This window comes from Ochotona curzoniae, unplaced genomic scaffold (assembly GCF_017591425.1).
Source record: "Ochotona curzoniae isolate NIBS_2020 unplaced genomic scaffold, NIBS_Ocur_1.0 contig_4501, whole genome shotgun sequence".
In the NCBI taxonomy this organism is placed as follows: domain Eukaryota; kingdom Metazoa; phylum Chordata; class Mammalia; order Lagomorpha; family Ochotonidae; genus Ochotona; species Ochotona curzoniae.
This window is the reverse complement of record NW_024466307.1, coordinates 1991693-2122417: the sequence shown is the minus strand read 5'-3', so window position 1 is coordinate 2122417 and position 130725 is coordinate 1991693. Positions and strand designations below refer to the sequence as shown.

General features: G+C 55.0%; 3 protein-coding genes across 3 annotated transcripts; 1 reads left to right on the top strand and 2 right to left on the bottom strand.

Annotated features, from left to right (window-relative positions):
- Window positions 1-8067: 8067 nt before the first annotated feature.
- SPZ1 (spermatogenic leucine zipper 1) lies at window positions 8068-9177 on the bottom strand. The gene has a single exon (XM_040985859.1). The coding sequence runs from the start codon at window positions 9175-9177 to the stop codon at window positions 8068-8070; it is 1110 nt and encodes a 369-aa protein (XP_040841793.1).
- Window positions 9178-29216: 20039 nt separating this feature from the next.
- SERINC5 (serine incorporator 5) lies at window positions 29217-88088 on the top strand. Its single transcript, XM_040985858.1, has 12 exons — window positions 29217-29306; window positions 53644-53811; window positions 69792-69970; window positions 70231-70313; window positions 71154-71247; window positions 74420-74631; window positions 77431-77526; window positions 81043-81169; window positions 82962-83028; window positions 84522-84561; window positions 85192-85336; window positions 85848-88088. The coding sequence occupies exons 1-12, from the start codon at window positions 29217-29219 to the stop codon at window positions 85993-85995; spliced, it is 1449 nt and encodes a 482-aa protein (XP_040841792.1). The 3' UTR covers window positions 85996-88088.
- A 17639-nt stretch (window positions 88089-105727) lies between these two features.
- THBS4 (thrombospondin 4) lies at window positions 105728-129106 on the bottom strand. Its single transcript, XM_040985882.1, has 21 exons — window positions 129073-129106; window positions 121770-122017; window positions 119425-119535; window positions 119027-119107; window positions 118719-118770; window positions 118400-118602; window positions 117202-117339; window positions 116353-116421; window positions 114228-114380; window positions 113194-113298; window positions 112563-112670; window positions 112185-112344; window positions 111289-111407; window positions 110541-110593; window positions 109815-110008; window positions 108847-109025; window positions 108473-108521; window positions 108195-108391; window positions 107631-107803; window positions 105927-106066; window positions 105728-105789 (listed from the first exon to the last, which is right to left on the bottom strand). Exons 1-21 carry the CDS (start codon window positions 129089-129091, stop codon window positions 105728-105730), a joined length of 2613 nt encoding a protein of 870 aa, XP_040841816.1. The 5' UTR covers window positions 129092-129106.
- Window positions 129107-130725: the final 1619 nt, after the last annotated feature.

The following is a 130725-nucleotide window of genomic DNA, read 5'->3' as shown; positions in this document are numbered from 1 at the left end:
CACTTCTCTGATTTATAGCAGTTTAACATTGTGCATAATTAGGAGGAAATTGAACTGGGATTATCATCTAGCTTCCAAATCTGTACTCAGGAAAAGAGGTTATATTTCCTAACATGGGGAGGAGGCTCAGCTTTCCCAGCCGAGAAGAGGATGAAGTGCCCATCCCAGGACAGCAGAGACCAAGCCCTGGGGCATGCAGTGACCCTCTCACAGCCTTTGCTATGACTGTCACAGTCTCAAGGGCTTGGGGACACTGTCTGAGAGTGGGTGTCTGAGCCAATGTGGAGCCCGAGAGGCAGGTGCAGGCTGGACAGCAACATCTGGAGCCATCAGAGCAATGGCAAAACAGCAGCCGTGGAGAGAACAAACCACTGGCTTAGTCTCTGGAGTCAGGATTGGTCAGGACTCCACCTAGGGAGGGAGGGAGGGAGGGACTGCCTGCTTGGATTTCCCCTCCACCCTTAGAGTGAGTTAAATGTGAGCGAGGAAAATAAGGGCATACGATGTTTCTTGTCTCCTGGTATTGTAGAATAAAGTTCCTGCCAACTCTGTGATCTCTCAGTAAAAATTATATAAGTAAAATGAGACTTCTGTCCTCTGTTACAGGCACCCATCAGCTCTATGTACCACCTTTTCTTTAAGAAATCGTTTTTTAAATAGGAATTTGATAATCAGCTCAAATGTCAAGGGAGTGATAACTAGAAGAATCTTTTCTGTTTACTTCACAGTTTATCCTCATGTTTAAAAAACTCAGAATCCTGTGGACCATGAAACTTTCGTGCCTCGGAGTGTATTGACTAAGCAAATCTCTGTCCATTTGTCCACCTGTGGAGAGTTGAGCTGAGCGAAGAGTCGTGGTTCCCTTCGCTCTTTGTCCTGAATTAAGACTCTGCAAGAATGCGCGATGTGATTGAAGAGTGACCTCCACGGCAGCCGGGTTAACGTGGGACTGTGCCGTGTGTTCCGTCGTGAGGCATTTTTCTACTATGGCCATTTCCCTGCTCATTTCCTTCCTAACATCATCCTGGACAGGATCTCTGGCCTTAAGTGAACACCATTATTTTTCCTAGATTGAATTGTCTTCCACAAGTATAATCTGTTTTCATTTCAAGGCTTGCTTGACGTTTCAATTGCAAGCTGGACTTGGCTCGATGCCCTTGCATGCGTTCATTTAGTTTTGATCGGTCTGAGGGCCTCAGGAGATGCCGAAACAGGAATCGTAGGCTAGCCACTTATTTTTCTTAACATCCAGATAAAAGTGGTTAAAATGCCCAGGAACTTGTTCTCTGAAGTCAGCACAGACTACCCCTTTCCAAATGCATTTGAAAGGCAGGTAGAAAGACCAAGCGAGATGAGGCAGGGGAAGGAGAGAAAGAGGAAGAGGGAAAAACAGAGAAAGAGAAATCTCCCATTTGCTCATTTTGTCCCCAAATGGCTGCAACAGCCAGGAACAGATCAAAATGAAAAGAGGAGGCAGGATCTCCTTCAGGTCTCCCACGAGGGTGGCAGGGCCCAAGCTCGTGGGCCGTCCTTAGCTGCCTTCCCAGGCACATGAGCAGGGAGATGGGTCAGAAACAGCAGCCAGGACCCAAACCAGTGCTCCTGTATGTGATGCTTGGGTCTCAGGTAGCACCTTAAACCACTACACCACACTACACTTGGGCCACTTTTTAATCTCAATTTAAAAAGACTGTTTCCTGAGTAGACTCAAGCAGGCTTTCAGCCAAGAAGCTGCAATGGCTTACAGGGATAGACAGAGTTCAAAGATTATACCTTTAGGACAGGTGTTTTATCCCAGTGGAGTGCCTGGATTGGAGAGCTGGCTGTGGCTCCCGACTGGATTCCTGCTGATCGGTACCGCAGAGGGCAGCAGGCGATGGAAGCAGCCGGGTTCCTGCCAGTCACATGGAAAATGCAGCCTGAGTTCCTGTCTCCGGCTTCAGCCTGGCCCAGCCCTGCCAGCTCATCTGTGGAGCGGACCAGATAGCACATGGTCTGTAAATGATGGTTGAACTTCAGAATTAAAGCATTACAGCAATGCTTGAATGCTATTCCTACTTGAATATCCTGAACACATCTCCAATTGAACAAGTGCAAGGCTTAATTATGTCCTCTTGTTGAGCTCCTCCATGTCTTCGGGAACAGGAGTCATCACCATTGCTCCCCTTGCTCCTGCCGCACCTCCACCCACTGCTGGTTCTCTGCACTTCTTTCCTCCCTCGCAGCTGCCCCCGCTACCCCAAGCCACCTCTCTGGCTCTCCGCGGTACCTCTGAGCTGACCTCTGCTTCCGTTCTTGCCCCTCCCTCCTGTGCTCTGCAGAAGCCAGAATATATGAGCAGAGAAATACACCGGGCCATTCTACTTCCCTGGCAGGAACTTGACCACGGCGTGAGGATGTCTCAGCTGGCCTTCATTTCCCGAGGAGTCAGCCCATCACCTTCCACTAGTGTCTGTGTAGTCCTGCCTTCCCCTGCTGATGGGCACGGTGAATGTGTGTTTATTATACGCCTTAGAATATGCTTGTGCTGTCGCCCTTGACATGCCTTTACCGTAGCTGCTGAAACTCGTGACGATTTGCAGGAGAGTTTGAACGTTCAGTTTCTAGTTGGGTTTATTTTCCATAATTCCCTGGAGGATTTTAATGTGGCATATTTTGAGGGGAGTTAAGCTTTCAGTTCTTATTAATACAATTAAATATCTGCTCAGCACAACGATAAAATAAGTAGTTTGCAGGAATTACTGCAATGCCCAAATGCAATCTAAGAAACTTCTGCCAACAATATATAATGTATATAATTATAATGCTAAATATAACTATATTCCCACAATATTACAAAAGATTATTATCCAATTTCCTGTAAATCTGGCACAGAATTAAAATTGCATTGCAGAATATTTAACATCAGAATAATAAATATGACTCAGAAGTGACTAATTGTACTTAATATTCTATATAAATTCTAGGTGCTATAATATCCGTCATTTTGACAGGAAAAAGAGCTATAAAGTAAAGTATTTTTTATGCAATTCTGCCAAGATGTAAACTGGGATAGTTTTTAAGCTGAAGTTTAAAGACCTGTTATGCCTAAATGCTGCAAAGCTAATTAGAATACATAAAAAGGAAATTAGAATGCATAAAAAGGAAAGGGAAATGAAATATATTTCATATGTTAGTTGCTTCTGCTCAGTAACTAGTTATGTGAATTCTTAAGGGAGCATACTTACAGATTCCATTATCTCCAGCCACTGGCTTTTCCTTTCTTTATTGTTAGATTTGGTGTCAGAGATGAGGGAAGACAGTGTGCCCCCATGTACAAGTTGGCACCCTCAGTACCCACAGCAGTCAGGGCTGGCCCAGGCCAAACTAAGGAGCTGGGAGCGCAGTCTGCCCCCGCTTGGCGCCAGGATTCACAGTACCTGAACCCTCACTGCTGCGTGGCAGAGCGTGCAACAGCAGCCAGCGAGAGACAGGACCCAAGGCAGCTGTTCCGTGGGTGTTTATATGCCACGTGCCCTCCTCTAAGGTCCCCACTATTTATTTATAAAGATTTATTTATTTTTATCGGAAAGGCAGATTTACAGAGAGAAGGGGAGACAGAAAGCTCTTCCTTCTGCTGATTCACTCCTCAATGGCCATACAGCCAGAGCAAGCAACTCTGAAAGCAGTAGCCAGGACACTATTCTGGCTCCCTCACAAGGGTTCAGGATCCACAGGATTTGAGCTACCCTCCATTGCTTTCCCAGGTCACAAGCAGGAAGCTGGATGGGAAGTGGAACAGCTGGGACACAAGTCAGTACCCATATGGGATCCTGGTGCATGCAAGGCAAGGACTTTAGCCACTAGGCTACTGCAGTGGGCCCCCAGAGTTTTTAAAATATGTGAGCTTCTCAGTAGGCCATATTAAAAGAAAATTATAATTTACATTTATAATATTTAGGCTTTTATTCCTTCAGCTGTCAATCAATAAAATAAAGCAGTATCTATTGTTTCTCAGACAAACTTTCCGCTTATAATTGAGGATTTGAAACTGAAAACAATCTCTTTCATTGAGAATGTTAAAATATATATATTCATACATATGAATATATGTTTGCAGTGGTGTCTGTATACATCTATGTGTCTTTACAGCATACACATAATTATGTGAGCGCAAATAGCAATTTTAAACCCTTGTGGGGATAAGCAGGGGTGGATGCAATGAGTCATTCTGTGTCCTGACTTAGTCACCTGCCAGACAGGGATAACGATACAGACCTCCCAGGACGGCTGCGCAGATGAAGTGACTGAAGTCATGGGGAGAGCCTCAAAAGCTTCAAGAAGCCAAGCAAACAAGATGTCATAATTATGGGGTGAGTAGAAAATAGTGACTTTGAAGAGGAAAAGAGAAAGATGAGCAGCTGTCATCACGAGGGAAGGTCTTTTGGCATCTTTGGGGCTTCCAGTCTGGTCTTGGGCTGGGAAAGCAGCAAGCATTCCCGAAGTGGGAGGGATGCCCAAAGGGGAGCCACCTCAGCGGCAAGGCCACGGTCAAGGCACACGGAAGTCAGGCTAGACAGACAGGAGGTGCAGCAGGTGTTCTACCAAGTTCAAACATACGTAACTGTGGTCTCTACCAGGCAGGGCGGGCACGTGTTGGCAGAGCATCCTGCTTTTCAGCCTTCCAAGCCTGCCCACAGGTCTCTCTCCCAGGTCCTTGCTTTCCCTGTGGCAGATGTCCCCAATGAAGCATGTGCATCCGACTGACCCGGGACGACGGACTCTCCCTCCGCTGGGGGCCACGTCGCCCCAAACTAATGAAATCGCAGTCCTGGCATCCTGGCACACGTTCACATGAGTGTACAGCTTGGAAACGTTCGCCAGCTTTTCCTCTTTTAAATAAATATTTATGTTGAATCCAAATTCTTTTTGTAGTTTTCTATGGTTTCTAAAGAAGACCTTTTAAGTGTCATGGTCTCCAGGTCTCACAACATCTGCAACCACCCCTGGAGATCAGAATAAGAATTAAATGAGAGTGTCACATCACTACGTGAGCGAGGAAATTTTGATAAAGAAAAAAGCAGTAAGTTGAGGGCAAAGCTTGTAAACGCAAGCCTGTTGACGTGACAAGCTCCATGTTCCTAGGGGCCTCCTGCAAAACACCAACGTGAGAGCCCTCAGAGCCATTAGAGAATGGCAAGGCAGTGACAGAACACTCAACCAAGGTGCTGCCCAGCTGGCCCGGGAGGACCACCCAGCTGTGCGTCCACGAGGTCAGCCTTGTCCGTAGACAGCATTAGGTCTTACGGGCCCAGTGTAAGGAAGGTGCCAGCTCGGAAACCATGGACCCCATGGACCCAATGGACCCCATGGAAAGGACCTTCTGATACTTGGGGGCCAGTTGCCAGGTGGGGCCCTGGAGTTGCCACTTCTGTTGATTTTTAGAGACATCAGAAACCTGTTTGCAGTCAGCTGGTTTTTAAATACTGGCAGTTCAAATGAAAACTTTTGTGAAAATTGTTCCTAATAAATTTGCAAGAAGATGGTGGAAAGTGAAATGGTAAAAGTTTTACGTAGATGAATTGTTTTATAGAAATCATCTCTTTTAAATTTGTTTTTTATTATGTGAAAAGTAGAGTTACAGAGAGACAGAGGGACAGACAGAGAGCTCTTCCACCTGCTGGCTCACTCCGCAGGTGATGGCAACAGCCAGAGCCAGGTCAGGCTAAGCCAGGAGCCTCTTCTGGGTCTCCCATGTTAGTGTGGGGGTGGAAGCCTGTGGGCCAGCTTCCGCTGCTTTCCCAGTGCTTTAGCAGGGAGCTGCATAGGAAGTGGAGCAGCTGGGACTAGCACCCATACGGGATGCTGGTGTAGCAGGTGGCAGCTTCACTAGCTATGCTCACAATATCAGCCTCTATAGCTATGACCTCAGCCGGCATTACACTCATAGCGTTCCATCACAGACCCGTGCAGACTCACAGGTTTATCACAGTCAGCTTCGTTTCTCTCTCACGCAACTTGGAATCTCCTGGGGATTCAGTTAAACAGGCCAGATACGCCAGGCCTGGATTCCAAGCCATAAGTTCAGTTTAGGTCTGCTCTATGCAGTTCTCTTCTTTAAGAAAAACTGGTTTATTGAGAGAGAGAGAAAGACAAATACCCATCCATACTGGGAGGGGAAGCAGAGACCCAACTGGCAGGAGGCTGGAGAAGTTGATGGGAACTCCCGGCCCATGAGCAAGCACACCGAGGCCACAGCCTAGCCTCCTCCTTGAGCTCTGGCATTCGTCCTCAATAATCAGAAAGAAGTTGGCCTAACTCCACACTTGGCACTTGCTTCTCTATTTAGGTGCGTTTGTGCTTTGTGGATTTTTCCATGACAAATCACCATTCCACATGCTTGGCATTCACTGTTGGCAATCAGAACCCTCAAGTCCTGGGACCACTTTGATGGGTCTCTATCAGGCGTGGCTGCTGAGCAACACATCCCAGAACTACACTTGAAAAATCTGTATTGTGACCGGTGCTGTGAGGTTGTAAGCTAAGTCTCCTTCTGCAGTGCGGGCATCCCATATGGGTGCTGCTTAGTGTCCGGCTGCTCCACTTCCCATCTGCCTCTCTGCTAGCGGCCTGAGAACGCAGTGGAGGATGGCTCAAGTCCTTGAGCCTCTGAACCCATGTGAGAAATCTGGGAGAAGCTCCTGGCTCCTGGCTTTGGATCAGCTTAGCTCCAACCATGCGGTCATTTGAGGAGTGAACCAATGGATGGAAGATTCTCTCTCTGTAGCTCTGCCTTTTAAATAAAAACTATAATAAATGTCTAAAAATATGTACATATATGTTAAAAGAAAAAGGACCGGTTACAATACATTGCTGAGTAAAACTTCAGCATCTTATAAGTAGCCCCCCACTAAGGGAAAAGGAAGGAAACCCTCACAGTCCACCAGCCTCACACATTTCTGAGACACAAGGACAGACTTCATGGCTGGCCTGCTCTTCTAAGGAACCCGAAGGCTTGCACTGATTACTACAAGTTAATTATCCATTGAAGCTTATCTCAAGGCAAAGTGAGGTTGCAAGGAGTTCTGTTTTGAATGACTCATCGGAAGCATGAGAAAAATAAAAATTCCTGGGTTCCAAGGAGGACCCACCCAGGAGGGTGTGGATCCTAATTCAAGTTTGCTGTTAATGCAGCCCCTGGGAGGCAACAGGGGCCGGCTCAGAGACTCCTGTAGGGATGTGGGTGCAGCGTCACCCCCCGAATGTCTGTAGTGGCCAGGGCCGGGCTGGTCCAGAGCCAGCAGCCTGTTCCAGGTGGGGCCAGCCTCCACTGTGTTGGCAGGCACCGCAGCAGCAGGCGGGATCTGAAGTCGGGCAGCTCCCCTCCCTCCCAGACGCTGGCGCTGTGGGCTGGGTCTCCGTCCATCTTGCCACAGCACTGCTTCCTGTCAATGTTTCACTCCCCTACATTTCACACTTCAGTGAGTGCTGGAAAAGGAAACACATATTAAGAAAGAGCCTTTTTTTGAGTTGGTGTGGTGCTGCAGGTAAAGCCGCTGCCTGTGATACGGACATCCCCTGTGGGCACCGGTTTGAGACCCGGCTGTTCCACTTCCGACCCCCCTGCTAATGGTTGAGAAAAGCAGCAGCAGATGGCCCAAAGTTTGAGGCCCTGCACCCATGTGGGGGACTTAGATGGAGCTCCTGGCCCTCGGTTTTGGCCCAGTGTAACTCTCAGACATCCTGGCAGGGGGAAGGGGATCTCTCTGTCCCCTCCCCTGGCCAGAATTCCCCTCCCCCTCAGAAAATATTCAAAGAAAAAAAATTTTTTTTTCTCTTTTGCAGCCTGGTTTTATTTAGCTCTTCACTTAACTGGGCCTGCAGGCTTTCCTGTTCGGATCACAGGTGATGGGATTTCCATCCTGCAGCCACGAAACCTGAGCAGAGGGTCCAGGTGAAAGCTGACTGCCCAGCCACGCAGGGGTGTCCTTGCTGCACACCTCTCTGCTGGTCGAGCCAGCACGTCCACTCCAGGTGCCACGCTGACAGGCCTGAGGTCCGATGGAGCACGTGGTGCCTGGGGGTGTCCTACCTGGAGTTGCTGGGCGTTGGCTTCCTTCCCATCAGAGCCCTGGCGATGCGGCTGTTGAAGCGGTTGTTGCGGGCCTTCTTACTGAGACACACGTCCAGGCTCCGGTAGGACCGGGCCTTTCGCTGAAAGGGCCTGGAAGCCGGCAGCCTCTCGGCCTCCGACGACCCGCTGCTCTGCGCCGCCCGGTGCAAGGTGATGAGAAGGGGCCTGTGGGGCAGGGCCCGGCTCGGGGGCAGGTGGGGCTCTCGCAGGAGCTCCAGCCTCCGCTCCAAGATGCCGCACTCATTCTCCAGCAGGGCTGCCACGAGGTGCAGCGAGCGGGTGTCGCGGGTCAGCTTGTCCACCTGCTGCTCCAGCTCCCACGTGGCGGCCACCAGCTTGCCGGCCTGGCTCTGCGCGTCGCCCCCGTCGTTCTCCACCGCATCCCTGAGGTCCTTCTGAGCCACCTGACAGGACCTGATGAGCTGGCTGAGCTCGGTCTGCTGCTGGCTCCAGTGCTCAGCCTCCCGCAGCAGCTGCTCCATGCTGCGCCGGAGCGTGGCGGCCTCCTCGGGAGCGGGAAGTGGACGGTTGCCCCCCTGCTCCGTGTGGCCTGGCATCTCCCCCGCGGGCCCTGCTTCTTCCACCTGCGGTGCCGCCGGTCCAGGAACCTGTGCTGTGTCCACCGCGACCTGGGGCTCTACCAGCGTCCGCCGCTGCTTTGCCACATGGTCCTTCTCTGGGTGCAAAGCGACAACCAAGTTTTTGAGCAGCAATTTATTCATCTTGTCGAGTCCTCGGATCCTTTCCTTGAGTTCTGACACGTCCTTGGAGATACTCGTCTCCTGGGCGTCAGCCACGTGGCCTTCGGGACCCATCATGTCCTGAAGAACATCTTTGATTTCCTTCAAGAGCGCTTCAAACTTGTGCAGGACTTGTGGGTCTGTTACTTGGCGGCCCCTATGGGTCCGGGAAGCGTACGGGCTGCAGGCCAGCCCGGGAACGGAGCCGATCTCAATAAGGGCCACGGTGACTGGGGCGTGCAGAGGCGCCGGCTCGGGACCAGGGGTGGCTTGACGGGCCAGGGAGGGGGAGGGCACCTGAGCGGAGCCATCCCTGCAGGCCATGGGGGTGGAAGAGAGCAGGATGCCAGGGACCCTGCCAGGCAGGATGTGGGGCACAGGCGGAGGCCTGAGTCAGGGCCTGGACTTGGAGAGGTGTGTCTAGGTGGCGGGTGGCATCTTGGGCGGTTGGGGTGGGGGAGGTGGGGGAGCTAGGAGGCCAAGGGCTGGACCTCCGTCTGCCCCCACTGGCATTCTGCTCTTTATTCCCTGATCCTAGCAACTGAGTCATTGTTCTGTCACAGCCATTGTGGCCTAGCCGAGGCTTCTGCCTCCTTGTGTCACAGTGGAAGTCAGCAAGTCGGGCAACAGCCTGGGCTGTGAACTGCCCCTGCAGGAGGGGCTCCTTGCTGAGCCTGCAGTGGGGCTGCCTGACTCCACCCCCACTGCCCCTCACCTCGGCCCTCTGGCACTGTGAGAAGGGAGGCAGGTGCCCCGAGCGGCAGAGGGAAAAAGCCCTCTCTGGGTATTTGGACCGACTCGCCTGCAGACTAAAGGTTTCCAGAAAGTAGAGAGAAGAGGCAGCTGTTTGTGCCGTAGCTAAGACACTGCTTGGGGGTATTTGCATGCCACACTGAAGTGCCTGGATTCGAATATGGCTGTGCTGCCCTGTGTGGATGCTGGTGTAGGTTTCAGGTGCTCCACCAGGAATCCAGCTCCCTGCTAATGTGCAGGGACAGCAGGCCTGGCACCCATGTAGGAGATCCGGAAGAAACTCCTGGCTCCTGGCTGCCTTCTGGCCTGGGCGTCTGGGAAGCGAACCAGCAGGTGGAAGACTATAGTTCAGCCTCTCAGATAAGTCTTTTTTTTAATTTTAATAAAGACAAAGTTGATCATGTTATTATATTTGCACCCAGCATCATCAAAAAGCTGCAAATGCGGGACTGCTGTTGTGGCACGACACGTGATGTCGCCGTCTGTAAGGTTAACGTGCCATGGTGGAGTGCCAGCCCGGGTGCCAGGCTGCCCTGCTTCCCGCTGATGCCTTGGAGCAGAGGAAGCTGACACAGAGATGCAGAGACAAAACTCCCCTTAAGCTGTGTCGGCTAGCCAGTCAGTGAGGGGGTGTCAGCTAGCCAGTCAGTGACGGGGTGTCGGCTAGCCAGTCAGTGAGGGGGTGTCGGCTAGCCAGTCAGTGAGGGGGTGTCTGCTAGCCAGTCAGTGAGGGGGTGTCTGCTAGCCAGTCAGTGAGGGGGTGTCGGCTAGCCAGTCAGTGAGGGGGTGTCGGCTAGCCAGTCAGTGAGGGGGTGTCGGCTAGCCAGTCAGTGAGGGGGTGTCGGCTAGCCAGTCAGTGAGGGGGTGTCTGCTAGCCAGTCAGTGAGGGGGTGTCGGCTAGCCAGTCAGTGAGGGGGTGTCGGCTAGCCAGTCAGTGAGGGGGTGTCGGCTAGCCAGTCAGTGAGGGGGTGTCTGCTAGCCAGTCAGTGAGGGGGTGTCGGCTAGCCAGTCAGTGAGGGGGTGTCGGCTAGCCAGTCAGTGAGGGGGTGTCGGCTAGCCAGTCAGTGAGGGGTGTCTGCTAGCCAGTCAGTGAGGGGTGTCGGCTAGCCAGTCAGTGAGGGGGTGTCGCTAGCCAGTCAGTGACGGGGTGTCGGCTAGCCAGTCAGTGAGGGGGTGTCGGCTAGCCAGTCAGTGAGGGGGTGTCTGCTAGCCAGTCAGTGAGGGGGTGTCTGCTAGCCAGTCAGTGAGGGGGTGTCGGCTAGCCAGTCAGTGAGGGGGTGTCGGCTAGCCAGTCAGTGAGGGGGTGTCGGCTAGCCAGTCAGTGAGGGGGTGTCGGCTAGCCAGTCAGTGAGGGGGTGTCTGCTAGCCAGTCAGTGAGGGGGTGTCGGCTAGCCAGTCAGTGAGGGGGTGTCTGCTAGCCAGTCAGTGAGGGGGTGTCTGCTAGCCAGTCAGTGAGGGGGTGTCGGCTAGCCAGTCAGTGAGGGGGTGTCGGCTAGCCAGTCAGTGAGGGGGTGTCGGCTAGCCAGTCAGTGAGGGGGTGTCTGCTAGCCAGTCAGTGAGGGGGTGTCGGCTAGCCAGTCAGTGACGGGGTGTCGGCTAGCCAGTCAGTGAGGGGGTGTCGGCTAGCCAGTCAGTGAGGGGGTGTCGGCTAGCCAGTCAGTGAGGGGGTGTCGGCTAGCCAGTCAGTGAGGGGGTGTCTGCTAGCCAGTCAGTGACGGGGTGTCTGCTAGCCAGTCAGTGATGTTGGGGTGTCTGCTAGCCAGTCAGTGAGGGGGTGTCTGCTAGCCAGTCAGTGAGGGGGTGTCTGCTAGCCAGTCAGTGAGGGGGTGTCGGCTAGCCAGTCAGTGAGGGGGTGTCTGCTAGCCAGTCAGTGAGGGGGTGTCTGCTAGCCAGTCAGTGACGGGGTGTCTGCTAGCCAGTCAGTGAGGGGGTGTCGGCTAGCCAGTCAGTGAGGGGGTGTCTGCTAGCCAGTCAGTGAGGGGGTGTCTGCTAGCCAGTCAGTGAGGGGGTGTCTGCTAGCCAGTCAGTGAGGGGGTGTCTGCTAGCCAGTCAGTGATGTTGGGGTGTCGGCTAGCCAGTCAGTGATGTTGGGGTGTCGGCTAGCCAGTCAGTGACGTTGGGGTGTCGGCTAGCCAGTCAGTGAGGGGGTGTCTGCTAGCCAGTCAGTGAGGGGGTGTTGGCTAGCCAGTCAGTGACGGGGTGTCAGCTAGCCAGTCAGTGACGTTGGGGTGTCTGCTAGCCAGTCAGTGATGTTGGGGTGTCGGCTAGCCAGTCAGTGACGTTGAGGTATCTGCTAGCCAGTCAGTGACCGGGTGTCGGCTAGCCAGTCAGTGATGTTGGGGTGTCTGCTAGCCAGTCAGTGATGTTGGGGTGTTGGCTAGCCAGTCAGTGACGCTGGCATGGTAGAAAAAGGAGGTGTTTGCTTTCGGGCACAGAGCAAGGGGCCAGGCAGCCATGGCTTACTTCCCAGGCTCCCGGAGGAGTTGGAGTGAAGGTTCTTACAGATTAAAGCTGGGGCTGATGATGAGGGCGTGTCCACGTCCAGGGCTGGCCAGCCATGCTCATGACCTTTCATTGGACGGTGATGCTGTGCTCATGGAACTGTCTGATGGCCAGGTAGGCTCCGCTCAGCCTGCATTGTCCGGGCCTACTTGTGCATGCAACTCCGCGTTTGCAGAAACAAGCATTTGTAGCTATTTATTTCATTCCTTGGATTATAATCCAGTATTATCACACGCATTCTTGCTAATAAACATACAAATAGAGCCTGACGCGGTAGCCTAGTGGTTCAAGTCCTCATCCTGAACATACTGAGAGTCCATATGGGCACCGGTTCTAATCTCAGCAGCCCCGCTTCTCATCCAGCTCCCTGCCTGTGGCCTGGGAAAGCAGTCAAGGACAGCCCAAAGCTTTGGGCCCCTGCGCCCACATGGGAGACCCAGAAGTGGTTACGGGCTCCTGGCTTCAGGTCGACACAGCTCCAGCCATTGCGGCCACTTGGGGAATGAACCAACGGATGGAAGATCTTCCTCTCTGACTCTCCTCCTCTACATATATCTGACTTTGCAATAAGAATAAATAAACCTTTTTAAAAAGAAACATATGAATAATATTAAATGATGACACATTTTGGTATGCTGAAATATCTTTGCTTCATGTAATTATTTAATGGGGATTTTTGGTATCGAAGAATAGTAACTGATCGCTAGTGGTTAAAGATGAAAGATGTAATTATATTCATAAAAGAGGCCATGCAGGCTGTAATTTTTTAATTTTTAAAAATTTTGTGAAGTGGCGCGTGGGGCCATCTGGGGTTAGCCGCGACTTTTCCGGCACGTGTGTCCCCTGTGGGGGTGGCCGCAGCTGGTGCCTGTGACCACAAGTGCTAACAAAGCCAGCATCTGTAAACACAACAAAACAAAACAACTCAAGAAATAGGCACAGACAGAGGCAGCTCCCACCTGCTGGCGCACTCTCCAAATGTCCATCATGGACAGGTCTGGGCCACGCGGAAGTCAGGAGCCACGTACCCCATCCCGGGACCCCACATGGGGGGCTGGGGACTGACCCCTCAGCGGTCCACCTGCCCCCTCCCCATCCCTTGGCAGGGGGAACCCAGGCACCCAGAGAAGGGAGGCGGCTTGTTAAACTGTGTCCACTTTGTGCGGGATGTGGTTTTAAGCAGCATGAGTTGTCTGAGACCTCTAGATGTGACAGTCATTTTTATGGAGCTAGTGCAGAGGGGAAATTGTTAATCCAAGGCAAAGTGCAGGGGTCTCTGAGTCAATACTTCCAGAAAACCTTTTCCCTCCACAGGTGCTCTTCTTCATTATGGCCACCAGGCGGAGCTGTGGGCTTGAAAAGTGACTGTGTAGGAGCTACACCCTGAGGCTTAGCACCTGCAACCCCACAGAGCGCGTGCCACAGCTGGCGGCATCCCCACCGCAGGGATGCCAAGCAGGCGTCTTCGCTCCCAGCTGTTCATGGTGTGACTCCCTGAGGCAAGTGGATTATATAACGCAAACATTATTATATGTTTGCATGGGAAACAGATTTACTTCCTCCCAAATGCTCACGAAAGATGGGATCGGGGATCCAGGAGCAACATGTATGTCTCCGACATGGTTTACAGGAACCCTTGTGCTTAAGCTATGCCCTCTGCCTCCCAGGATGTGCGACTGCAGCCAAGTAGATTGAAAGCACAACACCCCCTTCCCTCCCAGGTAAGTCTTCTGGTCAACCTCTCATTCGCTCCAACTGGTACCTGTGACGTTCAATAGTCCTTGCCTGTCATTTGCCTCGGGTGTGGGCAAGCACAAGTCTCTGCAAGAGGGGCTTGTGGCCAGCTCCCTGATAGGTCAGCTGGGATGGGCTTTCTGGAGCTCCCAATGGTGGTGTTTTTGTTAAGAGTAATACAACATATTAAACATTTTTAAAGAGTTATTTGTTTTTATCAGAAAGATTTACAGAGAGAAGGAGAGACAGAGAAAAAGATCTGTCTGCTGGTTCACTCCCCAATTGGCTGCAACGACCAGAGCTGAACTGATTTGAAGCCAGGAACCAGGAGCTTCTTCCGGATCTCCCGTGCAGGTGCAGGGTCCCAAGGCTTTGGGTCGTCCTCGACTGCTCTCCCAGGCCACAAGCAGGGAGCTGGATGGGAAGCAGGGCTGCTGGGTCATGAACCAGCATCCGTATGGGATCCCAGTGTGTGCAAGGTGAGGATTTAGCCGAAATAAAGTGAGGTGTAATTAAAACTGAGATATTTGATGAGGTGATGTGATGAAATGCATCCTAATTGTCTTACAGAATAGTGCCTTCAAATCCAAAACAAAGTCCCCTGTGGAGAACCATGGCTGTGGGTCTGATCAGGTGCATGGAGACCAGGTAATTACGGAGAGCATGGCGGCTGCATTGGAGGAAGTACTTAGACCCCAGGTGCTTTGCCTTCCTGGGCCCTCAGTTGACTGCCAGAATTTCCCGAGTTTAAATCTGGGGAAACAGGAAACACTGTTTCAACTTCCAATGTATTTTTAAAAACATCTATTTTTACTTTGGAGACAGACGGGTAGCCTTTTCAATTTGCAGTTTACTCCCAAATCGGCCGACAGCTGGAGCGGGGCCGGGCTGAGGCTGGTGCTGGGGACCCCGGCCATGGCTCCCATGTGTCGGCAGGGTCCCAGTGACCCGAGCCTCCATCTGCCGCCTCCAAGGGTGCAGATGAGTGGGAAGCCGCGTCAGAAGCTGAGCTGCCAGCAGGACCAGGCACTCCGACTGGGAGGGGCTGGACTGCTCTGCAGGCACGCGCCACCTCCGGCCCCCAGCTTCCCGGGTAGTTAGCAGTGTTCTTGTTGAGAGCTTGCATTGCTGTCCAACGTGCAGATGGGGGAGGGAAGTGGGATAATGTCCTCCCTCCCGATCCCCGAGCCTCAGTGTGCCTCAGCCCTGCAGCCTGCCCCCACCCAAGACGAGGCACCCTCAGTGTCAGTGCTGTCCAGAGGGGGCTTCCCTGGAGACCAGGCACCGAGCCACAAGGAGATGCAGTGTGCACGCTCAGCCAGGTCGGCCTCTCCTGACTGACCAGCTGCATTGGAGTCCCATTCGTCGGCACTGTGTGAGCCCAGTAAGGAAGAAAAAAAGGCAGCTGGTTAAAAACGTTCAACTCCCCCCCCTCTTTTTTAAAAAGAAAGATAGATGTACAGAGAGGAGGAGAGACACAGAGGAAGATCTTCCATCCACTGATTCACTCCTCAAGCGGCCGCAATGGCCGGAGCGGCACCAATCCTAAGCAAGGAGCCAGGAGCTTCCTCCGGGTCTCACGGGTACAGGGTCTCAAGGATTTGGGATGTCCTTAATTACTTTCTCAGGCCACAGGCAGGAAACTGGATACGAAGTGGGGCTTCTGGGATGAGAACTGGCATCCATCTGAGATCCCAGTGCATGCAAGGTGAGGACTTCAGTTGCTAGGCTACTGTGTTGGCCCCAAACTATTCAACCTTGTAAGGCCAACAGGTACAGGTACAGGTGACCTTGCCGGTCACCATGGCCAGAGGAGTCCCCCTTGCCTGAGGCAATGTCCTAGTTCTGCATGCAGGGCCATGGTGAGTCCATGCCCATCATACTGGTCACTGAAGTCTGTGATTCCTGCGTGGACGCTTGTACTTCCTTGTATGACCACAAGGTGGCAGGCAAACACAAGGACAGCACGTCCGCCCCTTGGCCAAGAACAGTGAGGACAGCTGAATGTGGGTTTTGGGGGAGACACGTGGTGGCGGGAAGAGGAGCTTGCATAGCGAGGCCAGGACGGAACAAGGCGGGCGTCCAGGATCCGAAGCCTCGGGGCCGTGTGCACCGTGAAGACTGCTCTGGCCCTGGAGTCGCGGTCCCCAAACTCGCTTTCAGCACCCCTGGCCATTTGTTCGAGAGAGACAAGCATGCTCATTTTGCCAAAAACCCAGACTGATGCCGCTGGTGCCGGGGAGCAGGGCACACCTGCATGGGAGACCCGGTCGAAGCTCCTGACTCCTGGCTTCATCTCAGCTCAACTCTGGCCATTGTGGCCGTTTGGGGAGTGAAGCAGTGGATGGAGGCTTGCCCTGCCGGTCTCTGTCGCTTCCTCTCTAGTGGAAGGCAGGCCGGGGTGCTGTGCAGAGGGGGTCAGTGGGAGTGCAGTCACACGGGAGTCCATTGCCACAGCGTCCTGTCAGACCTTGGCTGCCCCTGGCCACCTCCTACCTCAGGTTGTGGGTTCGAGTCCTATCTGTTCGGCTCTGCCTCCTGGGAAGCAGCAGGCCCAAGGGGACCCAGATGGAGCTCCAGCGGGGATGCTGTGAGCCTGTCTGTGGGCAACACAGAAGGACACCTCTGCTCCGTGGCATGCCGCTTGTCCAGCCTGGGGCAGCACAGTGACCACTGTATTGTGAGCACTGACAGCAAACGGCTGAACTGAGAGACTGCAACGGCTGCTCTTCCCTCTTCCCCTCTCGGCCTCAGACTTAACTAAATTCACTCTTTTTCTTGGCTGCAGTGGGGCAGAGATGAACTGCCTTTGGAAAGAGTAGGGACAATTCGGATGAATTTGAACAGTGCCTGCAATGATGGTTGGAGTCACCCAAACACTGATAAGGGGCAAAAACAGAGACTTGCCACAAAGACCTGAATGCATTTTAACCAAGTCAAAGATGCAATGCCCCTTGCAGACTTGCTCGCTGAGTTTACAAAGCACAGTGGACCCAGGAGTGAGAGGAGGGCCTCCACTGATGCTAACTCAGGTCCCTAAGCAGCTGATTTGTTCCCAGAAGGCCTGAGTGAAACTGCTGCACCAGCTCCACTTGTTGGGGACTTGCTGTCCCTGTGGTGTCGCAAAGCCGCCTGCCACCAAACCAACAGTGTGGAAGAGATTGCAAGGAGCAGACACGATACACCGTGCGGACCCGGCAGCAGCTTCCAGGCCCGCGAGCACATGGTCCTCGCTCACATGGTCAGGGATGTCCGTCAGGAGTTCCCTGGGGCCGAAACCCTGAGGTTAGAGACAAAAAATTTAAAAAAGGGTTAACTGGGGGAAACTGAGGAAAGGAAATGGCCAGCTTCAAGGAGCTTTTGCTGGGAAGCTGTAGACAGGCCCAGAGCAGCCAAATGGCCTGTACACAGGTGACTTCAGGGCCCCCGCTCCTGTGGCCACAGTCCCGTTGCCATGAGGGTCACAGGATGGTGTGCAGGAAGGCCCAGCCTCGCGAGGCAGGGAAGAAAGCTGGGCAAGCGCAGAGGAGCGTGGCGAAGCAGAGGCAGCCAAGAGTCTAACTGAAGGTAGGGGAGCAGGGAGAACGGGTGGGAAGGGGAAGAGTCACACTGGGGCAGCAAGTGGGGAACCCAGGAAGCGCTCCGCCCCTCCTGGTGATGAGCAGGAGTGTTCCAACAGCCTGACCTGGGAAAGGGCCGAGTGCAGAGCTCAGGCCACGGGGTAAGGCAAGAGCTAGCAGCTGGGAGAGTCCAGGCCAGCACCCAGACAGCCGGGCATTATCTTAGGCCATAAAATCCCTCTGAGACTTTCCCAGGGCCTTTATTAACTGGGCTCAGTGAGCCTGCTGTGAAGTTAACTATCTGTGTTCCAGTGGCTTGGCAAGGCCTACTAATTCTGGCTAGTGAAAGTGGTGATAAGTGAGGTGGCAAGGCCCGTAGAGTCAGTGCATCTGTCACAGCCAATGGACGGGCCCCTCTCTGGACGAGCCCCTCTCTGGACAAGCCTCTCTCTGGATGAGCCCCTCTCTAGACGGGCCCCTCTCTGGACGGGCCCCTCTCTAGACGAGCCTCTCTCTGGACGGGCCCCTCTCTAGAAAGCACCCAGCGATTTGGACTGGGGTAAGCAAAGACAGCAGTGTCTAAGGAAGGAACAGCACCAGACAAGTGAGGCGGGCAGGTGCCACGAAGCCCCGGGAGCCCAGCCCTACCAAGAGAGGACGTCCAGGCCTCCCTTCCATTCCTCCTCTGGGGCAAAGGATTCCCCATGAAACCGATGGCATTCTTCTCTCAGTTTTGCTGCCCAGCTTTGTCAGACAGAGCAGCTGAGGCCGAGGATCCCTCAGGGGTGCTTTTCTTGTGTGGGGAGTCTGGGCAGGACTCGGCAGAGTCACATTTGGGGCCACCACCTAGGTGGGAACAGTCCCTGCACGTACCTGGTCGCAGGGTGTGGGGTAGCTGGTAGCTTGGGGTAGCTGCTCTTCCCCTGCTCCCAAAGCCAACGGCAGCATGTACACAGGATCGGACATCAACAACATCCCGGAATGGAACCAACTCCAAAAGAGGGCATGGCATTGGGAAATCCTGAAAAAGAAAAAGAATCCTATTGTTACGCGCTGTATGGCTGTGCAGAAAGTAACTCTATACTGTACGCCTAGACACAGTTATTTGTAAATTAATATATTGTCGTTTGCTTTTAGTTAAAATTTGTTAAATTTCAGTTGCAGAACTGAAGTCCCTAAAGACCCTAGGAGACAGTTCTTCCATCTTTAAAAACCAACAGATTACTAGGTTTTTTTTTCAAAGCTGTTGAGGTTTTGCAGAATCTGAATAACACATTTTATTGCTTTGAAGCCATCTTTGAGCCAGAACTGAAGTTTTCTAAATTTATGAAAAGTTTAAAAAAGTACCTATGATTATACTTCTTTAATAACCCATATATAATGTTATTTTCAGTTCAGCATGAAGTAGTCTTAAAGTCAACAATGAAAAGAAAAACCCTTCAAATTCAGGGGCGAAAACCCCAAATTACAAGCTGGTTATTTATGATGTTATTTATACACACATATATAATTGTATTATGTAAAAGGAGCTAATTTAGTTAGGTAAGAACATTTTTGTGGGGAAAATATTTTACATGGTCTGCCAAGAACTACAGCCTGAGTCGACCAAGCCCCTGACTGCTTGTTCCTGACCAAATCCACATCCAAAGAGTCCGACTGTAAAACTACTTACCTATTGGGAACAAGTCTTCCTTGAGGAAACCAGCTGAGTGCTTAAAATAAAAACTAAGGTGCCACTGTTTCATGCTGGTCTCCTACTCGTTAACCAACCTGAGGACGGAGGGTGCAGCTCATTGGCCCCAAAGCAGTGCCCACACGGCGCCCTGAGCAGGGCGGCGGGGGCCTTCCCAGTCTGGGCACATTCCTGGGAGACTTCTGAAGGACAAGGGGAAAGGTGTGCCCACCGTTCACTGGTTCTTTGTTCTGTTTCTGGCTTCTGGGTTGCCAGGTTCCTGCCTCTGGGTTATTTGTAGAAAAGAGCGGCTGGAGCAGCCCAGCCCCGGCGGAAGGCAGAGCCAGCCCATCCACAAGGCCCTCACTTTTGAGCGGATGCAGCCTCGTGGGGGCCCGGGCCTTGGGCTTGGTGTCCCTGAGCCCTGGGATGGCCTGATGGCCTGAGCCGGCACGGTGACGGCCTCGTCTCCTCAGTGGACACCCCGTCTCCTCAGTGGACACCCCGTCTCCTCAGTGGACACCCCGTCTCCTCAGTGGACACCCCCATCTCCTCAGTGGACACCCCCGTCTCCTCAGTGGACACCCCCATCGCCTCAGTGGACACCCCCGTCTCCTCAGTGGACACCCCCGTCTCCTCAGTGGACACCCCCATCTCCTCAGTGGACACCCCCTTACATCCTTGCAGTGTGCTTCCTGACGGGTTCCTGACCCTGAGGAACTTGGGGTCACCTCTTGGAGAGATTGCTGTGTTCTTCAGTGGGTTTTCCTGGTCCTGGCTTCTCTTAGGAAGGTCAGACCTGCATCCTAGTCCACAGATTCCCAAAGTGCCCGGGGCCAGCAGAGGGCTCTCATGATTTCTCAACATGCTTATCAAGGCCAGTCAACACCAGAGGCGCTATCTTGAAGCCAGTGTCTATAGGGAGGCCAGGCCCTGTGCTGTATCTGGAGCTGGGGAGTTGATTGCAGCCTTGGAGGGTGTCCGATTGGCCCTGAACTCCCAACACCCTGAGACTGGTTGGGGGAGTTGCTGCAGAGGACCCCAAACCAGCTACACTGTCTGATATGCAGAATGCCGATCACCGACCCCAGCGTGGAGGAAGAAAGAGGCGTGTTTATCTGTGAAGTCCAGAGCAAGGAGCTGGCCGACCAGGACCTCATTTCTGGGTTCCCTGGGCTTTAGGGGTGAAGCTTCTTCTAGATTTAAGATGGGGTTCAGAGGTTTGTGTTCAACATGTGTCCAAGGTCTCCAGTTGGTCCGCTACACTGTATTCTTTGAAGATGATGGCAAAGTGGGCTAACTCAGCATGAAGGCTCAATGCAAGGGGGAGTGAGTTTCTGGAAAAGAAACTCCAACACATCACTATGTGATCCAGACGGAGATGGATGGCCACAGGGGTCTGGTGACCAGAACGTTCTGGGGGGCCGGTCTGTGGCACAGCGGCCTAGACACCGCTTACAACACTGCACCTCAAGTAGGAGTGTGGGTCTGAGCCTGCTCCCTGCCAACGCACCTGGGGCTGCAGCAGACCACCCTGCTGTGTGGGCCCGGCTGCCCATCGGGACACCAAGTGCAGATCCAGGCTCCTAGGCTGCTGGCTCTAACCCGGCCCAGCCCTGGCCATTGCAGTCATTTGAGGAGTAAGTTGGCAGCTGGAAGATCTCTCTGTGTCACTTTGCTTTAAAAAAAAAAGTTTTTAAAAAAACCTTCTAGGAAAATTGGCAAGAGAACTTTGGGGCTAACGACACAACTGTCTCAACTCAGTTAAATCACTGCTTTTGTTTATTTGAAGATTACATTTTGAAGGCAAGAGAGAAACCTTCCATCTGCTGTTTCACCCCCACATTCTCCACCAGCTGGGGCTGAGGTAGGCTGAAGCTGAAATCGCACCCTGGTCTCCCTCGTGGGTGGCAGGGGCCCAGGCACTGGGGCATTGTCAGCTTAGATAGCTGGAATGGAGGTCTTTGTCATCCCTTAAGAAAATAACCGGGCCAGCACTGTGCCATCACTGTGGCATGGCATATAAACCTGCTGCCTGCAGCACCAGCGCCCCATATGGGTGCAGGTTCAAGTCCTGCCTGCTCCACTTGTGACCCAGCTCCCTGCTAATGTGCCTGGGAAAGCAGTGTGACCTGGGCCTCTGCACCCTTGCGGGAGGCCAGATGAAGCTCCTGCCTGACTTTTGGCTTCGTCCTTGCCCTTGTGGTCATCTGGGGCAGTGGACCAGTACAGGGAGTGTGCGCTCTGTTTAACTCTGCCTTTCAAATATACATGTATATGTTTTAAGGGGATTTTAGATAGGAGGGCAGGAAGCAAGGTAGCGGGGTTTACAGAGAAAGCGTGCATCTATATCTTCAGGTAAACCAGCGTGGCCAACCCACACGCTGACTCACACGATCAAGGCAGCAATGTTAAATGGAGTGATGACCTGGACAGGCGAGCGTTTCAGCCAAGAACCACGGGCTCAGGTGGCATTCAGCCTGTGGACGTGCAGTGTGAAGGACAGGGCTGCTTCCCAGCGGCGTCTGCCTTAGGCACCTCTCACGGCCTCACATCCATCACCTGCCTGCCTCCCAGCAGGTATGTTGGCAGGAAGGTGACAAGAAGGCGGAGGTGCTGGGACTCCCCAAGTGCGGAGGCCACAACTCCTGGCCCCCAGTGAGCGCCTTTCAGTAAGTGGGTTATGTGGAAGCTTTGGGCGGCTGGCCCCACAAGGTGAAGGTGTGGAGGAGGTGCTACAAGGCGTCCTGGGGGACTGTGCTGCTCAGGGTCTCGCAGATGGCGGCCCAGACGCTCGGCCCGTTCCTGGCGGAGTTAGAATGTGCGCTCTCAATCCTCTCCTTTTGGGCACAAGGCCGCAGGTTATTAGGAACTATGAGCACCCATTTCTGCAGACAGGCTCCATGCCACAAAGGCGAAGAGGCCGGGCCCCAGCCCCGACTGCCCCCAACTCCCGAGGGGCGCTCCTCGCCAGGTCTGACCCGCAGCTGCCTGCCCTCCCGCGGCGCCTTGCTGCCTCAACTCCTCCTGGCGGGGCAGAAACTCCAGGTGGCGCCCCTGGGTCCTCGGGCCCGGATTAGGTGAACACCTGTGCACGGTGAGCCCGCCGCGGCCGCTCGCCCACGCGCGTGTGCCACCGGTTCTCCTCAGCACCCTGGGCAGGCCCGGCCTGGTGCTGGCCTTGACCCCGCGCGACTTTCGTGCTACTCCGCAGGTCCCCACGTCGCCCCCTGGCCGAGGACAGCCGGGAACATTCCTGCACCTGCCGGGCTGCGGATTGGGGCTGGGGTGCGGTGGGGAGCACCTCGGGGTGCGTCTGAGGGAGGGCGGGCGAGGCCTGCACCAGTGCGCTTTCCGGCAAGGCCGAGAGGAGCGCCCCGTCCCAGGCCGACCCGCAGGCGCAGCTCGCTCGGGGCGTCAGGGCTTTCCCTGTCAGCAGCCGGCTCCTTCTCCTCAGAGCGCGGATCGGACCTAAAAGCGCAGCGCCTCCCGGCGGAGCGAACTCGACCGAACAGTCGCTGGACGCCGACGGAAGTGGGAATCCGAGGAAGCCTGCTCTGCCGCTGGGCTCGGCGGACCCAGGAGAAGACAGCGGCGGCGGGGCGGGACGCGGACTGGGCGGGTCTAGGTGACGCACAGACGTGGAGGCGGAGTGAGACTCCGGAGGCCGAGGGGCCCGGAGACGTGGCGGGGCGTGGCTCCAAGGCGGGGTGGGACTTGGAGGCGGGACTTCACCGTGGTGGGCGGGGCTAAGCGAGGCACAGAAGCGGGGGCGGCTGGGGCGGGTTGCTGCGGGGCGGGGCTTGTGGCATGCGCGAGGCGGCGGGGCGGGGGGCTGGGTGGGCTGGGAGCATAGCCGCCGAGAGGCTCGGCCTGGGGGCGGGGTTTGGCTGCGGTGGGCGGGGCTTGGTGGGGCATAGCCGCCCAGAGGCTCGGCCTGGGGGCGGGGCTTGACGGGACTCCGGAGGGGCAGAGTGGCTGGGTGGCCGGGCCCGGAGGCGGGGCCTGGCCGCGGTGGGCAGTTGTTTTCCCCCGGGCGGCGGTGCCGGGCGCTCAGCCTGGGGCTCGGCGTGCCCGGGCGCGGCGTGGGGAAGCTGGGCCCGGAGCGGCGCGGGAGGCGGCAGCGTTCCGGTCGTCCGCCGCCGTGATGTCCGCCGAGTGCTGTGCAGGCCAGGTGAGCGGGGTGCGCGCGCCCGGGACGGACGGCGGGGCGCAGCAGCCGGGCGCGTCGGGGAAGCCTGCGCCCGGGACTGTGGGAGGCACGGGGAAGCCCGAGAGGCAGCGTCGGGGACTCCGCGCGGGGCGGGGCGCTGTGGGCCCGGGCTGCCTGCGCGTGTCCACTCGCTCCTCCCGGCCCTGCCGAGCCCGGGCAGCGTCCGCTCCCGCACCTCAGCTGAGCCGGGCCCCGCGCGCCCCGGGGCTGGCCGGCTTTGGCGTCGAGCGCAGACCTGCCCCGTCGCTCCGGGCTCGGGTCCGCCGGAGCGCGCTCTCAGCCCGGCCCAGCGCGGCGCCCTAGCGGCTCCTGACCCGGTGCGCGGCCGCACTCGCCCGAGCCTGTCCCTCGTCCCACCCGTTGGAGCCCAGGCTGTCCAGGACGGCTGTCCCCGCCGGTCGGGGCGCAGTCTCACAGGTGGTGGCCGCCTGGATGCCCATCCCGCTGCTTTCTGCAAGGACAGGAGAAGCAGAGCCCTTGTGCCTAAGTTTGGGCAGGTGCCTCGTGCGGTCCAGTGCGCAGCTCGCGGCGGGGGCGGCTCAAGTGCGCGCGGGTCTTTGCTTATTTGGTCAGCCCGGAGAGCCGAGCCCTGGGCGGTCAGGGCGCACGCCGCAGCGGCCCACAGTGGTGATTCCGGCACAGTGGGCACGTGAGGCCCGCTTCGTTTCTGAGGTCTCTATATGTGCTGGGCCTGGGTTCAGGCTGCCTTGCTAGGAAGTTGAGGCGTTTGACCACTGAGGGAAGAGGTTGCTAAGTCTTCTCAGGCCGCTTGCTGAGAGCCCAGCAGGACCGTGACTGAACAGGCCAACTCCCAGCACTGGATCGGCCCTCCCCGGCTTCCCCACCCCCCGCAGGTGGGTTTCAGGGAAGAAACCCTGGCTGGTGTGGCTGGTCCCTGACCGGAGTTAATGACTTGCATGTAAAAGCCCTCACAGCACTTTGGAAAGAACCCGGCCCTGGCCTTGCATCACATTAAAGTTAACTTCTGCTTTGTGGTGCTTGCCTGGTGTCCCCACGCCGTGAGGCTGTGAGCTGGCGGTCACCCCGTGATTGCGTGGGGACCAGGCCGAGGCTGCCAAAAACCCCAGCCACACCGCACTGCAGCATCAGAGACTCAGCCTGCAAGTTTGCCGTGTTGTTTTGTTTTTCCTAAAGAATGAAATTTTCTGAAGATTTATTTATTTATTTATGTTGGAAAGTCAAATATACAGAGAGGAGAGACAGAGAGGAAGATTTTCCGTGTCTGATGATGCACTCCCCAAGTGGCTGAAGCCAGGAGCCAGAAGCCTCTTCCGGGTCTCCCACGCAGATGCAGTATCCCAAGGCTTTGGGCCGTCCTCAACTGCTTTCCCAAGCCACAAGCAGGGAGCTGGATGGGAAGCGGGGCCTCTGGGATTAGAATCATCACACATATGGGATCCTGGATCCTGGAGTGTGCAAGGCAAGGATTTGGCTGCTAGGCTACCATGCCGGGCCCAAAGATGAATTTTTAAAAATTAGTTTTAATTTTATTTGAGATACCAAAAGAGACAGGTCTTGCCTCAGTTCACTCTCCACATGCCTGCAGTGGCCAGGGATGGGGCAAATGAAGCCAGGAGCCAGGAGCTTCGTCCGAGTCTCCAGCTGGGTGGTGAGGCTGCCCAGGGTTGAGCCAGGACTCATGTTAGCAGAACGCTGCATCAGAAGCAGACTGGCTGGAACTGGAGGCACTCCCACAGGGAAGGCTGGCTGAGGCATAACCCGCAGTGCCCAGGACCCGCCTCAGGTCAGTGTTAGGAGCTGGTGTGTAGTGGTGTAAGGTGGTTGAAGACGTATGGCCTCACTGGGGGCCGAGCATTCCCCGAGCATGTCATAGGTGAAGTGACAGCGCCTGGCATTATAAGGAAGTGGGTTAAGCTGCCGCCTGCGACACTGGTGTCCCATACAGGAATACCAGTTGGAGTCCTCCCACTCTACTTCTGATGCAGCCCTCTGCAGCTGGGCGAGGAATGGCAGTTGAAGAGGGTAGGCCAGTGCCTTGTGTGTGGGGGCTCAGGGTGGCGTTCTGTGCCCCTGGCTTTGGCCTGGCCCAGCAGTGGTCATCTGTGGCCATTTGGGGTGAGTGAACCGGTTGTTAAATCTGTCTCTCTTGCCTTTTAAGTGAATTAATACGTCTTTGAACAACATGGCATGATGACCGTGGGTACTGTGAGAATCTGGGTGGCAGGGCAGCCTGGGTGGGGTTGCTGGGGTGGTCTGATGCCCCCTGCCATCAAGACCGTTGTGTGGGTCTGGGTGAAGGTCAATGCAGGGAGTAGGAGTGCTCCAGGCCAGCTCGGGCCTCTTAGAGGAGGTGGGTGGGGGTGGGCAAGGCCAGGCCTGGCTGCCAGTGGGATGGGTCTGCCCTGTTGCAGGAGGTAGTGGAGATGCAGAGTAGGGCTAAACTGCTACTTAGAAGGTCACTCTGGGAGCTGTGCAGGTGGCTCGGTATTGGGGCTGCTGTGGGCAGTGGGGAGGGGGACTGCCAGGCAGGTGTCTGCTACTATGGATGCCTGGGAGGGGTAACCTTGACTGACTCCTACAGGCTGGGGGTGCCCAGGGTGCATTTCCAAGGTGGAGATGGTGCTGGGCGTTAGTGCTGCAGCTGTGGAGGAGCGGCCTGGAGGACGGGGTGGGTGACATTCACGGGGGGCTGCCAGGAACACAGGCGTTGGTGAGGATGACCCGTCGCTCGCTCTACTGTTGTGACTTTCCCCCAGGCCAGTTATAGACTGAGTGTAGGTGGCAGGTGTGAGGTTTGAGTTTGTGGCTACCAGGGCATTCTGCCTGTCCACCTGCACCCGAGGCCCCCGCAGGATGCCACGCTGTAAGCAACAGCCTCCCTGTCCTTCGAAGACAGGGCTCTCAGACACTCAGTTATAGAAAGGGAAGAGGGACTGAGACAGCAGCAACATACCCGAGCGGGGACATTTGAGTTTGGAAATGGATGTTTTTGAAGACTGGCAGGGACCACATTTACCCCGGAAAGAGCTTGGAACTTGGAATTGGGGTTTGCCAAGAGAGAGCAAGGTTGGCCATCTCTGGGTCACTGTCCGAGTGGCCTTAGCAGGGCTGGACCAGGTGGAAGCTATGAGCCCAGAGCTCCAGCCGGTGTCGTATACAAGTGGCAGGCGGCCGGATTAGAAGTGGACTAGCTGGGACTTGGATGGGGCTTGGATTGGGCCGTCTGGGTAATGAGGTTGCCCATGTGTGGACAAGCCCTTGGTTAGCTCAGTTGTTCTCAGCGGGAGTGTGGGCGTGAGAATCTCAGGGTCACGATGCAGATCTCGTGTGGGAACAGCTGTGACGCCTCCAACACAGGACCTCTCCCTCGCCCGTCCTGGTTCATTCACAGCCATCAGGGTATTCTGCAGCCATCCTGCTGTGTCTCTGTTCTGATGTTGGCTGGCGAGTGCTAATGGGGGCAGAGATGACCAGGGCGTGGCCCCTCAGCCCCTCTGTGTCCAGAGCACTGTTGTAGGTGCTGGGGGAGGGACAGGCCCCAGGAAAACTTTCTTGTTCGCTTGAGAGGCAGGGCTACTAGCGGGGGGCGGCACCTGGGGGATACTGGTTCTGTCTTGGAGCTGGAGGGATCGCGGGTTACTCTGAGAAGAGGCTGTGCAGGCCAAGATGGACGTCACAGTGAGAGCAGCGGTTCCCCTCACATGCAGTGCACCATCCTGCACAGCCCTGTGAGGTGGCGGTACCCTGAGTGGTCCCCTTTTCACAGGGGGGTGACCGCAGCACTGATGTGGCATGGGGGAGCCAGGCCTTGACTGCTTGTCCACCTGACTTGAGTTGGATGGCTTGTGAGCTCTACTGCTATTCCTTATTCCTATTGTTGCGAGGTGCAAAAAAGTAGTCATCAGTTGTCCTGTGGACCTAAGGTGGCTTTGAACACCCAGCCATTATTAGGCTGTTTGGGGTAGGGGGATGTTGTTGCTGCCTGCAGCCATGGGCGGGTCAGCGTTTGGCTTCTTCCTCATACCTGGCTCGGGCAGTGAAGACGAGATGAACCCCAGTCTGGCACACAGTCCTGCAGGCTGCCTTGAGGCCTGGAGAAGGTTTACCCCATGGTGCCCTGAGCCTCAGCTTGCATGCAGAGTCGCCCCCTGCCCGGAGGCAGACGAGATGCGCCTGCAGCAGGACCCTTCGGATGGAGTCCAGCCATGGCCGCCATTCCCAGCGTGACGGTGCTCGCTGGCCCGACAGCTGCTTCAGGCGAGGGCCCAGTTGCCCGAGCCCAGGTAGAGTCCATCCAGCACAGGCTGCTTCGCGTCTTGTTCTCTGCGAGATTTTCCTCAGTGAAAAATCCATCTGCAGTGTCCGTGTGTAACACGAAGCTGCGAGTTCTGACTGGGGCCAGTTGTGGTCAGCACCAAAGGCAGATGTCGGGTCAAGGTTGGCATGGGGGTGACTGGCCTTGCATGTTGGGAAGGGAGCAGGGACCAGGAGGAGGCTGGGAAAGGAGAACCTGTTCCTGGGAGTCAGCCAATGAGGCCAGCTGGGGGTGCCAGCCGCTGTGAGCAAAGCTGGGATTCTGCCCTGCCATGGAGACCGGGGCAGAGGCCAGGCACAGTTTGGGGGTGGCTCCCGGGTCCTTGGAGGCTTCTCAGAGGGGCTGAGGGAGGGTTTCCACAGGAACAGCCTCCACAGCCCTCAGAGTGCACCTCTGAGACGTGCTGCACGTGTGGTTAAAACACACACCAGGTGCTGGTGTTGCGGCACCACGGATTAAGACGCCACTGCTTGTGATCCTGGCGTTCCATAGGGAACACAGGTTCAAGCCCTGGCTGCTCCGTCTTGTTTTGTTTTTTGACCCGGCTTCTGGGAAGCAGCCGATGATGGCCCCAGGCACTAGGGTCGCTGCCAGCACTGCGTGGGGCACCAGAAGTGTAGCTCCTGGCTTCTGGCTGCAGCCTGGCTCCCACCTAGCTGTTGGCAGCTGAGGGGAGGGCTCCGTCTCTCCCTGTCTCTCCGCCCCTCTGCTTTCCAATGAATGAACAAACTTGCTGACCCTCCCCCCACCTGAAAACAGGTCACCCGCTCTGTGACAATCTGCGCCAACTGCCCTTCCTTCTGTTTCCAACCCCGGTCTCAACTTGGAAGTCTCAGGGCAAGGTGTGTCCTTGGTAACCATCTCTTCCCGGCTCCTGGACTAGCCCACACCTACCGCTGGGATGTGTTGTATCCTGGTTGCCTCAGGGTGGGCTGTCGCTGTGTCTCTGTACAGAGCACCTGCTGAGGCCTGGCCAAGCCCTCACCAAGTGCTTTGCTCATGGCACTGCTGTCCCTTGGGTCTTGGTGCCCGGTAAGGTCTGTGCTGGCTGTGTAATACCCACAGCAGCGCTTTGGAAGGGAGGGGTATTTGTGAGAGCCAGGAAAAGGGGGTGGGGAAGTGCCACGTGTCCTGACCCAGGGAGGACCCTGCTGTGGGCTCCTGAGTTTATTTGCTTGTGTGTTGCACGAGTGATTCTGATTTGCAAAAACAAAACCAACCAAACAAAAATACACACAAAAAACAAAACAGGATTGTGTTGAAAGTGATTCTACTCTTCGCAGAATTGGGGGAATCCTGAAGGAGTTTTGTGCTGGGACCTCCCCCAACTAATTTGCAACCATTTGTGTTTTCTGGGCTGTTAAAGTTGAAATTGTGGAAAATCAGATACTATCTTATGTGTTGATAGGTTTCTATTTCTGGTCCCCAAAAGGCTATATATAATTACACCCACTTTGGTTGTCATCGCTAGTGATCTGGTCGAGTCATTTCCAACTTTTTATTTATCTCTGCTGCTTTTCAGTCACATGCACAGACCACACCTGACCCTTGGCACTGAGGTTGCTGGTTCCTTACTGTGTGGGATGAGGGTGGGGAAAGGGGGGCAGCAGACAGGCCTCTCTCCAGATGGACATGGACTTCAACAAGGTCACCAAGTGTAATGGAGGGATTCCACCTGCTGGCCAGGTGGGTGTTTCCAAGGAGAACTACGCCGAGAGCTGGGTGCGGTGCCCCTGATGGGCCAGACGGGCATCTCAGGGAGGGGCTGAGACCTGGGCACAGTGCCCCTGACGGGCCAGACGGGCATCTCAGGGAGGGGCTGAGAGCTGGGTGCGGTGCCCCTGACGGGCCAGACGGGCATCTCAGGGAGGGGCTGGAAGCACAGTCCAAGTTCACAAAGGGGCTTAGGAGGAAACAGGGTCTGGGTCTTCCCACCCCTTCTCACCCCCCACACCCTCTTCTGAACAATTTTCTGGGTATGACCTAGGGAAAATTCCTCCTGAGGGTTTATTGCCTGGTGTTCTTGGACTGGCGGCTCAGGTGGGGCTGGGAAGAGAGGATTTTCCTGGAGTGCCTTCCTTGGGGGGAGACTGGACCCCCCTGCAAAGTTGCTGGCTCTGGGCAGGACCTGGTCCTGTGGGGTGCGGGGCTGCTGCCCTCCCTCCCCTGAGTGCTTTGTTTTCTTAGGCCCCACCCAGCTAGCCAGGGAGGGAGGCACTGGACAGGTTACTGCCCCGCTCTCCTGCCCGCCTGTGGTCATACCGGTAGCCCGGGCTGAACCCGCACAGCCCTATCAGAAAGCCCGAGGAAAATGCACAGTGTGAGAAGCTAGTATATGGATCCCAAAATGTTTTTGCATCAAAGTAAGCTTCACTTTTTATTCCATCTTTTCATGAGCTTTTTCAAGTTCTTCCCTTCTATTTAAATATGTTTTAGGAGCCAGCACCATGGTATAGTAGGCTAAGCCTCTGGTTTTCAGTGGTATCATTCCATACGGGCACCAGTTCCAATCCCAGCTGTTCCACTTCCAATCCAGCTCTTTGCTAATGTACTTGAGGAAGTAGACAAGGATGGCCCAAGTCTCAGGGCACCTGCACCTACCTGAGGGACCTGGAGGAAGCTCCTGGCTCCTGGCTTTGGATCGGCTCAGCGCCGGCCGTTGTGGCCATTTGGGGAGTGGAAGATAAAGGTGGAAGAGATCTCTGTCTTTCCTTCTCTGCCTTTCAGCTAAAAAAAAAGCAATACTAAAAACAAAACAAAAAAAAACCTTTCATCATTAAAAAATTTTTAAAAAATATATACTTTGAAACATTTCCAGTGAGGATATTACCAAGTCTTCCGGCTGCATATGTGTATGTATGTATATATACATATATTATACATATATATCTATAAAGATATACATCACACATGTATATATAGATATACATTATATATGAATGTGTACATAAAGATATACGCCATTGTATGTATATATAGTTATACATTACACATGTATATATAAAGATTTTTTAAGTCATAAAGAAAATGTATTTATGTTTGTCTTTAGTAGCCTTTCTTTTAAAATTAAAGAGTTTAACACATAACAACTAGGTATTTATGGGACACCTGTGATGTTTTGGTCACTGCGAGACTCTGAGTGTACAGTGTCATCTGAGTGTGCAGGGATTGCCAGCAGAACCTGGGGTGGTTATGTCAACCCACTGTTTGAATGTTCTAAGAAGCTGGGTTTTCCTTTTGGTTTTTCTCATAGTTTGCCCGTGAAGTTAAAGTTGCTGATGTTTAAGGAAAGCAGCCTTACACTGGAAAAACTTAGCTGGGGTGGGTTTTCATTGCAGGGTGCATTTCGAGACCATCTGTGGGTTTGAAGTGAGGCCACGGCGCATGGCAGGGCAGGCCTCCGCAGCGACGTCCCCGGAGAAGGAAAGTAGGAAAACCACACAGAAACCCCCCTGCATGGGAGGAGCTCGCCAGGGAGGTGTATGTGGCTTTGCAAGCTAGCTAGCTGCATCCTGGACAGGCTCACGGGGTCCCAGTGACATTCCTTTCCCTGCCTAGTAATTCCCTTGTGCCACTCCCTGGGAGCTGGACTCAGCTACACCCTCTGGGCGGGGATTCAGCCCTTTGTTCTCAACTCCGGAGCTCGGTAGTGCTCCCGGAAATACGGGCAGTGCCTAGTCAGTGCTAAGTGGCAGGATTTTCGTTCCTGCCTTCCACACGCCCCTCACCATTGGGCCTTGCTGACCCACCCCTTCGTTTGCAGTTCCTGTCTGTGTCTTTTAAAGCTGGTAGAATCCCGAAGGCAGTATGTCGGCTGATGAATATTCACTAGGTGCTAGCATCATTTCCAAGCCCTCTCTGATGTGTAGGAGCACGCGGGACTCAGTGCTGTGTGGGATTACCATTGTGCTGACCCTCACAGGCCCCGCTGAGGGTCCTCATGCCTGAGCTTTGGCCCTTTCATCTGGAAGAGAAGAGGAAGCTGGTGGGGACCCTCGGAGAGCAGTGTGGGGAGGGGGCTGCAGGTGCACGCCGGCGTTGGGGAGTGTTCTGAGCCATTCCCAAAGGGAGGACCCATGTGCTCTGCTTCTGCTCCTTCCCCTCTTCTGTGTGTGGGTGAGCAAGAAAGACCAGCCAGCCACAGCCCTGGCTGCCTTTGGAGGGGGGCCCACCACTTATCTTTCACATGCAGATTTGCTGCTCCACGTGGCTGTAGGGTGTGGGTGGGTTTACCAGGGAACTCCAGGAGGCCCCCAGCTTTCGGGCAGTGCAGCTGGGCAGGGTGGCAGGTGTGAGTGGAGGTCCTGGAGCCTGCCAACCCAAGTGGGAGTCAGGCTTTTACCTTTTAGGGTCTGAAGCTGAGCTGGAGGTAGCTGATGGGCAGGCAGGAGCCCAGTAGAGATGAAAGCCCAGCCAGGCTCTGCACAAAGGCGGTGAGGAGGTGTGGCAGGATACCAGGCTGGTTCCTGGGTCTGCTGTCTGTGGCCTCGGTCCTGCCGGGTCACCTCCCTCCACTGGACTCCTCTGTTCCTTCAGCCCTCATCTTCCCTTTACCTTTGTTGAATCTTATGAACTGGGATTCTGTTTTTCTTTGGAAAATTTCTGGAGCAGCACATTAATCCTGGAGAATTCCTGGTGTTTGTTTTTTAGGCCTACAAGGGAATTGGAAACCCTTGCACACAGCTTCACTTATTTATTTGAAAGGCAGAGGCAGAGAGATGGGTTCATTTGTCTTCCATCCACTGGTTCACTGCCCAAATGTCTGCAGGAGCCAGCTCTGGGTGAAGCCAAAGCCTGGAGCCAGGAACTCTGTCCTGCAGTGCCACGTGGGTTCCGCTGCTTCCCCAGGTACAGAAGCAGAGCAGCAGTACACTGCAGGCCTCTGAGAGGAACACCGTCCCCCATCTTCTCCTAGGTTCTTCGTGCACCCTCATGTGACATATCAGTTGCGAGGCACAGCGGGATTTCCACTCCCCACTAGACAGGCAGTGCTACTTGCGACCTGGGGTGTTCCAAGCTGGAGAGGGGGTCAGGTGCCATAGAGATGTGAGCATCCAAGACGGCTGTCCTAGAGACTCAGACCTGGAGTCGTTGGGGTCCAGGTCAGCTACAGTGCTGCCCTGCCAGGAGTGTCCCACCAGCCTGCAGGGCTGCACACAGGGCAGCTGCCTCTCCTGCCCGTTTCCCCCACTCCCAGCAGCACCCTGGCAGCAAAAGGGTTGGGGAACACACAGGTGTCTGAACATCCAGTAGCCCTCTACAGCCCTGCAGACCCCGGGGCTGAGCAAGAGCTGGCTACGCTGCTGTGCACCAGCTCTGGCCACCTGCGCTGTGCTTCCTGCTTGGGGCTTGACCGCAAGGGAACCGGCAGCTACAGAAGTGCACCTAGGGGACTGGGGGCCTGGGCTGGGTTTCTTCTTGTACTGCCTACAGATTGAGCTCCATCCAAAAGTGTCACAACTTGCAGTTACCGGATTCTGCTGTCCTAATGGATTTGCTGAAAGCAAGAGCTGTTGGGGCAGTGTCAGGACAGCACGTTTGCTCAGCCCTTCCTTGTCCCTTTTCTGATGAATGTGACAGCACGCAGTTCTATTCATCCTAAGACAGACAGGCAGTCTCTCCACAGTGGGAGCTGTTTGCGTCATCACTTGCCACACATTTTAAGTTTAATTTGCCCCCTCTGGAAGGACAAAGCCTAGACCGTTATCGTTAAGTCTTTGTCTAAAGCAAGCATCTAAAGCCACACGAATTTTGATCCATCGTCACATTCAGTTGACAAGTATTTTCTGTATCCCTTGTGGCTTTTTTTTCCTCTTGATTGTGAGTTACATAGAGATGTGTTGTTCATTTCTGAGTATTGGGGATTCCCCCCATCCCGGAGTAGTTTTGCTGTCTTTTTCTAATTGAATGTAATGCGTACACCCATGTCTTTCATTGTACTGCAGTCTTGAACATGGTGTGACTTGATAAGGATTTCATGGGGTACCATCTAGTTGACCCTCTTTAGAAAATAACCATTTTTATCTCTGGTGGAGGTCTGTGTCTTCAAGTCTTTGTGCCTTCAACTCTTCAAGTGGTCATCACCCCTTTCTCATTTTCAACCCATCGGTGTCTTAATTTGAAAGTCTGTCTTTTATAAATTAACAGTTGAGTTTTGCTCTTTAATCCAATCTCTGCCTTTTAATTAAATGCCCATGTCATTTCTGTTTCATGTAATTGACCATGTTTAAGTGTAAGGCTGTAGGTTGTTGGTTTTTTACCCTGGTTCCCCCTTTGTTCTTCTTTCATTCTAAGTCATGGATTATCTGATTATTTTCCGTCATGTTTTATAGGCTCTTTCATTTCTTAAGGTATTGGAAGGAATATAGAATATATAGCATTTTGAAGGAGGAATATGTTAGTCAACTTTTTAGTACTTTATTTCTCTATTTTTAAAGATTGATTAATTTACTTGGAGTTACAGAGACAAAAAAAGGAAGAGATATCTTTAATTCTTTCATCTGCTGGTACATTCCCCAAATATCTGCACCAGCTGGAGCTGAGCTGGTCCAAAGCCAAGAGCCAGGAGTTTGCTCTGTCTCCCTCCCCACGTGGCTGTGGTGGCCCGGGCTCTTGGACGGCCCTCTGCTGCTCTGCCAGGAGCATCATCAGGGAGCTGGATCAGAAATGCAGCATCTGGGACCCGAATTGGTTTCCCTATGTAGGCACTGCAGACAACGTTTTAATTTGCTATGCCACTGGCCCCTAACTTTTTAAATTACTTTACTTAAGATGCTCCAGAGAAACCGGGCCAATGGTTGATTGAGCTGACTCATGGAGAGGCTCTCAGTGCAAGATTGTAGGGGTCCCCTGGTCTGAGGAGGGCGGTGAGAGACTGCCAGGGGAGCCGGAAGGACACACGGGAAACACCCTTGTCCATGTCCGTGCGCTTCTGTCTGTGAGTTCTTCATGATTTGATTGTGGGCTCCGCCATGGCAGCCTGATCCTATCCAGTCGCCTCCCAGAGGCCTTGTTCTAACAGGATAATTGAATCAAGTCTCCACCGGGAACCATGAGCCATTATCCTTTAACTTGTACCAGAAGCCCTGGGGGTTAGATGTCTGTATGCCCCTGCAGCCCGTGCCTTAGTCCCTAGTGAGGGCAGGCGTGGGGCTCAGCCCTGGCTGAGCTGAAGTGGTTTCCGGTACTGACTTCTGGAATGATGAGCTTAGGGACATTACACAAAAGCTCATTTCACTAATTTTATTTTTGTTTTACAAATTTTGTTTTTGAAAGGCAGAGGGAGAAAGAGAGGGAAGGATCCTTTACATACTAGCTCATGTCCAGGATTCCTGCAACAGCAAGGGCAGGGTGTGGCTGAGGCTGGGCGCCTGGCACTCATCCCAGGTCTGCCTGGGTGGCAGGAGCCAAGGACTTGAGGCATCCCCTGCTGCCTTCTGGAATGTTCACTAGCAGGAAGCTGGATCCGAAGTGGAGCAAGGACCCAAAACCAGTGACAAGTCTGAAAATAAAAGGATTAATAAGAAACTAACATACAGAGAGGACAGGCCCTATAGTATTTTGATGTATTTTCTGTACTAATGCAGTTTTCTCAGATTCTTCATATTCTGTTTTATTACCTAATTCAATTTTGTGAATATTTTCGCATTTCATGATGCTGAAAGCAAACATTTTAAGTGGCTGCACCACATTGAATTGGTCATATAAGCATTCAGTGTTTTCCTTTCTAGAGCACTTATTATTATACTAATTACTATTAGTGGTGATTATTACTCCACGCTCAAGCTCTAAACAGAGGTTGGTTATAACACAACCTGACTCAGACTTTCTAAAAACCACCAACATTTCACAGTCCAGTGCACAGGGATTATGGGAAAAGTACAAAAATTTTTGTTGGTGACACATTAGAGAAAGAAAGGAAGCTGATAAAAACACTATTGGTGTTTTACAGATATTGAATGGCCAGGAAATGCATCTCAATTTTATAACCTCAGTGTCCCTTTTCTGAAATGCATGGGGAGACATGCAGGTTTTGGCATATTGGCATGTTTGTAATGGGATGTCACGGGTGTGAGGCCCAGGTCTGCGTATCTGTGTCAGATCTGCTTCACACCCACAGTCCCCAGGTGACCTTGTGTGCCTGTGCCTGGTCCTATGGGATGAGGTGGTGTCCCATGGGCAATACCGTTTAGGTCTTAGAGCATTTTGGAGGTTTGCATTACAGACACTCAACTGGGACAGGTGCACATGGTGCCTCACCTGAGAAAGACCTGGCACTACAGGTAGAGCCCAGGTCCAGAGGAGGAGGGAGGAGAAGGAGCCGTGACACCAGAGTGTGTGTGTGTGTGTGTGTAGGGGTGCACCCGAGCCACGTGTGTGTGTGCATGTGCATGTGGGCAGTACACCTGAGCCATGCAGATCCGTGTGTGTGTGTGCATGTAGGGCAGGCAGATGGGCCACACGAAGCTGTGTGTGTGCATAGGGGTGTTCCTGAGCCACGCAAAGCTGTGTGCGGTTGGCGTGTTGCTGCCCGTGTCTGTTCAGCCAGTGTGGTTTCTGCCTTTGCCTCATGCTTTGCACAGATGAAGTGGCATCTCTCCCAGTGTGGGCCAGTCCTGGCAGGCCCAGTGCCCATGTGCCTCTGCAGGAAGCCCAGACCATGTCTCAGTCCTGGGAGCGGCTGTGCAGAGAGCCGGCCGGGGTGCCCTGTGGACAGGTGCTGGAGGCTCCTGTCCTGTTCCCTGTTCTCCCCAGGGTTCGTGCTTTGGTGTCTCTCCTCCCTGGTGGCCAGGGCTGCAGTCCCTTGCCCTTGTCCAGCACAGAGCCTGCAAGAGAGGCGAGCGGCTGAAGGCATGAAGGGCTGAGGTTCCTGCTCCTGCTTATGTCGCCCAGTCCACAGCTTCCACCCAGACCAACTGGAGCACTGGATGGCTGGCCACGGGGCCCAGTGTTTGTGCATGTGGGGCATTGCGCAGAATGATACAAGCTGTAGCACTTGTGGATTTCAAGGATACATCAGAGGCCTGGCACAACAGCTCAATGGCTAAATCCTCACCTTGCTAGCACTGAGATCCCATATGGGTGCCAGTTTGTGTCCCAGCTGCCCCACTTCCTGTGCAGTTCCCTGCTTGTGACCTGGGAAAGCAGTACAGGACAGTCCAAAGCCTTGGGACTGTGCACTCACATGGGAGACCCGGAAGAAGCTCCCAGCTCCTGGTTGGCTCAGCTCCGGCAGTTGCAGACACTTGGGGAGAGAACCAGCAGACAGGAGATCTTTCTTTTTGTCTTTTGTTATTTCTGTAAATCTTATCTGCCTTTCCAATACAAATGAATAAATCTTAAAAAAAAAAAAGGATACATCAGAACCGCCCCGGGAAGCTGTGGCCAAGGTCCCTGCAGGCAGTGGAGACCTTCGGACGCCCCACAGCCTTCCGGAGTTGGAAGGATCTGGTGGAGTGGTATGTCCGGATTGAGGGGGGAACAGGGCAGCTCCAACTGCAGCTCACCACCCTGCTCTGGGCTGGCCTCAGCTGGCTGACCCCCAGCGTCCAGCTTACTAGGTAAAGGGTCACAGTACCCCCACTGAATCTTGGGCTTTTTCCAAGCACATCTGCGCTCTGTGGGGAACCGTTCAACAAACAGCACCTGCACGTTTTCAACGTCTGGTCTGCTCAGGGTTAAACATCCCACATTGTCTTTTGTACTGAGCTTTGCTGCAATAAAAATCAGCCAAAGCTGTTTGTCCCCTTTCACCCTCATAAACTCCAAACCCCGGGTGGTGGCTTACTTTTGTTTGCTTCGGAAAGCTGAGCTCCCAGCAGGTAGCGGGAAGCAGTTCCTGGAGAAAGTTCAGTTCGCAGACTTTGCAAGTTGCTGAGTCAGGGTTTCTACGCCTTTCCAGGGGAGTCCCTCTGCTGCTTCTGGGGGACACCTAGCCGGGACCTGGGAGAATGCTCCGATGGGGTGCTCACACCTGTTGCAGTTGTAGATGTAAGAGTGAGAGAACTCAGGGAAACCCCATGCGGCTCAGTTTTGCAGGTCTTTGGCTCACGTGGTCCCATGGGTGATGCTGAGTTCAGATGTGTCCCTGACCACTCAGCACTGGAATGGGACACTCGAGCCTCTGTCCTTTAATGCCTCTATCTGCAGAATGATGTGCTAGGATTGGCCAGGCCGTGGGGGACTCAGTTAAACCCAGGTAAAGTGGGAGCACAGGCAGTTCATCTCAATCCTGATGATTTTACCTACCCGTTCAGGTGAGGCTGGCTCCAGCTCCTGGGAGTGCCTGTCCCCTGGACATACCAAATTGACAAGGCTGTACCTCATACACAAGGGGTCTCTGTCCCACCCACCCCACGGGACCGCAGTGAGCGTGGCTGGCTGCCTACATGGCCTTCCCAACAAGCAGCATTACAAGGCTGCTGCCCACCAGCTTGGTGGCCGAATCTCTTCTCTGACAGCCCCCCACTCCACCTACTCCTGTTCTGGTGGGTTGAGTCCTTGCTTTTTCCTTCACACTGTGCTGTGTGTGTGTGTGTGTGCCTTAAGTGGTGGGTGGTCCAGACAGGAACCTCAGCTGGGAAACCGAGCCTGCGCCGAGTGAAATGAGTAGCCTTTTAAGAAAACCTCACCATGAAAGATCTGTAAAATTGTCTATGTAAACTTTACAAAGTGTTTTACTGCAGACTAATAACTTGAACCACAGGAGCTGTCGCAGGTCCTCAAGTGCTGGGAGTTTGCCTGGGGAGGACCTTGGGCTCCTGTTTCAGCGAGCAGGTGTTTGGAAACCTGCTTCCTATTTGAAAGGAATGCTCTGAGAGCAGACATGCCCCATCACGTTATTTAAAAGTGTGCTTTACACTCTGTATTTGTCCTAAAAGAGCTACCCTAGATCTCATTTTAAAAATTATAAAAATGAAAGGAGGAGCTGTTTGAGATGCAGTTGCATGCCAGGCAGGCCTACCCGTTGAAAGTGTGTAGTTGTCATGGTTTCCAGGTGTGGCCCTCACAGCTGCACTGTTGTCACCTGCACCAGGTGACTGAGCTAGCCCTAAAGGTTGGCGTTTGTCCCAGCCTGGTTGCAGCCTGTGACCTGGCACCTTTTCAAGGCCCTACCCTCTCACATCCATAAGTACCTCCTTCCTTCTTATGGAAATACGCCATTTTTTCTCCATTTCTTTCTAAGAAACTTTATTTACTTGAAAGAGTAACTTGAAAAGGTGGGTGGAATGGAGAAGAGACAGACAGGGTGAGCCTCTCTCCTCTCATTCTATTCTCCAGGCCAGGTCAGACTGAGGCTGGCTTGGTCTCTCACGTGGGCGGAGGCCCCCACCCCCGGCACTTGAGCCATCTCTGTCGCCCAGCACAGGAGTAGGGAGCTGGATTTGAAGTCCAGGAGGAGGCCCAAGCCCAGGGTGAAGGTATTATACTCTGTGCCCTCACTGGCTTATCTGTGAGTCGTCTCAGGCATGTCCTCTTGTGGCCACTGCAGCATGTGGGTGTAAGTCTCAGAGCTACTCAGCATTTCTTTTGTTGCATTTGTTTTGTTTTTATATTTAAGGATTTTTCACTGTTTTCTTCTGGGAGTTGAGTATATCTTATGTCTGTCTTTGCTCCAATGTGGGCCACCTTGTGTGTATGTGTGTGTATGTGTGTGTGTGTGCTGTGTGGAAAGGGTGTAGCTTTATTCTGTTCCATTTGGATATCCCGTTCGGGTACCGTTTGTCAAGAAGACAATTCTATACCCATTTAATCCTATAAATAATTCACCCTGGGCATTAAGGTTTAATTTTAGACTCAGTTTATTAATTTTTTTTTTGAATTGACTATAAGTAGGAGGAATTTATCTGGAAGATGGTAAGCAGTGGGGCTGGTCAGTAGTTTGGCTCTTAATGGTCTTTAGGGGTCTGGTAGCTGGGCCTTGGTAGGGTTGCTTGGTCTCTGTGTGGGATGAGCTCGTAGTCAGCCAACTGCTGCCAGAGGCTTGGACACAGTTTAGACAAACCACAATGTGGAATCCTCGAACCGAGGGTCCTGGGCCCCCATGGGTCATGCTCAGGCCCTGCTCCCTGCTATCTGCTGCTTAGCTGTTTTATTTGTTTATTTTTTTAAAGAATATTTTCACATAGTAAGCAATAGCTTAATTGGAAAGTGAATTTTCGTGGGAGTTTTTCCAACAACTCCTGATTGTTCACACACACTCTACTCTTTCTGCCTTTTCCACATGCAGTTAGGTGCAGCGGCTGGGAGCCCTGGCCCTGGAATTTCACCCTTGGTGGGACTTGACGTGGCTTACTTCCTGCAGCCTGGGCTCCCACCTGGGCTGCCACAGATGACCAGGAACAGGACAGGGCTTGCTCCTGGCAGGAGTGCCCCACACAGCATGACGCATGAGTCCACGCTGCTGTGTCCATCCTCCATCAGGCCTGTGTGTGGAGGAAGAACATTGGGGTCAGATGTGAACGTGGACTCATGGGGCTGAGGATGCCCACCTGCCAGTCCTGGACAGCTGCCCACACCAAGTACCCTGGGACTGGGGGAGTATCCCCGACCCCCAGCAGTTACAGGTTCAGCTGTGGAGTGGCTGGGGTCAGATCCCAGCTCTGCACACCTGAGCTTGGTTTCCAGGGTTGGTAACTGGTGTTATGCTTGTTCTGGGTAGTTCTGAGTGCTTCTCAGGGCAGGGGGTGGCAGGGCCTGATGTTGTGTACAGTGAGTGTGAGACACACATGAACACTGGGCCCTTGCTGTGAGCCTGGCACACACCCTGCACGCCTTGCACAACCGCTCTCGCCTGGCCTGACCCGCGTTCACCGTGGCGGCTGGTGCTTCTGTGTGGCTTCCATGGCTGGGGGGTCTGTTACTTTTCCCTCTTCCTTGTTTGTGACTCAAACTAGGAATGTTTCCTGTAGGTAAGTTCATGTTTTTGTTCATCTTCCTTGATCGTTTCTTGGTATTTGATAGCTCTGAAAGTGATTTTTTTTTTTTTTTTAGATTTATCTATTTTTATTGGAAAGGCTGATAAACAGCAAGGAGGAGAGACAGAGAGGAAGATCTTCCATCTGCTGATTCACTCCCCAAGCGGCTACAACGGCCGGAGTTGAGCCAATCTGAAGCCAGGAGCTCTTCTGGGTCTCCCACGCAGGTTCAGAGTCCCAAAGCTTTGGGCCGTCCTCGACTGCTTTCCCAGGCCACAAGCAGGGAGCTGGATGGGAAGTGGGGCTGCCGGGACTAGAACCAGCACCCATATGGGGTCCCGGACGTTCAAGGCAAGGACTTTAGCTGCTAGGCCATCGCTCTGGGCCTGAAAAATGCTTTTTAACATGTATTTTTATTCAATAATTTTTTTATTATTGGAAAAGCAGGCTTACAGAGAGAAGCAGAGAAAGAAAGATCTTCCATTTGCTGGTTCACTCCCCAAAAGGCCTCAGTGGCTGGAGCTGAGGCAGTTCTAAGCCAGGAGCTTCTTCTGCGTCTCCTACACCTGTGCAGGGTCTGTCTGGGGCTACTGCTCTCCCAGGCCACAGGCAGGGAGCTGGATGGGAAGTGGAGCAGCCAGGACTCAAACCAGTGCCCCTTTGGGATGCTGGCCCTTTACTTGCTGCAATGAAATGCTGGCCCCTAAGTTTACTGTAAACCTAAGTATAATTTGTATTTTTTCTCTTATGTGCAGTGTGCTCTTTTTAAACATTAATCTTAGAAACAGTGGGAGGTATGGTGATTTTGTCTATGACTCCATGGGCATATTTTGAAAAAGGATAGTTTGTTCAGAGTGGTGACAGTTCGAGGGGTGGGGTGGTGGGGAAGGGGCACTGGAGCTGTGTTGGGACTCTGGGCTCCGTCTTATCCTCAGTCTGAGGTAGGACTGCCACAGATTGCAAGTCCTCTTCCTGGGGGTGCAGGATCCCGTTGGGGCGGTGCTGCTGGGGTGCAGAAGGGCTCCTGAGTGTCAGATCATCTCTGCTTGCTTCTGTCTCTCTGTGAAAAACAGAGCATTCTTTTTTCCTTCTCACTTCTCTGCTGGAGTCCAGCTCCAGCTGAGTTCGAAACTTGAGAAGGGTGCATGCAATAGGCATAGAGAGAAAAGAAACGGATTACTACAATTCCAGAATGATTGTGGACAATGCGAGAAAGCTGTCCTCTTTATTTATACAGAAGCAGTACAAGGCTTTCTTTAGGGCAATTTAACTTAGCTTCAAGGGGGGCACAATTTACGACAGCTTGAGATGAAGGGGGGCATTCCACATTCCTTGCCCGCCCACACCTGCTCTCCTCAAGTCTGGGTCCTATTCTGTGCCACCTGTGACAACCAGACCGACCCCTATCTTAAATTATCTATGGGTTAATAAGTCTGTGGCCTTGGTTTATGGGGATTGGGGTTATTGGCACTAAAGGCCATTGGGCCTGCAAGCTCACACAGTTTGTTAACTAAACAAGTAAAGCAAGAGTTATGACGGCGGAAAGAATTGCAGTTAGCAATGAGCCATGTTTACTCTATTTTGGTTTCAACTCTACAGTGGACAAGTGGGTGTTTCCAAAGATAATTCTGCAAATAGTTTCACCTTAAGACAGGGTATTATCCATTCTGATGTTGCAGCTAAGAATTCCTCAGTAGACAACACATCTTATTCAGTACTTCACTCCTACTACAATTCTTCTACAAGTTATCCATCACTTAATGAGAAATACATCAAAAGAGAAAAAAAGCTCTAAGACAAAAAATTTCGAACATTAAATCCCCCTATAACTGCAGGCTCTACAACCTCATAAACAACCAAGCAATAATCAAAAGTATATCTGTATGATGTTAGCAAAATCATCCTTTATTTACTCTAGTTAAAAATTATGAAAGCAGCTAAAACAACTACATTTTCTATGTTCTAAAGAATTGCAAGGACAGGCTAACCTTTAAGGTCACAGTTACTATATATTTTTGCCACAGCAGGATAGCTTTAGAGTCCCAGTAGCTTTATTTTTTGTCATAGCAGTTTCAGCCGATACTCCCATTACTTCCATTAGTTTGTAAAATTCTTATCAAGCTATCTCCCAGAAAAAGCATGCTATATGTCTGGGCCAGATTTCAGGGCAATGGGTAGGCACTCAATAAGGTGTCCAGAAATGGCATGGGTTTAATTGTACTCCTGTGCACAGTTGAAGGCCCACTCACCAAGACATTATCAGTAACATTGACTCTTAAGCTCATGTTGGTTGTAAAAGCCATCTCACAGGGGCAAACAATGCCTCAGTAGATTATAAAAATTCTTAGTGGGGTGCTTGAGTGTCCATGCGAAAAGTGGTGAAACTGCATCCAGGTGGTTAGAGAGAAATCCGTCAGGCCCTGCCGAACAGCTGGGAGCTCCCCAGGGCCCTGCCAAGCAGGGAGCTGTTCTCTTCACACCTTCATGTTGTTCACACCTGCTGCATGGACCCCAGCACTTCTCTGCCTGTATTTTCCTTCTACTTCTCACCTTGTGTATCCCTGACTTCCTCTTTTGTTAAAGTTCATAAACTTTGTGTTTATTTGAATGGTAGAGAGTGACAGTGGGAGACCTTCTGTCCTCTGGTCCATTGTAGGCCCAGGTAGGATCTGGCCTTTCCTTCCTGGTCTCCTGGGGGTGGTAGAGGCCCCAGTGCCTGGACTGTCAGAGTGTTCATTAGCAGGACACTGGACTCAGCAGTGGCACTGTGGCTTGAATTCTGGACTCGTGTGCCCAGGGTCCTGATACAGGTGACCCCAGCGGCCGGCCATTGTCTGTCTTGCTCAAAACCACCGTGGCTTTTAAATGTTTTAATCGTAGAAATGGCCTGGGGTGGCCAATCCAGTGACTCTCGGCTGCCAAAAACGTCAGTGTGTCTGACCAGCATGTTTGACCTGGGGATTGTTGTGAGGGTGAAATGAATCTACAACCATAGACCCTGTCTGGCTTCTGGGAATGACACAGTGCACTTTTCTATTATCCTATTATTTTCTATTATTCACATTGCTGGGGCTGCCATTCATTGTGAGAGAACAATGGTGGGGACCCCTGGCCTGCCCCGTGTGCAGGCAGGGGTCAGTGAATGGGGGAGGGGCTGATGCTCCTTCTGTCCCCAGGGGTTGTGGTAAGACCCAGGCTCTGGAGGGTCCTTTGATCTCTTGTGCTTCCTGCCCTGTGACCTTGCTGTATGTCTGTGCTCTTTTGAAGAGGACTTCAAAGAATGCCCTAAACACCCTCCTGGGGAGCCTGATGACAGGGAGCGCCAGGAAGTGGCAGGTGGCTATTATTTATAATGAGGGGTGGTGCAGGGGGCACCCCTGGCTCCCCAGGACACTCCCTGCTGCCATCTTGATGGAGACAGAATTTATCATTCTCTGCCCCCCTCAAGTCGTTCCACTTGGTGCAGATGTCTGACCCGGGCCTCTGGAACTGTGACGGCTGCCCATTGGCGTGTGCACACATGTGTGCATGTGTAGGTATGCATGTGTGGGGAGCCAAGCCCTGGGCTTTTCCAGGGCTGCTGGTGCCTAAGCCTATCAGCTCCACGGAGATGGTGGTGGCCATGCTGGTCAGCTCACACAGCAGGAAATGCATGTGGCTGATTCTGGCTCCAGGTTACCCTTGACTGGGGGGAGAGGAAGTGTGTGAGGGCTCCACGCCCCTCACCAGGAGTTAACACAGGAAGTGGACGTGAGAGTTGCTGGCTGGAGCAGACATGGGGGGATGTGTGTGGTTTGGTTGTTGGAGAGGCAAGAGGAGCTGCAGCCTGGGCAGGCATAGAGTCCGGGCATGTGGGCTGCACACCCTGCGCCTCCTCACACACGTGGGCACAGGTGCTGTGTTGATGCCCATGTTGTCTCTCTTCTCCATTCCTCCCCACTTGCAACCTGGTGTCCTAGGGTTTTTGGAGATTTTATTTATTTCAAAGACAGAATTAACAGATAAAGAGAGATCTTCCATGTGCTGCTTCACTCTCCAGAAGGCCCTAATGGCCAGGGCTGCACCAGCTTGAACTGCATCCCAGGAGTTGGCCCATGACTGCCTCCCAGGGCACATGGCCAGGAAACTGTAACAGAAGTAGAGCAGTCGAGACTCAAACCACCGTCCATGTGGGTGGCGGCACTGCGGTTGGCGCTTGACCCACCGTGCCGGCCCTGTCCTTGGCCTTCTTTGAAAGGCTGGGCGTTGGCTGTAGGGCCTGCCTTTCAAGTTGGAAGTTGCGTCATTGCAGGTGGAATCTGTTGAGTCTGTGCCTATCACGGGTCTCAGTGATGGTTCACACCTCCCTGCCCCTGCCAGGGTGGTGGTGCCTAAGGTGCTGCGCCTGTGGTTGGCAAGTCTAGGTTTATGTTTGGTCACCTAGAATGGTGGCTCCCATAGTGCCTCTCAGTGCGAAGCGTGAGAACCATTCTTGGGCAGGCCGGGAGTTAAGTTTGTGATTGGTCACACGTGCACCACACAGGGAAGGGACGCATGTGTCTCCATGTGTACCACACGGGGTATAGTGAGACACACGTGTCTACAGTGCACCACACGGGGTAGGGACACGTGTCTCCACGTTACCACACGGGGTAGGGACACACGGCTCTCCTACAAAATCCCAGGAGTCTTGCATGGAGCAGCTGGCCGAGCATCATCGTCTGTCCCAACTTTCTGTTAGTGTTCATGGTGAGTTCCTTCTGTTTGCTATCTGCCTGTACTCCATTAGGAGCAGGTAGTGGAGTTGGTGAAGACCTCAGAGCATCGGGGAAGCAGCGGCACCCACACAGACATGTATTGCCTGTTGGCCCCATGAACAAGGAACAGACAGCCAGGATTGGATTTCCGGTGTGGACTTATTGTGCAGGGCCTCCTCTGCCAGGCTGGGATGTAAGCCTGGGGTCTTGGAGGCTTGTTGCTTGCCCCTGCCCTGGCCAACCAACAGCAGTGGCTGTGCCACACCCCGCGCAGCTTGTTGCTGACAGCCTTTCTGCAGTTCTGCAGTTCGTGGAGCTGTTTAGTGTTAAAGCTCTCGGACAGGTTTGAAAAGTCACTCGCTGGGTACTTGGCGCCTGCCGTGGAGTCTGCCTGCCCTGGATGGTCAGGCCCATGTCGCCACACTTACCTCTTCCTGGGGGATGCCCTGGCAGCGGGTGGTGCTTTTGAATGGGCAGGGAGGGAGTGTGATTGAGAGGGAGGTGGACTCTGCACATCTTGGTGCAGCCGGAAGTGTTCAGAGGGGTGAGTGCACTCCACTCCAGTGCTGCTGGTAGCCCTTGGGGGCTGGGCATGTGACAGTCTGAGTGGGCTGCACCTGTAGCCCTGGCTTGTGTAGCCCTGAGGCTGGGTCACGAGCTGATCCCACTTCCACAGCACAGAACTCTCGGCACCTGTGGCTTCTGCAGCTGTGCCGGTCACATGGCCAGGTTTGTCCTTGAGCCAGGTCACCAGCCCTCTCAGCCTTCTGGGATTGAGTGTGCACATCAGGAACATGACAGGTCTGCATGGGATCAGGCTGGAGTCCAGGTTTCCTGGACAGACCTCAGTTTGGGTGGAATTTTCCAGATGCTGAGTTGGATAAAAATCTACTGGAGGGGAGGTATTTTGGGACAACAGGCTAATCTGCTGCTTGAGACACCCACATTGCACATTTGGGAGCCAGTTTGAATCCCAGCTACTCTGCTTTGGATCTGGCTCCCTGTTACTGTGCCTGGGAAGCTGTGTGTTGACAGCCCTGCCAACCACGTGGGAGACCTAGATGCAGTTTCTGGCTCCTACATTTAGCCTGGCCCAGCCACAGCCGTTGGAGCTATTATGGGAGTGAACCAGAGGATGGAAGACACCCCATCTTGGTCTTTTTAATAAACCAATGTTTAAAAAGCAGTTAGAATGGGGGCTTTATGAGGGCGGGACTGTACTACTAGCTCCTGGCTGCTAGCTACTAGCTCATGTTTGCTGCGTGTGTACGTCACTGTGTGTGGAATCAGTGTTGCACTGCGGGTGTCCTCGTGTGTCCACGTGCATCTGTCATGCTCTGACAAGCTGTGTGTATACTGTGTTTGACCGGGAAGGCTGTGAGGGTGATGCTGTGAGCTCACTTCTGTTCGCATCCCACAGTCTGCTTCTGGGGCCTGCCCCAGCCCGGAAGGTCCTCCCTCTGGCCGGGGTGTGGGGCCTGGGCTGCCATCAGCCTCCTCTGAGCGCGGAAAGGGCTGGAAAGGAAGACACTCCAATGCAGCAGCGTCTCCATGACACAAGCCGGCAAATTGATAGTTTTGGGTTTCCACAGCTGCCAGCTGATTTGCTGTTCTGGAAAAGTGTGGCAAGCAGGATTTCCCTCTCTTCTTTTGGTGAGAGTATTTTAAAATGATTTATCCCATCCCAATAAGCGTTTTTTCTGTTTTCCATTTGGGGTTTCAAGCTTGCATTCTTTCAAACCTGCATCTCCCAGAGCTTGCTTTGCTCCCCTAGCACTGCCTTGGCCCCAAACTACTCCAGTGGTTTGCTGCTGTCCTGTGTGCTTGTCACAGGTTGCGCTTCTAACACATGTGTTCTTCATGTGGGTGAAGCTATCCAGGTGGCTTTAGCTTTTGGGTTTGTGTGTGTTTTAAATTTTCATTTATTTGAAAGGCACAGAGAGGGAAAGAGATACTGCATCCATTGGTGCACTCCTGAAATGCCTGTAACAGATGCCTGCAACAGTCAGGGCTGGGCCGGGGCTGAGCTTCCATGTGCTGGTTCCAGGCCTGCAGGTGCAGGTGGCAGGGACCCAGGGCTGGGCCGGGGCTGAGCTACGAGCCAGGGACTCCAGCAGGCTCTCCCACACAGGTGGCAGGGATCCGGGGCTGAGGTCTCAAGCCAGGGACTCCAGCAGGCTCTCCCACACGGGTGGCAGGGACCCAGGGCTGGGCCCTCACCTGCTGCCTTCCGGGATGTGCATTATGTGAGTGTGCCCAGGAGCGTTTGCACTGCCTGTGTTCACTGCCAACCTGGGAAGGTGTTTGTGCCCAGCTTTCTCCCCCAGGATTCAGGTCTGGGTTCTGAACTCTGACCTTCTGACTACAGTGTTATGCTCTTACCTCCCAAAGCAGCTCCCTGTGCCTGGGAGAGCAGTGGAAGATGGCCCCAATACTTGGGCTCTCGGCTTCCGCCTGAGCCTGCCTTGCCTGGTGCAGCCATTTGGGGGTGAATCAGTGGGGAGGGTTCATCCACAAATGATCCCAAAGGTTGAACTATGTGTGTAATCAGCTGCTGTCTCCTTGGGGTGCACGTGACCAGGAATTAGGGTTCTGGCCAAGGCCCTCCAGTAAGAGTAACAGGAATCAGCAGGTGAGCCAGATTCCTGCCATTTTCACATTCACATTGTGCACGCTGATAGAGAACAGCAGGATAACTCGGTGTATGTATTCATTCACTATAGAGATCGAGCAATAATAGGGGATGGGGGGAGGGTGGGGGTGAGGGGTGGAGGGGGTAGAGGGTAGTGGTATGGGGGTTTAAGGGGGGTGAAAATGGAAGAATTAGGATTTTGAGGTGAAGATGAGGGGGGTAGGGTATGAGTATTGTGTTTTGGTTGGTGGTGGTGGGGGTGTGGTTTGGGTGTTTGTTTGTGGGGTTTGAGGTGTGGGGGGGGGGAGGGATAAGAAAAAGGAAAAAAGAGGAGATAGGAATAAGGGGATTAGGGATGAGGAGAATGATGTAGATAGTTTTAGTGAATGTGTGGAAATAAATATTTTTTTTATGAGGGGGGGTTAAGTAATAGGAATGTGGTAATTTTGAAGAGTTATTGATTGGAGGGATTGTTATATTTTATATAGGAGGAAAGAGGAGGAGTAAATTGAGGATGAAATTGAAGAGGAAAGTTAAATGGTGAAAAGGTAAGTATGGAAGAGTGGGGGTGTTTTGGAATGGGGGTTTTTTTGTGGTGGGTGGGGTGATTTATGTTATTGGTTTGTGTATTTTATTAGGAATGTGCTGCGCTCGCCCCATAGGCCCATTGGCAATAGCTGCAGAGCAACTAACCGCGACGCTGCGGGGGGTCCACGCAGGTGCAGGCCCAAGGCTTTGGGCCGTCCTCGACCACTCTCCCAGGCCACAAGCAGGGAGCTGGATGGGAAGTAGAGCAGCTGGGACTTGAGCAAGCGTTCATATGGATGCTGTGGGTAGAGCTGAGCTGCTGCACCACGTGCTGGCCCCATGTTTCCTGTCTCTCCCGGACTGGTGGATGTTCTCAGGTCTGTGTGTTATTGCTTGGTGGGGATAGGAGCGTGGTTCCTGTGTGCTGCTGCCATCCAGGCGGTCACATGCATGCAACAAATCTGCAGGATATCACACAGTGAGGGTGCATGGCCTGGCTGTCACCCCCGGGGGACGTGGCAAGAGGTGGTCTGCCTGCTGGGACAGGTCATGGATGACGTCATTACTGTGTGAGCAGGTCACAGATGATGTCACTGCTGCATGCTGAGTCAGGGAGGGAGGGAGGCAGGGGCATGGGAGGGGAGATGACTTCTCCAGTACGAGGGGGTCTTCAGAAGGTGGGGTGGAAAGCTGAGCCCCCATGTGTTGTGTGTGTTGAGGGCCTCCATGTGTGAGAGCAGGAGGGGAAACAGCTGCTTCCCATCCCTGTGCAGGAGCCCACGGTGGTCCTGCTCCACTCTTGGCAGCTACAGTGAAGAGAGCAGAATTCTCAAGTGAGGCAGGACGCATCCTGGCTTTGTCAGCTCAGTTTGAATTGCCCAGCTGGCACCCCTGTGAAGCAGAGGACCACCCCAGCTAATAGTCACACCTGCCACGTTTTGCAGACAGTGACAGAGTAATGTGTGTTGACTGTTAAGGAGGCTTGAATAGAGGCCTTGATGCATGAGCTCAACCCACAGGAAGCCCCAAGCCAACCCACGTATCAACCCCATGTATTTAGTTTCCACAGCACGTGAGTGTTTTGTGGATTCAGGACTATCTGCAGCTACTTGGGCTCCCTTTTACGTATTTTATTTCTCTGAAAGGCAGAACAACAGAAATTTCCTATTCACTGGTTCACTCCCCACAGGCATGCAGCATTCAGGGCTGGGCACCTGGGTCTCTGAGAGTGGCAGGGGCCTAAGTACTGGGGCCACCAGTGGTGCCTTTCAAGGTTTGTGTTAGCAGGAAGCTGGAGTCAGAAGTGGACCTGGGACTTGAACCCAGGTGGTGCAAAATGGAACGCAGGTGTCCCAAGCTAGCAGCTTAACTGCTGAGCCCAACATCCACCTGCAAGACCTTTCTTTCATGGACAGGGATGTGTGTATGTGTGTGTGTGTCTTCCTGGCGTTAAGGTCACCAATTCCTCACTGGCCATCAAGCCCATCCCTGGCCAAGGAGTGGCAGCAGTTGCCATCAGCCCCATCACTGTCGTCTTGTTGTCGGGACAGCGTCTGCATAGGCCTGGTAGAGTGGAGAGGCAAGGCCCAACACTGCTCAGAGCAGGTGCTGTGTCCGTCCCCTCTAAGCCTGCAATGGAGGAAGTGGCCCCGTCATTGGAGGACAGTGGTGCATGTTGCTGAGCCACAACATTGAAATGGGAAAATGTTCAAGCAGTTGTGGGAGACATAATTTAAAGATGAAGCCATCTAGGCCCAACATGATAGCCTAGTGGCTAAATCCTCACCTTCTATCTGCTGGGATCCCATATGGGCACCGGTTTGTTTCCTGGCTGTTCCACTTCCCATCCAGCTCCCTGCTTGTGGCCTGGGAAAGTAGTCAAGGACGGTCCAAAGCTTTGGGACCCTGTACCTGTATGGGAGACCTGAAGAAGCTCCTGGCTGCTCGTTTCAGATCAGCTCAGCTCTGGCTGCTGGCTGGGAAGTGGAACAGCAGGAACATGAACCAGTGATCATGTGGGATCCTAGTGTGTGCAAGGCGAGAGAGGACTTTAGCCACTAGGCTACCACACCGGGCCTAGTATTTTTAAAAACACCACACCATTGTGTCTAGTAAAATGAAGGAAAGTTTGAGAAAACCAGACCCATACAATGGTACCTGACTGTAGTGATGGGATAGGGTAAAACCAGTTGCCTGGTTCTTCCTGTTTCCCGGCGTTTTATCCCTCTGTCTGCCATTGCCTGGCCAGGTGAGGGGTGTGTCTCTGTCCCTCCCTTCTGTGTAGGTACAGGTAGGAAGCTCAAGTGTGGATTCAACTCTTTATGTGGGAGGTGTCCCGCAGTTCTAAAATCTTTCTCCCCCCCCCCCCCCCCGCTCCCCACTGAAAGAATAAGTTTTTATTTATTGCACTTGAACTTGCAATGGGTCAGACTGGCCTTCTGGGATCATATGAGTCATAAGGAGGAAGCAGCGACCGGGAAAGTTGGTAACCCGTGGGGTGGAGGAGGGGAGAGAAGGAGGCAATATGGTTTGTTTGGTCTGGAGTGGGAAGAGGTTGGCTGTAAAGCTTGGGGCTGCCCCTAATAGCACAGATATGGCTACGTCCACGTTATCTCTGGCGTCCGGAGAGGGCCCCAGCAGGAATCTGACGTGGGGAATTCCGGACTGTTGTGACAAAAGGTTCGCTCCAAATGGTGGCTTTCCAGGCCTGGCAGCGTGGCCTAGCGGCTAGAGTCCTCACCTTGAACGCGCCACAATCCCATATGGGCGCTGGTTCTAATCCCGGCAGCTCCACTTCCCATCCAGCTCCCTGCCTGTGGCCTGGGAAAGCAGTCGAGGACGGCCCAATTTTTTGGGACCCTGTACCCGTGTGGGAGACCCGGAAGAAGTTCCCTGTATCCTGGCTTCGGATCAGCATAGCAGCGGCTGTTGCGCTCACTTGGGGAGTGAATCATCGGATGGAAGATCTTCCCCTCTGTCTCTCCTCCTCTCTGTATATCTGACTTTGTAATAAAAAAATGAATAAATCTTTAAAAAAAAAAATGGTGGCTTTCCGAGGCCCTTGGGGTTAATGGGGATGTGTCTGTGTCTCCGGGGTCTGCCGAGGCGTTCTCGGGATGTGCCGTGTCCCTGTAACGTGCGGTGTTGCCTCACTCTGGGTTGGGTATAGAGTGTGGCCTTGGAATCATTAGGTCTGGGGTTTGCTAGCTCCCGCACACGGGTTAGCTGTCCTTCGCAGTGGCCCATGATGGCTTCTGTTTAAGAGTGGTGTCCTCAGATGCCAGGTGTGCCTGATTTGCTCATCCTGGACACCGCAGCAGGACCCTCACCCACTGCCCTTCACTCGCTCGCTGTCCATAGCTAGTAGCTTGCGCACACGCCACAGGCTGACCATGAGGCTGGAGTGTTAGCCGCTCTTCAGGATAGGGCTATGTCCCTAGTCTCTGCTGCCCTGGGCCCAGCTCTGCCCTTTAGGGATATTAAGTGCTGGGAAAAGCTCCCCTTCGTTTTGAGCTGCATGGTGGACGCATCCCAGTTATTTTCTGTGAACAAAGCTGTTGTTTTTAAAAGCTTTACTTATTTCAACATCAGAATTAGAGAGAGAGAGGTGGGGGGAAGAGACACAGAGAGGAAGTTCTTCTATGCACTGATTCACTCCTGCACTCAAATGGTGCAATAGCCAGGGGTGGGCTGGGTGAAGCCCAGCAGGTGGGAACTCTGTCCAGGCTCCTGTGTGGGTGGCAGGACCTCCAATACAAGGGCCATTTGCTGCTGCTCTCCCAGGATCAGAAGTGGAGCAGCCAGGACTCAACCAGCACTTGGTGTGAGGGATGCTGGCACTGCAGATTGTGGCTTCACCCGGTGCACTCAGAGCAGTGCACTCAGAGCTTATTCTATGCACGCCAGGAGGTCCTGAGTGCTTCTGCCTTGACTGTGGCTCCTGTGTGGTAGAGGTCACTTCCTGTGCTCAGTTGCTTGCTCTTCATTTTCCTTCCCCCTGCCTCTCTGTCTTCTAGTTCTTAGGGCCGCTGCCCACATCCCCCTTGGCGATGGCAGTACTGTTTTGTCTTAGAGGGGTGGTGACACAGTTTCGGACAAGCCATGCCTTTTCTGTTTCACTATTGGCCTCCTCTTATACCCCACTGCATGTCAGTGTTGGCACCGGCACCCCCCACACTCCCTGGGGTCAGGACACCATCAGCAACTGGGGCTTGTTGCCCTGTGATGTCTGGGCAAAGGTGCATGAAGCAGCAGCACCGTGGGGCTCTGTGCTGCCTGGGCACATGAACCAGCACCGTGGGGCTCTGTGCTGCCTGGGCGCGTGAAACAGCAGCCCCGTGGGGCTCCGTGCTGCCTGGGCGCGTGAAGCAGCAGCACCATGGGGCTCTGTGCTGCCTGGGCACATGAACCAGCACCGTGGGGCTCTGTGCTGCCTGGGCGCGTGAAGCAGCAGCCCCGTGGGGCTCCGTGCTGCCTGGGCGCGTGAAGCAGCAGCCCCGTGGGGCTCGGTGCTGCCTGGGTGTGTGAGGTTCAGTGAACCTCCGTGCTGACTGCTTGGGCTTGCTGTCCCCTGCCCCAGGTCTAGCGTGAGTCTCCCCTTGGTGCTGCACCTCTGGTACCAGGGGGAGGGCAGAGTCCCCTGTCCGGTGTTTTCAGAATATTCATGCAAGCACATAAGACGAAACATGTACAGATTTTGCAAGTTTGTGCACCAAAAGTATGATTACTTTTTTGAGTGGGCAAGAGATAGAAAAGCTTCACTTGTGGTTGGCTTTTCCAGAAACCTGCGGGAGCCTTGGACCTAGAGCTGGGGGTTGGGAATCTATCCAGGACCTTCACATGGGTGGCAGGGAGTTGGAGCCGGGCATCAGAGTTGGGGCCGAATCCAAACACCCTCATATGGAGGCAGGGGTCTTAACTGTTGGGCCCCTCTTCCCCACTCTGAAAAGCCATCCTTTAATTACTTTTATTTAAAAAATATTAATTTATTTATTTGAAAGAGTTCCAGAAAGACACAGCCACAGATCTTGCATCTTCCAGTTTACTCCCCAAATGGCCACAACTGCCAGAGCTGGTCTGGTCTGAAGCCAGGAGTTTTTCTGGGGCTCCCATGTGGCTGCAGGGGACCAAGCGCCTAGGCCACCCTCTGCGGGCTTCCCAGGCAGGTTAGCAGGGAGCTGGGTCAGCAGTGGAGTAGCCGTTCCCGTTGTGCACGTGCACTGAGCCTGCCCTGTGCTCCCTTCCAGCTGGCCTGCTGCTGCGGCTCCGCCGGCTGCTCCCTGTGCTGTGGCTGCTGCCCCAAGATCCGCCAGTCCCGGAGCACGCGCTGCATGTATGCGCTCTACTTCATCCTGGTCGCCGTGCTCTGCTGCGTCATGATGTCGCACACCGTGGCCAACGAGATGCGGCGCCATGTGAGTTGTCCCTGTGTGGTCTCCCTCCTGCTGCCGTTCATGGGCTGGGGCTTGGGGCCTTCCTCTCTTGGAACCTTCTGGAAGCTCCTCCAGGGCTTTCTGAGCCAAGCCAGCCAAAGTATCCGAGGACACCTTGGCTTTCAACCCTGGCGTGGCTGCTCCGGCGATGGTCAGCCTCCTGCACAAGGTGTGCCCAGCCACCTTCACAGCTGTGCTGACTGGGGCTCAGCCTCTTCCCCATCCTCGGTCCTGTCCTCAGAGTGGCCGCCGGCCTTCCAGGTAGCAGCAGTGCTGCTTGTTTGCTGTGGCCCAGCTGGGACCGGGGTGGGGCGGAGATAGGCCGAGAGGCTCCCCCAGGTCATGGGGAGGGGCCGAGGCAGGCACTGGGCTCCTGCGCAGACGCTGGCCAGTCGATGGCTCCAGGAGTGAAAGCTGCACGTGGAGGCAGGTCCAACTTGAGGTACTGGCAGTGACACCTTGGGACTTGACCTGGAGCTCCCCTTCTTCCCACGGTGTCACTCTGTGTCAGCCCAGCATGGGGGCTGCCTGCAGGGAGGTGAGCTTCCTTCTACACCTCCTCACTTAGAGAGCAGACATGGCCATCAGCACTGGAGTGTGACCGTCTGCCTTTGCTGGGGAGAGAGGAGGGCATGGTCCCTAGGGCAGCTTCATCCCCGGAAAGGGGAGGAGAAAACTGGCATTCAAGTGCCTGACAGCCACACACAGCACACAGCACCCAGCACCCAGGAGGAGGGGTCAGAACAGGCCTATAGGAGGCCCTGGCACCCACACACAGACTCAGCACCCAGCACCCAGCACCCAGGAGGAGGGGCAGAGCAGGCCTACAGGAGGCCCTGGCACCCACACACAGACTCAGCACCCAGCACCCAGCACCCAGGAGGAGGGGCAGAGCAGGCCTACAGGAGGCCCTGGCACCCACACACAGACTCAGCACCCAGCACCCAGTACCCAGGAGGAGGGGCAGAGCAGGCCTATAGGAGGCCCTGGCACCCACACACAGACTCAGCACTCAGCACCCAGTACCCAGCACCCAGGAGAAGAGGTCAGAGCAGGCCTATAGGAGGCCCTGGCACCCACACACAGACTCAGCACTCAGCACCCAGCACCCAGGAGTGGGGTCCTGGTGGGTCTACAGGCAGGTCCTCTGTTCCTGAAGGTTGGAGTTCTTTTCTCAGCTTATATAGAAAGAAGCTGGGGAGCAAATGCAGACGTAGTGGAAACTTGAATCATAGCCAAGGGAAAGCGACAGAACACCTCCCCAAAAGGACGTGGGCAGTGGAGTATCTGGCTGGACACTGGCTTCAGGAGAAAGAGCCTGGGCTTTGTAAGTCATGAACATGGAGTGGGGGGCGGGGGGATCCAGCCAACTGGGCTGAGAAAGAGGCACCTGGGTGAGATTTATACACGTTGTGACTTGGTCAGCAGCAATCCTAGCTGCAGCGTCATGCACGAGGCTTCAAATCTGGGACCGTGAGTTGTGACCCCTTCCCTGTGTCTGGACAGAGGAACCAAAGGGCAGCTCCCTGCCTCCTGGGTGTCTGGGCACCATCAAGGTCCAGCTTTGCACTGCTTTGCATAGCCAGCGTGTCAAGTGTGTACACTCAGAGAGCTGTGAGTCGGGGTCCAGGAAGTGGGTGCCCCTCTCCTCTGAGCCCCTGGACCCAGCCTCGCCCTCCAGGGTGCCGATAACCGTGCCGTGGGTGACTCAGATGAGCATTCTCCAAGTTCATGTTGTTTCGAACATTGACCTGGTGCTTGTTTAAGGAGGCCCTTGACACGGGTGCTTGGTGCAGAGTATCTTAAATACAGGGTAATCCACGGTCAGGATAGCAATTCTGTATCCCACCCAGAGTGCCTTAAGCGCTGACTCTTAACCTAGTGAGATGGGGCGGTGGAGGCTGCAGGAGCCAGGCCTGAGAGGCCAGCCGAGAGGGACAGCCAGCTGCCTCCTGCTTAGGCCAGTGCTGCTGTGTCACCCAGCTGACACCCCCAGGCCAGTCTGCTCCTCACGGTGACCCAAGAGAGGTCTGAGAAAGGAGTGCCAGGAGGTGGGAAGGGGTACCTAGAGTTCTGGAGGTCCCCTCAGCCTTCTGGCTCAGGTTTCCCAGTCGCAGAACGTTCTTCCAAATTGGGTAAGCATCGGTTGACGCCAGCTGTGGTCCTGCGGTGGGAAAGCCGAGGAGCGTGGCAGCTTCTGTGGAGTGGCCCTGGCCTCTTGGCAGCTATTATTATTTTTTTTCTTGGAGAAATTATTATTCCTGGGAACCAAGAAACCAAATCTGTAGCCACGCAGATATATAATGTCATACCAGAGCAGAGAGGACTTGGCAGCTAGAGATGTGGTTTTGGATATGATTTTCATAATTTTTAAAGAATATTTACATGTGCTTATTTGGAAGTCAGAATGACAGAGAGAGGAAGAGATGGAGAAACAGATTTTTCCATCTGTTGGTTTACTCCCCAGATAGCCACAATGGCCAAAGCTCAACCAATGCAAAGTCAGGAGCCGGGAGCTTCTTCCAGGTCTCCCCTGTGTGTGCAGGGAGCAAGCACTTGATGTCTAGGCCTGCTAGCACTAAAGACCATGAGACAGGGGATCACAGCCTCTGCTCATGAGGGGTCATCCACTCGGCACCAGACTGCCCATCACTGAAACAATTAATCAGTGAATGTGTTTACTGATGATTGTTGTTATAACCTGTAAGTCATCTCAGGCCTTCAGGTGCCTCTGTAGTTGTTTTCTCATTCTAATTTTCTTAAAAATTATTTATTTGAGAGGGGGAGTTACAGAGAGGGAGAGCGAGAATCAGACAGAGAGAGAGAAAGAGATCTTTCAGCAGTTGTTTCAGTCCACAACAGCTGGGGCTGGGCCAGGCTGAAGTCAGAAGACTCCTCCTGGACTCCTGCATGGGTCCAGGGGTCCAGGCACTTGAGCCGTCCTCTGCTGCTTTCCCAGGTATATTAGCAAGGAGCTGCATGGGAAGTGGAGCAGCTGGGTCTTGAACCAGCACCCATGTAGGATGCCCAGGCTGTAGATTGCCGCTTTGCTAGTATGCCACAAGGCTGGCCCCTGCTGTGCTCAGGATGTGCCTGAGTGTAAGCCCCATGAGGGGGCACCTGCGGGAGGACACTGGGCCTTGTTGTAGCGAAAGCTGACTGAGTATGGGGCATGGGTTGGACATCTCGTTGCATTTTTCCCATCTCAAAATGGAACCATTCTCTGTGCAGGCTGTTCTTGTCCCACCAGGACAAACTGAAAATATTTGATGCCTCATGATTTAAAAACCCATTTTAGGGGCCTACATTTGGGCTGTCAGTTGAGGAGCTGCTGCATCCCGTATCAGCGAGCCTGGGTTCCATCCTGTTTTGCACCAGGTTCTTGCTAACATGTGTCCTGGGGGAAGCAGGTGATGCTTCAGCTGCTGGGGCCCTTTCCGCTGCCCACTGCCCTGCTCTGTGTGCTCTCCCTGGGGCAGCCCACTCCCTCCTGGCCTGGTCACTCCTCCTTGGGGGACACACTCATCCAGAGATGCAGCTTTGTCCTTCACCTGCTCTTTAAGTCCTGCCGGAGTCAGCTCCAGCTGAGTTCGGAGCTCGAGAAGGGTGCGTGAAATAGGCATAGAAAGAGGAAAAGAAATGGACCACTACAATTCCAACATCATTGTGGACTCTGCGAGAAAGCTGTCCGCTTTATTTATACAGAAGCAGTACACGGTTTTCTTTTAGGGCAATTTGACATAGCTTCAAGGGGGGCACGATTTACAACAGTTTGAGGAGTCAGTGAGGAAGGATTCCACATTCCTTGCTTATCTCGGCTTGCCCGCCCCCACCTGCTCTCCTCAAGTCTGGGTTCTATCCTTGGCACACCTGTGACAACCAGACCCCCACCTTGAATTATGTATGGGTTAGTAAGTCTGGGACCTTGGTCTATGGGGATTAGGGGCCATTGGCACTAAAGGCCATTAGGTCTGCAAGCTCACACAGTTTGTTAACTAAACAAGTAAAGCAAGAGTGATGACGGCAGAAAGAATTGCAGTTAGCAATGAGCCATGTTTACTCCATTTAAGTTTCAATGCTATAGTGGGCAAGTGAATGTTTCCAAAGATAATTCTACAAATAGTTTCACCTTAAGACAGGGCATTATCCATTCTGATGTTGCAGCTAAGAATTTCTCAGTAGACAACACATCTTATTCAGTAATTCACTCCTACTACAATTCTTCTACAAGTTATCCATCACTTAATGAGGGAAATACATCAAAAGAGAAAAAACATAAAGATTTAAGACAAAAAGTTTCAAACATTAAATCCCTCTACATCTGCAGGTTCTACGACCTCATAAATGATCAAACAATAATCAAAAGTATATCTGTATGATGTTAGCAAAATCACCCTATATTTCCTCTAGTTAAAAAATTATGAAGGCAGCTAAAGCAACTACATTTTCTATGTTCTAAAGAGTTGCAAGGGCTGGCTAATCTTTAAGGTCACAGTAACTATATTTTTGCCACAGCAGGATAGCCTTTAGGGTCACAGTAGCTATATTTTTTGTCATAGCAGTTTCAGCCGATACTCCCATTACTTCCATTAGTTTGTAAAATTCTTATCAAGCTATCTCTCAGAAAGCATGCTAAATGTTTAGGCCAGATTTTATGGCAATGGGCAGACACTCAATAAGGTGTCTGGAAACAGCATGGGCTTAATTGTACTCCTGTGCACAGTTGAAGGCCCACTCACCAAGACGTTATCAGTAACATTGACTCTTAAGCTCATGTTGGTTGTAAAAGCCATCTCACAGGGGCAAACAATGCCTCAGTAGATTATAAAATTCTTAGTGGGGTGCTTGAGTGTCCATGCGAAAGGTGGTGAAACTGCATCCAGGTGGTTAGAGAGAAATCCGTCAGGCCCTGCCAAACAGCTGGGAGCTCCCCAGGGCCCTGCCAAGCAGGGAGCTGTTCTCTTCACACCTTCATGTTGTTCACACCTGCTGCACGGACCCCAGCAAGTCCAGTGCTGGACTGCGTGCCTTCCCCAGACATGATGGATTTCCAGTCCACCTGGCGGTGATTCGTCCAACCAGGATCGCAGTGCTGTGTGTTGGGTCCCCCTTGGGCTTTGGGGGGTCCTGGGCACCACAGCTGCCTTCAGGCTTCTTGGCCATCCCAGTGGAAACTGGGGTGCTCTCTGCTGCTTGTCTTTCTCTCGGCTAATGCCTGTCCCGAGTTCTTGGGTACTTCATTGCAGCCATCACGGGGGAATACAACTTAGTGGGTGGTCCCCACCTCTCAAGATTTATTTATTTATTTGAAAGGCAGAGAATCATCAAGAAAGAGAGATCTTCTATGTGCTGGTTCACTCCACAAATGTCCTCAGCGGCCAAGATTGGGCCAGGCCCACGCCAAGGGTCTGGAACTCCATCTGGTTCTCCCATGCCAGCGGCAGGAACTCACGTGTGTCCTGGGGCCACCTTCCACTGCTTCCCGACACGTTAGGAAGGAGCTGGTATTGGAGCCGGCACTCGTGTGGGATTCTGGTGTCATAGACGGCAGCTTCACCCACTGCACTGCAACACCTCTCTTAAAAATGGTCTGTCTGAGAGTCAGAGCTGCCATCACTGGTTTACATCCCAGATGCTTGCAATGGCCAACACAGGGCCAGGGCCAGAGCCAAAGCTGGAAACTGGGAGCTCAGGCCAGGCCTCCTGCCAGGGGTCCCCGCCGGGTCCTCCCAGGGTCTTTATTGGCCACAAGCTAGAGTCAGGAGCTTGAGCCCAGGCACCCTGATGTGGCATGTGGGCATCTCCACCACGAGGGAGAAGTGTCCACACCACACCTGAGAGCTACAAGCGCTGCTTGTCCTTCATCTGATGACCTTCCTGGAGCAGAGAGGGTGTCCACCCAGTGAGGCTGAGGAAAGTCCTGGGCGTGAGTGCTAGGGCTGTGGAATGCCGGCTGCAAGGGCCAGGACAGTGTGGTGGTGAGCGTGGGACATGGACAGTGGTGCCCTCATTAAGACGAACTTTGATGACATCGTTGCATCCTGTGAGGGTGGTAGGGCCCTGCGTGGTGTCTTCTGCCCCCCAGGCTTCTGACAGGCACACGATCCCAGCACGGCGGCTGTTTCCCCCAGCCGGTGCGAGCCGGGGCTGGGTGCGCTCGGGGTCAACATTCACTGGATAGTAGTGCAGCCCCTTAGGGAGCACTGGCTTCCCGGTTCCTCACCTCCCATCTGGGAACAGTGGCTAGGGGGAGGAAAAGAGGGGGAAACGAATGGGCTCCCCCACCTGCCTCCTTCCTGTTTAGGCTGCAGAAGCTGAGCTCCTGGCAGAACTGTGAGAACTGTCGTCTGAAGTAGGGAATCAGCAGGAGCCAAAACCCAATATTCTGTTTACTTCTCAGCTTCGCATGGGAAACAGACCCTGCCTTCAGGCCGCGTGAGGTGTGGCCATCTTCGCAGGCCCTCCAGCCTCAACAGCGAGCACTTTGTCTGGGGTCAGGGTGGCGGGCATGCATGCCAGGGTGGACTGTCTGCTTTGCTTCTGAATGTGGCATTTGAGGGCTGCGTGCCGAGACGCATGGTAGGGCCCAGGTGGAATTCTCCATCCTCAGCCAGCTTGTTCTGGCAAGGGTTCTCAGACGAGGTGTGCTATGTGTGTGCACCTTCTTGGCACCACGCTGCTGGGGCTTACCTGTGCCAGGTACATCATGGCTGTGGTACAGGGACAGCGCTGTGGTGTACCAGGTTGGGCCATCTTCAGCACGGACATGCATAGGGGCACTGGTTCGAATCCTGGCTGTCCCAATTCCAATCTAACTCCTTGTTAATGTGCCTCGGAGGGCAACAGAGGATGGTCCAGGTGCTTGGCTGGTGCACCAACATGGCAGACCTGGAGGAAACTCCAGGCTCTTGGCTTTGCCTAGCCCGGTCCTGGCCATTGTGGCCATTTGAGGAGTGAATCCGTGCATTAAAGATCCTACCCCACAGCACTCTCTCTCTCGTTTTATAACTGCCTTTCTTATATAAAATAAATCTTAAAACAACTTAGTGCTGTTGCCCCTGCCAGCTGTAGAACTTAGAGATCCCCACTTTTAACTGCTGTGTAGTTATTTAAGGGGTGCCTACGGGCAGCTGGTGGGTGGAGGGAGGGGCTCGTACCCCCACACCTTCCAGATGGTTTAATCTCTGGCCTGTCTCCCACCCAGACACTGCCCCAGGTGGGAGACAGCAAGAACCCCAGTCCCACTGCCCCCCTCTCCTGTGCCCCTCTCCCTGGGGACTCGCCCTCCCACACACTGAGCCTTGCTGGGCCTGGGGGTGGGGTGGGAGCCAGCTTGTACTCCATTGAACGCATGTGTGCCCTGCTGAGGCCTTTGAGTCTGTGACAGGAACACTGAGGTTTGGGACTCGTCCAGTGATCATGTGCTTGCCCCGGGGAGCTGGAAAAAAGCAAGAAACAATACTTACGTCTGCGGCCTGCGAGAATCCCTCAGCAGTGGCTTCTGCGAGCTGGGGAGCCGCACATGTTGGCTGGTCACCCTCAGGGTGGGTCTGGCTGTGGGAGGAGAGTGGGAGGTTGCCCGGCCCACCCTGAGCTTCTGTCTGCACAGGCTCCTAGCGGCCTACAGGGAGAAGGCACACAGCAGCCTGTGGCTAGAAAGGCCTCTATTGGCCTCGCTGGGAATGGGCCGGAGGGGACAGAGCTGAGCCAGGAACCAGGAAGACCTTGGGAGCCCACAGAAGGCAGGAGCCCCCTCTCCGCCCCCCAAGTCTCCCATGGCTTCATGACTTGCCATCAGCTGCAGCCCACGACTTGCAAGTGGAAAAATCAAAGACAAACCTGAAGGCTTCCAAGAGTTGCTCTCACTTTGAGCCGTGGGGAGAGTCTTGGGCCCCAGCCCTTGTGGCCCAGGACTGGACAGAGAGAACTGCCCTGTGGTGCTATGCGTCCACACAGGCGTGTCACGCATCCAGTGGTTCCTTGCAGCTGTCATTGATCAGCTGACCGGCACGGTGTCGCCATGCTGGCTGGCGTCCATGCTGTCTTTATTGTCCTTCATAATGGCCTCAAATGGGATGAGTGTTGCTGGCCGTTGTACTAGCATGTATGCCTACAGTTATTGTACTCGTGGTTGTTCCTAGGTGTAAACCTCCGTGCCTGGCTTACAAACTGAACCTTATCTGAAGTGTGAACACACGAGGAAGCATGCATCCACAGGGAGTCAGTGCCACTCCCTGTTTCAGATACCCACGGCAGGGCCTGACAGTGCTTCCCACAGGCCAGGGGACCACTGTCCTCTTCACGGAGTGTCCCAGGGTGACCACTTGGTTAAGCAGCCACACTATGTGCTTGTTCCCATGCAGGTGCTGGACATACACGAGCGAGTGTGTGTGACTTGGCATCAGCAGGTGTCATGTTGACATCCCATTGTGTGGGTTGAATCTGTGGTCGCACAGGCTGTGTGTATGACCCTGGTGGGACCTGTCTGTGTTGGAGCCACAGGGAAGCACCTGGAGGGTACTGGGGTCTTCCCCACCCCTCTGGCCCACGACAGGAATGCCTCTGTGGACAGGTGGTCCACAGTCACACAAACCACGGTCCATCTGCAGGCGACTCCGTGCGCTCCGCCAGCTTCGGACCTGCACACTTGGCTATGTCCCTCCTCCCCTGGCCTGCAGTGCCCGTGCCGCAGCCACAGCTCCCTCCCCTAGCACAGGCTCTGCTGTGGTGGTGCCCAAGCGTTGCCCGCAGCATGTTGTGCCAAAGGGCTAGCGAGCCCATGCTCCAGGAAGTCATACACCTGGGTTTACACAAGCAACGCCTTGGGCTGGGGTTTACTGGCTGCTGTGTTAGACCCTGCCATCACAGTGCTTTCTCTCTCTAAGGTGGAGACTACGGGGGCCTAAGCTTTAGGCAAAGGGCACCAGGATTTTTTGAAGAGTGCTGATTAACCCTTCTTGAAATTACTTATTTGGGGCCTAGTGCAGTGGCCTAGCAGCTGAAGTCCTTGCCTTGCACGCGCCGGGATCCCATATGGGCGCCAGTTCTATTCCTGGCAGCCCTGCTTCTCATCCAGCTCTCTGCTTGTGGTCTGGGAAAGCAGCTGAGAATGGCTTAAAGCCTTGGGACTCTGCCCCCACGTGAGAGACCAGAAGAGGCTCCAGGCTCCTGGCTTTGGATCAGCACAGCTCCAGCCATTGTGGCCACTTGGGAAGTGAATCAACGGACAGAAGATCTTCCTCTCTGTCTCTCCTCTCTGTATATCTGACTTTCCAATTAAAAATTAAAATAAGTCTTTAAAAAATTACTTATTTGACAAGCAGGGTGACAGTCACCTCCCAAATGCCTGCCCCATCCAGAGTGGGCCCGGCTGAGGTATTTAGAGAGCTGGGCACTCCAGCGGGGTCTCCCACAGGGTTGGCGGAACAGAAAGAACCCTGAGATCCCGACAAAGTTCAAGTTGGAAGTCAGTGCTGGGAATTGAACCCTGGGCAGCTGGTGTCACTAACCTGTGTCTCAATTGCTATGCCAAGCACCTGCTCATGTACTGTTCTTTCTTTTTCCTTCTTTCTTCTCCTTTTTTTTTTTTTTTTTGAATTGAAGATTACTTAATTGTTTAAAGGCAGTACAGGGTGGAGATGAGGGGTGAGATTAAGATCTTGCATCTGCTTGTTTATTTCCCAAATGGCTGCAGCCCTCAGGCTGGGCTAGGCCATGGCCGGAAGCTGGAGCTTCCACCGTGTTTTCCACGCAGGTGGCAGGGACCCGGCAGGGCTGTCTCCTGGTCGGAATACAGAGCAGCCTGTGTGTGGGAAGGGGTACAGGTGCCCTACACTGCCCTTGTCCCTGGTATTTGAGAGGCTCCAGGGTTCTCCTGAGCCTGGACTGGGAAAGCCCCCACCTGGAGGGAGACACGCTCCCATTGTTCCCAGTTTTGTTCATTTTTCCCCATTTGTCCTTCCTGATGCGGAGCCTCCTAGGATGTGGATGAGTGGGATCCCAGAACCTGCACATCTAGTTCTTCTGGCTTCTTCCTCTGGGCTTGCCTGGCTTGTCTCTGCTGGGATGGAATGCACGCATAATGGGCCTTGCTGATAGCACATTTTCTCAGCACTCTCCAGTAACACGGTGCTGGCCTCCCAGCCTCCTCCTCCACGCTCTGCGGCTGCCAAAAGCCCTCCTTGGTTTACTTGCAGAGTCTGGGAGCCTGGCCAGAGCAGCCAGAGTCCTCCCCTTTAGCTCTTCCCTTACTTATCTGTGTGCCTGGGGCTGAAGGTGTTTGGGGCTCCCAGCCAGCATCTCTCCTGGGTGGGCAGAGTCGTGGGTGTCTCTTTCAAGCTGTCTGTTCTGCACTCAACACAGACTGCTGCAAATACCCTCGTGGATGGAGACACTTGGGTGGTTTTTCCTTCCTTCCTTCCTTCCTTCCTTCCTTCCTTCCTTCCTTCCTTCCTTCCATCCATCCATCCTTCCTTCCATCCTTCCTTCCTTTCTTCCTTCCTTCCTTCCTTCCTTCCTTCCTTCCTTCCTTCCTTCCTTCCTTCCTTCCATTCTCTCTGTTTTAAAGATTTATTTATTTTTATTGGAAAGGCAGATTTACAGATAGAAGGAGAGACAGAGAGAAAGATCTTCCGTTCACTGGTTCACTCCTCCAGTGGCCACAATGGTCGATGCCAAGCCGATCTGAAGCCAGGAGCCAGGAGCTCTTTCCAGGTCCCCATGCGGGTGCAGGGTCCCAAGGCTTTGGTTGAGTGGGTGAAGTGTCAGTGTCCTACCAGCTTCTTCTGAGTGTGAATCAGAGGCCTGACCGCTCCCCTGTGGATCACAGTGTGTAGGATGCCTGGGGTTACTCAACACCTCGCTGTTCATGATGAGGGGTGATCTGGCCTGTTCTCAGGGCACTTTCTGTGGTGTGGTGCAGGCCTCTTTTTTTATTTTTTTGAAAGCCCTATTTGTATTCGAAAGGCAGAGTTACAGAGAAAGGAGGTAAAACAGAATTTTCCACCTGCTGGTTCCCTCCCCAGATGACCATAATAGCCAGAGCTGGGCAGGTCCAGGAGCTTTTTCCAGGTCTCCCATGTGGGCTTAAGATCCCAAGGCCTCTGGCCATCTTCCTCTGTTTTCCCAGGACATAAGAAAGGAGTTGAATGGGAAGTAGAGCAGCTGGGATACAAATTGGTGCCCAAATGGGATGCTGGTGCTTGCAGGCAGGGGATTAGCCAGTTGAGCGGTTATGGCAGCCCTAGGCTTGCCTCATCTTACAGAGAGGGGAGCGGAGCTGGCTCAGGGTAGCAGTAGAGCTGGGATCACAAATCCCTATGAGCTGTTTATCCTTGCCTGATCTTCTGTGGCTTTCAGCTTGAGTGATGTGAATGTTGGGAGCAATCTGAGCTCTTAGAGGCCCATGCAGAGCCAACGCAGACGCTGTGTGTGTGTGTGTGTGTGTGTGTGTGTGTGTGTGTGTGTGCGCACATGCCTGACTCCCTGGCCATGTCCCCGGGTACCCGGAGCCAGACTTGAGGGGCCACACCCTTAGCGGGCATGTCCACTTCCCCCACAGGGCAGGGTCTGTGTGCAATGCCTGTTTTTCTCTTTTCCAAAACTGGACTGGAATTTGGAACAGCAAATATTGAATCAGGGTGAATTCTTCTCCTGGCTGAAACTCTTCCAGCTCCCTCCACGTGGAGTGTGTCTGCCTAAAAATACTCCTGCTGGTCCGAGGCTGCAGGCTGCCAAGTTGCCCAGCAAACGCAAGGGGCGATGCTGGTGTAAGCGGGTGTCAGCCTGCCCCTTGTGGGGACGGGACATACTGGACCACACGCGTTGCCCCTGCATGATCCCAGCGCCTTCTCCCTGCCTGGGACCCTGGCAACTGTTGCCATCCGCCCCCTGCTAGAAACGGGTCCCATGGGAGGCTGGGAGGGCCGCTGGCTTGGGCAAGGCAGGTGTGTTGATGGCAGAGAGGCTGGGCAGGGTGAGAGACCACCCCTAGAGGAGTAGGAAACCCCCAGACTGGGGCTGCTCCCCTAGCACGCAGAAAGCTGGGACAGCATGGGGCTGTTTACCACAAAGCCAGAGAGCAAGAAGGCCGTGAAATCCCACCTCGGAGCTGTGTGTTCTTTTGTAGTCTGCAGTGCCCACGCTCCTGGCCAGCCATGTCCAGGCCAAGGGCTCTCGTCAGTTCAAGGGCAGAGTGTGAGTGGTGGTGGTTATTTTCTGTGTGGGCCTGGAAGTCCTCTGGATCAGATGCAACTTGAAGATCTTGAGGTAAAAGCCAGGAGTTGTCTAAATTGGGAATGACAAGGTGTCTCTAAATGGTGAAGAGCAAGATGTTGTCTGATAGAGAAGGCAGCGCCCCGACCCCGAGAGTCTTGTGATTAGAACCTTTAGGTCAGCTGCACGCTTCCTCACTCACTCTGTTCATTTTAGCAAGGGTTTGTTTTGCAGTCATGACACCTGGCCAGCAGGGAGGTGGGCTGGGAGACTGGGCCCAGTGGGTGTCTGGCATATGCCATCCAGGCCTGGGCTGGGGGTGCAGGTCCCCTGGAGGGAGTGGGCAAAGGGTTAGGAGTTAGTGAGGGAGGAGGAGCTGAGTGTTTCGGGGCTGTCAGTCCCTGGGAGAAGGGTGAGTGCATGTCGGTGCTCCAAGCTTGCTCCAGGCCGACAGACAGCCCAGAGGCCTCACCGCACGCTGGGGCTTCTGATTCAGCTTTACGCCCCAGCAGCTTCATTCCCCTCCCCACCCCAAAGACCTGGCCTACCCCAGGAGCTTCCTCTCGCATCAGAGAGCAGCTCTTTTATCATAAATGTCCTCCATTTAGACACACGTGGCCTATCTAACCCCATACAAGACAGACTGAGCTCAGCACAAAAAGTGACCCCTTGCCTGTCCAGAATCAGGGCTGGAGGAGGCAGCGTGGGCTTGCGGGTGTTCATGTTGGCTGTAGCAGTGCCTGTCTCTGTATGCACCCAGCAATCCCAGCCTGCCAGAATCACTGACAGGGGCTTATGGGAGAAGACGCAGGTGCACCTGCCGGGGTACCCTGCGCAGCCTGTGCCCCTCAGACGGTGTCCTGCAGGGATCTTTCAGATCGCCTCTTGGATAGCACACACATTCTCAAGGTGCCTGGGGGCAGGGGCGTGCATCTCGCGGTCTGGGGATCTTACCCTGCGGATCCCTGATCACAGAAACCCAGGAGGACGCCCGTGTTGCCGCCCCGTCTTGCCCAGGTGTAAGATCTGCAGGCTCATGGATTTGACCTCTCCTGCTCGCAGCGTTTGTGGCCGATTGTGGGCCCGGAGCTGCAGCCTTAGGCACTTTAGCCAGATGTCCACACAGATGCTGTGAGGGACTAGGGCTGGGCCCTATGGGGCCGGAAGCCTCTGGAGGTGAAGGCCAGTCGAATTCTCCTCGTGTGCAGGCGTCTCTGTTTGTGGGAATCCTCGCTGCCTCTGTGGTCACTGAACCTCTGTCCTGCATGGATTCTGCCCCCACGCCATGCTGAAGTCTGCAGGTTCTGTTCCTCATGTGCATAGCAGCTGTCGTGTGATTTTTATAACTTCCTTGCTGTTCTGAAGGGGGCCCAGCTTTATCTTGACAAGAAGCAGTTTCACCTGCACACATCGGAAAGCCAGGCACATGGCCACCGTGGCCTGCAGCAGGGAGAGGTCAGGACCATTGCTCACCTCAACTTCTACCCAAGAGGGAAGCAGGTGGTGGGGGAGAGAAGGAATCTTCCATTCTCTGATTCACTCCCCAGAAGGCTATAACATCTTTGGAGCTAGCCAGTCTAAAGTCAGGAACCAGGAGCTTCTTCCAGGTCTCCCACGCAGGTGCAGGGTCTCAAGGCTTTGGTCTGTCCTCAACTAGCACTAGGCTACTGCGCTGGGCCCGTATTTTGTCTTTTAGGCTTGGATGTTAGTGGTGGGATTGGGATGGGAACTGTTCTTGCCTGGGAAACATTTCAGGCTGTTGATCCATTTCCAGGTCGAGTCCCACACGCACATCGACAACAGTATGGAGTCCACATGCCACATGGAGGTTACAAGGCACGAGGTTCTGTGTACCCCTGAGGGAAAGCTCCCTGTGCCTTATTGATAGTCGGAGGGAAAGGCACTGTGCCATGTCGCTGCTGTGCTGTGAGCAGACTGGGCTGTCAGGGTCGGCGGATGTTAATGGCGTGCGGGTTGCTGTGAACGCTTGCTGTGGGGTGGGGGTCCTCGGGGAGTACTGGGATTGCAGAGAGAGGAGAAGGAGCTGTGCGATGCCTGCATCTCTCTCCTTCCTCTCTTCCTGGGAGGCCAGGCTGATGCTGGCCACCTGCCCGGGGCTGGGAGCCTCACGCCTCTCAGGTAGGGGCATCTCCTGGGAGCTTTGGAGAAGGCAGGAGAGAAAGCCTGGCTGGCTGCTGTCGGCCCGCGGGTGTGGGCGGGGTCTGTTGAGGGATGCGCAGGGCTGCAGCCTCCGAGAGCCTGACTGCCGCTGGAGCAGGAGCCGAAGGGGGCAGAGCAGCGAGACCTGGAGAACCTACAGCCTGGCTGAGGAAGTAGGGAGTGGCAAGCTGCCCATCTCGGGGACAGGAGAGCATAGAGCTGACCGTTCCCTCAGGGCAGGGGAGCCGTGTGTGGTGGGCACAGCCACAGGAGGAGTGGAAGTCTCCCTGGAGGCGTTGTGGAGATCGTCCAGGCTGCCCCTCCTATCGCAGGTCCATCAGAGTGGCAGAGGGACTTTTATTCCAGAGATCTTTTAGGCCAACAAAGACCCCTTGGTGCCCGACTTGCCGGGGCCCAGCTCCAGGGCTGCTGCAGCCAGGGCTCAGGCCAGGCCTGGAGTCATTGCAGCCTCTGCTGACACTATGAAGAAAAGTCGGGGAGGCGAGCAGGGCCGTGCTGCAGGGTCGGGGCCTCTGCACGGAGCGTGTGTCAGGAAGCTGTGAAAGCAGAAGAACAAAGGAAGTCCCGGGGACGGAGGGGTGTGGGGCTCTCAGACACTTGCCAGGGGAAGTCGCCAGCCAGAAGTGTGCCCTGCCAGCCTGGGAAAACCTCAGACATCAGGTCTTGGCTTTTGTCATCCAGTGGCCTGTAGCCTGGTCAGTGTGTGTGTGTCTGTCTGGCTCAGCTTGAGACTGTGGGCCTGGGACTTGGGGTTGACACTGCCCTGAGTCAGGACCTTGGGATTCTAGTTGTGGGCTGTCTGTGGAGAGGAGGTGAGCTCTCTCTCGGGAGCCATCTGTGGGTGTTGTGGTTTGACCTCAGCCCAGATCCCCACATGCAAGCGTTTACATCTGAAGTTCCAGATTAATGGGAAGTTGGCAGAGTCAAGGCAGACTTGACCTAGCTGTGGGGCTGGTGATTCGTGAAAGGGGTTTCCCATGGGAGGCCGTGTCCACTGGACAGTTGATCCTGCAAACCAGGCGTACTCCCTGTATCTCTCCCTGCTTGCTGGCTCACCACTGCTCATCCACCGTCCTGCGGCCTTGTCAGGGATGTGAGCTTCCAGACTGTGCTGGAATAAACCTCCATTCTCCATCTTTGGGATTTTTGTGAAAGAGTTGCACAGATTCTTTTATTTAGATAGTTATTTGGAAGGCACAGCAAGAGGTAAGGAGGCCATGAAAGGAAGGTCTCGCATTCCGCAAATGCCAGTGACAGTCTGTGTTGGGCCGGGCCAAAGCAAGGAGCCAGGGCCTCCATCCAGGTCTCCCACGTGGATGGCAGGAACTTCGGTCTGTAACCTCCCGTGGCGTTGGTGGGAAGCTGGATCAGAGGTGCGAAGGGAGCGGGTGACAGCTGAGTGACAAGGTTTGGGCTGTGTGCTGTCCAGTTAAAGGAGACCCTGGGAGATTCAAGTCTTCGGAAGACAGGTTTGTGGCCTCTGTCACATGATTGAGTCCGCCACAGGCTTTGTCTCACGGGCCAAGCCAGCAGCCAGTCACAGAGTCTCCTTGCCCCTCTGTCCCCAGATCCCCTTTTTTGAGGACATCTGCAAGGGCATCCGGGCCGGCGACAAGTGCGAGCTGCTGGTGGGGTACTCGGCGGTGTACCGCGTCTGCTTCGGCATGGCCTGCTTCTTCTTCGTCTTCTGCCTCCTGACCTTGAAAATCAACAATAGCAAGAGCTGCCGGGCCCACATTCACAATGGGTAGGGCCCGGGGCCCTTCTCGCCTCGTCTCTGCCGGTGAAGTTGCCAGCCTTGGCTTGGGCGAGGATGACCATCTGGGCACACCTGAGGGTCAGGCTCCTGTGCGTGATACCTGTGACCGGAGCCAGAGCTGCCTTCCCGGCCCCTGCAGAGAGGCGAAGCTTACGGGGTGGCGGGCTGCCCTGTCCATGTGGGAGACACGGGAGTCCTTTCCAGAATCCCATGAAAATGTGTTTCCTCCTTGTCTCTCTCCTCTCCAGCTTTTGGTTCTTCAAGCTCCTGCTGCTGGGGGCCATGTGCTCGGGGGCCTTCTTCATTCCGGACCAGGAGACCTTTCTCAATGGTATGGACTGAGGATCCGGGGTACATAGGCACTGTGCTTTGTCAGTGTTCTGCGAGCTGATCCGGGTGACCTGGGATACCTGAGAGCAGCGGTTCTCTTGTGGCTTGTTCAAGAATCCCTGCATTACCCACCCATCCTCTGCCCTCCCTTCCTCTCCCTGGGCTGTTCCTTCCTCTCTGGCCCCAGAGTCCAGGTTGTGGAGCCGAGGGAAGGAAGGTGCTCCCTGCAGGCGTGCGGCCCCTGCCAGGTGCTCCGTAAGGGTGTTCGATCCACGCCGTGCTGTTCCTAATGTGCTGTCCAGTGGCTGCAATTCCCCAGAGCTGCATCCCTGTGGCAGAGGGTCCTCTGAGAACAAGAAGAGCAGCTTAAGTCAGCTGAGCCGCCAGGCAGTGCTATAAGCAGGCTGAGCCATCCTCCATGGAGTAGCCACAGTCCCTCCCTTGCAAATTTGTGGTAGAGCCAGGAGTTGCCTGGAACCCCTGTCCCCCACAAGCCTGAAGCCCTTTTTCTCATCAGACTTGAGTCTCCTCCTTCGCTCGTATGATTCCAAACCTGGCCTCATCTTGTAGGCAGCATGCAGTTTTAGACTCCCCAGTGAGGTCAGGGCATCGGAGCCTCTGGCCTGGTGCAGCCGACAGCCCGTGTCTATTCCCTTCCCAGCCCTGTCTGTCTTCCCTTGGCCTGAGGCTTGGTCAGCTGGTCCATACCTGAGCCTTCCTCACTGGTAGGACAGAGAGCACATCTCCAGTATGTGTCCCCCACTACATGGACAGAGCCATGGGTGCTCAGCGACAAGCTACGCTGAGTACTCATGACCATTCTTGGATGGGTCTCTTGCAGCCTGGCGCTATGTTGGAGCCGTTGGAGCCTTCATCTTCATCTTCATCCAGCTCCTCCTGATCGTGGAGTTTGCACACAAGTGGAATAAGAACTGGTACGTGCCTCTGATGCCGACGGGCAGCCGGGGATGCACCCGGTGGGCACTGCTCCTCGGCCGATGGCCTATCCCTCCCCCCCGCCCCCCCGCATGAACTGTCTTTATGCTTTTTCCTGTTCTCCTCCTCTGCCCTTGTGTTTGGTTGCTGAGTCAGCCAGTGCTGAGTGAGCCATGCTCAGTCACATGCCAGCACCTGGCTATCCAGTTTGGTTTTCTGGAATTCTTTTAAAAATTCATGTATTTATTTGGAAGGTAGGGTAAAAAGTTCTTCTACCCACTGGTTCATTCCCCAATGGCTGCAATGGCTGAAGCTGAGCCAGATTTAGGCCAGGAGTTTCTTATGAGTCTCCCACGAGTGTGCAGGGCCCAAGGACTTGAGCCGTCTTCTGCTGCTGCCCCAGGCCATTAGCTCAAAGCTGGATCAGAAGTGGAACAGTTGGGTATGTGACAGTTAAACATATTAACCATGGGATCGGGCCCCCTCTCTCCCTGTGTGTGTTCAGGAGGGGGCTGGTATTTGGGTGCCGTGTTGAAGCCACTGCTTAGAACACCTGCATTTTTTGTTGGGAGTCCCTAGTTCAAGCTCTGGGTCCTCAGCCTCCAGTCCAACTCCCTGCTGATTCAGTTGGGAAAGCAGTGAAAGATGCCCCAAGTTGCATGGGCTCTTGTATCTAAACGAGAGACCCAGAGGAAGCTCCTTGCTCCTGGCTTCAGCCTGGCCAAGTCTCAGCCATTGCCATTTGCCATTTGTTTCCCTGTGTCCTTCCATCTGTTCTCTGTATCTGTGTCTTCCAAATAAATAAAACAAATATTTATATATAAAAGCATTCAAGATGAAATGAGATATAATTGCAGTTGAGGGGGATGGTTGAGTAAAAAAAAAAATGTTATTCGTTTTGTTACTGGGAAATACCACCTAGTGAAATGTTCCCAGCACTGTGAGTCACCCCACGGCAGCTCTGGGGCTTCCTGCGGCTTTACAAAGTCATGGCTCCAAGCGTGCGTGGTGCTGCCATGCTGGGCGCTGCGTGCTGAGTCACCCCCAGCTGCACGCTGTGGGAAGCACATGGTTTACGCTGTGGTCTCCCCAGGGTCCAGTTCAAGGTAGCCGAGGACTCTGGAGTGGGCTGCTGTGGCTCGCTGTGGCCACGTTTCCTCAGCTGTGCAGAACTCCGGCCCACAGGCTGCACGTGCGTTTTTGTTGACGCAATGCCACTCGTTTCCATAATAGCCCTTAGCGTGACTTGACTGTGAAATCCTCCTACGATGTTTGCAAATGTCCTGCAAGCAGGGGACTCCAGGGTGAAATGGCTGCAGCTCCTGCTTCACCCACTGGAGAACGCCTTCTCCTGAGAACGTGGGTGCTTCCTCACCCACAGGTTTGTGTCCAGGTGGACTCGGAAGCCGCCTTCAGGGTCGGTCAGTGCCAGCTGCTAGCAAGTATTTTGAAAGCATCTGCTTGCTTGAAAACTTTCTAGGGCCTGGCGCAATGGCTCAGTAGGTAATCCTCACCTTGCATCTGCAAGGATCGCATTTGGGCACTGGTTCATGTCCTGGCTGCTCCACTTCCCATCCAGCTCCCTCCCTGCTTGTGGCCTGGGAAAGCAGTAGCAGATGGCCCCAAGCCTTGGGACCCTGCACCTGCGTGGGAGACTCAGAAGAAGCTCCTAGCTTTGGATTGGTTGTGGCCGGGTCTGTGCTAGGCTGAAGTCAAGAGCCTGAAACTTCCCCCTCTGCTGCTTTCCCAGGCTCATCAGCAGGGAGCCAGATCGCAAGTGGAGCAGCTGGGACTTGAACCCAGATCTCATGTGGAGTGTCAGTATTGTAGGCAGTGGTTTAACCCGCTGAGCTGCAGAGCCCTTAGCTTTGAATTTTAAGTGACTCCCTAGGAGGGTCCTGGGGTGTCTGGAAATGGGCAGGAGTGAGATCTAACCTGTGTTCTAAGTCAAGGAAAGGTGAGAGGTGGGGAGAGGCCCCAGGATTGGGGCAGGTGCTGAGTTTGAGAGGCTGAGTCCCACCTGCGTGGAGGCCATGAACACCCCACGGGGTTTTAGATGTCTGGGCTCCAGGGGAGAGGTTGGCCATGAAGATGTGATGTGAATTGATTCCGTAACAGGAATGATGGCATGAGAAGCGGTGGGCGGCCCTTCCCGCTCTGTGTGCGGTTCTGTCTCTCTGCCGTCAGTGGTTACTGGGCTGGAGACGATTTTCCCCCTGAACCTTATCATCTTCCATTTTCTTCTTGTGGCTGTGGAGTGCCAGCTGGGCTGATGGGTTGCATGCCCAGGGTACCCTCATTCCACTGCGTCCCCGTGTTTCTGGTCCCTGGCCATCACCAGATGCTCCTGCAGGGCTGCCTGCACCTTCCCCCAGGAGTGGGCACATCTGGTGAGCTGCCATCCCCAGGGAGCATTGGGAGGAGGTGCCGCTCTGTTGTTCTGCCACCTCCCATGGGCATCGGGGGGCATCTCCTGCACTTGGAACACTTCCCAAGCGTGTATGCTGCCATCTGGTCCCTGTGCTTCTGTAAGCTGCTACGCACAGCACTCCCTTCAGTTTTGCTGAGGGCTCGGGTCTGCCTGTAGGTGTTCTGCCCTCCCTAACAAAGGGTCAGGCATCTGCCAGAGGAGTTGCCAACAGCACCAGGAGGCGCAGACTGGGACTCCTCAGGCTTGGCACTTTGTAGAGAACCTCAGCCAAGAGCCCCGCTTATTAAAGTTGTGGCTGACCTCTCACCCTTTGTCCCACAATGACCTCAGAAGGAAACTCAGAGGTCCCACATGGGTGCAGGAGCCCAGCTACTTGCACCGTCACCTACTGCCTCCCAGATCTGTGGGAATCCAACCCAGGCACTTTGTGTGGAAGGTGGGAGTTCTAAGGAGCCTGTTCCCAGGAGCCGCTTGTGCAGTCCACACCTGTCAGTGTGGCTCCTGGCCAGCATGGGAAAGCCGCAGTGGAGCCACCTGGTGATGGGTTAGGCTCTTGAGCCAACAGGTAGGGGTGTCGGAGTGTCCACAGGAAATCCCAGGTTTGGTCAGGTCCAAGAGTGTCATGAAATGACCAGGACCTTCTAGCTCTGCAGCAGAAGCTGTGACAATGAGTGCCCCGGGCAGTGTGGACTCGTTGGTGCAGGGCTGGCGGCCTCACTCACCTGTCTTTCTTCCCCCAGGACCGCGGGCACAGCCAGCAACAAGCTGTGGTACGCCTCACTGGCCCTGGTGACTCTGATCATGTACTCTGTGGCCGCCGGAGGCTTGATCCTGATGGCGGTGTTCTACACGCAGAAGGACAGCTGCATGGAAAACAAGATCTTCCTGGGTGTCAACGGAGGCCTCTGCGTGCTCATTTCCCTCGTAGCCATCTCGCCCTGTGTGCAAAACCGTAAGCAGGCGGGTTCCTTCTCTATCCCTTTATTTCCCCCCCCCCCCAATGTATTTATCTGAAAGGCAGAGATACAAAGACACACGGAGAGGGAGATGTTCCGTCTGCTGGTTCACTCCCCAAATGGCAGCAATGGGGATGGGAAGCCGCTAGGCCCAGCCTAAGTCAGGAGTCTCCCAGGTGAGTGCAGAGGTCCATGCCTCAGCCACCTTCCACTGCTCTCCCCGGTGCACTCGCAGGAGCTGGGTTGAAAGTAGAGTAGCTGGGACTTGTGCTGTGCCTGCAGGGCAGCTCAGCCAGCTATGCAGCTACTCCAGCCCCAATGTCCATATTTCTTGAGGTCTCTTTGGGCAAACACAGTGTTTGTTTTGTTTGTTTTCTGGAAAGTAGGCCTACTCCTTGGTTTGCCTTGCATGTGGCAACAACAGCACTGGTGGGGCTCCAGTCTCCTTTTCCTGTCCCTTACCAGGGCTGGATGTGACAGCCATGCTTGCCTGGAGGGACTTGGAGGAAGGAAGAAGGAGCCCAGGGAGGCAGGCGTTGCCATCACAGAGGCTGCAGCCGGGTGCCTTTCCCCGGGGAGCGCCCCGAGTGTACGAGGTGTACGGTTTATGAGCTTGCCCGTCGTGTCAGTGTGAGGCTTGGCTAACAGGGCTCCAGGGGCAGCTGTGCCTTGGGTCATCTTCCTCCCATCCTGGGGCTTGCAAAGAGGATTCATTCCAGCTCGGCCCGTGCTCCTCTTCCCCTGAGTTCCTCGCAGCGACATTGACACTGCCAAGACCCTGGCCTTGCTCATACTGTTTAGGAGCGGTCAGAACTACAGACTCCCCACGGGAGGAGTCCCGCTCTCCTGGCGTTGGAAGTGCAGGTGGCATTCAGGTTTCTAAATAGATGGAAAGTGCGGCAAGTCTGTGGCCCCCCTGATTTCTTTCTGAAGTAATGATTTAAAAAGGCACCTAGCAGGTGCTCCCTCTGTGGCTCCAGCATCCCATAAAGGGCATCAGTTCAAGTCCAGCTGCTCCACTTCCCACCAAGCTCCCTACTAATGGTCCAGGAAAGCCTCCCACGTGGGAGGCTCAGATGACGCTCCTGGCTCCTGGCTTCAGATCAGCCCAATTCTGGCCATTAAGATCATATGGGGGAGTAAACCAGCAGATGGAAGCTCTCTCTTTTCATCCTTCTCTCTGTTAACTCTGACGTTCAAATAAAATAAATAAAACGTTCTTAAAAAACAATCGTGAGCAAATCATGTAGGCTTCAAGTCTGTTGTTAAAACTGGTAGTGCTATTCTCCCATTCCCTTTAAATTGTCAGTTTAGAATTTCCCAAAACAAACTACTGGTATTCAGACTAAAATGTCCTATATTAAATTCTCCCTTTTTTAGTTTTTATTCATTTATGTTTTAATATTGGAAAGGCAGATTTACAGAAAGACAACAAAAGATTTTCCATCTGCTGGTTCACTCCACAGATGGCCACAATGACCAAAGCTGAGCCTGTCCGAAGCCAGGAGCCAGGAACCTCTTGCAGGTCTTCCCAGGGCTTTGGGCCGTCCTCGACTGCTTTCCCAGGCCACAAGCAGGGAGCTGGATGGGAAGTGGAGCAGCTGGGATTAGAACCGGCACCCAGATGGTATCCCGGTGCTTGAAGGGGGAGGATTAGGCAATTGAGCCATTGTGCCGGGTCCTAAATTCTCTCTTTAGAAATAGAGCTAATACCCAGAAATATTTAATTTGCTGCCATTAGTTGCTAACGTAAATTCTCAGTCCCCATGCCACTCTAGTTACTTATTAATTTAATAATAATCCTGGAAACAAATCTGACTTAAGGGAAGACTGGGTGAAATGGCAACCTTTACTGTCAACAGGAATTTCAACAAAACGTTTTGACCGAAGGAGAGAGTGGCTCCCCATCCGAGGCTCTGGGGTCGGGTGTCCAGCTAGTGGGAGAATACTGTGGCTTTAAAAGTCCCCCTGGCAGAGTGTGGAGCCTGGACACTACTGTTTGAGCCTGCACCACACTGGCGTATACCCAGGACTCCCAAGGATTGTCTTGTCCCTGACCCTGCCATGGGTGGGTGGTGTCTGGTGGCCTGTGGAATTTAGAGTGTGGGCTCCGTGAGGTCCGTCTGACTGACCACAGTCACAAGCAGTGAGGAAACTCTTTGCCTGACCTTGGGACCCAAGAGCTTATGGGCAGGTTGGGTGTTGAACTTGGTGGTTAAGGGATTTGCATCCCATATCAGTTTACTGGGCTCAGTCTGGCTCCTCACTGCAGCTGTGAAACTGGGACGTGCTTCTGGAAAGATTGATTTAAAATGTATTTATTTGGAAGGCAGCATTATATGTAGAGAGGGAGAGACAAAGAGAAAGAGATCTTCCAGCCGCTGATTCACTCCCCAGATGGCCAGAACAGCCAAGATTGGTCCAGGCTGAAACCAAGAAACTGGACTTTCTTCTGGATCTCCTAGGTTGATGCAGGGAACCAAGGCTTAGGCCGTCATCTGCAGCCTTCCCAGACCAGCAAGGGGCTGGATTGGAAATGGAACTGCCAGGACTTGAACCAGGATCCATATGGGATGCCAGTGCTACAGGTGGAAGTGTAACGCTGTGCCGTGGTGCCAGGCCCTTTGTTTTCGTTTAGTCTGAATAACGTGTTGTGCCCCCATTCCCTTTTCTCTAGAGGAGGAATATGATCCGGGAGGGTGGGGTTCCTTCCGTGTTTGAGGGCTTGCACTGGCACCGGTGCCAGCTACCCGTTGCCGTTTCAAGCCTGCTCCGCTGTGTCCATCACCCTCCAGGACAGCCGCACTCGGGGCTGCTGCAGTCGGGCCTCATCAGCTGCTACGTCACTTACCTCACCTTCTCGGCGCTGACCAGCAAGCCCGTGGAAGTCGGTAAGCTGGCCGGCAGGAAGGTCTGTGGGGTGACCCGTGCCCTTCGCGGGGGAAGTGGTTGTGTTTGCAATGCCAGGGCTGCCTTCAGTTAGGCGGCAGGCTCCCTCGAGCAGTGCTCAGCGATCACACCTGGGCTGTGAGAGCAGGGACTCCCTCCTGGCCCTACGGCTGCATGTCAGATGGCCCCGGGGTGGCTGGCTGAGTCTCCTTTAGGACTAGTCTGCGCGCTGCTCAGTGGATGCAAGAAGTCCTGTTTGGCTTTGGGAGGCTGGTTTCTTGTTCATTATCTGAAGGGCAGAGATGTTCTTGCATGCTGGTTTGTTCCATAAAAGTCTACAACAGCTGGCACTGGACCAGGCTCAGGTCAGGAGCCTAGAACTCCACCCAGGTCTCCCGCACACAGGGCAGGAACCCGAGGTCCTGAGTCGTCATCCCCTCTCCCTTCCGTCCTCAGCCCTGGGCTGCATTCAGATGTGGGAGCCCCAAGCAGCATCTTTTTTTTTTTCCTTTAAGATGCATTTTTTTATTTGTCTGAAAAGCGGAGTTATAAAAGGACAGAGAGAGAGAGATCTTCCATCCACTGGTTTTCTCCCTACCCTACTGTGGCCAGGGATAAGCCAGGCAGAGACCAGGAGCCAGGAACTCCATCTGGGTCTCCCATGTGGGTGGCAGGGACCCAGGCATTTGGGCAGTTTCCTGCTATTTTCTCAGGCACATTAGCAGGGAGCTGGGTCAGAAGTGGAATAGCCGAGACTCAAACCAGGGCTTGTGGGGATGCTGGCATTACGGGGACAGCTCGATCCTCTGGGCCATAACACCAGCACCGTCTTAACCACTGTGCCTTCTTTGTCTTGAGAGGGTTGTCCTTCTGACTGCTACAGGAAAGTAGGGGTTGCAAGGAGGCTGGATCTGAACTCTGCCCAGCAGGGCCAGCTGTGTGACCTCCAATGGCCAGGGCTAAGCATCAGTAATGTTAGTAGTTCAGACTGCCGAAGGCAGGGAGAGCCTCCTGAGCTGAGCCGCCTGGTTCTGCTCTTTCAGAACTGGACACTGCTGCTTGCCTTCTCCGCCCAAGTGCTTCCTCTTTAAAATAAGAGTTTTGATTATTACTGGAATATGATAATTGAATGACAAGCTTCCTGTTTGCTTTGTAGAATTCTGCAAGAACATGGTGTGTGGGTATGGCTTAGAACATTTCTTGGCACACAATTAGCTGTTATTCTAGAGTAGCTCTAATAACTACTTAAAAGGGTTCTTTTTAAAAGGATTTATTTGTTTACTTGAAAGGCAGAATGATAGAGGGAGGGAGGGAAAGCTCCCATCTGGTGCACTTGCCAAATGGCTGCAACAGCCGGGGTGGAGCTGGCTGACCCCAGGAGCTCCGTCCTGGTCTCCCACCTGGGTCATCGCCTGTTTCCCAGGAGCCGATCAAAAGTGGAGCAGCGGGGACTGGAGCCACACGTAGCTATGGGATGCAGTGTGATTCAAGGCTGGCTACTCCCCTATGCCAGCCTTAAGGGATGTTAAAAACACAATTATGTCTTAAGGTATAATAATTTACCTATAAGCTTTGTCATGTAAAAGACCAGATCTCACTATCGCATCATCTTTATGGTTGGTATGTTACTGATAAGTATACACACATACACAACATAAGCATTTGTAAATCTGTGTATGTTTAATCTTGCACAAATCAAGCTAGGTAAGTGTTGTCTCAAACAGAAAACTGAAGCTATGTCTGTGTTTTAAATTTTTTTTTAAGATTTCATTTTTGTTTGGAAGGCAGAGTTACAGAGAGGAGAGACAGAGAGGTCTTCCATCCTCTAGTTTGCTCCCCAAATGGCTGCAATAGTCGCAGCTTGGCCAGTCTGAAGCCAGGAACCAGGAGCCCCTGCCAGGTCTCCCACGTGAGTGCAGGAGCCCAAGGACTTGGACCATCCTCCACTGCTTTCCCAGGCGCGTTAGCAGGGAGCTGGAAAAGGAGTGGAGCAGCCAGGCTTGAATCAGTGCTCAGGGCTTAGTCCACTACAGCATGGATCCAGACCACAAAAGCAGTGATGGGGCCAGCACTGTGGCTCGATAGTCTAATCCTCTACCTGCAAGTGCTGGCATCCCATATGGGCACCAGTTCACATCCTGGCTGCTCCACTTCTGACCCAGTGGCCTGTGGCCTGGGAAATTAGCAGAAGGAGGCCCAAGTCCTCCAGCCCCTGCAACCCCATGGGAGACCTGGAGGAGGCTCCAGGCTCTAGGCTTCAAATGGGCTCAGCTTCAACTGTTGTGGTGTTCTAGGGAGTGAACCAGTGGATAGCAGATCTCTTTCTCTCTGTAAACCTCCCTTTCAAGTAAAACTGAATAGATGTATTATTTTTTTTTTTAGGAAGCAGCAGTAAGTTAGGAAGTGACAGCTTTTCACACACCGTGGTGTTCTGCAGCTGTTTGCTGAGGGTGACCATGTTGGCAGTCTTACGTTAAATCTGCCCTACATTCACGCTTAGAAACAACTCCCTGAGGATCACCCTGATGGACCCCTGCACACCGTCCCCGGGTGGGACGATGTCACCTGTGTCCCCCGAGATGGGCACGGCTACCAGGGCCCTCACGGAGGGAGAGCCGAGGAGACGGGCCCAGAGACTTTCTGTGCTGGCTTCCTCCCTGCTCGAACTAAGTGGGGTTTTTGTTCAAAAGTTTTCTTCCTTTAATCACCTTTTTAATCACTGAAAACAGAATCTCAGGTGCTCCTACCTCAACAGAGTGCTTGTACCGTGCGTGAGTTCCTAGGACACTCTGTTCTGGCTGAAAGCACTCTGCAGACCAATGCCCGCTCAGGTGCTGGCCTTTCTAGTGCACATCCCTGTGGTCAGCTCCTGGCTGCACACACGTGCCCTCTGCTGGGTGGCCTTGTCATTGCACATCCCCTGTCTCCGGTGTGATTGCCCGTCAGACCCGACTCGGGTGTGGTGAGTGAAGACTGCTTGCTAGAAGGGAAATTGCAGCTGACAGTAGCAACACAGAAGCCTCTCTGTGGAGCCTAGCAGGTTTTAAAAACATTTATTTATTCAAAAGGCAGAGGCCTGTTTCCTCAGCTCCTGGTATGTGGTCACAACAGCTGGAGTTGCCCCAGGCAAGAGCCAGGAGCCAGGAGCCAGGAGCTCGATTCGGGTCTCCAACATGGGTGGCAGGGACCCAAGGACTTGGGTGTCCTCACCGCTTTCTCAGTTGCAGTTTTAGGGAGCTGCATTGAAGTAGGCTTGAACTGGGGCTCACATAGGTACTGCCATTGCAGGCAGCAGCTTGACCCTCTGAGCTACAACACAGGCCCCAACCTCACAACTTCAAAAAGGAAAAAACCTAGACCAACCCCCTGCCACCACCGAGTGGGTCCCGTGCTACAGCCTGGGAAAGTCAGAGGTCCCGACCTGGCACCTGTGCTGGGAGGCCACCACTGGGCCTGTGTCCCTGCTGGGCACGCTGGCCCCTCTGTGGGTGTGGGTGACTGGTCGCTTTCTCTTCAAGTGCAAGACGTGCACGGGAAGAACAGGAGCATCTGCGTCCCCGACTTCGGCCAGGACCTGTACAGGGACGAGAACCTGGTCACGGGCCTGGGCACCGCCCTGCTCATCGGCTGCATCCTGTACTCATGGTGAGTCCCGGGCATCGCCCGAGGCCGCTCTCGCGTCCTCTGCAGTGAGGGGGCTGAAGGGGCTGCGGGCAGCCGTGGGCCGGCCGGCTTCCGTTGCCCTCGAGCTGGCCCTGGGGCAGGTGACATCGACATCCGGCATGGCCTCACGGCCTCTGAGGGCCTCTCGGGCATGAGCTGCCACAGCACTAGTCTGAGGCAGAGGGGTGGCACAGGGGGAACCAGAACTCCCTAGCCTCCCGGGCGGGGGTAGGCATGGACAGGGAGGCCGCTGCTGCAGCTCTCGGAATGCTGCGGGGAGGTTTCTGGAAGCCACCAGTGCTTCTGTGTCCTTTGCTGAAGCTTGCTCGTCCTGCTGCCCCTCTCTCTCCTTCCTGGGCCCGCCTGGGCTGCAGTGGGAGACACTGATGCTGTAGCTGTTCCCGGGCTGTGGCGGTTTGGGCTGAGCCTGATGGAAGAAGTAAAGAAGTAACAGCCCAGCGTTGGAGGCTCTCCAGGAAGTCAGCCTTCGGAACGAGAACAGAGGGAAGTGAGGTGTCGCCAGGCGTCACGCATCTTCCTGGCTGAGCATGGTGCAGTGCTGAAACTGCGAGTTAGGGAACTGGAGGGGAGCTGGGCTCAAACGGCCTGCCCTCACCTGGCACCTGTCTCCTCCCTGTCTCCCTGAGAGCTGTGAGTCACCAGTGTGCCATGTGGTCAGAAGGGGACTGAACTTGGTCACGCCAAGGCGGGGGCACCAAGGGCTCTTCCGGAAGCCTAGGTGGGGCCCTGGCGGCAGGTCTGGGCCCTCCAGTTGGAGAGCCTGGGCGTGCTTCAGTCTCCGGGCCGTTGGCCGGCTCCTGGGCTCCTCCTCATGCATCACCGTGGCTGGCGTGGACTGGCTTGTCGGTGGGACGAGGGTAGGCGTGCTTTTGGTCGTCGTGACTGCACAGCACGTCAGGGGTCCTGGCCATAGGCTGCAGGGGCACCCTGTGCTGCCCCCATGGTGGCAGGGCCGATAGGGTGGGGGGTCGTGGGTAACCTGGTGGCACTGGTCATGTGTGAAGTCAGCATTGAGGGTTTTGTGATACTGTGACCATCAGCGTTTAAGAATTAATTTATTTAAATGTCAGGCAGATTTATGAGGGAGAGATGTTCCGTCTACTGGTCCCCTCCCCCAAATGGCCTCAATGGTTGGGGTGGCCCAGGCCCAGAGCCAGGAGCTCCAATCAGGACTTGGCATGAGTGCAGGGGCCCAGGCACTTGGCTGTCTCTGGCTGCCTTCCCAGGGCACTGGCAGGGAGCTGGTGGGTACCACAGGAGCCAGGTTGTTCGCCAGGGGCTGGGGTTACTGCTCTCCCTCTAGCAGACTGGCTTCTAAGCAGTGACCCTGCACCACCATCTGCAAGCCAGGCTAACCCATCTCCAGGCTAGCCCATGTGCGTGCTAACCTGTCTCAGGCCAGCCCATCTGTAGGCTAGCCCTAGCTCCTGGCTAGGCCCCTCTGTAGGCCGACCTGCCAGCTGCAGGAGGGCAGGCTGGGCTCCCTTGGTGCTGAGTCCCCGGTGCGTGGAACAGGCCAGGCACAGGAGGCGTTGAGTGAACTAGCTAGACTCCTCGGTGTGCTTTGCTTACTTTGAGCGTCTCCGTGCTCTTGTTTGTTCTCGGGGAATAGCTGTTTCACCCCCTGCCGCCCCCACCCCCAAGCATTTGCAGCACTTTTCTTCCTTGGGTCTTCAGCACACCGAGCCCCCCACCTTCAGTCCCCACTGCCGCCGAGAGGGCCGACACCTGCTGACGCTTCTTTGTCTCCTAGCCTGACGTCCACAACAAGGTCCAGTTCTGACGCGCTGCAGGGCCGGTACGCGGCCCCCGAGCTGGAGGTGAGTTCCTTTGCTTTCATTCTGCTCCCCAGGGTGTGGGCAGTTCCAGGCACCCAGGTTCCCGTGGGGGATGGACATGTGCCAAGTGCCCTAGTCCTGCTGCTTTCCCAGCTGCGCAGTTGCACCGTGGCCTCCTGAGCCCCCATGAGGAACTGTGATGTGCTGTTTACAGAAAGGAAACTCAGACGAGTACAGCCCCTAGAACTCGCAGGTCTGGGTTTCCGGGAAGGAGGCTGTGCCAGGTGTCCCGGTCTCTGTCTTGCCCCCTGCTGCTTTGGGGGTCAGCGGCCACAGCTGCTCCTGCTCTGCCCTTCCCACCATCCATCCCATGCTGTGTCCCAGTGGCTCTATGTGGACAAACAAGTCTGTTGTCCGGCTGGAAACGGTACTCCCTGCACCTGACCTGCAGTGACCCCTAGCAAAGGGCAGTGTTCTGCCAGCATCACTCCCAGCTCCCCCACCCGTGGGGGGAGAAAGTGCTGAGCTGGACGGAATAGGCAGGCGTGGCGGTCTAGAAGGCCGGCCTTGTTCTCAGAGCTGGCCGAGGGGCCACCTGTGGAGGCGGGCTGGCCTTGGCATCAATGTCCCTATTGTGAGCCGAGCGAGAGCTCAGAGGACAGCAGAGGAGAGCGAGGAGGGCTGTGTCCCTGCAGGGGAAGCTGTGCAGCTGGAGATCATGGGGTGGGGGAGGCTGGCTCTGCCTTGTGCAGTGTCCCATGCTTGGAGGCTCTGCCTGTGTCGGGGGAAGGCCCAGGCTTCCCCACCGTGGCCCCTGGTTGTTCTCACACCTCAGATATGTGGGGACCCAGTGCCCCCTGTGGATATAGACACCCATCACCAGGGGACATCACGCAGCCTTTGGTCACAACCTGTGAAGCTGTGTTGTGTAGGGGAGGGTGTTGTGGAGTTGGAAAGGTGCCAGGGACTGCAAAGGGGGCCACCATTTGCCCCTTCCCACAGCCGGCTCACAGCCTGGTGTCAGCAGGAACTGGATCCCGAATTCTGACGTTTCAGTGTCTTCTAGACATCACCCATCAGGGACCTCAGAATCCCCACACCTGCCACATCCTTGCCTGACCTCAACCCTCCACAGAGAACAGGGTCCAGCGGGCTGCCTGGGGCGCAGGTTCCAATCCCTGCCTTGCAGGCCGTGTTCATCAGCAGCATGAGGTTGGGATGTTCATATGAGGTCAGCAGGTGTGGAGCGAGGGAGGCTTGCATGCCATGAAGGTGGGTGGGCAGGCCAGCGCTGTGGTCCCCGGGTGGGTGGCCTCCACTACCTTCTCTGCCCTGGCCTAAGCCAGGCCTCCCTGGAGGGGATCCAGCTGCCACCTCTGTATGTACAGCAGTCCCCAGCACATCTAGAGGGACAAATGTGTGTCTCTGGGGCTGCTGCGGTTGGACTCGGCTGGCCGCAGGGGGCCAGTCTCCCACTTGCTGGACACAGAACGCAGGGGAGGCAGCTCCTGACTCACTCCCTCACTCTCGTGTAGGTGGCCCGCTGCTGCTTCTGCTTTGCTCCCGACGGGAAGGGTAAGTGGTGGACTTTGCCCTCATGCATGCGTGTGTGTGTGTGTGTGTGTGTGTGAGGGCTCTGCCCTCGCGGGGACAAGGAATGTGGACACCAAGGTTGGGCGTCAGCCAAGAGCCCACGTACTGGTGTCCTACTCATCCTTCCCCCGGGGGAGGCAGTGTGTTGTGTTGTGTTTTGTTTTTTGTCCGTGTTCCTGCTGAGGAGGACTAGGCCGTACTTTGGCCTGTACTGAAGTGATGCAGCCAGAGTTAGAAAAGCACAACAAAGGATGTTCTTTGAAGGGAGCGAGTGGCAGGACACCAGGAGGCCCCACACCTCACTCGGGGCCGTTGCTTCCCTCCACTCTTAAGGACGACTCTCCGGTGCTTGGGAGGCCAGGGGCTTCCTGCCCATCTGACCCCGGGGCTAGCCTACTGCACCCGGAGGCCAGCCTGGCTCGCTGTGCCCTTGTGGGTGTGATGTCAGTAAGCCCGTCTGCTCAGTTAAAATACCTGCGACGCCCGGGTAACCTGCCCATGGCCGAGGTCCCACTGCTGGGGGGACGGGCCGAGTGCCCAGGGACTCGTGTGGTCCTGGGGTTGGAGTTGGTGTGTGCCAGGCCCTGAGCCCCCACCCGCTCTGCCCGACAGACACGGAGGAGGCTGGCAGCGTGAAGGAGGGTCCACGCGTCATTTACGACGAGAAGAGGGGCACGGTGTACAGCTACTCCTTCTTCCACCTGGTCTTCCTGCTGGCCTCCCTCTACGTGATGATGACCGTCACCAGCTGGTTCAAGTGAGTGCCTCCGGAGGGGCGGGGCTCCGCTTCTGCGGTGGGCACCGGTGGTATCTCTCGCGGCCAGCTCTCCAAGGCTGGGCACTCAGAGGTCTGCTGGCATGTGCTCTGAACCCCAAGCCACCGGTGGTGCACAGGGGGCCTGCAGAACCTGGGAACAATAGGCGAGAAGAAGCACCTGCTGGCCGCTGGTTGGCATGCATCCTGCCTGTCCTTTTTATGTGTGTGGGCTGGGTCACTTTGTGTCGTTACATGTCATTGCCCACGGCTTCCCTTGGTGTCTCTAGTGACTGGTCATCTCTGTACGATGGTCCTGCCTGCCCGTCGCTATGCAGAGGCCCCTGCTGCTCACACAGGGGCCACTCGGACCTGACCATGCTATCCTAGCACGTCCTTCTGGCCACTCAGCTGTTGGGGGTGCAGTAGCAGGGAGCCACCTCATCAGAGACCTTGCCCCCACCCAGGCCCGTCTTCTCCCACCCTGACTGTGGTCCATCTCTTGCCTCTGCAGCTATGAAAGCGCCAACATCGAGACATTCTTCAGCGGGAGCTGGTCCATCTTCTGGGTCAAGATGGCCTCGTGCTGGATGTGTGTGCTGCTGTACCTGTGGACGCTCGTGGCCCCACTCTGCTGCCCCACACGGCAGTTCTCCGTGTGAGGGGCTGCACAGGACCCGCCCTCCAGAAAGTGGCCCTCTGCCCTGGTCTGAGCAGTGCCGGGCCCCCTGCGGAAAGCTCACTGTACCCATGCCCACCACTCCCCCACTGGCTAGAATGGGGCTGGGAAACCGCTCACAGAAAAGCACCTCCTGCTCAGCGCCTCACTTCCGAGGTTTTGAAAACAGTCTGTCCCCCAAGGGAATCGAGACTGTCAGCCAAGCTGACCACACGTGACCCGCGCTTTCTCTGAATGCCACCCCGGAGACGGCATTCCGGGGAGCATGTGGCTTTGGTGTATTGCCACTCACCAGGGGTTAGCACCTAAGTGGATGCTCTCTTATCCTGGGGACAGAAAAACATGCCCAAACATCATACCCCCGGCCCCCAGCCTCCTCTCAGACACACTGGCATCCACAAAGGGCACAGGAGGCACCCTGTCCATGGATGACTGGCCCTGCCACCACGCAGCCTGTTCAGGCCCCCAAGTCTTTCCCTCGGAGGCTGGCGGTGGCCGACTGCTTTCAGCCGCTCCAGCCTCTGCCAGGGTCCCTCTGCTCCTGAATGTTGAGCACTGCTGTGCTCATAAAGAGAAGCACAGTGGTGCCACCACCACCCCTCATGACAGTGGCGCTGCCATCACCCCTCACGTCATCTCCCCACGCTGCCCTCCCCCCATGCTATCACTCACAGGTCCGAACCTGCGTGGGTTGGTCCCATGCTCATTCCTGCTCCGTGTGTGTGTGTGTGTGTGTGTGTGTGTGTGTGTGTGTGAGACAGAGAGATCGAGAGAGAGAGAGAGAGAGAGAGAGAGAGAGAATGTGCAGACCCACTCGGCATGAGTCAGATGGCGTCCTGCTCGCACACTAGGTGAACCTGGTGCCTCAGTGAACTGGTGAGAGCCCCAGTTCCTGAACCAGGCGGATATGGGGGCCTGGGGACATCGGCTAAGCAAGGGCAGGGTGGAGATGTTCCCTTGTGTGTCCCCCTCCCCACGCTGCGGCCTGGATCTCGCCCAGGTGCCCGAAACCAGCAGTGTCACAGCTCCAGGGTCCTCGCCTGGCCGTGTGACATCCCTTGCTCTGCAGAAAGCCACTCAGGGAAACACAGAGGAAAGGTGGGTGCGGGTGGGCGCCCCTCACAGCTGCCCTCTTCAGCCTGCTGGGAGGCCTGGCGTCCAGCTGCTGTGGCCCGAGTTCTCTGCTGGAAATACCAGCAGGTTATCTTGGGTCACAGATGTGGGTGGGTGGGCTGCCGGGTGTGGGACCCGAGAAGGGACATCACAGGTCGTTTGTCCGAGGTCAGTCCTTGGGGTTCTGTGCTGTTGTGGTTGGAAAACATGCCGAGTTTGTGCCAGGTGCCTGGAGTTGCCCTGAGAACAGCATATGGTGCACGGGCTGGTGACTGTTTAGAGTAACAAGCTATTATTGCCCTTTTGTACCTGATGGCCTGGGCTTCCTGGGAGTGCCGGCCAGGCCCCTTTAGGGAGGAAAGCCACAAGTGGTGGGTTGTTATGTTTCGGAGTTAGAGCTCCTGTCTGCCGATCCACCCTCTTGGTGCTTCCTGCTGCCAGGCTGGGCTGGGGCTAGCCGCACCTAGGACGGGAGAGCTCAGTGCAGGCTCCCTGAGCTGGCAGGAAGCTGGCCAGAGCCAGGGGTGCCCCCCTCTGGCATGGGACGGGGACATGGTGACACCCCCTCCTGCTGGTGGTTTTAAGGGCTGTGTGTGTGTGTGTGTGTGTGTGTGTGTGTGTACGCTCTGTGCCATTCATCTGAGGGGGCGGAATGTTCCCCCTCTGAGTCTCAACAATGAAGAAAACACTAAGCTTGGGTCTGGGGCTCCTTCCTGCTCCCTGGCTGGGGGTGCAGACCAGCTCCTGTCAGAGCCTTCAGGAGGCCTGCTGTCCTGGCCTCCTTGAGCTTTGCTGTTGGTTTTCTGTCCTCGCAGTTTCTGGGGAGATTGGCTGGAGGTGACCGGGCAGCAGCCTGGTGGTGGCTTGCTGTGCAGCAGGAGGCCATGTGCGTGGGCCCTGGGCTGCCGCCTCGCATGGGGAGTGGCTCAGGGGCATTCCCGGTTCATTTGGCCACCTCAGGGACCCTTCACTGTGATCAGCCTCGGCTGACCCAAACCCCCTCAGCCCCTGCCCGGCGGAGCTGGCATCCGTGTTGGGTTTTGCCCAAGGTCCTGCTTTTGGTGCTTTCCGCTCCTCAGTAGCCTGGGCTGTCCTCCCTGTTTTCTCGACCTTTCTGAGGAGGAACTTGCTTTGATGGAGCCATGAGTTCTCATATAACCTTGAGCACAGGCCCTGGCCAGCCACTGCTCCCCGCTCTCCCCACACTGGGTGCCCCTTGGCTGCCCATGACCAGGTGGTGCACCTGCCATGCAGGGGGGTGGGGGAGGGGATAGGCTCTGCTCCCTGGGGTTTCTGACCACCATCAGGTTGGAGAGTTGTCCCCATGAGTCTTTGTCCCGGTAGTCATTGTCAAAGGTGAGAACATTTGGCTTCAACCAAAGAAGTTTGATTTGGTTTTTGTTTTTTTAAATAAAAATCCTTTCAGAAAAAAATGGGACTGGGAAAGGGTGGACAGCATACAGCTGTCTGCATCCACTTTTCTGGGTATCAGCCCATGTTGGTGTGAGTGGATCGATGGAACATTCCAGAAGGTGACCCTCCAGGGTGAAGGGTCATGGGATGAGCTCAGGTATAGAAAGCTTACAGCAGATGCGTAATATATGCCTTGAGAGTTATTTATGAGAAGTTTTAAGAGGATCTGGGTTTTTTTCCCCCTTTATTAAAGATTTAAGCTTTTTTTACATTATAAAAGCGACTTCGAAAATTTTATAGTCATATATCTGTTAACTTGTTACACTCTTCTGAAACCTCTGGCTGTTGCTGGCTTGTGTGGCTGCTTTTAGGTGTGGCGCGTCTGCCATGGGAAGTGTCCCAAGGTCTCTGGTGCAGTTAGAGTTGTGCTAACTTTATTAAAATCATTTCTTTTTGTTCCTCCTCTAGTCAGCCAGTCTCGGAGTTCTTTGTTTACTGGTGCACGTTTTTGTACCACAGCACCTGGACTTGCCCAGTCCCTTTCCTATGTACGAAGCCTGTTACTGACCTTGTGCTTTAATAAACTGCGGTCGAAGCCCGTGGCGTGTCTTCCTTTTGTGAGGTGCCTGCTCTGTGGCTGCTCTTGCAGTTGGCCGTCACCAGAGAGCTGGCCTTGTGCTGCACATGGCCCTCTCCTGCCTTCCCGTCACTACGCTGGGTTTTTTTTCAGTTGACAAATAACGATGTTCATTGGGTACCGCGTTTTGAAATAGGTCTCTGTTCAGAATAGGTGAGTCGAGCTGAGGAAGCTGTAGTTGCTGCTTTTTACTGGGAGAGCCCTTCACACCCGCCTTCCCAGCAGTTCCTAAGGGAATTAGCTGCCAAGGGGGTGGGGTGGCGGGCCAGCACCTGCCCCGCACCACGTGTCGCCGTCTCCTGCTAGCTGCAGGTGTGTGTGCTTTGGCCTGACCTTGTGTGAGGTGTAGGAGACCCTCAGCAGCCACTGGGGGACACACACCTGACCACACCCCCGAACGGCTGCCCATGCCCTCCCTGTAAGGCTATGTGATTGGTTCTCCATCCCTGCCTCTCCCACCTCAGACTCAGGCCACTCTTTGTACTCCCCAATGCCCACTCCGGTACCCCATCTGGGCTCGTGGCTTTCCCATGAGAGAGGCCCTTGACCCAGGCTCTGTTTATCCTCTCACGTTAGCTCCAGTGTGACTATGTATTTATTTATTTATTTAAGTATTCATCGAGAGAGTTGGAGATCTTCCATCTGCTGATTCACTCTCCAAATGACCGTAACCTTGGCTGAAGCTGAGCCGATCCAGGCCAGGGGCCAGGAGCCTCCTCCAGGTCTCACACGTGGGCCCGGGGTCCCAAGGCTTTCAGCCATTTTACTACTGGATCAGAAGTAGAGCAGCTGGAACATGAACTGGTACCCATTTGCAAGGCTGAGGATTAGCCTGTTGAGCCTTCATGCCAGCCTCAGCAAATCTGACGTAAGAACTTTTCTGGGCCTGGTGCGTTGGCTCAGCTGGCTAGCCCTCTACCTTCAAGCACTGGGATCCATATGGGTTTGTGTCCTGGTCGCTCTGCTTCCCATTCAGCTCCCTGTTTATGGCGTGGAAAAGCAGAGGAGGATGGTCCAAAGCCTTGGGGCTCTGCATGCACATGGGAGACCTGGAAGAAGCTCCAGTGATTCAGTGGATGGAGGATCTTTCTGTCCCTCCTTCTCGGTAAATCTGATCTGCCTTTCCAATAAAAATTAAAAAAAAAAATTTAGAACTTTCCCTACAAAATTATGAGTTTGTTGCAAGACTATCCTGTGAAGTTATTCTTATGAAAACAGTCGTAGAATCCATTAAGGCTCACGCAGAACCTCTACACGCGGCAGTGATGTGAGGCTGATCAGATAGTGTTGGGTGAGTTCCAGATGTGTTGAATGAGAAAGTATTTAGAAAGCCTCACTGCGCCGTCCCAGTCGCACACATCTGTGCAGCCTAGAACACTCAGCTAGTGTCTGACCGGCAGAGCCTCTCCCGACTGCTCCTCCCTGCCTGGGACGTGGCCCTGGTGCTGGCTTTGCGTGTGGTCCCCCGCAGGACCGTGCAGGTCCCTGTCATCCAGGTCCCTGCTGAGCCTGAGCAAGGCGCTGGTGTGTCCTAAAGGAACATCAGGTGCGTAGTACTGGTAAACAGTTCATAAGAAGATTCAGGTCAGTATGTACAAGGTCGCTGTTCAGATGCTGCCATCTATCTAATTTAGGTCTTCCGTGTTGTAGGTTTTAGTATGCTTTACGACATTTGTGTTTTTCATAAGCTTTATAGGACACAGCATTTAAATGTCTGGTAACATTCTGCCCACAGAGATGAATCTACTCTGTTGATTTTTGGGGGGAGGAAATGAGAAAATCAACTAAGTTAGATCAGCAGCTGGATTCCCCTCAGCTGCACAGAGGCTTAACCTGCTCTGCCTGCCTCCCCCGCATAGTACTTCAACACTGCGTCGTTTCGTATGTTCCATTAAGTTACTAATATATGTGTAATTTCCCAATTGTTTTTGTTGTGTGGGTCAAGAGGTATGCTGTGGTAAATGTTTTTCTGCACATGGCTTTTGTCATGCGCACATTTTCTTGCAATGAGCCCTGGGAGTGGAACTGTCTGATCAGAAGTCGGTGGCTGTCGTTGAGATCCCCGTGTGGTCTGAGCTGTCTTTAGGTGCTGCAGCAGATCTGGTGGCAGCCATGAGGCTAGTGGAACTTGCTTTTCGAGTCTTTGCGTTGTCTGCTTTCACAGAGGTGCAGGACGGCCCTTCTCGTTGCTGCGATGACTGGTGAAGCTGAGTATTATTTTACCGAGCCGGGTAAACCAAGCCCCAAAACATGCTCAGCATATATGCTACAGAGGGATGTTCAAGGAGATGTGAAAGCCACGGTTGGCTACAATTCTTAACCAAGGCCCATGGGTGAGCCGGGAGGACTTGACTCCCTGCGGCCAAGGCCCATGGGTGAGCTGGGAGGACTTGACTCCCTGCGGCTAAGGCAGGGCCCCTAAGTCACGTGGTGGAGGTTCTCCTCAAGTAGGAAGACAGCAAGGAGCGCCCTTGGCTGGAAATTTCTCCCCCCGCCCCTTGCAAGCTCCCAGACCTCGGGCACCTCATGCACTTTGTGGTGCTGTGGCTTCCGTGCATGAGCTGGGCTCGGCACTGACAGGAGCCACGGCCCACAGCGGCTATCAGCAGTCGCTGGCTTGGTCTGTTGTACTTTCTCCTTTGCTGGAACATGGAACAGCTGGGCTGTAACACAGTTTTATTAGAGAAAGCAAAGCAAAACCGACCATCAGGACCACACTCCTTGCCGGAGTGCAGCCCCAGCAACACATGCAGGGTTTTACGAACATTGATCACATAGGGTCAATACAGAGCTCAGGTCAGCTCATTCCCAGATACGGGATACCTGTCAGGTTGATGGAGCGCTAGTTAAGTACAGAAGTTCCTGGTACAGGGGCCCACTCTTTCATGATTAAACTCATCCTGTGGGCCATTCTAACTCTTTGTGAAAGCATTTTATAGAAGCAAGAGTTAAGTTAAACCACATTGCTCCTGTCCTAGTTAAGCCCTGTGTCCTTAAAACAATGGTGAGCTTGAGCAATAGTGACTCCATGCTTTTATTCTTACCTTTGCATTCCTTAAACAATAACAACCTCACGTCATCTTTACTTTTACATTTTACTTGTACAGGCCCAGACAGAGCACTTGTTTGATTAAAAGGTTTATTTACTTGAAAGGCAGAGTTTAGAGAGAGGGTTCTTTCATCCACTGGCTCACTCCCCAAATGGCTGCACCAGCCGGGGCCAGACCAGGCTGAAGTTTGGAACTGCGTAGAGACCCAGGCAGTGAGCCTGCTCCGGTGTTCTGTAGGTGCATCAGTAGAGAGCTGAATAGCAAATAGGACAGCCAGGATGAGCCGGTGCTCACAGATGATGTCAGCGTCACAGTGCTGGTTTAAGCTACTGCACCATAACACTGGGGCCCAGGTGCTTTCTCGAAGGGCCTAGCTGGTGGCGAGTGTGTTTAATATGTTGCTATGAAACTCAGAATTGGGGCACAGCAGGTCAAGCTGCCACGCAGGCCACCTTATCTCATATCAGACCATGTTTCCAGTCACAGCTGCTCGGCTCTGAGCCAGCTCCCTCTAATGTGCGCTGCGAGGAAGCACGGAACTGCTCGGGGGCTCACACCTTGGCCGCCCACCTGGGAGACCCAGGGGTGGTCCTAGGTCCTGGCTTCTGCCAGCCCAGCATTTGGCAAGTGAACCAGTGCATCTAAGATGGGGTTTTTTTCTTTCTCCCCTTGCCTCTCAAATAAATGAAAAAGAAGGCAGGTGTGAGACTGGAGTGGTAAATGACGTAGAGTGACCCCACCTCAGGTGTCCCTGAAAGGAGTGGTCACCTTGCCGCCAGAACCCGAGGTAGTGCCCCGCCATTCCGACCAGGGAAAGCAAGGTGACCCAGTCTGATGGGGAGGACGCAGCCGGCAGTCCAGGTGGGGAGCTCAGCAAAGCACAGAGAGCTGAGCTGAGAGTCACACACCAGACAGGCTGGGGGTCTGGGCACACAGTCCATGTTCAGACGGGTGTTTATAAAGAGGGCTCCAGTCTTCCCCAACGTTCCCCTCCTGCTTTTCCAGGCCAAAGGGGTTATTGTGTGTGAACTGGGTAAAGTTCCTTCCAAGTTTCATTACCCATTGTCACCAGTGGAGTGGGACAGAGTGAGTTCTCTGGGTTGGGGTGAGGCTGGCCCCCTGAAGGGTACTGGACTGTGGACAGGGCTCTGTAGTGCAGGATACTGGGCTAACGGCCAGGCTGCTCCACTGCTGTCCACAGCAGCCTTGTCTGCCGCCGGCCCCTCACACGCACAAGCTCATTTCCAACTTCCTACCTCGTACAGTGACTCATCCTCGTCGCCCTCCAGCAGGGAACTCAATGCGCCCCCCGGGGGCTCAGGAAGGAGACCACAATGGTAAGAGGCCCATGCTGGGGTGGGAGGGAGGTTGAACTTGGCTTTCTCAGCTTCTGTGGGCAGGTGGCAAGTGTGAGGTGGAAGGCCCCGGGAGCAGCAGTCTCCAGCTGGAGTGACAGCTGCACTTGTCCCAGGAGTGTGTCCCTGGCACCCGCTCCCGAGGATACAGCTCAATGTAGCGTCCTCACCACTGGGGCGGGGAGCCTCATCTGGCACCGTCATGCTGCTTCAGCAGGCAAGCAGGGCAGCTGCTCAGATTCCAAGCGCCACACAGGCACAGGCCAGAGCAGGCGGGTGTCACGGCAGCGTAGAAGTGGCAGATGGCCATGCTACCCCCTGGTGGGCAGGCCTTTGTCCCAGCTGAGTGGCAGAGGGATGGGGATGCCCCAGGCTACCCGGCTGCAAGAGGCAGAGACGCCTGTGTGTCACACTGCACCTGCCCCAGCACCCCCGAAGGGCCTCACACTGAGGGATCCAGTCCCTCCAGCTCCTCAGGGGCACGGCCTGAGATGGGTCCGAGAACATCCTTCTAGCAGCTGAAGGGGTCTCAGGTCGGGGAGCAGGTGGGAGACAGCACACTGAGGCCATGGCAGCTTGGTTAGGCTGTGGGCTACAGCGGAAGTGTGTCCAGGGTTCTGATCCCAGATGAGACGCTGGGAGCTGTCACCCCAACTCCTGCCAGGTCCTGAGGCTCCAGATTCCCCTGGACAGCCAAGTGGCCTCTGTCCCAGACAGACCAAGTGTGCGATGGAGAGGCGGCAGGTGCCAGAGGCAAGACACGTGGGCACTTGAGGCAGTCATAGGGGTACTTCTCAGTAGCAGCAGGAATTTCCTGAGTGTGAGAAAGACTGGGGCACGCCCGGGCACCTCCACACCAGGGAACACCCCAGGAGCCCCTTGCCAGCCTGGAGCTAAGCAGGTCCTTGTGCGAGGGCACTTCAAAACAGGCATGCACTGTGGAATGACAAGGCAAGTTCATCCTGCTGCACACATGGAGGTCCATGCCTCGTGTTTTATAACGTACATTTCTCATGAGTTTTTTTTACACATTTCTTGTATGGGTGGATTTCACATATACATTTTATGCACCAAGATAAACTTCCTTTTTAAGTCAATGTTCTTGCAAACTCTCTGAAGGGCCCTGGCCCAGAGGACTGAAGTATTCACATCTGGGTGCTTTAAAAAGTTTTCATTTAAAATTTTTATTGGAAAGTCAGATTTACATTGAGAGAGAGACAAAGATCTTCCATCCACTGGTTCACTCCCCAAGTGACCACAATGGTTGGAGCTGAGCCAATCTAAAGCCAGGAGCCAGGAGCTTCTGCCAGGTCTCCTACTTGGGTGCAGAGCCCCAAGGCTCTGGGCCGTCATTGACTGCTTTCCCAGGCCACAAGCAGGGAACTGGATGGGAAGCGGAGCAGCTGGGACACAAGATCCCAGGACATGCAAAGCAAGACTTTAGATACTGGGCTACCACTCTGGGCCCATGTCTGGGTAATCTGTAATGGTGACTGGCCAGCCAGGAGGACAGAGAGTCCAGCTGGTGGCACGCGATGGACTTTGCTCAGCAAGCACTCGTGGGCTGCAAGGCAATGTAGGGTTAGGGAGCAGGGGGCGTCTGGAGGCCCAGGGTACCCCCTTTCCTCTCACAGCAAAACAGGAAGTGACAGCCTCACGGCACGACTCTGGATCCAGAACTTTCCACCTGTCAGTTAATTTTTTTTTTTTGAGTCGCTGGAGCGAAACAATCTTTTGGACTTGACCCTGCCTTGCCTCACCAGGGCAGGCCTCAGAGCGTGGAAAGGCACGCACAGCTGCCAAACAGAACCACTCCTGACCCTGCTCCTAGCTCACTCAGGGTCCTGACAAGTCAGGCAGATTGTCCTCCCCTGCAAAGGTATCACAGAAATACGAGTGCCCTGTCTGATGGCTCACATTCAGAGTGGAAGGCTTCCCAGGTCAGCCCTGCCAGCACTTGCTTCTATGTGTTAGCCAGGGTTGGTGGGACAGACAGGGGCGAGCGCAGGGCTGGGCGCAGGGCTTGGGGGTGCAGGGCTGGGCGCAGGGCTTGGGGCGTAGGCCTGGGGTGCAGGGCTGGGCGCAGGGCTTTGGGGTGCAGGGCTGGGCGCAGGGCTTGGGGCGTAGGCCTGGGGCGCAGGGCTGGAGCATAGGGCTGGATGCAGGGTTTGCTGGGTGTGCCATGGGTGAAGTCGCTCCCAAGATTTTACAAGCCATGGTTACCGGCCGGGTAGCCGGCCTGGCCCCTGGGAGAAGGCGGAAATGCTGTGACGCTGCCAGTCTGGGCAGGGCTGGGCTGTAAGCAGTTCTGGGGGTTGGGGTGTGCATTCCTGGGGGTTCAGGGTGTGCATTCCTGAGGGTTCGGGGTGTGCAGCCTGGGGGTAAAGGTGTGGTCCTGGGGAAAAGGGGTGTGCAATTCTGGGGGTGTGGACTGTGCAGTCCTGGAGCCTGGGTGTGTATTCTTGGGGGTTCGGTGTGTAGTCCTGGAGGCCCAGGGTGTTTCTGGCAAGCTCTTTGCTTTGGGCCCCCTTTTCACGTCCAGGCTCCTTTCCCACTTTCCACAGGCTTCCCACTAGCGGCGTGGTCCTGGGCCAGCAGCTGGGGGGCCAGGAACCCTTACCCAGGCCCATTCCGTTTTCTGCACCGGGACAGTGGAACGCCATTCCAAGTAAACTACCACCAGCTGCGGGCAGAACCAGACCCAACTTCCGATGAGAGCGCGCAGCCACTTCCTGTCCCGCCCTCTGCTCGGTGCTACCCAATCATCCATCGCCGTGTCTTACACGTCGTCCAATAAGCTCTCAAGCCCGATGGCCCAGCCAATGGACAGGGGGCGAGGCCTGCGCCAGGGTATAAAGCCCACGGTGCTCTCACGGACTGCTTTCCGCGGACCTCCCGCCTCGGGTCCCGTGCGTGGGTGGACAGGCGGCCTCGGGTGGGCTCGCTTCCCGCGCGGGGTGCCAGTGTCTGCTCCCTGCCAGGCCGCGGTGGCCCCTGGGGCACTAGCCGAGGCCCCCGTGGGCCATCCTGGGACGTACGAGGCGTCCGTCGCCCGCCAGCGGGGATGGCCCAGCGAAGGGCAGCGGAAGGACAGCGGAAGCCGTGTCCGCCGACTCGGCCCTCGGAGAGGCCGTTCCAGGTGGGCCGCGTCGCCGTCGCCGTCCACGCTGCGGCGAGGCGCCGGTGCGCATGCGCGGGCGGCGGGCCGTTCCCGGGGCGCTGCTTCCCCCTGCTGGCCGCCGCGGGGAGCGCCACGAGTCCCTGCTCTGAACTGGGCGGTGCAGGTGGCTTAGACGGAAGGTGTGTTTTGGGCCTATGCATGGTTAGTGGGAATGCAGAATCCTGTGGCAAGTCTTTATTTTTCTTTTTTTTTTTTTAAAGATTTATTTTTATTATTTTTATTATTTTTTTTATAGGAAAGGCGGATATACAGAGAGGAGAGACAGAGAGGAATATCTTCCGTCCGATGATTCACTCCCCAAGTGAGCGCAACGGGCCGATACTATGCCGATCCGAAGCCAGGAGCCTCTTCCGGTTCTCCCACGCGGGTGCAGGATCCCAAAGCTTTGGGCCGTCCTCGACTGCTTTCCCAGGCCACAGGCAGGGAGCTGGAAGGGAAGCGGGGCTGCCGGGATTAGAACCGGAGCCCATATGGGATCCCAGGCGTGCAAGGTGAGGACCTTAACCCCTGCGCCACCGCGCCGGGCCCTATTTTTCTTTTTTAAGTTTTTTTTTTAATTACATTTACAGAAAGAGGAGAGACAGAAAGATCTGCCATCTGCTGGTTTACTCCTCAAGTGACTGCAACGGTTGGAGCTGAACTGATCCGAAGCCAGGAGCCAGGAGCTTTTTCTGGTTTCCTTAATGGGTGCAGGATCCCAAGGCTTTGGGCAGTCTCGTGTTCCAGGGAGCCGGATAGAAAGTGGAGCAGCCAGGATCCGAACCGGTGCCCATATGGGATCCCAGTGGAAGGCGAGGACTTTACCCACTAGGCTACCGTGCCAGGCCCGGAAAATCTATTTTTAAGGCTTTTTTATTTTTATTAAACTACCTTACCAGGCCCAAAGATAACTTTTTTCTTTTAAGATTTTTTTCCATTTTTTTTAAGATTTTTTTTTTTTAAGAAAGATATGCAGAGAGGAGAGACAGAAAGGAAGGTCATCCATCTGATGATTCACTCCCCAAGTGGCCGCAATGGCCAGAGCTGAGGTGATCTGAAGCCAGGAGCCTCTTCCAGGTCTCCATGTGGGTGCAGGGTCCCAAGGCTTTGGGCCGTCCTCTGCTGCCTTCCCAGGCCGCAAGCAGGGAGCTGGAAGGGAAGTGGGGTCACCGGGACATGAACTGGCGCTCAGATGGGATCCCGGGCGCGTGCAAGGCGAGGACTTTAGCTGTTAGGTTACTGCGCCAGGCCCAGGTGTTTCTATTTTCAGGGCTTCACTTGTTTATTTAAAGGCAGAGTTAGAGAAAGCTATCATTCACTGGTTCACACCCCAACTGGCCAGGACGGCTGGAGCTGCCCTGCGCTGAAGCCAGGAGCCGCCTCCAGGTCTCCCACGGGGCTGCAGTGGCCCAAGACCTTGAGCCATCCTCCTCTGCTTCCCCAGGCACATTAGTAGCTGGAAGTTGGATGGGAAGAGGAGCAGCTGGGACTCCAACCTGCGCCCATGTGGGATGCCAGCGTCACAGGCGGTGGCTTGATCTGCGGGGCCACAGTGCCAGCCCTGTCTCTGGGTTTTAAAGAAATCTCCACACTGTGTTCCACCGTGGATCCAGCCGCAGTGGACGCGTCCCCCTTTACATCTGATGCTCCAGGTGTTTGGGACTTGGGCCGTCCCGACAGGGCTGAGCTGAGCTCCCGCGGTGGTGGTGGTTGGCGCTGCCTGACGTGCAGTGCAGAGCATTCGCACGTGGGCTGGTTGCCCATTGGTATTTGGAGCGCTGTCTGCTGGGGTCCTTGTCCCGTTCTGTTGGACGTGTCTTCACAGTGAGGACCACTGCCTTGGCTGTGCAGACGCACCTCAGTCTGATACGACCCGGTCGTTAGTTCTGCTTTTGTTGCCTGTGGTCTGGGGGTCTTGCCAAGGAAGTCATCCGCTTGATCAGCGTGGTGGAGTGTCTCCCTTGCGTTTTGTTCCAGCAACTTGATTTTTAGTGTGCGTTCTTTGTCTTGAGTTGACTTATGTACGTAGCGAGAGATGCGGATCTAACCGCGTCCGTACGCGTGTGTGGTTTTGCTAACGCAGTTTGTTCAAGAGCTCGTCCTTACGCTGCGTGTGGTCCGAACACTTGGTTGTATGCGTCGGTAACTTTGGGCTTTGTATTCCAGTCCACTGAGAAGTCTGCCATGCTGTTTAAGTTACTATGGCTTGTTAAAAAATTACTTACTTGAAAGCCAGAGTTACAGAGAACCAACGAGAGGCAGAGTGAAAGATCTTCCTTGTGCTGGCTCGCTCTCCAAATGGCCACAGCATCTGAGGATGGGCCAGGCTGAAGCCTGGGGTCTCACACGTGGGTGTGGGGACCCAAACATTTGGGCCATCCTCCACTGCTTCCCCAGGCCTCTCAGCAGGAATGCTGAGTTGAAAGTGCAGTGGTTGGGACTCGAACCAGTGTCCCTATGGGTGCTGGCATCATCGGCCACAACGCGGGCCCAGGCAGGTGCTGCCTGGTGTTCCTGCTCAGGATCGCTCTGGCTGTTCTCAGTCCTTTGTGGTTTCATATGCATTTCAGGTCTCTGCGATTCTGTGAGGAACGTTGTTGCCAGAGGCGGCACGGGCTCTGCATTGCTTCAGGTGGCTAGCCGTGGGGACGATGCTGCTCTCCTGCGCACGAGCAAGGAATGGCTTTCCATTTCTGTGTGTTTGATGATTTGTTGTATCAATGTTCGATAATTTTCATTAGCTCTTTGACGTCTTTGATTCAGTTTATTCCTAAATATTTGATTTTTGTGACTGCTGTGGCTTCCTTGATTACTGAGTTCATCATTGGCATATGCAGAGCTGCTGGCTTTGTTTTTGTTTTGTAACCTGCAGCCTGAGTTGGTTGGTCAGTTCTAACAACCCTGTGGTGTGTGTTTAGGCTTTCCCAGGCACGACATCAAGTCCTCAGAGCCGTGGGAGAGTTGAACCCTTCTTGAACAGTTTTAGCGTCCTTTCTCTTTTCCTTCCTAAATGCTCTTGCCGACACTCGCAGTGCTAACACGGGCCTGCCCGCCGCCACGGAGCCTCTGCTCCGGCTTTCCCGCCCAGTGTGCTCGCCGTTGTCCAGCTGTCAGCCTCTACGGTTCTGAGGAGTGGTCCTCCTCTGCGTGGTTTACTGACTGCTCTGACCATGCACGATGCCGGGCATTCCCAGTTCTCCCCTCGGCGTCTTGAGCTGGCTGTGCAGTGTCGGTCCTTCGTTCTGCTCGTGTGACTTGCGATGTGCGCTCAAGTGGGAATTCGGACTCAGCTCTGTCCCACTTGTCCGTGATGTGTCATCTTTCCGGTGTGGTTTTTGGTTCGGTTTGCCACTATGGAGAGTATTTACTTCATGTTCATGAAAAATGTGACTCTGTAGTTTGGGGCTGTGCTGTGTCGGCTTGGTACTGGTGATGCTGGGCGCGTCAGAGCTCCGTCTCGTTCAGTAATCCCGAACGGTTCTCATGCTTGTGCTTTCTCTAAAACTTTCCTACTGCTGGATCCTCCTTTTGACATCACAGTCTGATGTCTCTAAGAGAAAGCATCTGTTAGTAAACCTGAAGACTTTGACTTTAAAGTGTAGAATTATTAAAGTGTTCCAGTGGTTTTGAATACAGGTAGGGAGCAGATAAAGGACTTTAATCCAGGAGTTCCTCACCAGAGTGCTGGAATCTTGGGTCTCAGGGAAGCAGCCTAGAAGCCATGACATGAAGTACAGAACCAACAATACTTTGTTCAAAGACAAATCATTTTAAGAATCACACTGTGGGGCCTGGTGTGGTGGCCTAGCGGTTAAAGTCCTCACCTTGAATGCACCGGGATCCCATATGAGTGCTGGTTCTAATCCTGGCAGTTCCACCTCCCATCCAGCTCCCTGCTTGTGGCCTGGGAAAGCAGTCGAGGACAGCCCAGAGCCTTGGGACCCTGCACCCGTGTGGGAGACCTGGAGGAAGTTCCTGGCACCTGGCTTCGGATCGGTGCAGCACCCACTGTTGCGCTCACTTGGGGAGTGAACCATTGGATGGAGGATCTTCCTCTCTGACTCTCCTCTCTGTATATCTGCCTTTCAATAAAAATAAATAAATCTTTAAAAAAAAAAAACCACACTGTGAATGGCAAAAGATTTAGACTAGTCATGATTTGCAACTTAGCCGTTTAGAGCCTGTTTAGGAAGCCGGGGTTTGTGTTCAGGTGTTACATCTTCCCAGAAGCTTCCAATTGCTTCTCCACTAAGTGACTGTTGAAGTGCCCTGCAGTATTGCCTGTTCTGTGCTTAAAGCTTGTCCCATTGATGCTAACTAGCCAGTGCTTGATGACCGGGAGACGATAGTGTGACCTGGAGTCAGTACGTGACTGTCCCAGAGCACACGGGTCTGCGGTCTTGGGTCACGTCCACCTGTGACCCTCGCCTGAGTTTGGTGTCGCCCCCTGGGGCCAGCAGTCCCTGTAGTCCAGGCCCCAGGCAGTCTGCTGCTCTGGTTTGGTTTTTGAAGCTGATGGGTGTCTTCCCCCTTGCTGTTTGGTAACAGTTGCCATGCCCATATGTGGTGTTGTGTAGCGCAAGTGTCATCTGCTTTAGTCAGAGAAGTAACCGTGGATACTGGGGTGGGGTGGACCAAGCCAGTACCGCACGAACCTTGGCTAAGGTGTCACTCCCCCAAAGAGAGGCAGCGTCTCAAGAGTGGAAGGAAGAGTCGTGGAGGAGGAGGTTGCCCAGGAGCAGACCAGGGCTGGTTGAGATACCAGTGGAAGAGTTGACCTGACTTGTCTCGAACGACCACTTTCAGTGAGGACTTGAGTCCAGGGCATGAGGGCAAGGATGGATGCTCGGCACCGCTGGGGAGTGGATACGCGGCCCACTGTCAGAGCAGGGCAGGGTCCCCAGGTGTGCACCTTGGGGTGGGAGCCTGGAGGGGAGGCCCGAGCACCTGGTCCCTCGGAACTTGCGGTGAACGCCCCTCGTGGTTGGCGCCGGGTTCAGAAGAGTGTTCCTCTTGGCCTTGGGACACTCCCAGCTGTTTCTCACGGTTAGAGCAAGCCCATGGGCTGTGGGTCCCAGAGGAGCTGCCTGGGCCCACGGACCTGGAGGAGACTCGAGGCCATGAGGGTCAGCAGTCCTAGTGGGGGCTGACTGATGAGAAGCTTGCTGCCGAGGGTGCCCCCCACCCCGTCCACCTAATCTGAGTCTGAACTAGTGAGCTTCACTGTGGCCTCCCTGAGCAACAGTGTGGTGCAGCAACCCCCTGGGGTGCGGTCTTTAGCTGTTTGCCATCTTTGTTTTGGCTCGTGGTCAGGATCTTTCAGGGGAACTGTCTGCCCTGATGGATGTGCAAGTAGCAGGTGTCTGTGTGAGCCCAGTGTGAGAGGCAGGCTGTGGACAGTCACAACTGTCTTCAAACAAGGACCTACAGCCTGGCAGGGGGAACAGGGCTGCCCTTCTCTTGCCTGTATGCACCCACTCCCCACTGGTGCCTTCTGCCCTGGCACCCCATCTCTCCTGAGCTCTCCCCCCAGCGCCGCACTGCTCTCCTGCCCAGCTGCACCTCAGTGGGAGGCGGGAGGGGCCAGGCCAGGGAGTGGCTGAAGGCCACTGGGAGCCCGATGGGGAGCCCCGTGAGCGCCGGTACTAGCGTCATAATGGGAATCTGAGGTGCTGTGCTAAGTCTAAGCAGGGAAAACCTTCTAGAAGCCCAGGCGCATTAGGGAACGGATCCCCTGCCAGCCAGTCCATGTGTCTGCTCTGGTCAGCCTCTTACAAGAGCTCCTTGCATCCCCAGCTTCTCTACCTCGTTTCCTGAAAGCTGGACCAAACACTTGGGTCATGTCCAGTCGCACTGCTCTCCCAGGCACATTAGCAGGGAGCTGGGTTGGAAGTGGTGCAGCCAGGACTCGACCTGGTACCCATCTGGGATACCAGCTTTGCAGGTGGTGGTCTGGCCTGGTATAGTCAGCTCAGGTCCCACCGAGGGAACCTGCAGCCCCTGCCTCCCTGGTCTGTAGCTTCAGCCGCTTTGTCTCGTCACTGTTCCTGCAGTGTCTGGTTTCAAACCATCAATAGTTTGGAGTAACTGCTAGATATCTCACAGAATTTCTAAAAATTGAATAATTTGGGGTGGGCATTTGGCCTTTCTGTTAAGAGGCCAGTTAAGATGTCCATGTCTCACACAGTGGTATAGTAAGTTGAACCTCTGCCGGCGGCACTGGGATCCCATATTGGTACCAGTTCTAATCCTGGCAGCCCCATTTACCATCCATCTTCCTGCTTGTCACCAGGGAAAGCAGTTGAGGATGACCCAAAGCCTTGGGACCCTGCACCTGTGTGGAGACGCGAAAGAAACTCCTGGCTCCTGGCTTTGGATCAGCTCAGTTCTGACTGTTTCAGCCATTTGAGGAGTGAGCCAGCAGATGGAAGACTTTTTTCTGTTTTTCCTACTCTGTCAAAGTCTGATTTTCAAATAAAAAACTATTTTTTTAAAGATTTGTTTTTATTGGAAAGTCAGATATCAGGAGGAGAGACAGAGAGGAAGATCTTCTGTCCACTGATGCATTGCTCAAGGGCCGGTGCTGAATCATTTTGAAGCCAGGAGCTAGGAGCTTCTTCTGAGTCTCCTCCACGGGTGCCGGGTCCCAAGGCTTTGGGCCATCCTCGACTGCTTTCCCAGGTTACAAGCAGGGCGCTGGATGGGAAGTAGGACTGCTGGGATTAGAACCGGTGCCCATATGGAATCCTGGCACATGCAAGGCGAGGACTTTAGCCACTAGGCTACCATGCTGGGCCCTTAAAAAAAGTATTTTTAAAAATGCAGATGCCCACGTGCCAGATCGGGTTACTGGAATTCAAGTTCCAGGCCTGGCCTCAGCTTCCTGCTCACGCAGACCCTCCTGGCAGGCAGCAGGTGAGTCAGGCACCTGGGTTCCTGCCACCCATCGGGGAGATTGGGATGGAGTCCCTGCTCCTGGCTCTAGTCCCAGCCATTCCCAGCTGGGAGGGCGCTGGGGAGATGAGCACACGGGAGCTTTATCTCTCATGAGATCAGTAAGCCTCGAGTCATTGGCACCTGCTCTCTGCCTGCCTTGCCTGCAAAGCAAGTCCATCCTCCCAGCGATACATCTCCATAGGGAGCTCCTGTGCTGCAGCCCCCCGCACACCTTGATTGGCTGAGCTGCTTCCTGTGACCCAAGGCTTTCCCAGAGTGACCGTGCAGGTGGCAGCAGCAGGCCACCTCTGCTCTTCTGGTCTTGCTGGGGTGGGGAGGGCAAGCAGGGGGAGAATTGGGTGCAGACTCACCCAGCTAGCACAGGGTCCACTCTGCATCACACCTCCCCTGGGAGGTGTGTGTGGTTGTATTCAGGATTCATTTTTAAGGGTGATTTATTTAAAAGAGTTATAGAGAGAAGAGGAGAGCCACAGCGAGAGCTTCCTTCTGCTGGTTCAGACCCCAGGGACTGCTTCAGCCAGGCCTGGGCCAGGAGCTGCTTCTGGTTCTCCTGTGTGGGCCATCTGTCGATGCTCTCCCCAGGTGCGTCAATGAGCAGCCAGGTAGGAAGCAGAGAGCCAGCACAAGGAGTGCCCATGTGGGATGCCAACGTGCGGGGTGCCCTTAACCACACAGCATGAGCGCTGTGTTGAGGACTTGGTACGCGTCAGCATCCATGAGCTGCCGCCAGTCTGCAGAGCCGATGAGCAGCAGGTTGCAGGATGGGCACGGCTGTGGCTGCTGGGCTCTTCAAGGGGACACAAGGTAAGAGGGGGCATTGAGAGGTGGTCTCCCACCCCGCCCCAGCCAGGGGATCCCGCGGGGTGCTGGGACGCTTCTGTAGATCGGGAGTCTCAGCATTGGCTTGGCAAGGGCTGGCAGCTCCCGGCCCAGCAGCAGCAAGTACAGCTGGGGGCTTCAAAAAATAAGTATTTGGGCCCGGCGCGATGGCTCAATTGGCTAATCGGCTAATCCTACTCTTGCAAGCACTGGGATCCCATATGGGTGCCAGTTCATGTCCGGGCCGGTTCACTTCTCATCTAGCTCTCTGTGGCCTGGGAAAGCAGCAGAGGATAGTCCAAAGCCTTGGGACCCTGCACCCGTGTAGGAGACCTGGAAGAAGCTCCTGGCTCCAGATTAGCTCAGCTCTGGCCATTGTGACCATTTAGGGAGTGAACCAGTGGATGGAAAATCTTTTACTTATTTTTATTGGAAAGGCAGATTTACAGAAAATCTTTTAAAAAGATCAACATTTTCCACTTGCTGGTTCACTTACAGATGTAAGATCAGGGCTGGGTGAGGAGGCTGGAACTCTGGGTCTGCCACACGGCTGTCGGGGCCTGGGACCTCGGCCATCCTCTGCTGCCTTCCGGGTGTGTGTGCAGGAAGCAGGATGGCGAGCCAAGTTGGCAAGGTGCTGACTGGTGCCCGCATGGGATGCTGCTGTTGAGGGCTGCAGCAGCCGGCACTGCCCCTTCCCCATTTTCTGTCAGTCACAGTAAAATGTGCTGTTTCTTTCCTTGCTGACTTAAGCAACCACAGGAATTCTAGAGTAGGATGCTGTATCACTGGCCAGAAACACTGCTGGGTGATTAGTTCACCACTGGAGTTAAGAAGGGCCAGGCTGGGGTCAGCCCTGGATATGCCCTGTGGGTGCCTGGGTCACAGCACACGTGGGAGGCAGCGTCCTGTGTGGGATGCCCACAGAAGGCCCTGAGCATAACCACAGGTGAGGCCCCGGGTTGCTCAGCTCGCTCCCGCAGGTCCGGGAGCCCCCACGGAGGTGGAAGCTGCTGCCAGCTGCGATAGGACTCGTACGGATGTCAGCCCGTGCCCCCTGCTGGACCCGAGCCATGCAGAGGCCACAAGTAGCGCTTTCTGCTTTATTGCCTTGCTCAGAGGGAGTGTCTCCATGGACAGGGCCTGGAAACATGTGACAGCAGGTGCAGTACACAGCACGGGGGACGGTGGGAACGCCCGGCGAGCTGGCCTCAGTTGTCCAGGCGGTCGAAGTTCTGTGTCTGAAACTCCTGGAAGTCCTCAGGTATGGTGTCTGTGGGGACACAGGCTGGGGTGGTCAGGGGACGCCTGGGACTGCCCCTGCAGGCTGGACCCCAAAGGCAGACCCCTTGCTCTGAGTGGGCTGACTGAAGGCCCCTCCCCCAGGCACAGGGTCCCCAGGGTCATTACCGTTGCAGCGGTACTTGAGGTTAGACCAGATGATGTTCTCCTGAGAGAAGCAGAACACCCCCAGACGGCCTCCGCGCATGGTGGTGTCGATGGTGACCCCGGAGTCGGCCACCAGCTCAGAGCCCTCGTAGAACCGCACCCTGCACACAGCATGGGGCATGAGAACCGGCGCCCCCCACTGCTCACTGGGGTGCAACCCTGACAGACGCAAGCCCCCCACTGCTCACTGGGGTGCAACCCTGACAGACACAAGCCCCCCACTGCTCACTGGGGTGCAACCCTGACACAGGCTCCCCCACTGCTCACTGGGGTGCAACCCTGACAGACACAGGCAAGTCTACTCCAAAAAGGTCATGGAACATGGTCCTAAAAGACCAAGTTGATTTTGGTGCAAAAGAAGGTAATTTTTAAAAATCTTATATTGAGGCAAGGAGTTGTGCTGCTGGAGGCTCTAGCATCCCATGGGAGAGTGCCTGGGGTGCAGGCCCACCTCCACTTCTGATCCAGCTCCCTGCTGATGCACCTGACAAAGAGGATGGCTCAAGGCCTTGGGCCTCTGCACCCACGTGGGAGACCCATAGGAAGCGTGTGGCTTCAGTCCAGCCCGGCCATGACATCTGGAGACTGAACCAGTGGATTCAATCTCCTTCCATCCCTCTGGAGGTCTTTGGTCCCTAGATTCACTGCCCAGATGGCCAGGAGAGCTGGGGCCGAGTCTTCCACAGTGGGACAGGACTGGGCTCCTGAGCCGCCATCCCCTCCCAAGGTGCACAGGGCTCCATCTCGGGCACTCCCCACAGGATGCTGTCTCCCAACATGTTCCTGTGGTGGAAAGAAGTTGATGGAAAAGAACCCCAGGCAAGGAGTTGAGAATGTTTTTGCACCAGAATCTCCATTTTCCATAAACTTGGCGAAGCCCCTATACAGGCACAGGCCATGTTCTGAGAACTGCGTGGTGTGGGGACCTCACAGTGACCCCACGGGCTGTGGCCATCACCACCTCCAGGTCTACACAGCTCACACCTGTACTGCTGGCGAGTGGGACCCTGTGCCCACACTGGCAGGGTGCCCTGATGACTGCTCTGCTGGAGGCAGCACTCCCTAACAGAGGTCGTCCCAGGGACCACCCAGGATGAGAGGAGCTGGGCCCTGCCTGTCCCCCCGGGGATGGTCACGGATACTGGGCACCAATGTCAGCACACGTGGGGTTGTCCAGGGAAAACTGTAAAACTGCTGAGTGCTTGGCTTCATCTGACAAGAGGCGTTCGCTCCCTGGAAACTGTTACCCCGTGTGTCACTGACACTTGGAGGTGTATGGTGCCCCTCCTCGGGGCTGCCAGCAGGGGGCGGGCCGTGTCTGGATGGGCTCTATCTTGTTGGGAATGAAGTTCTTCCTGATGACATGCTGGGGCTCAGACGGGCTTTCTCTGCTATGAATGTAGGTGCTGCTCTCAACAGTTTCTTTTGGATACAGAAGAGGGCACATTGCAAACTGCTTGTTCTAGAAAGGCTGCTGAGCAAGGCTAGTGTGGCCAACATCACAGAACAGGCTCTGACCCGGCTAAGCCCCCCACGCCAGCCTGGCAGAGCAGCTCTGATCCGGCTAAGCCCCCCACGCCAGCCTGACAGAGCAGCTCTGATCCGGCTAAGCCCCCCACGCCAGCCTGGCAGAGCGGCTCTGACCCAGGACAGGCCCCTGCGTACCGGATGTAGCCCACCTGGGGCCGGTGCTGCAGGAACCAGCGGTAGGACACCTTGTCCTTCCAGCCTACGTTTCTCGAGTCCTTCCACAGCAGCCGCACCTGGTCGCTGGTGTCCCCCGTGTGCCACAGCGAGTTGCGCAGGTGCTCCCCAGGCCCTGTTTGTGACTTCACAGCCTAGGCGAGAGCATGAGCAGAGGTTAGAGCCAAAGCCCCCCACACCTGCTCAGTGCACCGTGGACTCCAAGGTGTTGTCCCTCCCCTGTTTCTCCCGCTGGAATTCAGCTGTGTCCTGCAGGTGTGTCACCAAGGCTGCCACCTTGTGCTTGCTCCTAAGGCAGGACACGGCCAGGCCTGTGGGTGAGACCTCTCAGCCAGGCCCCAGGACTATGGCCCACCGTCCAGGGCTGACTCATGCTCAGCTTCTCCCCTCCCCCATTGGAAGCAGTGGAGGTTAGGGTGTGGCTGGCACCCAGGTCTCTGCCTGGGCACCTGTGGTCACCCCAGCATGGATATGAGCAGGGACACGTCACCTACTGGGTCAGGTAAGCATCCCAGAGAGTGGTACCTTGAGCTGGATGCCAGGCTCCGCCACGGCCCGGAACGGAGTGGCCTGCCAGTAGGTCTGTTCTGTCTGCTTCCACATGACCACGTAGAAGCTCGAGCTGTCCTGGTAACCGAATATGAAGCCGGCGTAGTCGTCATCCGTCTGTGTGTTGACGTGGAAGGTTCCCTCGAAGTCCACCCCATTGAAGGCCGTGTACCCTGGCGGTACAGGCTAAGGTCAGGGAAACTCAACAGTGGGCAGCTCCCCACCCCAACAGCCTCAGGGAACCCCGTGCCTACCCACTGCCAGCCCGGGGTCACTGTTCATGGTCTGCACAATCTCCATGCCCTGCAGAGGGGGGACCGAGGCCAGGATGGTAGTCAGCACAGGCCGGGAACCCCCCTGCCCAGCTGCGCTGTGTGGTCAGGCATGCATCTGGAAGAAGGCCACAGAAGCTTGTAGCCCAGGGGCACCGGCCCCAGCGCGAGTCCTTGGGGCTGTGCCCACGGGAACCCGCCGCTCCGGGCCCTCTTGTCACCGACTGCAGTCCTCATCTGTGAGGTGGGCACAGTAAGGTCACCAAGCTGCTTTGAGGGATGGGGTGATGTGAGTGGGGCTGGCATGGGCCCCACCCATCCCACAGGGTCTCTGCTGCCATCCAGGGTCCACGCACCTGGTTCAGGACCACCCAGTTGGGGTCGATCTGGGCATCCCCCTCAGGGTCCAGGACCACAGTCTGGTAGGCCCTGAAATCGGTCAGGGTGACCTCGGCGTTCTCGGGGCACACGTCGATGCGGTCGATGACCTGGTCCTGGTCGAAGTCAGACTCGCAGATGTCTCCCACACCGTCGCCTGTGGGAGGGGACAGGAGCTGGCAGGGCCGGGACAGGCTCAGACAACACCAGGCTTGCTTGCTTCTTGAAGGGCTGGTGCTGTGGTATCTAAGGCCAATCCTCCACCACTGGTGCCAGCATCCCCTCAAGTGCTGCCTGAGTTCTTGACCTCAGACCCCTGCCATTCAGTGTCTGTTGCCTCTGCACTTGCGCTTTTATGAAAAAAGTTAATTTTTGGAGCAGTGTAGAGCAGGCTAAGCCTTTGCCTGTCCCTGCACGGAAAACCTAGATGGAGCTCCTGGCTTCGAATTGGCTCAGCTCTGTTTATGGCTGTGGCCATTTAGGGAGTGAACCAGCAGATGGAAGATTCTTCTCTCTGTAACTCTGTCTTTCCAATAAGTAAATCTTAAATTGGACAGGGAGAAGAGAGAACGCTCCCATCTGCTGCTTCACTCCCCAAATGTCCCCACCACCGGCAGACTCCTGTAGCCCGGAACTCAGTCCTGAAAGGTGGGGAGACTGGGACCTGAGTCCTTGAGCCCCTTTCCCAGCAGAGCCGGGACTGGATGCCAGGGATCTGTGGGCCACAGGTGCCCAAGCTATCACTTCCTGTGGCTGCAAGTCCCTGGTGCCCCAGCTGTGGGGGCCGCATCTGCCGCCCCCAAGGGTCAGCTGACACGTGGTCAGACCTGTGGCAGCACCATGCACTTCCCTGCCTGGCCCTTGGGCATCTCAGCAGGTGACCCCTGCCTGCACCATCGTCACTCCCAGGGCACAGGGCTGGCCCCATGCCACTGCCCCCACTCACTGTTGCTGTCCTCCTGCCCGGGGTTGGGGACCAGCCGACAGTTGTCAGGCCCTGGGGGCACGGAGTCCGGGATGCCGTCATTGTCATCATCATCATCGCACTCATCACCAATGCCATCCTTGTCCGTGTCCAGCTGGGCACTGTTGATGACCGTGGGGCAGTTATCCGTGCTGTCCTGGTGCCCGTCGCCGTCACTGTGGAGAGCAAGGGGTGGGGCCTGAGTGGGTGCCTGGCAGCCAGGAGGTCACCCTGGGAGGCCTGCCCCCTTAACAGAACTCAGGTGCACACGCCCACTCTGCTCAGATTTGGGGAACTGAAGGGACAGTTTCAGGGACATTGCATATTTGCAGGGCTGAGGGCAGTAGGTTATGCTAGAGAGGAACGTGGAGGCATTCCCGAGTGGGAGGACTGCCAAGGAAGGAGCTGCTGTCTGCTGGGTCTGAGTCGGTCGCACTTGGCCACAGTCCTCTGCGGTAGAGGGAGCTGCTGTGCATGTCGCTCACACCTTTCTCCCTTGCAGCCCCAGGGGGCACAGGGCTGCCCTGCCCCTCCCATGACAGCCCTCTTGCTGGAATGCCCAGTGCCCAGGCTGACCCTGCTACCCCCTGCCCTGCACACCCTTCTCAGGGTGACCCCTTGGTAGTCCCCCAGCAGCTCAGCCCACCCAGACTGATCTCAAGATGGAAGCTGGAAAGGGGACTGTGGCTGATGGCCATCTGCCCATACCTGTCCTGGTTGGTGTCGCAGGAGTCGCCCACCAGGTCATTGTCCACATCGGACTGCAGAGAACAGAGCAAATGGTGAGCTACCACTAGGCCTTTAGGCAGAGCATTGCAGAGAGCACAGCCCCGGCCCATGGGAACCAGGCTCCGGGCACTGTCCGTCTGGAACCTGAATGGTGGCACAGCGCTGCCCCAGGACAGTGTTGTGTTGGTGGCAGTGTGGTGCCGAGTTCTAGTGCCAGTTGCGATGAAAAGCCATGAGCATGGTCAGCCCACAGGGCAGGAGGGCTGACCGGCTGTGGTGCAGGGATGTGACTCTGCAACAGGCCAGAGGGGCGCAGCTGTGGGCAGGGGGTGGAGGCTGGCTGGCTTGGCTCTCTTCCCACAGTGAGTAACAGCGACGTCGCCTCTCCTCCCAGGGTGTTAGAAGGGAAATGTCACCCTCGATCAGAGTCACGCCCAATCATCAGACACATCACTTGCACTCATCTACACAGGTTACCCCCTCTTCTCCGGGCCGTGTGGGTCTGGGAGCCAGGATGCAAGTGTCCCCCAGGCTGGGTGTCGTGCTCCACTCTCAGCAGAGAAGCCTAGCCTTGGCCTCAGCAGGTGCGTGTGGCTGAGGTTTCAGGCACTCTCCAGCTTGTGCCATGGCACCCAGGACCTCGGTTCCCCTGTGGTGCCAGTCAAGTCATCCTCAGGACACTGGTCCCAGGTGCCTTGGTGCAGGGCAGCCCCTTGGCCCCACTGACCTGGTTAGGGTTACTGACATCAGGGCAGCTGTCACAGGCGTCCCCCACGCCATCACTGTCCTTGTCCCGCTGGTCACGATTTGGCACTTTGGGGCAGTTGTCCAAAATATTTCTTATTCCTGCAAGAAAGCACCAGGGCAATGTCGTGGGTGGGGTTGGAACACACTGGCTTTGGGTGCTGGGAGGTCAGACTGGCCAGGAGCCACAGCTGACCGGGCCATGGCTTCATGGCCACTACCCCCTTGCTGAAGGTCAGTGGGGTGACTCAAAGGAAGGATTCTGGGTCTGTTAGCAGGGAATGGCCATGGCAGCCTTTATCTGCATCTATTGAAGTCCAGTCTGTCTAACCATCCCTGGCCAGCAGGGCAATTAGAGGAGAGGCCAGGACAGAGAAGCAGCTGACCCCGGAGGAAAGGACTGAGGGGGTCTGGGCCACAGCAGCGCCCCAAGGCCTGGGGAAATGGCTGTGTGCCTGGGCCACGCCACTGCGGCCCTCTCTCCCACTGACAGTTGAGTCAGAGGCGGGAGACACCAGGGTCACCTCCCAGAAATTGGCTAGCACCAGCTGGGGCTTGGCCAACAGCCAGGCTTTCAGGAGGCAAGGATCCTCAGGGTGGCGGCTTGGGACCTCGTCAGAGTCCTCCCCGCCTCCCCACCCCCGGGCCTCGTGGAGAGCAGGGGCAGGGGTGCGGTAGTGGGGAGTCTGATGCCCTACAGAGCAGCAGCTCGTGTGGATCTGACAAACTTCTAGAAACTCCCAGGGGGCGCTCAGTAGTGAAGAGGACCGTGACCCTTCCCCAGGCCAGGCCAACCTTAGCTCTGCCCTGTCCCCCTGCCCCAGGTACAGGCTGTTTGTCTTGACAGGGAACGGGGCTCGGGGACGTGAGGCAGCCCACCGTCCCCGTCCATGTCATCATCGCACGCGTCCCCTCTCCCGTCCCCGTCCGTGTCCTTCTGGTCGTTGTTTAAGATGGTGTGGCAGTTGTCACAGGCGTCCCCAAAGATGTCCTTGTCGCTGTTCCTCTGGTCTACATTGTGTGTCAGGACACAGTTATCCTGTGGGGCGGGTAAAAGGCAGCTCGCTCAGCCTGCTGCACGTGCCTCCCAGGCCCTCAGGCCATCACGGCGCCTGGGGACCCACATCTGCAGCTTTTGCGAAAGTTCGTGGTGTGATGGGCCCCAGGGCTGTCAGAGGCAGGCATGGAGGGAACATTCCAGATGCCTCTAGGGGATTCTAGACAGCCGGTTCCCGGACCAGCCCTGCCAAGCCATACCTGCTCGTTCAGGATGCCGTCTCCATCAGCGTCCTCATCGCACGCGTCACCAAGGCCGTCTCCGTCTGCGTCTTCCTGGCCCGAGTTGGGCACGTACTTGCAGTTGTCCTGGGGAAAGCCCAACACGGCCCGCTCTGCATGACGTGCAGAACCCGTGTGTGTATGTGTGGTGTGTGTGTGCGTGTGTGTGTCCATCCACCCACATGCCCAAGCATCCACATGCCCACACAAGGGGTCTTCAAAAAGGCCATGGCACTTTGTGCACTTAATTTCTGCTCTCTATGACTTTGCAAAAAGCAAAAAGACATCTACTTATTTATTTTTTGAAAGGTAAAGGCAATGAAAGAAATCTTGTATCTGCTGGTTCATTGCTCAAATGACAGCAATGGTGTGGCTGGGCCAGTCTGAAGCAAGCCAGGCGCTTCATCCAGGTCTCCCACATGGGTCGAGGGACCAGGATTTACTTTAGTCAGCTTCTGACTAGGCCCTTTGCAGGGAGCTAGATCAGAGGGCAGCAGTGGGATTTGAACCGGTGTCTGCAAGGAATGAGGCACTGCACGTGACAGCTCACATTTTTCAAGCTCATTCACTTGTTCCTGCACATGTAGGTGCACACGTGTGCCCCCCTCACCTTCCTGCAGTTCCTGGCAGAGCACGGCAGCTCCTCGTCGGGGTAGCTGTCGATGTCCACGTCCTTCCCACACACATAACCGTCCCCAGCCCAGCCGACTCCGCACTGCAGAGGGAACGTGGGTCAGGGAGAAGCTGCGAGCCAGGACTCCCAGGCAGGCAGCCAGGAGACACTGCATAGCCACCGGACAGCACCAAGCGGCCTCGTGGGTCACCCCCACGCAAGGTCAGAGGAGGGCAGGAATGAAGCGTCACTTCTCCCAGGCCCTGGGCCCTGGGCTGGCCAGCTGACCTGAGTGCTCACACCACATTCTGATCTTTTGCTGCGTCTGCCACTTGCTGTTCCCATGTGCAAAGTGTTCGTGGTGGGAAACGCTACTCACATGGTCTAAGAGGCATGAGGCAGACCCAGGCAGCCAGCTGTCTCCCCGAATCCCTACTGCTGCTGCTGGAAAGCCAGCTCCAAGGAGCCAAAGCACCCAGGCTCTGGCAGCCCCGAGGGGTGTGAGGGGTGCCGGATGCAGCCTGGGGATGGGCTGCAGGGACTGGACTCCCGCTTCTCAGGAAGCCTGTCCGAGCTCAGGCCCGCTCGCGCTCTCTGCCTCTTCCTCCCCAAACTGACCACAGTGCTGGGCATCACAGTCTGGGCAGCCTCCACTGGGCTGCCCAGCAAGGGGTGGGCAGATGACACAGGAGGGTGAAAGAGGGCCTGAAACAGTCCCTGCCTTTGAACCGAGCCTGGCCCTGGAGTGCTGGCCAGACTGTGACACTGGAAGTCTTAGAGAAGGGCCAACTTGCAGACAGCAGCAGGGCATGGGCGAAGACTGCACCTGGGCCTCCATCCCCAAGTACAGCATCGCCTGGGCAAGAGAGGAGAGGCCCTGAGGACGGCAAGGGCCCACTGAGCAGGTGCTGGCCCTCTGCTGCTGCGTGCTCAGCTTACCTGCCACCTGTTCATTTCTGCCAGGAGCGAGCGGACTCCTGAGAGCCAGGTACTTTCTGAGACGAGAGTGGCAAGGGAGCAAAGGCACTCACCACGCACATCACCTCCCCGCGCCGCTCCTCGACACACTGTGCATTGGGGCTGCAGGGGTTCAGCTGCGGGTTCCTGCAGCTCCTCTCAGCCTTGCACCCGCGCGTCTGATCCCCGGTGTAGCCGGGCTCACAGGGCCCGCAGCGGTAGGATCCCTAGGGGACAAATGGGAGAAGCCAAGGCTTGTCTCTACCTAGAGTGCCATGGTTCTTTTTCCACTGGTTTTCACGCATGTTGGGCCAAGTGGGATCCTTGTTGTTCCCTGCCCAAATGGTTCCCCTTCTCCTTCCTCAGCTAGCTAACTGATCTGAGAAGCTGAGTGACATGGAGACAGGGAGAGCAGATCTTTGACCACTGGTTCACTCCCCAAATAGCCACAACAGCCAGGGCTGGGCCAGGCCAAAGCCAGGCACCTGGAACTCCATGTCCTAGTGCTTTCCCCAGTGCATCAGCAGGGATCTAGAGCAGGAGTGGAGCAGCTGGGACTGGAATTGGCTTTGTGGTGTGGGATGCAGGTGTCACAGGCAGCAGCGCAGCCCCTGTGTCTTCCAGGCGTGTGGGGATGTTGGTGCAGGTCTCGGGGATAACCAGGAAGCATGCCTGCCCTGGAGGTGGGAGGGCCCTGGGCTGGGGCAACTGACAGCAACAGCCGGAGAAGGAAAAGGCCCTGGGAGGTAGAGGGACAGAGTTTGCTCTGGGTATGGGGAGGATGAACTGATTTAAGAGCAAGCTTGTGGGGGCTGGCATTGTGGTGTACTAGGTTAAACCACTGCCTGTACTGTTGGCATCCCATGAGAGCCTGAACCCTGGCTGCTACACCTCCAGTCGATCTCCCTGCCAATGTGTCTGGGAAGGCAAGAGAAGATGGTCTGGGTGCTTGAGCCCTTGAACCCACCCAGGGAGCCAGCTGGAGCCCAGGCTTCTGGCTATGGTCACTGCAGCCTGTAGCTGAGAACTCAACTCGGGCCTTCTCTGTGGGTGACTCAGACCCAGGTCCTTGAGCCGTCACCTGCTTCCTGCTGGGACGCGCACTAACAGGAAGCTGGAGTCTGTGCAGCATGGGCTGGGACTCCAACCACTAACGGGTTGCTGGGAGTTTCAGGGAGTATCTCCTTTGCTGTGCCCAGCACTGGTCCCTGGAAGTCTCATGAGATGTTGCATAAGACATGTGTGCTGTGGTTTCTGCAGCTGTGCAGTACAGCCCACAGGGTGCTGCCCACAGAGCTCCTGGGAGTTGCACAGTAAGGGACCTGATGTCTTTGAAGTCCTTTTCCCTACTGAAAGGAATGCATCTGGGCATTCCAGAACCATCTCAGAGACACCCAGGACAGGAGATGTGCCCGAGGGAGTGAGTGTGTGTGTGTGTGTGAGAGAGAGGATTGTGGTGCACTGCCTTACTGCCCATGTGCCCCAAGCCACCGGGACCAGGTGGGTGGAACCAGGAACTTGGTGTGCATCTCTGCTAAGTGGCAGGGCTTAGCTGCTTGAGCTGGTATCGCTGCCCACTGGAAAGGTGGGTTGTGGCGGGGAGCCAGCAAGGAGAGCCTGCTCCTCCCGGTGGCAGTCCTAGCCTAAGTTCTAACAGTGGGTCAGACGCCCACTGGTCTGCTGTGTCCCTTGCCCTGGACACAGAGGGCACCTCTGAGATGGAAAACTCAGAGTATTAACGTTACAGGCCTCCCACAATGATCATCATTTCTGTCCCACACAATCAGCTTTAGAAACTTGTGAGAGAACACAGCGCTGCTTGAGGCGGCACAGCCAGCAGTAGAACCAGAGCTGTTACCAGGGCCTGCCGAGTCCTTCCTGTCCTCACAGGGCACATGCAGGGACGCTTTGACTGATGGCTCCCCAAGAGCCCAGCATCGCAGTTTCACTAGATGCTAAAAAAGCAAATTTGGCATTTACAAAATTATCCTGAGATTGGAAACCCCTTAGGAAATGAGTCTTGCCTGAAACTTTCCCAGCATACAGCTCTGGCCTTGGCTCTGCCTCAGGGGTTTGAGCTCACAGGCTCCCTAGGGGTTTGCATTAGCATCCAGCCCAAGGCCCCACGGCCCCAAGGCCCCACGGCCCCACGGCCCCAAGGCCCCACGGCCCCACGGCCCAGCCACAAGAGGCACTCACCAGAGTGTTGGTGCACATGGAGTTGAGCACGCATGCTCCGTTGGCACACTCGTCGATGTCGGAGCACACCTGTTGTGGAGAGAGAGCGTGTCACCACAGCTGCAAACCCAGCTGCTTTTGTTCTGGCCCCTTCCCCAGGCACGGCTAGGATGGGAGTCTGGGGGCCTGGGTCACAGCGGCCCCCGCCTCACCTTAGCACATGTCCCAGTCAAGGCTAATTGCAAATGACAGTGGCCCTGGCAGAAGTCCAGAGGCCTAGAAGGGCAGTGCCACAGTCTCCCCCAGCCCCTACCCCCGCTCCCACAGTGGTCCATGACCATCTGCCCTCCTTCGAGGTGGAGGACTCTGCTCAGGCAGGAGAACGTGTTCACAGAGCAGCTGACACTTCCTTCAGAGCAACGACAGCCCAGATGAAGCAGACGTTTCTGGAAGCATTCAGGTGTTGTCCGCCACTGGACAGCTGTCATCTGACCAAGAGCAGGGCTCCCGGGGCCGTTTCAATCCTGGGAGCCTCTAATACAGCTTCTGATGGACCACCAGACCTCCACACAGCTGACATGGCTGTCTAAAGCTTTGGCATATCTCTTTGATTTTTTCCCCAAGTTACTCTGCAGCACCAAATGTCCAAAGACTCCAATTTTTTCAGGCCACATTTTCAGCATTATTCCATTCACTCTTTCTCAAGTGGTACTCTTATCCCAACTTTTTAAACACTGATACCCAAAAATGAGTGGAAGGCCTTCCCAATGCTGACCATATGCCCACCCAGGGCAGGGGTCATACCAAGACATGAGCCAACCCAAACCACTGCTGAAGGTGAGACGTGAGCAGTCTGTAACTTTCACCCACCTGTTTAGTTGACTTGGCAAACGCGATTCCCACACCCTGGACTGGGGGCCCCGAGAAGCCTACGGGGCAGGCATCGCATCTGAAGCCGGGAGCCAAGTTCACGCAGTGCACTCCGGGGTAGCAGGGACGGTACTTGCACTGCAGACAGAGTTCACTCTTAGCCACACGGGGAGAACACGCTCCATGTCTCGCACATGTTTGTTCACGCACTCGACTGGTTTCAGTGGGGGAATGACCAGAGGAAGTAAAAGCTTGCAACATCATGGTTACCAGTCTCACCTCTGAGCTGCTCTGCCTGAGGCCATCCTTTGGTGGCCTTTGCTGTGTTACAGGACAATGATGTGTCCAAGCTGTCGGGGCCTCAATGTCCAACAGCCTGTCCCTGCTGGGATTCCATCCCCTCTGTGACAGCACCATGGCCCTGCCTGTGGGAACACTTGGAGGGAAAGCCCTCGGGCAGCCACCTCTGGGCAGGTGCTCCGTCTCCTGCACCTGAGCATCTGGAGGATATCCCAGGGCTCCTGGAGTCTAGGGGATTAGTTCTCTTCCTCTCCTTAAAAATGGCCACCTTCAACTCATGTAAAAAACATGACCACTTCCTCCCCTTTCAGAAGGAGGAAAATTCCAGCTCACAGACACAAACCAAATGCACTTCTGGGACACGTGTAGAAGACGTTTCTCCCAGCCAGGGCTAGGGGGCGGGGGAGGGGGCTTGCAGCTGGACAGCATACTACTGGGAGGAGGGGGCTGCCCGTGCTACCGTGGCCTGCGGGAGCTGTAGGTCCCCACAGGACTTGAAGGGGAGACACACATCAGGGTGGTGGCCCTGCCACCTGTCCTGGATGAAGGACTGGTTAACCCAGCCTGGAGCAATCTGTGTGCTCCGAGCTGGTACTCTGGGCTTCCCCTGGGCTACGAACTCTCTCTGAAGGATGCCATTGGCATGAGCCTCCCTCTAATTGTGGCCTCAATTTCAACAGGCCAAATGCATCCCTAGCACCCGTAAAATACAGCCCTTCATCCATCTTCCTTGCCCACACTGGCAGAAGCATGGCGGAAGCCTGCCTGGTGTGTGGATAACTTCAGGAAATGCCAGGCTAGAGGCCGTGGTGGCAGCTTTGGGGCCACAGGGATTGTGGCTGCGTCGGGCACACAGAGGCAGCATGTCCCATCCCTCCCTCCAGCGTGTGGTGCACACCTCATCCACGTCCGAGCAGGTGATGCCATTGCCCGTGTAGCCCTCAGGGCAGGGCCCACACTGGAAGCCATCCCTGGTGTTGGTGCAGCGTACGCCTCGGAAGCACGGGTTGGAGTCGCAGCGGCGTGGTGCACGTGTCGGAGGAGCAGGGGGGGCGGGGGGCACCAGGGTGTTGGGGGTCGGGGACTGGAAACTCAGAGGACCTGGAAGGCACACCACAGTCTGCGAGTTCACCCTTCACCAGGAAAGTGGGCGGGACATGCCACAAAGCACGGGGGTCCCACACCCCTGCCCTCGTCTCTGCCTGCATGGTGCTTACCACAGGCCTGGCACTCGGCGATGGTGTTGCGCAAGAGTGATGTCTCCTTGACCTGGGCACAAGGGGCAGAGAGGAAGACTGAGGGGGCACCCCTGTGCAGTACTCCTGCCCAGGATACTCCCACAGTGGGTCTGCAGTGACCCCAGCAGCTCCTGCTTGTCAACAGACACCTGTGCTGGTCAAGGGTGATCCCACCTCCCGGCCCTCCCAGCAGAGCCTGGGGGCCTGGGCTGCTTGGGGCCCACCTCCCCAGTGCTCCAGGTGTTGCCTGCTTGCAGGCGAGCTGCTGGTGTCATCCCGCACCTCACCTGCTGTCGCAGCAGGTCCTTCACCTCTCCCAGGAGCTGGTTGAGCTGCGCCATTTGACCCAAGAACTGCCGGTTGAAGTCCTCTGCAGGCAGAGGGCAAAGCAAGCAGCACTCAGCTGAGACAGCGATTCCTAAAAGACCCTGGAGCATCTCCAGTGTCCACGCGACGAGGCGACACAGTAGCTAAGCTCTCTGCATCCACATGCTGGTTAGTTTAAACTCATGTGCAGCGTCCTCAAACATGCGTGCAAATGCTCCTTGCCCCACACGGCGCCCAAGCCCCTGATGCCTTCTATTGCACTGCCCGGTTACAGCCTGCCAGCCCCTCATGGCGGGGGTGGGGTGGCTGGGCATGGTCTATGCTCACACTGATTTCCCCTGCCCTCGGGTGCCCCAACACCTGTGCTCGTGGTAGCCAGCGGCTCGCTCTGCTGTAGGAGGCAGTCCTGCAGGCTGGCTGCCTGGATCAGTGAGCCTTGCACCACCAGCTTCAGCTCTTCAAACAAGCCCTGGGGAAAAAAAACAAACCACCTCATTGATACCACAGACGGCTGCCGTTCACTGCCTCTGCACTGAAGTGACCCTGTGTGCGCTGAGCCCGGCTGCGCACGTACTTGATTCTGTGGCTTCACTTTCCTCCAACACCCATCAACCCTAACCTTTTCACCAAAGCACATATGCGAGTAGCCGGCAGCCCAGCGAGATATGGGCCTCCCATCTGCCAGGAGCTCCTGGGCAGCCTGAAGGAGACGTGCTGGCCTTCCTGAACCAGCTCCGCTGAATTGCCTAGAACTCACTCAGAGTGCAGGCTGTGAGTGTAAGATACTGATCCCAGGTTAGTTTTTAGATTTATTTGTTTTTCTAGAAAGAAGGGGAGAGACAGAGGTCTCCCACCCACTGCTTCACTCCCCAAATGGCTGCACTGCTCAGAGTTGGGGCAATTTGAAGTTGAGAGCAGGGGCTTCTTCCAGCTCTCTGACATGGGTAACAGGGGCCCAAGGCTTTGAGCTACCCTCTGCTGCTTTCCCAGGGAGTGGGTTGGAAGTGGAGCAGCTAGACCAGGGGGAGGATGAGCCCACTATGATATAGTGCTGGCCCCATAGCAATCCCAGTTTTACATAGCGTGGGGTACAGTTCTTGACTTGGCAGTGTGGCCAAGACTCGTATCCTTGGGCTATGAGCAGTGGATTTGTTACCACTGGCACCACATCTTACAGGTTCTCTGGGGCCGTCAGGTGCCCTGTGACTGTTAGGCCCACAGCTGGCCCCAAACTGCTATGTGGCTTGAGGGACAGCCTCACTCTTCCATCCGGCAGCTTCTGTGGTCCCTGTCCGGGATCCAAGCAGGCAGCACTGAGAAAGGTCCTGGTACCTGGCCCTCACTGTGGTCGGGGTCAGGGTTTAGATAAGACTTACTTGGGGGTGGACATTCATTTCTGAGAGGACTGGCATCAAAATTTCTGCCTCTGATTATCTGAGCTGCTTTAGGGACTCAGAAATACGGTTTAGTCGCGTTCTCTAATCACTAAATTTTCTTTGTTGTAAACCTACATTTAAAAGTCTACACCTGTAAAAAGGCTATGTGAAACAAACAAAAACACAACCGCAAGACCCCTGCACGTTAGCTTTCTTGGGATTCCCATAGCAGTGTTTGCTGTTGTTGAGGCACGAAGCCCTTGTTCTAATCAGACTTTCACAGCACCACCTTGCCTGGGAACCACGGCAGAGCCAGGGGCCTGGGTGCGAGCAGCAGCTTGTAACTGAAGCAGATGTGAGGAGCACAACGAAACGGAGAAGGACTGGGAGGCAGAGGCGGCAGCATCACAGGCCGCAGGTCTCGGCACTGACTGCCGGGTGGGAGCCAGCAGCCAGAGCTACCTGTAAATTACTGGGTCTTGTTAGGAAATCCAGCACCCCAACACAACACTCTGAAAGAAATGGAAGTGGCCATTTCTACAGCAGGTGCAAGGATATAATAACAAAAATGCAATCAGAATGTTGCACACACAGAAGGGACTTTTTTTTAAGACCACTTAGAGCTAAGCTAGCAATAAATCACTTTTTTAAAATAAGTAGGATGTCTGTCAAGAACTGAAAAAAATGCTTCCAGTGCTTGGTAATTCTGTTACTCTTTCACATTTTCCCTGGAGATAAATCATGCAAATATCAACAGTCACAGGAAACTGGCTCCTTTTAGCTGTTCCTTTCAAACTCCCAAGAGTCCCAAGATGCCTTCATTGTAAATACATTTTTAAATGTATATTTTTTATTTAAAAGGCTGAGAGGAGAGTGAGCCTCCATGGTTGGTCCATTCCCCAAATGACTGCAATGTCCGGACCCTGGCTGGTCTAAAACCAGGGAGCCAGGACCTTCCTCCAGGCTTCCCCTGTGGGTACAGGGTCCCAAGGACTTAGGCCCCATCCTTCTTTGTCTTCCCAGGCCATTAGCAGGAAGCTGGATGGAAAGTGGAACAGCCAGGACTTGAACCAGTGCTCATGTGAGATGCCAACACCATAGGCAGAGTCTTACCTGATATACCACAGCACTTAATCCAGAATAAATATCTCTTTTAAATGCAGATGCCTAGGCCCAATCCCTGAGGGGCTCTGTGCCATCTGTCTCAAGGAGGCCTCGGGTCTCCTAGGTGACCGGACAGTAGCAGGTGTCTGAGCTGCCAGGCTGTCCTCAGCACCCTCCTTGGCTTTCCCAGGTGGGGCAGTCCACCCCTTGCTGAGGTCCCTACCTGTGCCTTCCCTTGAAAGGTCCTCAACTCCAAAGACTTTGGATTCTGGGCGAGGTCAGCAAAGGCTCTAGGGAGACTGTGAGCAGAATCCACTTGGGTGCAGTCCATGTAGAGCTCCACGGAGCCCGGCCCCCGCTGCAGATTGGTCAGTCTCAGGAGGACCCTGTGCCGCTGGCCGTCAGCCAGCTGTAGGTTGTTGAACACCACCTGGTGGATCTTCCCATCGCTCTTCAGGTAGCGGAGGATGGCTGCAGAGGCAAGCACAAAGCAGGGGAGGGGCAGTCACACAGTGGGCTCCCGGGACATGGCAGTAGCCTCACCATCCTCCACGTGCCAGCCACTGCCCTGGCACGAGAGGCCACAGCAGCAGGAGCCATGCTCCCCTGTAGATACTCAGTGCACACAATGTGTGGCAACTGTACAAACAGTACAACTTTACGGAGCAGTCAGGCAGGAGCTGGAGGAACCCCGTCAGAGAGCAGAGCAGGTGCTGTGGTGCGGTGGGTTAAACACTCGCCCACATCTGAGCACTGGCTTGAGTTCCAGCTGTTCCTCTTCTGATCCAACTTCCTGCTAATTCACCTGAGAAGTTTTTGGATCCCTACTACTCACATGGGAGACCCGGACAGAGTGCCAGACTCCCAGCTTTAGCCTGGCCCAACCCTGTGTGGTGGAAGTCGGGGGAGTGAACCAGGGGATGGAAGATCTGTCACTCTGCCTTTCAAATCAATCCAAGCTCCTGCGTGCACACACTCACTAGTTGTGAATTCTTGGGTTGGAACTGCGCTTCCTGGGAGTTAAGTGCAGATCCAAAAGGGAGGGATTCACCCAAGGGTTTGTGGCCAATGGACGGGGTGGAGCATGCGGCCCCATGGTGTGGCTCAGGGCTCAAACACCAACAGAGCCCGTGGCCCAGCCAGGCCACTTTCAAAGAGCTAAAACTGGCAGGTTCAGAAAACGGAAGTCTCCAAGACACACAGATCGCCCACACTAGAGAAACACTTGCCATGGTAAATGGCCAGCACAGCATGGACGTCTACAAGACAGAGCTGGCTGGTTACGGTACAGTGACTGGATGGGATTCTACACAGCAGGTGCCTTTCAAGGCACAAGAACACCGACCTGGTATTTCAACAAGGATGGGGAACGCTCACAAGCCAGACACACAAATGTCAAGAAAACGTGTAGCATTCTGACGGTCATTTTGTGGGTGCACACGCCGTGTGTTTGTTCTAATGCATCGCGCTACAATCTTCCACCCACCTCAGTGCCCAAGAGCACCAGCACCATTGTCTATGAACAAAGAAACTCAATAAAACACAGCATCGAAGCCTCCACTCTGACCCCTGCCACTCAAGACCCAGGGGCTTGGGGGTTGGCATCCTAGCACAGGGGAGAAGCTGCCACCGGTGACACTGGCATCCATCCCGTTTGGGCGCTGGCTCATGTCCCCGTTGCTCCATTACCAATACAATTCCCTGCTCATGTGCCCGGGAAAGCACTTCGGCCCCTGCAGCCATGTATGAGAGGCTGGAAGTCCCAACTCTGCCCTGGCCTGGCCCTGGCCATTGAGGCCACCTGGGGAGTGAACCAGCAGATGGAAGACCTCTCTCTAACTCTGCCTTTTAAACAAACATATTTAAAAAACAGAAAGGAAAAACCAAAAGGGCACTCCTTCCTGTTGGTATGTATAAAACCTTCTATAAACCATGCATCTTAAAGGAGGGACAATCAGGAGCCCAAGTGGGTGGCACCTTCCCCGAGTCCCATCTCCACCGCAGCCCCCGCCTGGCCCCAGAGCCACATCACCTGCAGATCCAGCTCTGTCTCGGGGGAGGTGACAGTTCCACCCCACCAACAGGTCTACAAAGAAGCTGACGGGGACGACAGAGGAACACAGCTGCACGCCAGCCCCAGAATCTGCTGGGGCTGCCTGTGCCTGCCCTGGGGCCAAGGCACACTCCTGCTTGCCTTCCGCTGCCTTCCCTCCACGCCCTGTATGCCAGGGCCTGAACAGCTCTGCACTTTCCAGATAGGTCAACCAGCCAACTGCCTTTTGTGCAGATTCTGGGAGACACCTACCTGAGACTGTTTCAAGACAACGCTAGAGTGGCTAGAACAAATTCGGAGCTTACAAGGCGCGCGCGCACACACACGTGTACAGAAGCCCCAGGGAGGAAGCAGAGGAACGCACCGCACAGCTGCAGGTTTTCAGTTCTGAAAGACAGGCACCAGTGACTGGGGGTGGCAAAGCAGCGAGTGTGCCCAGGAGCCCAGGGTCATGGGGGAGAGCATGGCAAAGCAATTTCTTACATGCCTGCCAGGAGCCGCCAGTCATCACAGAATCACAGAAAACCATCAAAGCGCAGCCTGCACAGCTCATTTCCTGAGCGCTCGCTCTGCAGGGAACCCATCCCAGCGCTGAAAGGCGCTGCAGGCTTTCCCAGTCAGCATGGGCTTCCACAGACTTCCACCAGAGGACACTCATTTTACTCCTTGGAGCCACAGGCCAAGCTAATCTCATCCTCCCTCCAACTGACATTCTTGGAGTATTTTAAGGTGATTTTCCTCTCTCTCATGTTTGGCTCCTTTATTTCTTCAGATCCTTTAACTTTTAAAAAGTATTTATTAATTTAAAAGGCAAAACCACAGCGAGACAGAGAGAGACATCTTCCATTTGCTGGTTCACTCCCCACAAGGCTACAACGGCTGGGGCTGGGACAGGCTGAAGCTAGGAGCCTGGAACTCCATCGGGGTCTCCCACACAAGCAGCAAGGACTCAAGTATTTGGGCCATCTTCTACTGCCTTTCTCAGGTCATTAGCAAGAGCTGGGGCTCAAACCCGTATGAGATGCTGGTGTTGCAGTTGCTGGCTTAACTTGCAGCTCCACTGTCCCAGCCCCCTTCAGCCTTCTGACTGGAGGTGGTAACTGTGTCCAGATGGGTGCCACCCTGGCAACTCTCCTGAAGCAGACTCCGACTTGACCGTGCCCTGTGACATGTGACAGGTGTGCCCCGACAGCTGGGATACAGTGGGAACACTGGCTGCCTCCACCCGCCCAGTGTTGAGGAAGCACAGACCAAAGGGGCTCATGAGTGGCTGTGGGCATCCGTTGAGTGCCTGACACTGGGAGCTCCTGAGGCCACGACACTTAGACCTCACCAGCCCTGTGCACCTGCTCTCTCCTGGTCACTCCTGCTTAGCCCACTGCTTAATCCCACTGCTTAGCAGTGCCTGCCTGCCTTAGGACTTTTATCTGCAGAAACACAAGGGGCCATTTCTTCTAACTCCTGTCTGCAGCCGAGCTACATTAATCCTGCAGCAGGTTTCAAGCTGCCAGCTTGGAAATTTTACTGGGAAAAAAATTTAGTGGGATTTATTCTTAGTAAATCCATTAAAAAAAAAAAAAACTGATTTCTTTTCCAGGCAGTTCTTGAACACAGAAAAAAACACTTAACTCTGCAGAGGTCTGCCCCGGATTTGAGTAGCCCAAGGGTCTTAGTATCTGGTGTCCTTCCTTATAAACATGGACATGCATGTGCTGCTGGGACCTCGGGCTGTTGACCTCACTCAGGAGATGGGGTGGCTGGGGCCTTTCTGCTGTTGCCACAGCTAACTCAACTTTTGTGTTCTTAGAACTGTTCTCAACAGAGCAGAGCCCCCCTCTTGACCAGCTGCTGGCACTCCACATCGTCTCGTAACCCAGCGCCTTCTGCTGCAGGCGCTGGGGTTCTTTCTTCTTGTTCTCTGCACTGATCAAACCAGCCCTTTTCAGGGGTGAGTATGCTGGCATAGTAGGCTAATCCTCCACCTGTGTTACCAAGATCCCAAATGAGCACGTTTGCTGAGAGAGCAGCAGAGGACAGCCCAAAGCCTCGGGACCTGCACGAAGCTCCTGGCTCCCAACTTTGGACTGGCCCAGGTCTGGCCACAGTAGCCATTTGGGGAGTGAACCAGTGGGTGGGAGATCTGTCTCTTCCTCTTTCTAGATGGAAAAATACATATATATATATGTATATATCACCCCCTTTGCTTCTTACGTGTCACTCACTGACTGGATTAAGGTTTTCTGTCCTAATTATGAATTTGGTGTCAACTTTTTCGCACTCTTTCCATCAGCCTCACACAACCACTGTAAGATGACGTCTGTGCTAGGGCGCCACACCGTGGAAGCCACAGGGGAGGCGGGTCTGGGGCCAGCCACACACCCCTGGTGCATCCACAGGCCCAGGTGTTTGGGCCTTCTTTAGTGACAATCAGCTTCATAGTTTGATGCGTCATCTTTTCTGAAAGCTGAGGGCAGGCCAAGCCTAGCTAGTCGTCTGTCATCTCCGTCTACCTACTCCGACATCTACTAGGCTATTGTTTTTATAAACAATGCTATTCAAGAGCCTAGAGTTTCCAAACTTCCTATTCTAAAGGAACTTGCTTATTATTCCAGCTCTTGAGGTCCACTTAGAAGGAGCACACCCCCACCCCAACCCCACGTACAGATGCTAACCTTGGGTCCAGAGGGCTGCACAGCTGTGTCCCTAGGGCCACGACGACTCAGACTTTCAGCTGCAACCTGAACTCGGGAGACTCCTTGGGCAGTGCAGGCGTACCAGAGGGCAAGTTCCCTGCGCTCACCCTGGCTGGCCGCTTTCCCACTGCACCTCCGTCAAAAGGTGATACCACCTGGGTCACGGACATCCCGGCAGATCCCGTCTACCAGAAGGATCACTACGTCTTACACTACAGCTTTTCAACATCCACTAAGAGTAAAACGTCTCAGAGCATCACTGTGCGCCAGACACTGCACAACCCAGAATCTCCACAACTCCCCGATTTCCTTCCCAAACTTGTGCACCTGTCTCAGGCTCCATTAACTCCATCCCATGTGCCCACATTCACAGCAACACGCCAGGGGCTACAGCAGACACCACCTTGAGCCAGTGCACAGCTAGCCCTTGCCTCAAGGGCACTCAAGGATCTAACCGAGAGGATCCAGAAGTCACTCAAGCACAAGGCATCCCAGCATGCTTCTGCTTCCAGCAGCACAGCAGCCTGGGACCGACAAGGATCCGGGCAACTGCAGATGGTGCAGGACACAGCAAGGGTGCAGACAGCGAGAACCGCAGCATGAGGAGGGAGGACGGCTCAGGTGGACCCCCAAACGGCAGCCAGTCTACCTCGTGGATGGCCAGAACAACGGAGCCCCTGGGAAAGCCCGACTGAGGGTCACACGAGGGGAGCCCAGCTGGTGGACATGCACCTCACGCAGTGTGCTGTGGGCTGTCACCACAGACAGGGACCAGAGAGTATTTGTGAATGGTGACGGTGGACAGGACAATGTGGGGAGGATGAGAGGCGAAGCTGAGAGCCAGTGGAAAACTCATCCCATGCCCTCCTCAGCAGCTTGCTGGCCAAGGTAGCCCGGCTCTGCCCCACCTCCCTTGGCCGGGCTGTGCTGGCAGGCAGCAGTGTGCTCCTTCTCCCTGCTGTGACTCAGCACAGCCACAGCTGGCCCTTTTTCTGCTCTCTGATGGCTCCAGGAAGCAGCAGCTTCCAGGCCACGTCTGTCAGCTCCTGGCTGCATTTTCTGAGGTGTCCAGCGGCTGGGCTGCTCCAGGACCCTCTGCCAGTGCTCTGGTGCCCCCCCCCCCCAATCTTCCCATGTGGGTCAGGTGTAGGAGGACAAGCAGCCAGTTTCCGGCCGTTCCTGGAAACTGTAAGGGCATGTTTCCCATGTACACTAGGCAAGTCGCTCAGTGGAAGCTCCCTCCTGTGCTCAGCCAGTTAGCACGGGTGTGGGGTGCAGTGAGGGTGAACCCCTAGAGGTGAAGTCTGTCACTCCAGAGTGGATCTTCTCCCACACAACAGATGCTCAGATTCAGACAGAAGGGTCAGCAGGTTTAAGGCGTAGAGATGGGTAGAATCATTCATCTGGGCAGAAGATAGGAAAAGGCTGGGAACGGCCATGGCACCTGCTGACCATGACATATCCAGGGTTCCTCTGTGATCCTGACCTAAAAGCCAGGAGGTGCAGCTCAGTATCCAGGGCTCCTGTTACATGGGGTCCCTCTGAGGCAGATCCAGGGGCAGGCAAGGGTAGGAGGAAGGACGGAAGACTGGAACTTGATTTGAAAGCAATGGGCGAGGAGCTAGTGCCATGGCATAGAAGGTTGAGCTGCCACCTGCACTGTCAGCATCTCACATGGGTCCCAGTGCTCTATGGACTCCACTCTGTTACAGCTTCCTGCTGATGTGCCTGGGGAAAGCAGAAGATGGCCCAAGTGCATGGGCCCTGGCACCTGCATGAGAGACAGAAGGAGCCCCTGGTTTCGGACCGGCCCAGCTGGTGAGAGCCTTCCAGCCCCTAAAGCCTGCTGACCCAGGCGCTCAGTGAAGAGTGCAGGCTCAACAGGTGTCACATGGCTGAGAGGAACAAACCAGGATGAGCTGAGACTGCCAGGACGAGTGGTCCTTCTGTCTTACTGGATGCATGCGCAGCCCAAGCCTCGAACTGGAGCAGGTGCTGCTTTGGGCCACGGAACAGAGGCTGGGGGTTGGGAAGCAAAGGGGGAATCCACAGGGCAGGGGAGGGGGATGCAAAGGAGATCTCTCTCTTCCAGGTCACTTCTCAATGCTCATCGAACTCACCCTGACCTGCAACAGTGTCTAGCAGAGGGCTTGGCTGAGCAGCTGGAGTGTGCATGTGTGAGCATGAGCCAGGGGCAAACAGGTGCACAGGAAACCTGATCATTCTGCAGTCCTGCGCAAGGCACATCTGTCTGTCAAAGCAGTGAGGAGGGCACAGGGTTAGGGGTCGGGTCTCCGGGACATGAGCTTCTGAGAGAACACCAGGACGGCATGGGTGGACATCACCGGTGGGGTGCGCATGTGCTGCCTGCCCCACCGGGTTGCATGAGACCTGATCTTTGCAATGGTGGCATTCAGAGTGACGCCTCCAAGAAGTCATGGGGTGAACATAAGGCCCTGAGGGGACAGCCCTGTGAGGGACAGATAGGGCGATGCAGGAAGGGGCCGTGAGAAGGTGACAAACTGGCCTCACCAGGGACACAGCCTGCCAGAGGGGGCCTTTCCCCCAGCCTCCGGTGTTTGTCACACAGCCTGAGCTAAGACAGTGGCCTGATGTGCCTGTGGGCACCTTGTAAGGACAATGCAGAGGCATCTGGGCCAGGAGCACACCTGCCACCCACCCCCTTCACCCCGTAGGTGCCAAGGCAGAGCAGGGGGTTCGGCACAGGAAGCTAGGGAAGAATGGCAGGAGGAAACCCCCTCTCCTGCTGACACACTCACCTTTGTTCAGGCGTCCCATGACGGTGAACTCGAAGTACCTGCTGCCATCGCTCGCCGAGTAGAGGCCAAGGACAGTGGTGGCACTCTTGGTCTGCAGCCTGAAGGTGGCAAGGATGTAGAGGTCGGGCAGTGCGGGGTCGGCCAGCAGTTGTTGTACGCCTGGCGGCAGTCTCTCACCAGACAAGAATGGCACGAGGTCAAAGACTGCAGGCAAGGGCCACAGGGTCAGTGCAAGAGCCAGCTTTGGGGAAGAAGGCTTCACTGTGCTTTTTAAACACGATCTCCAAAGTTGTGTGAGCTGACCCTGTGACCCCAGGGGCCTGCATATGCACCCTGGAGGTCCCCAAGGGTGACAAACGCTTAGAAGTTGATACTTGCCAAGCTAAAATTGGACTGAGAGCAGTGGCTCCGGAGATCCTAGGACCCCAACCTGTGAGCCTTAGCTCTGGGGTTCGTTATGCACTCTCCTGACCAGAGCCAGTGGCACCCCCCAGTGAACAGATCCTGGTTGTCCCACTCTGAGCCAGCTCCCTGCTAATGTACCTAGGAGGGCAGTGGAAGTGGCCCAAGGGCTTGGGCTCCCAGTACTCCTGTGGGAGACTAAGAAGGAGCTGCTGGCCCCTGCTGGGGTCTGGCCCAGTGCTGGCTGCTGCAGGCACCTGGGGACTGAGCCAGAGGAAAGAAGCTCTCTCTCTCTGCCTTTCATACAAATCCTTCAGAAAGTAAACTATCATTTTTGCTGTGAAATTGAAAATAGCATTTATACTAATGTCCCCTTCCTTATCCCCACTAGTGACCAGGAAGCAGGCCTGGTAAAATTTACACTAGAATAAACACTTTTTTAAAAAAGAGAGACTGGAAGTAGAGAGAGAAAAAGAGAGAGAGAGAGATCTTCCATCTGCTGTCTCACTCTCCAAATGGCCTCAACAGCCAGTGCTGGGTTGGGTCCAGACCAGGAGCTTCTTCCAGGACCCCATGTGGGTACAGGAGCCCAAGAACTTGGGGGATTCCCCGCTCTTTCCCAGGCCATTAGCAGGGAGCTGGATGGAAAGTGAAGCAGGTGGGATTTAAATACACACACTGCAGGTGGAGGCTTAGCGTACACCACCACGGTGCTGGCCAGTAGGATAAACATCTAGCAGAGGCCCTGAAACACACATGCTCTCCAATCTAGGAATTCTACCTCCTGGAACTCACCCGAAGGAGGTAACGGCTAATACGGTCAGTGACTCCCGGACAAGGATTCCTACACCGTCGGCCACTCCAGATCTCTGCTTTGGAAGGAATCCCGTGAAGAGCTCACGATTTTTTGGGCGGGGGGTGGGGGGAGTGGGCAATACGGAGCTCTAAGCCACCTTAGCAAGAACAAGGGTGTGGCAGAGGTCGTGGGGTGCTTGGTTTGGTGCGGAGCCACACAGGGGCACCACAGTGGTTCAGTACTTAGTGACTGCATCGAGACAGTGGAAGCTTCTTAGAGGCCCTGTGTTACCGCTCCATGAAACCCCTCTGGCCCTTCCCCCAAGAGGCTGGTTGACCACAGCCGCCTATTCTACTCACCGTGACAGGCAGCCCCAGCCGTCTGCTCAAAGGAGGAACTCCAGAAGGGCAGCAAAACCGAGGCTTCACCCCGGACCCCCAGAGGCCCATGCTCCA

Coding starts and splice junctions, on each gene's coding strand:
- SPZ1 (XM_040985859.1), bottom strand. CDS start 9,177: ATGGCCTGCAGGGATGGCTCCGCTCAGGTGCCCTCCCCCTCCCTGGCC.
- SERINC5 (XM_040985858.1), top strand. CDS start 29,217: ATGGACTTCAACAAGGTCACCAAGTGTAATGGAGGGATTCCACCTGCT. Junction 53,812..69,791: donor CCAACGAGATGCGGCGCCAT/GTGAGTTGTCCC, acceptor CTCTGTCCCCAG/ATCCCCTTTTTTGAGGACAT. Junction 74,632..77,430: donor CTCGCCCTGTGTGCAAAACC/GTAAGCAGGCGG, acceptor ATCACCCTCCAG/GACAGCCGCACTCGGGGCTG.
- THBS4 (XM_040985882.1), bottom strand. Junction 118,603..118,718: donor CGCCGAGTGCCAGGCCTGTG/GTAAGCACCATG, acceptor TGTGCCTTCCAG/GTCCTCTGAGTTTCCAGTCC. Junction 108,392..108,472: donor TGACCCCGGGCTGGCAGTGG/GTAGGCACGGGG, acceptor CTGTACCGCCAG/GGTACACGGCCTTCAATGGG.